Source organism: Homarus americanus, unplaced genomic scaffold (assembly GCF_018991925.1).
Source record: "Homarus americanus isolate GMGI-L3 unplaced genomic scaffold, GMGI_Hamer_2.0 scaffold52512, whole genome shotgun sequence".
Classification (NCBI taxonomy): Eukaryota; Metazoa; Arthropoda; class Malacostraca; order Decapoda; family Nephropidae; genus Homarus; species Homarus americanus.
Window position 1 is genome coordinate 3,623,029 of NW_024735442.1, and position 132,992 is coordinate 3,756,020.

The following is a 132,992-nucleotide window of genomic DNA, read 5'->3' on the forward strand; positions in this document are numbered from 1 at the left end:
CTCCTCCTCCTCTCCTCCTCCTCCTCCTCCTCCTCCTCCAGGCTCCTCCTCTCTTCCTCCTCCTCGGGCTCTCCTCTCCTCCTCCTCCTCCTCCTCCTCCTCCAAGCTCCTCCTCTCTTCCTCCTCCTCCCCTCTTCCCACCTCCTCCTCCTCCCTCCACCTCCTCCCTCCTCCACCTCCTCCTCTCCTCCTCCTCCTCTCCTCCTCCTCCTCCTCCTCCTCCTCCTCCTCCTCCTCCTCCTCCTCCCCTCCTCCTCTCTTCCTCTATTCTTCCTACTCCTCCTCCTCCTCCTCCTCCAGGCTCCTCCTCCTCCTCCTCCTCCTCCTCCTCCTCCTCCTCCTCCTCCTCCTCCTCCTCCTCCTCCTCCCCTCCTCCTCCTCCTCCTCCTCCTCCCACCTCCCCCTACTCTTCCACCTCCTCCTCCTCCTCCTCCTCCTCCTCCTCCTCCTCCTCCTCCTCCTCTCCTCCTCCTCCTCCTCCTCCTCCAGGCTCCTCCTCTCTTCCTCCTCCTCCCCCTCTTCCACCTCCTCCTCCTCCTCTTCCACCTCTCCCTACTCTTCCACCCCCCTACTACTCCTCCTCCTCCTTCTCCGTATTGTCTAGATATAGGACTCTGCCTCTCGCCTTTCCTTACATAAACCAGGTTGAGGACACCCCGGGGAGATCCTTTGCCTTATTTCAACATTTAGGACGTCGTATTCGGGACGTTTCAATACCCACCAAGCCACTTTTACCGGCGTATTCGACACGCACCTCTCAGACCTGTCCCGTTCTCAACTTTTATTTCCTGGAGCGAGGTAGTCAGTGCCTGGTGTAGTGTTGTGTTTCATCTGAAGTCTTCCCTCGCCTATTGCTCAAGGCGTCCTCCTGCTCCTAAGGCCGTTGGTTTTTGAAGTGCAGGAAGACATTACAACAAGAACAACACTCAATGCACTACAGTATATTGTATTTGTCAACTGATTCTGAGTACATTTTTTTTCTATTTTATTTATTTGTTTGTTTATTTATACAAAAAACAGATACATAGATATTTTGTTTAGAGAATTTTTATTTAATTTTCACTATTTTCATATTTATTAAATTTTTTTCACCAGGTGTCCCTCTTCCTTCCTCCCTCCCAGCCTTCCTCCCTTCCTCATTCTCTCCCTCTCTGCCTCCCTCGCTCCACCTTTTCCTTCCCTTCGTCCCTCTCCCTCCCTCCCTCTCTCCCTCCCTTCTCTGTGTGGGTTTGGTCAGGTAAAATCATTAACTTTACCTGACTTTGCAATTACGCCAACAATATAACCTGGATACACGTAAAATCCAGCAATCCGGGTTATATAAACAAGGTAGTAATTGTATTTCTTAACATTGTGAGTACGATGAATTTATCCCTGAGTACAATATCGTCGTACTCAAACGGTTAAGTCATTGGAAGGGGTTGGCGTCGTACCCTAGGGTTTAATTCGTCTTATCAGTACTCAAGGGCTTGTCATCGTACTCATAGGGTTGGGCATTGTACTCAAGGGGTTAAGCCATCTGCGTACCTCTTAAGTCGTACTCAAGGTCTTACGTCGTACTCAAGGAGTCAAGAATTTTCATCCCAAATTATCTGAAAGCGAGAGAGAGAGAGAGAGAGAGAGAGAGAGAGAGAGAGAGACAGACAGACAGACAGACAGACAGTCAGTCAGTGAAAGGGAAACTGAGAGCAAGAGAAAGAAAAGGAGAGAGAGAGAGACAGAGACAGAGACAGAGAAAGAGAGAGAGAGAGAGAGAGAGAGAGAACATTCGTATATTATTTCAAGAGTTAAACTAAACCATAACAGTAGTATGTGTTGTGTTATAACCTTCCTCTTTACACGTTCTTATCGAGCTGTTGTTGAAGGCGTCCATTCTCTGTTGTGTCATTAAGAGAAGAGAGAAGGAGAACATTAGCTGTTTGTTCTCTTAGGAGCGAGAGAAATTAATACACACACACACACACACACACACACACACACACACACACACACACACACACACACACACAACCACTTATCCACTCACCTCCTCCCCTTCCCTATCTTCCTCTGCCCCCTCCTCTCCTCCCCTCTCTCCCTTCCCCTCCTCCCCAACACTCACTCATAAATCCTATTAAATTGCATTAAAATCTGATCAGATACATTCCAGTAAAACTTTTCCCTTAACACAAGAGAAATTTATTGCTACGGTATGTTGTGGGTGAGGCGACCGGCAGGGGGGGTGTGCTTCCTCCCTCTACTACCACTACTATCACCACCACTATCACCACCACTATAACCACAATCCCATCCCACCACCAACACTATCTCAACCACAATCTACAACTCCCCACCTCCCCTCCTCCCCCTCCACTCCCCCCTCACCAAACCCTCCCCTCCCCTACGAATCTGGAGAGCTAATGACCTCGTTCTAGGTAACATGGGTGTGGTCTGGGTGTGGTGACGTAGGAGGAAGGGAGGGGCAGGTCATGAAAAGGTCAGGGGAAGATAGGGGGGAGGGGGAAATGGAATAAGGACAGGAAATAGGGTAGAGGAAGAGTAGAATGGGAGTGTAGAATGAGAGAGAGAGAGAGAGAGAGAGAGAGAGAGAGAGAGAGAGAGAGAGAGAGAGAGAGAGTATGATAAGGGTGAATGGAAGAAGAGGAGGGGGAAGGAGAAAGGGAATTATAGAATGGGGGTGATGGGAGATGGAACGAGAAGAAGGAGAAAAGAAAAAGATAATATGGGAATGAGAATAGAGAGGATAATAAGAGACAAACAGACAGACAGGAGACGTATCATGTAGGCCTAGTACTCACCATTAACAGCTGATTGTACCTTTGTTTTGGTGCTGGAGTACAATTTCTCCAGCTGATCCCAAGAGTACACGTGGTTTTGTTTACAATGTTTTGTCTACACTTGATTTCTGTTTCCCTCTATTGTTGTTTGTTTACTCTTGGCTGATATTGTTTACATCTTTATTTGTTGTTTGTTTGTTTGTTTGTTTGTTGTTGTATTTATTATTATTATTATTATTATTATTATTATTATTATTATTATTATTATTATTATTATTATTATTATTATTATTATTATTATCATCCTGTTACTGCTTGGCTATGCTGCTATTTGTTGCTATTGCTGTCTATTATGCTCTCTGTGCTGTCATTACCTGTTTATGCTGCTTTCTGTCTATGCTGTTTAATGCTGTCTTCCATGCTGTATAACTGTTGTCGTCTGCATACATTACTTCAAGTTCTTCGTGACACGTATAGAATGCTGCACATGTCTGTTAGCTGCTGGTGCTGCATGCTGCAACAAACACGGTGCCTCCTTCTCACGCACCGCTTGGAAATCCAGTGTCTTGTGTGTTGTTAAAAACTTTTTCTCTCTTAACCAGAAACTGTGTTACATTGTTATTGTTGTTGTTGTTGTTGTTGTGTGTGTGTGTGTGTGTGTGTGTGTGTGTGTGTGTGTGTGTGTGTGTGTGTGTGTGATGGAGGTGTGAAGGCATGAGGGCTGCACATACTGGGGTTATAATCCAAAGTGTTATGCTTCATAGTGCCCTTTAATTAGTACAGTACACGACTCTTTTATCCGTGTTTGTGTTTACCTCTGAGTGGCGGGACAGGTGTGATAAACGAATTCCTTGGGGTATATGAGAAGACACAAGATTACACGTGCTTAAACATACATACATACATACATACATACATACATACATACATACATACATACATACACAACCAGGAATACAAATACAGATGCAGATACACGAATTTTCATCAAAACATACGAACGAAAATAATTACAAAAGTCATTAGCAGTGACAAACAAAATGGTAGCATCTGTTCACACACACACACACACACACACACACACACACTACATCATTCCGCGTAAGAAAGACAAAGGAAAAATCTATATTGTCTACCTTTAAGCTTAAAAGCCTATAACAGCTTACGTGAGATTCCCCCTTCTAAGATGCCGTTTTCTTTGCAGGTGCTCTCGCTGGGTGCCGATGTCCTCCCAGAATACAAACTCCAATCTCCGCGAATACACAAGTGGACAATCCTTCACTACTCCCCTTTTAAGGCGGTGTGGGATTGGATCATCCTTCTGCTCGTCATCTATACAGCCATCTTCACTCCCTACGTGGCAGCCTTCCTCCTCAATGAACAGGAGGCAGCGAGAAAGAGTCATCAAAACCAATATGACAGCCCCATCGTTATCATTGATCTCATAGGTAAGTGACGTCTCCCGGGCCCCTCGCTGCTCCTCCTCCTCAATGGGAAAACTAATTAATCAAACTGAACCAATAAACCAATTCGTGTTTTGTGGATTTTCTTCTTACCGGTATAATATGTAATTTGTAGTTGTTTATTAAAGATTTCTTGTATTTGTGGATCTTCAGAATTTAAATAAATCGTTCAACACGCATATAAACTGCAGTTATCAACATACATATACAATGAAAAGATAAAATTTGATATGAAACTTTAATTTGCGTACATAAGTAAGAACTATATCCTCAGAGCATCAATATTGTACAGTATTGATATTAATTAATGCTCTTTCTCTCAGTTTAGTTTGGTTAGTTTTCCTTTTTCGGGAGGATGGAGGATCCTTTTTCACACACCAAAGGTTACCATATTTATGATGAGAATAGATGCGGGGTTGTAGCGTCATAGTGGATACAGCACTCGCTTCTCATTCTAAGAATCACTGGTTAGATCCCCGGTTACCCTCAGTTGTAAACGAGGTAGAGAAGTCAAAGAGGTTGAGTACAGTGCCAGCCATGCTCCCTCCTTGTGTACTAAAGTCGTAGAGTGAAGTGTACTGTATCCACATTGCACCTAAAGGGGACACCTTGGTAATAAGAGACAGATGTGAGACGGTAAAAATTTTTCGTTTTTCGTTTAAAGGTGGCGACAAGGCTTTAATTAAACATAACAACAGATCAAGCCTGAAATTATGTAAAAGGGATTTCTTTCGACGTTTGTGAGTAATAAATGTTAAACGATACAGTATATAAAAGAGCATTTCAAGTGTTGTGGTGATGAGTTTTCAGTAATGTGGGGTCGTTCGAGCTCTTACTCCATAAAAAATCATTCATTACTATAAATCTACCAACTTTTCCCCCAAGTCCTGGACGCTGGCGAGATATTCTTCAGTCTTTATGAACTCGTTCCCACTGGTGCAGAGAGACTGAGCGGGAGATTTTAGCGTTAGTATCCCATAGAGAAAAGTGTGATACTTTAGCGTTGGGTTCCCTTAATGTGGGGTTTTAGCGTTAATATCCCTTAGTAAAACGTTTTGCCTTGTTTACAAAATAGAAAATGTAGTAAGTGAAGATTTTAAAAATGCGATTAACTGTTTGATTAAGCTGAACTGTAGAAATAACCTGAAAGCTATACTGAGTCTTTACCTTAACTACATTACCTTAACACCAGTCAGGAGAAAAAGAGATACAGTGAAATATAACAGCGATGTTACATAACCTCCATCAGTCCGTCCGTCGATATGTCTGTCTGTGTGTCTGTCTGTCCGTCCTTCCGTCCGGCAATTGGGCCCCGTGCTGCCCTCTGTAATCTTAAGAATTGCAGCCATTATCGCCAATCTGGGCGGAGGATGGGCTATTTCCAATGATTCTTTTTATATTCGTTAAAAAAGACTCAAAACGAAAATGGCCGCAGATAGAACAAAAAATATCTACCATTTACTAACCGAATTGCTCTTTGTTGTCGTGTTTGTACAAGGCCCAAAACACCTCCTGTATTTAAAATGTTTGTGAATGTTTACCTGGATGTTGGTAGATGAGAATGTTAGAAGCATAAGGTCGAGGTTTGAGAGCAGGTGAGGGCCATGCAAATGAGCCTCTCCGACTGTAATTACCTGAGAGTTTACCTGTGATAGGTTGGTGTGTCCCGATGACCTCAGTCCAGGCTACCCACCCACTACCCACCCTCTGTCCTCTTATGACCCACCCACTACCCACCCACTACCCGCCCACTACCCACCCACTACCCGCCCACTACCCACCCACTACCCACCCAGTACATACCAATAACCCAACTAACTACCTGCGATATTTCTTTCTCCATTCTCTTTCTGCACCCCTTCCTCCCCACCCTTCTCCACCCCTCTCATTCCCACTCCTCTCCACCCCCTCCTTCCCACCCCTCTCCACCCCCCTCCTTGCCACCCCTCTCCACCCCTCCTTCCCACCCCTCTCTCACCCCTTTCTTGCCCCTCTCCACTCCTCTCCTTGCCACCTCTCCACCCACCCCTCCACCCCTCCACCCCTCCTTCCCACCCCTCTCCACCCCTCCTCCCCCCCCTTCCATCCCCGCCGTACTCTTATCTATGGTCTCTCTCTCTCTCTCTCTCTCTCTCTCTCTCTCTCTCACACACACAAGACCGTGGGCGTGAAAGGAAGGCGTGGTCAGATGGCGTGTAAGGTGGTAATGGCAGGTACCCACGCCACCCCCTACGCCCCTCACTTTATCCTACTCACAAGCTTATCTCTGTGAGTCGTGTGAGTCAGGTAAATGATGGGGGCCATATATTATAAGATTCATTTTAATCTGGATATATTTGAGCTTCGTTTACTAATGCGGTTCCTACCCTGCCATTTATGACTTAACTGATGGAGTTTTTTTCTTCTCCCGTGAGGATGACTTTTTTTATTTAGGTGGTAATTGTGTTTTATATATAATACTGAACATTAGTATAAATATAATGTTTATATATCCATATCTATAGTTTGTATTATACAGGGTGGGCAAGAAATAACTGACGCATACACAAGACTGTAAAGACCAAACTATCTATAAAATATTTTTTTTACCCACCCTGTATATGTATTCCTCACGTGTTCTTGATAATTGGCTGGTGAGAACGTGTCGTGACCCATGGCAGTGAATTTCCGTCAACACACAATGGCTGTCCACCCCCCACTTGGTATGGGGCGTAGGGCAGTGAGAAATTTAACTTTATCACGTAGTCTTGTATATAAGTGCCCTAGTTTAAGTTCCTACAATAAATTGCGTACCTTAATGTCTTCTGAGAATTGCTAAGTGAATATATCTACTTAATGCAAAGGTCTCGGGTGTAATTCTTCTCTTAAGTAATAATTGAAGGTCAGACGGTTAAATGTATTCTTATATATTCTTTAACACCGGTTTATTCACCTCTTAGTTTCAGGTGAGGTAAGATGCATTAAGGCAGGTGTTTAGATCAGTTGAGAGTCTTCCTCGCCCTCCCTCACCTAGCCACTGAGGGCCTCTTCCTTCCTGCTTGACCTCAGACCACACTATGAGTAGACTGACCTGACTCGCCATAAGAGCTGACTCGAGAAGGACTTGCTAATGACCAGATACGGACACGGACATTGAACCTAACCTAACCTCACATAACCTAACCCAACCAGAGGTAACCTGAGAGAAGGACGTGCGCCTCTTAGAACATGTGCAGCAGCAGCCATGAGCGGCCGACGGCCATTCGTGTCTGCGGACAGCAGGCAAGAGAGAGCCTCCAATTATTTGCGAGGACGACGACTCGACAATTGTCGTCGGGACGGAACACACACGGTGCCAGGCTTTGATTTGTTGTGGTTGAATGTGGGTGAGCCAAGTCCGTAGACTGTAATGATGAGGATTTAGCTATGATGATGATGATGATGATGATGATGATGATGATGATGATGATAAGTAGACCCGGGTTCGATCCCCGGGCAGGGTTAAACTATGGTCAAGTTTCCTTACGCCATTTGCCTCTGTCTACCCAGCAGTAATTGGGAACCTGGATGTTAATAGATTTGAGGATCGTATTCCGGGGTAATGGTTAGCCAGTGCAATTGGCGAGTTGTCCGGTCTTCTCGGACTATTCCTTGACACTGGGCCATGCTCGCTTAGGTGACCCAAATTTAGTGACGGTGTGTGTGTGTGTGTGTGTGTGTGTGTGTGTGTGTGTGTGTGTGTGTGTGGGTGTGGGAAGCCCTAAAGTTTCTATCTCACCCCCACCACCTGGTCGCCTCTCCTACTAGTCTCCCAGAAAATGTCTCGTCTCGCTGATCCATTTAAGCTTATTTCACCAGGCTAATTTTAGCTCCGTTGGTCAGCTTAGTGAACAACATTCCTGACTGACTGACTGGCCGACTGACCTACCGAGAGAATTTTGAAGATACTGTATGTCCTGTGATTTACACCTGCTTTAAACACACACCTGTCAGCCTTTATAAATTACCCACTACACCTACACTAATCACCCACTACCCCTACGGCAGCTATCACCAATACACCCTATACACTTTCAGTACAGTTTCAGTGCAATAGTGACGCCATTTTGGTCGGCTATAATTGGTGTTGTTAAGTGAGTGAGTTAGATACGTCCTCAAGCCTCGAGCTGAGTCAAGAAAAAATTATCTCATTCGAATCTTTTAAAAATCAGGAAGACCCCAAGTGTCTATAGCGATCCTCTTGAGTTACCAGACGTCCCCCTCTCCTCTCATTCCCTCTCCCTTCTCTCTACCCCACTCCTCTTCCCCCTTTAACCTGATCCCCCCCCCCTCACCTCTCTCCCCTGGCCCTCAAGTGACCACTCGTGAGACTTACCGCTTAAGCAACTTACTGACCCCCCTTGAGTGCTGCTTTGCCTCGCGACCCACATAATGACGTCAGTATCACGTTTCACCGCTGTTAAGGAAAGTCTTCAGAAAAGGTTTTATTTGATTGAATGTATTAATTTGTATTGCAGTTATGATGTTTTTCTTTAAATCCTGTCTGTCTGTGTCTGTGTCTGTCCGTCTGTCTGAGTGATAAGATTCTTGTCAGTATTACCACGAGTGAGTTAATATTCAGTTGTTTTGTGTTAATATTTCCCACTTTTATCTTCCTCTGTCACGTATCAATATTGGCGGGAATTTTTTTTTACGTCATAAGCATAAATATTTCTTTGTATAGTTTAGTTTTAATAGAGCTTCACATCATGCTGTCTGTGTGTCTGTCTACGTTTCTGTCTGTGTGTGTTTGTCTGTCTACATGTCGGTGTGTATTTTTCTGCATGTACAGTATATTTGTCTACAGTTCATTACGACAACACGAACTCTTCAACCAGAGGCCTTAACAGTGGCGTCCCTGGGTGTACAACTCCGTCTATTGAGCTTTAACACTGGGTTCAGGGCTAACTTTGTCGACACTGTACCTGCCGTTTTCTTCAACCTAACCTAACCTAACCTAACCTAAATCTAACCTAACCTAACCTAAATCTAACCTAAATCTAACCTAAATCTAATGTAAATTTTCATGTAATTAAACTTAGCATTAAATATCTTGTAACAGTTCAAGTCTTTGTTGATGGCAGTGACATAGTATTGGAATCTCCCGACAGCCAATCAGTGAGTGTCTCCAGCCTATTGTCTACCTCTGTGACACATAGTCTCCTAAAAGACGCTTTATTGTGTGGAAGAATTTTTTTTATCCTTTCTTATTTCTATCTTTACTATCTTATTTCTATACATCTTATCCACATTCTATTACGTTTCTCATTATTGTCATTACTTCAGTGTTTATCCTGTCGAGTGTTAAGTGGCTCTCTCTCTCTCTCTCTCTCTCTCTCTCTCTCTCTCTCTCAACACATTTCACCCGGGCTGTTGACACTCTCTGCCTCTTCCTCCTGGCTGCCTCTTAATGGTCGACATGCCCGCACTATTGTTGGAGTTACTTCACTTTTGTTCGAGACCTTAGTTGCCGCAATCTATTCGAGACCTCAGTTACAATATATTAGAAAAGCCTCGGTTACAATCTATTCGAGACCCCAGTTACCATCTGTTCGAGACCACAGTTACCATGTTCGAGACCTCAGTTACAATCTATTCGAGACCCCAGTTACCATCTGTTCGAGACCACAGTTACCATCTGTTCGAGACAGTTGCCATCTATTCAGAGACCCCAGTTACCATCTGTTCGAGACCTCAGTTGCCATCTGTTCGATACTTCAAGTACCCACTAAGTGTTCTAGTTATTCTTTCTCCATGACTACTGAACAAGCAACTCTCTCTCTCTCTCTCTCTCTCATCTATCCTCATACGTCAAAGAGTTATGGCGTCAGAGATAACCGATCAGCTGAGTTATGACGTCAGAGATAACCGATCAGCTGAGTTATGACGTCGGCGACCTTCCATTAGCTGAGTTATGACGTCAGAGATAACCGATCAGCTGAGTTATGACGTCAGAGACAACCTATCACCTGAGTTATGACGTCAGAGGCAAGGCCACTGGTGATCAATGAGTGTAACTCGAGTTTTAACTGTGTGTGTGTGTAAGTGTATCGGTGTAAGTGTGTTCGTGTGAGTATGGATGAGTTTATATGAACGTATCTGAATGGATGTTAGCGTCTGCATATTCAAGTGTGTGTGTGTGTGTGTGTGTGTGTGTGTGTGTGTGTGTGTGAACGTATAAATTCGATAACTGTTAACCCTTTGAGTACGATGATTAAATCCCCTGAGTACAGTGACGTGGTACTCAACAACAACCACGAGAGTCCACCTTAAATATAAACCACAATAACAACCATAACAATTGACTTAAGTTGCAGATGACGTTTGACTTAAGTTGCATGTGTCTCAGAGGGTCAATACAATAGTTATGATTCATGAGGTGTCATGTGTCTCACTTATGTCTTAGTAACATCAAATATATGTTACTTGTGAGCTACAGAAAAATTTAATAGCTCAGGTGTACGTTTATTATAATTTAAATATGTCTCAATTGTATTTTTTTTTTTTTACATTTTATGTCTGTATATAAATTATGGTGTGTGTTAATTAATTTTTTTGGACTAATTATTGAATCTTACAATATTTATCTTACAGTAGGTCTATTTTTGTTATGGGTTTTGTAGTATTCATCATCTAACTCCTATTTTCTCTACCTGTGTCACCCTTCATAGTTGATATAATGTTCATGGTCGACATCGTCATCAACTTCCGCACCACCTACGTCAACCATAACGACGAGGTGGTGTCGCATCCCGGCAAGATAGCTCTCCACTACCTCCGAGGGTGGTTCCTCATTGACGTCGTCGCAGCCATTCCCTTCGACCTTCTCCTCGTCACAGATTCGGAGGTGAGTCATCGTCCACGTCGCCGTCAGCAGGGCGGTGTGGAGACGTGCACATCTCCTAACTTTCCTCGACACAGGCGGAACTGATCACGTCACTCGTCGCGAATCCTCGGCGTTCTAGTTTTTAAACTCTCCGGTAAACAGAGATTCTCCCCTCACGTCTCGCGGATTAATTCTTGGCCTCTTAACATATTTCAGAGACTTGAGAAATATTTGTGGTTCATTCTCCTCAGTCTCTCTCCTCCGGTATCGCATTTTCCGTTTACTTATGTTTATTCTTGTATCGCCTCTGACGGTAATGTTGTGACGATAGGCCTCAGTAGCTGGTTGGCTGGGTCTTCCCCCCTCCTGCCCGACTCCTGGTACGCGGCCCTCTCTGTCCCGCTCTCACTTATGCGTTAGTGTTGTGGGCGGCTATTAAGATCAATATCGCGGCCCATTAAACAAATTTAGGAAGTTTTCTCAACAAATAATATATAAGAAAATTGTATTATACTCGACTTCCATTACATGGCCGTCTTTTATACTTTAGATTTCCTTAAAATATGCACAACGGACCGATCTAACTTAACCAGATCTACTTAACCTAACCAAACCAAGTCAACCTACCAAACCAACCAACCTAACCTAACCTACCTCACCACCTCCCACTACCGTCTCATTACCTCGCCACCACCCACTACCGCCCTTTTACCACGACGCCACCAGCCAATGATAACCAGCCGTAAGAAATTATTAACAAAAATAAATCTCACATTACACGCCCGAAGAACACAACCACGATGTATAAATATCATGTTTAATAATTTTTTTTATAAGTAATAAGTGGTGTTATTGTTACCAAGACAAAGACGATCACTGGTTAGGTTCTCGGTCCGCCTTATATGCTTTTAAACCCAATCTAGATATGTATTGATGTATAACTGGGAGATCATGGTCGATTTGTAGGTTACAACATATAAGGGTGGCGCCAACACTTTATAATAATGAAAGCAAAATATTCCTTCCCAAAACACGTGATAATAATGAAAGCAAAATATTCCTTCCCAAAACACGTGATAATAATGAAAGCAAAATATTCCTTCCCAAAACACGTGATAATAATGAAAACAAAATATTCCTTCCCAAAACACGTGATAATAATGAAAACAAAATATTCCTTCCCAAAACACGTGATAATAATGAAACAAACCATAGATATAGTGAAACTTCCATATAACGGACTTCTACTAACACCATATAACGGATTTATCACTCCACATAACGGATTTATCACTCCACATAACGGATTTATCACTCCACATAACGGATTTATCACTCAATATAACGGACTTCTCTCCATATAACGGATTTCTCCCCATTTAATCCATTTGATGGGGGGTTTCACATCTAACGAACTCTGGATATAACGGACTTTCATCTCTATATTGTCCGTTAAATAGAGGTTTCACTGTACGCTAATTCAATATCGAGTCAATGAAAACAAGGGTCATTCCAGGTTTCATTATGTATGCAAATGATGATGAGCAGCAATTAGTTCACATGGCCAAGACGCATTACCCCCCCCTACCAGCCATACCCCCTTACCCACCCTACCCCCTTACCCACCCTACCAGCCCTACCCACCCTACCAGCCCTACCCCCTTACCCTACCCTACCCCCTTACCCACCCTACCCCCTTACCCACCCTACCAGCCCTACCCACCCTACCCCCTTACCCACCCTACTCACAAGGATAACAAAAACGTATTGGCGCTGGTCAGTGTTTTCCATCACACAACACAGAAGAAAAAAAAACACAAAATTATACAACACAACACAACGTAGGAACACATAATACACAACAAAACACAAAAACACAACACAACAACAATAGCACAACACAACAACAGTAACACAACACAACACAACACAACACAACACAACACAACACAACACAACACCTGCTTAGCGACAGTAGACGAATTAATTCACTGAACGAAACATAATGAATGACAAACACCGAAAATAAAATAAACCCACTCGACCACCTGTAATATTTTTCACCACTTTATGGAACACTACAGTCATACTCTTGGCCATTACGTCTCATTTATCTCCAAAATTTCAATGAATTTCGTGGAAAATCTGGAAAATTCTGACGCAGAGACCCGCAATATAATATTTTACACACAATCCCGCGCACAGCCATAATTATGCTTTAAACTGCTCATCGTTTGTACATATAGCAGCTGGCTCGGTCGTACACATAGAGAGGTGATATATCTTAGTAATCAGAGCCCTCACACCAATGAGTTTTTATAATAAATGAGGAAGATTATGTGTTGAAGAGCCGCAATAGGGGAGGTACCTGGCTCTCTCTCTCTCTCTCTCTCTCTCTCTCTCTCTCTCTCTCTCTCTCTGTTCCGAATCGTAAGGCAAATTTTTAGACCTTTTTCAGTGTCAATAAAATAACTTCCGTATGTTAAGTGACTTCCGCGTAATACCTTTCTTGCAGTAAATAATTTCTGTGTATTAAGTAAATCTCATATAACAACTTACGTATAACAAGTAACTTTCATCCCTACACTGATGATTCTATTCTTGACTCTTCTTCTCAGTTTTCCCTTCCCCCAAGTCTCATTCTACATCTGTGTCTGGAGTTAATATCGTTTCTTCTGTCAATGCGGATCTGTGCAGCATTTCCGAATGGGGAGGTAGAAATTTGGTAAAATTCCATAGTAAGAAAACACAATATTTACCAATTACAGTTTTCAAATTAGAATATCTGCCACCAATCACATTTCAGGACGTAACTATTTTGCCAAATTCTAAAATAGATATGCTAGGCCTCACCTTTTCTCCTAATATGTCATGGAAGCTACAACATTGCTGAAGCTGCCTCCCTAAAGCTGGGAATGCTGTACAGATGCCGTAGCTACTTCACTCCTGAGCAGTTGCTTCAGATTTATAAGGGATTCATTCGTCCTTACTTGGAGTACTGCTCTCATATCTGGGGTGGCTCTTCTTCTATCCAACTGTTAGATAGGGTGGAATCAACGGCATTTCGTCTTATTAACTCTCCTCCTTTAGTCGACAATCTTTCTTCCCTTTCTCTTCACCGCAACGTTGCTTCACTCTCTCTCTTTTACAGGTACTTTAACGGGCAATGTTCGGTGGATTTGGCATCCTGTGTACCGCCGGGCTGAAGCCAAGAGAACGAACGTATCATATAAGTTCAGTCTTCCCTCAAAAATGCGCGCGTAGGATAAACTGTAGTTGTGTCCGCCATGATCCCCAGCGATACATACTTAAGTAAATATAACTTAGCTGTCCTCTCGTGTCTACAGCAGCGTTAGTAAACTGGCACTAGGCTATTGGCTTGATTAACTGGTATTATATTATAGCGTCGTCTTCTATGTTGACTTGTGCAGGCAAGGATAATAAGTCATTAGTTGAGGCCCGTGGCGTTATTTGGGGGTCTGGTTTCATACACCCACTACCGAACCCCTTGAACTCCGAACACATGAACCCCTTGAACTCCGAACACATGAACCCCTTGAACTCCGAACACATGAACCCCTTGAACTCCGAACACATGAACCCCTTGAACTCCGAACACATGAACCCCTTGAACTCCGAACACATGAACTCCTTGAAACCCGAACCTATGAAACCTTTGAACCCTAAACCTATTGAACCCGTAAGCCCCTAAACCCCGGAACCATAAAATCCTACACCCGGAACCTCTCCCAGACTATTTTGAAACCATATTTTTCTGATACTTTGACATTTATATTGCATCATAGTTACTTAATCAAGAGTATTATCATCTACTCATAAAAAGAAGTACACAACTGCTCCTGACTTGATATTAATAGCATTGTAATGTTTTAATTCATCTTAAGTTCAAGAGAAGGTTTTGGACGTTTATTTATGTACGGATGATAATAATAATAATAATAATAGTAATAATAATAATAGTAACTAATATTTAATAATAATAATAATGACTAACAAATATTGTAACATCACGTATCAGAAAAATCAGATCTTCATAACTCATAATTTACTCCACAGGGGTTTCAGAATGTCAGGGGTTCAGGTGTCAGGGGTTCAGGGTGTCACGGGTTCAATAATATCATGGGTTCAGTAGTGTCAGGGTTTCAGTATCAGGGATTCAGTAGTGTCAGGGGGTTCAGAGTATCAGGGGTTCAGTGTCGGGTTCAGTGTCGGGTTCAGTGTGTCGTGCGTGTCTAAGTCTCGCTGCTGAGTGTGTGTGAAGCATGACTCACACTCCACAAACTTTTCAAGTCTTTACAACATGGAAGAAGAAACTTGTTGTGAAAAAAAAATAAATAGAATAAAATATAAAGATCTTTCAAGAATATTTCATAACTTGAGCTAGACACCAACGAGAGTGTAAATGACTTCGGTATTCGGTGTACAATACTCGCTGGTGTGAAGGAAACCTCACCACTCTTTATAAAAATGATCTAATTTATTTCAGCGGAAGAAATTATCCTTTGATATGAAAAGAAAAAAACTTGGAAATTGTAAAAAAAAAAAATCGAAATGTAAATATATGAAATTTAACCGTGTATGCATTACGTAATCAAGAGGGAATATGCGACCCTATTTGACCTGATCTAACCTCACCAACTTAGCATTTTATGAAATTTTGAAGAATTTTGTTTTTAAGATGCAAAAAATTGGTCAGCGGGGCAGTGTATTTGTCCATATGTATACAGTACATAACATTGGCGGTGATCATCGTATATTCTTAAGTATTCTTTAGTAAGTTGTTGTACTCTTAATGAAATTTTTTCCTTAATACTGTTGTTGTTTTTTATATTTCCTTGAATATGTGTATATTTTCCTTGATCTAATTCATATGTAAAGCACTCTCACTTTGCCTTTCAATTTTTGGAGTAATGCAATATGAACTAATTTTAAGAGTTTATGTTAATGATTATAACCAGACATAAGTTATTATTAATGATATGTATTATGTATGTTTTTTTTATCCTTCTGTTTTGCTCTTTTATTCCTGACTAACTAACTGTCTCCTTGTACTAGCACACTGACTGTTATAACTCCTAGCAAGTGTACTTCATCTCGCAGACTTTGTTGACTATCTTAATATACTGTATATAAATTCTCCATAGCTAGTAACTATCTTATTTATGCTAGTAGGGAACTATATTAAGTACTACGTCATCATTAAGCCTGTGAAGTAAGATAAATATATGTAATATAAGATAAATAGATTACGTGATGGTCATATAATTCGCTACCTAGAACATAATATATTAATTATAATATAAATATCAACTTTAGAATTATTTTTAATCAGTCTCCTATTGGTCACCGTCATTAATGATAATAATAACACAATAACTCAATGAACAAAATTATCGTTTTTTTAGGTGATCATTATTATCTTGTTAAAGGTAATAAAACTTTCCACATTAAAATAATATTACATAATTAAACCAAACAATATAGAGTAGTGCACCTGACATAAACACCCACATGTGAGACAAAATTTAAGTGGCAGAAATTATTTATTTGAGCATTTTCTTATTGTGCGACAAAGGAGGCTGAGGATTGATGATTCTTGAAGACATGTGCAGGAACAGTGCCTGGCATAACATGGGTAAAACATGAACTCTTTAGTTCGTTTATTCCTATAATCAGAGTTTGTACAATTTGCCTTCTTGTGGCTTCATAACACAACTTGTTCGGTCAATTTATAGTGGAAGACATAGTTAGATTTAGAATATTTTTGTGTTTAATAATAATTTCAAACAAAAACAAGACCACTCATATATGACACTTTTAATGCATTTTGCCCATAGTCGATATGTCGTGAGTTGAAAACAAAAACAAAAATATTATAAAAGGTGTTGCTGTCACCAACCAAATCTCTGGAATTTTGTCTTTGCAAACAAAGGTTTAGAGTCTAAATATTTTTCTTCAATGTTTTCCGCACAACGACTGAGAACCGAGGTATTTAATATGCCCAGGGGTCCGGTTAGGTTGGTTTGGATAGCTTATTAGTAATATGTGGTTGATGCCACCATCCAACCTTACCTCACCTTCCCGGACCCCCAGCATATTAAATACCTCGGTTCTCGGTCGTTGCGAGGGAAACACCATAGAATTGTCTAAGCTATTACGTGCAAAGATAAAAGTCCCGAGATTCAGTTTGTGGCAACAAAAGCATTAATGCCCTTTATAATAATTTTCTTTCATATTGATATTGAAAGTTTATTTAATTGTATGATTTTCACCACGATATCCGGTTATGGGTAAAATGCAAAAGTGCCAAACTGTAGAGGATATTCATTTTGTATTTGTCTGAAATTATAATGAAACGAAGAAAACTATATCTAATTATGTCCTCTACGATAAATTGATCACTAATTTGTCAAATATATACCTCATTCATGTGGAAAATTGGCATAAATTAAATTTATGAGAATGAAAATCGAGTGAGCACTGAGTCCCAGTCAGTGAGCCTCTCGACTCTGAGCATTATGGCGTGAGACTGTATGGCCTCCGTCACTGACCGTCTGCGACCCTCACTCGCTTCGTTGAGTTAGGAGCGTCGTGAAGGCCGGGACCACCTTGGCTGACACTCACGGTTTTCTGATGACTGTAGCACACTAGGAGTATCACTTCTCTATCATACTATACCAGCTATTAGCCAAACTATTCTTGTACGCTAGATGCCAGTACTCTGATGTCTTCGCTTGCTCATCTAGCACTACTAACTCTACCAGTCCATCACCTGGTTGGAGCAACAGAGCCGGGCACAAGTTTAAATTGTATTGGTCATATATGGCACTGAGAGGCTGGCTACAGTACCAGGATCTCCCGAGGCAGGCGCGTGCAGCTGGTCTCATGAGTAAACCCTCACTGTACCGCTCACCTCTGGACCGGGACACTCTCACCTAACGCTAGATTCATCATGTGCATCATCCTAACACCTCCTGCTTTCTTACAACAAATGAGCCAAAGTAGGCGAAACCATCATGCTGTTGTAGTACAGGTTATCAGTGTGGCCGACTGTGGGCCCATGAGGACATAGGAGAGATTATGGTAGAGGGGACAGTCTCTGTGCTGTCCCATACTTGACATGTTTCCTGACTGACAGTTTTTTATCGCTGAGAGATACTGATAGTAGGAGTTGCTTTGAGCCAGGTGTTAGGGTTAAGGGATAAGGGTTTAATTCATGATGTAAGCATCCCTTTGCTCAAGTGGATCCAAGGAATTGGTCATCATACTTAATACTGTGAGCACCTGGTCTGGCCTTCCCTGTGGCTGGTGTTGGCGGAAGGAAGGACCCGTCTCGATCTTTCTTCTTGCCTACCAGCGTCAAGGTGGAGATCTGGTCTGGTCATCCCTCTTAACAACCACAGGTAGAGGGGAAGGCCAGGTTGGTCTTTCCCTCCGCCAGCAGGTGGCAGAGAGACCGACCTCTTGGTCCATGTGGGTAGAGGGGACGGCCCTGAGCCTCACCTTATTTTTCTCCCTCTCTTTTTCCTGCAGGCAGGAGCAGAGGTAAGACAAGGTCGCCACGTTTGTCGTGTCGCATGACCCTTTCTGACCACACTGACCTTGACCTTGATTGATCTTAAAACTCATGCGACAGACCACATTCCCCTTTAGATGGACCCTCCTGGAACGTGATATTTGTAATTAGTCGCAGACTTCGATACTATTGATAATATATTCAGCTATGTGTTAGTGGCTCAACCGACAACCTACAGACGCCGACGCCCAATCCTGTTTTAATTTTGTAACCTCGATCCTTGTCCCCTCTGAGCTATGTTTTTGTAATAGCTTCGTCTATATTTAGCTCAACTTCTACCCCCATATAATTTCTTTTCTCAGCAGCTTCTCTGTTTTTTCCATACTATATCTACTACTGATTCATTTTTAGTTTTTCTTCCTTTTCCCTTATTCTGTTTCTTCTAATTACTATTGTATTTTTATTTTTATTCCCTTATTATGATCTTTTTGTACATTAATGTCCCTCTCCCTCCTTCCTCCTTCTGCCCCCATGTTGAAGTAATCTTAGTGCAATATCTCTTGATTCCTGTGGTGGTGTTGTTTTTGGCCTGAATAACAACCTTATTTTTTTTTACCCTCTCCACAGCCTCACACTGCTACTGCTCCAGCAGAAAGAGATTTAGAGGTAAATTTTACTAGATGAAAAATGGAAATATATCATTATTACTAAAAAAAAAAAAATATGCAGAAGAAAATATGACACCACCCGCCACAAAGTTCTATTTTTGTTTTGTTTTACCAACTTGCCTGATACTCGAAGAGCCACTTAGGCAGAAGTGCACTATTGACGCCGGAAATAATAACATGCCTGGATAAATAGTTGCACTTTAGGACCATTTTTCCTAGTAGAAACTTCTCCCAAGGGATCACCACCACAAATCAATTGGTTGAATCTTAATGGTCTCCTGACCCGGTCGGTGTATTATGGTTCCTATGTAACAATACTGTAGGTAATTGGCTGAGAATCAGTGTAAGTTGCAGAGAGACTTATCAAAGGGTTTGTTTTGAAATCCGGATACACTCCTCAACCTTCTTGTGAATGTGCTATGCTTTATGCGAAATAATTCCATACTTATAAAGACCTAATCTCCAGAACATGATGCATGCCAGCTACCGCATGTGTTATTTAAGGTATTATTTTATCTTATTCATACATAAAATTTTCCTCCGAATCAGATAACACACTTATGTACTGAAAAGTGTTAGCATGTTTGCTCATCTGCCGTAAAGTACCACTTGTAGTAGATGCGGATCCCTTGATTATTTTAACATTTGTGAGTAACATAATAACCAAGGTGTTGTCAGCGTTCATTGTAACAGCTGTCAAACTCTCTGCTAATTGTATAGATTAAATGCAATATATATATATATATATATATATATATATATATATATATATATATATATATATATATATATATATATATATATATATATATATATATATATATATATGCAATAATAATTCAATGATTAAAATAACTGGAACGTACTTACCATTCTTATAACGCCACACATATGCAACTCTTGACACGAGATAAACACAGCCTGAGAACGTTCTTATTCTACCAATTCGATTCAGTGAGTGAGTACCCAGTCCCCTGATCACAAACTACCGACTGCACGACACCCACTAGGCTTCACTGCCACTACGCCCACGCCCGTGATCATTATATTCTCCCTATGATCACATTAATCCTACGACTGCACGACGCCCATGAGGCCTCACTGCCCAAACGGCCCGACCGCAAAACCTAACTCCATCCTCCGGTAATCACATATAAAAACATCTGAATGCGACAGTTTCGCTTTGTATCTCAGTTTTGTATAGTTACCCCTTCAATCTCTTAGAGGATGGGTTTAGGTACACCAGGACCAGTAGATTAGTTGTTTTCTTTGTGTTGTCATAGTGACGACTGCTAGACTTTTATTAATAGTATCTGAATGAGGCTGTTGAAGATTTTTATAACTTTTCCTTATTTTCGTTTATTTGAATATTTTCTCCAAACATTGGTATGATTTTTAAAAAAGATCTAATATGAAATAACAAAGTCGTAAATCAGACTGGTATCCAATTTTCTTCACTATGACCTGATGCTTAAAGGTCTAATTAATTCAAGAGATACGATAAAAAAAAATCATACCTTAATTCCGGCTGCAGCTGCCAGACTGCATTCTACTAAAATGCGATCTGGCAAATAAATTCTCTACTTTATAATGCACTGCAGTGCCTCGGAGTATCTACAAAACACCCTACTACTAATTTCCTTAGATTTTTGCATTTCTAGACATCCAGTTCTTAGTTTTATAACATTTAGAGCATAGCACATGACATCTTTTTTTCCCCACAGGAAACTAAAGTTTTTTAACACTGGTGATTTCTCTTATTTACATTTTCTAGGTTAAGTATTTTTCCCTGACCTACCGGGATATTCCCCTCCTATTAACCTACCTGCATACCGGAAATAGTAAATACTAGTTCAAGGACTTTCATTATGTCTTTTAAACCTTTTGGTATATACATGAACAGTTACTTATGTTTACTAGTTATGAGTTACTTATGTTTACTAGTTATGATAGTAACATGATGTAGTATTAAATGTTTCTCTGTTACTGAATAGCCTTTGGATTAATCCATCGAGTAACTGTATATAGGATTAAGCTGAGACCACAAGGTGTACACAATAGTCCTTGGTCTAGTAAGACTATATCCTGGTGCAGCAGTAAACTTCCTGGTATACTTCCTGGTATACTTCCTGGTATACTTCCTGGTATACTTCCTGGTATACCTTAAGGTTGCAATAGTGGTTTACTTCCGTGTTCGTGTCTGCATGACCCTGTTTTTCCTCCAAGCATGAACTTTAGGAAATAGAACTCTGTAAGAACTTTTATGTATTCTGTGGTTTCAATATATTCTTATTCATTTAATAAATAAAATTCAGTAATGATATTTATTTATATATATATATATATATATATATATATATATATATATATATATATATATATATATATATATATATATATATATATATATATATATATATATATATATATATATATATATATATATATATATATATATATATATAAAAAATATATATATATATATATATATATATATATATATATATATATATATATATATATATATATATATATATATATATATATATATATATATAATCATGATATACAGATTAATTAAGAGTATTCCATTTGATTATAAGTTATAGTAAGTTAATTTTGGGTATTTTTGGAACAGTTTGAACATACGTATGGATGAGATGTGTATAATAGACATAAACCTTGACGTCTGTTGGTCTGGTAATATGACATGTAGTGAGGAGGGGGCGGATGTCCCCACCCTGTGTAGCTCTGGTGTGGCGAAGGAGAGAACCACTCCTTACCACGTCACTCTGTGTCTCTCGAACAATTACTGTGATATATTATTACTTAATATCTCTATAAACTAACGCAGGGTATTATGGTTAAAATCCATTGTTTCTGTAAGGGAAGTGCCCACACACCCGCTGTTGTGTTACTTCAAACTATTACATTTTAGTCTCTCTCTCTCTCTCTCTCTCTCTCTCTCTCTCTCTCTCTCTCTCTCTCTCTCTCTCTCTCTCTTTGTAGTGATAATTGACAGAGGCGTCCACTCCCTCCTCTCGTATACTAACAGTTCCTTAATTCACCCCATACACACACACATATAGTATACCCTGTATATATATATATATATATATATATATATATATATATATATATATATATATATATATATATATATAATATATATATGTTTGTGTGTGTATGTTCAGTATGTGTAGGATATATATATATATATATATGTATGTATGTATGTATGTATGTATGTATGTATGTATGTATGTATGTGAGTGCGTGAGTGTGTGTGTGTGTGTGTGTGTGTGTGTGTGTGTGTGTGTGTGTGTGTGTGTAATCCTGTAATCACCATCAGCTAGTTCAGTATAAACAGTACCCGGATGTGTATTTATTTATTATGTAAACATATGTTAATTGATATACATTTCTTTGACTTACAACGGAGCAAAGGAAAGGGAAACCCATGGAAATTGTTTGTAATAATCTTGACTATACAGTAGATGCAAAAGACTTGAATGTTTGGTAAGTGTTTTTGTTCGTGTATGTTTAATTATTAATATTATTATTATTATAGCTCATTTGCATAAGGCTTTGTGTGAATTTTTTTAGGGGGGTATAAATGCTTAAAACTTTTTATAAATTTTTTATGGAAAACTATTGATTCGCTGAAGATGACAAGTAGAAGAGCAGCAAGCGTTAAATTATAACAATAATTTTTAATAACAATTTTACTTTCCAGAACCTTAATTTAGTTTTTATATGCAGTATAAAAGGGAACTTAGTGATGTTTTCATAAGATAATTAAGAAGTTTAATTTAATTTTAATAGGCATTTCTTCATGAAATTTTATCCATATGGAGCACGTAAGTAATCGCGAGGAATTTAATTAAAGAGAAATAACTAATAACATTTCATTTAAGACAGAATGAGGACAACAAACCCCCCACAAGAAGGTAAGAGGAAACGATGAGAGGAAAATAAGGGGTGAAGGAGATGAGGAGGAGGCTGTGTGACCTTGGTAAGCTAACACACGTTCTAGGCTTCCTGTGTAGTGTCTTTGTGGTGCGTTGCCACATACAATACCATTATTTCTCATGTTCACTAGAGATAGTTCGCTTCCTGATGAAATTGTTTTCATTAATTTTATCTTCTTGCTGCTCTTCCTATCAATAGCTACCAATAATTATATCAACTTTATCACTTGTCCGTTGACGTGATTGTGTCATCTTGTCAGCAGTGGAAATTTTTATTGGTATATTGTATAATAATAATTAGAGGTTTTCAGGGTCTTTAATAAATATTTCTGTATTATCACTGTGTCAGTACTTGGTTTTATTGTTTTGTTAATTTATATAGCTCTCAGTTATTCAGTAAGTTAATGATGGGTTTCTGTCATTTAAGTTGCATCATTTTATGAAGATACTACATGTTTTATGGGCTTACAAGTGTTTGTGTGAGCAGGTGTTTGTGTGAGCAGGTGTTTGTGCGAGCAGGTGTTTGTGACCAGGTGTTTGTGCGAGCAGGTGTTTGTGACCAGGTGTTTGTGCGAGCAGGTGTTTGTGACCAGGTGTTTGTGAGGACAGGTGCTTGTGTTACCAGATGTTTGTACAGACAGATGTTTTTATATGCTGCAATATTTCCATGGGTTTCTCCGTACCTGTGCTGGTGTGAATGGTGTGGTCGCCCGCTACCCGCTCACCTACCCGCCACTGTCTCATCTTGTTCTAATTGTATTTCTGACATCTTTTACAGCAGGAGGCAGATGATGAAAAGGTAAAACTACCCAAGCTTTAAACTGACTCGCACATGTGCCTCATGACACCAGCTATGTGCAGCCTGTAACACTTTATTGCAAAAATTAATTTTGTTCAATGAAACCACATCTAAACTGTTTGGCGAGCTCATCTCATCTAAAACACAGAGACTAATTTTGCACCCCAACAAACATATAGACACACTACTCAATGCTCGTGCTCTACTGACCTCACTTGTAGTCTCATGCACAAACAGTGAAGTTTGGCTTACTGTGACTTATTATTATGCACGAGACAGTAAAAGAGTTTGACCCCTTTGTAAGTTAGTCATGCACAGGAGATATTATAAAGTTGTCAGTGGCCTCACACTCCTCACCACCAGCGGCACTGATAGTGAGCAGTTGTAGAGTACCTGTTGTCAGGATGAGGTAAATCATTCTCTTAGTTCCCCCTGTTATTACTAAGGCCCCTGCTACGTTATCTGCCACCTCTCAGCACTAATAGTAGCCTTGAGAGATGCATTTGGTGAGTTTCTCTGCTTGAGGTTATGTCATTGGCTGTTCTGGCTGTTCCGTGACTTCTTGGTTTGATGAGTCGATTACATTTCGGCTCCTCGGCTGAAAAACAGCACATGAACAACCTCTTCAGGTATTACTTAAACACCAAAGCAAGATGCTGGTGTAGAGTATCATATATTGCAGGAGAGAGCGCGGGACCTAGCAGGGGGTTAAGTGCGCATGTATGCCGTCTCCTCAGCTCTTGGAGACGCGTTAGCTTCTAACAGCAGTGCATGGCTGTGTGCCGGGACAATGGTCGCTCACTGACCTTGACTCGTTGCTCTGCTCTATCATCTTGGCCTCACCCCGTCCCTTGTCGCTCTCGAAAACACTAATTGTTTTCTTACCTTTTTCCATGCTTAATCCAGGAAAATGAGAAGGTAATTCAGGAAGTCATATTATTCTACATACAGCCCCTTGTATTATCTGCCCGGTGTTCAGTTATCAGTGTTGCCCGACTTTCCATCCACTCGGTAGTCAGCGGCAGGCGCTCAGGGGGTCCCTTTTCACCCCCCTGACCTCGTCACCCTCATCAGTTGCCCAGGACTGAAGATGACGCGCCCCCAGACACGACGGAATCCTTAAATTTGGCAACCATGTATATTGACCCAACGAATTGCTGCTTCCTGACAGTTCCCGGTCAATCTTCCGGTGCAGCTCATGAGAAGTGCAGTGACTCAGGCGACGGTGGTTGGAGTAGTTGCCCGGGCAGCTGGTGGGGACGATGAGGGCCAGATAGGTGGCTCTCACCACCCGATCGTTCAGCCACCTCCGGCTAGTGATCATGGAGCTCAGTCACCACCATCACTCACCCTCGGTGTCCCTCCTCCAACCCGCTCTAGGCTAAGGGTTGCAGCCCATCTGCCTGTGTCTAATACATTACAGCGAGGTCTCGCTACGCACTGGATATTTAGGTTGGTATATTCGTACGCTTTAACACACACATGTAAGTATAAGAAGTGAGGAGTGATTATTTTATATGACAGAGAAAGGTTTTTTGCAGTATCCAAGCGAGTCTTGACCCAACCAGATAATGAAGGGAAAATCCTCACTTCGCTGTAATGTTGCAGACCCAGAAATGAGCCGGACCTGTAGTAGCTGCCCCGAATGCAAAGTTGTGCTCATGGTGTTTGTGTAAATCCTAGCTACGTGCCTCAGGCTCCACCCTATGAGTAGATAGCTGCTGGCAGCCTCCATCAAGGGGGGATCCCGGTACACATACCCTTGCCTCTTGTGACGCGGGTTCTCGAGGACACCAGCCGCTAACCAGTATGCTGCGTGGTCACTTTCTGCCCAGGTAGATAAGACACACTCAACTTACGATCACTTCTGAAGCTTTGTTCGTGTCTGGGAAACAAATGTTTATCAGTTTGTCCTAAATGTACGTTTTTCCGGCTGCTTGTGTTTGTGACGTAAGGATTAATTGTGAGAGAGTTTGCTTGTGTCAGACCTCATACCTGCCGTCCTTTTGTGTGACTCCTCGTATGTGTTTATCGCCATGATGGACGAAGGCATTACGTTTCCTTGGCGCGGATGTGGTTGTAATAACCTAGACAACCTTGGGAACTCCAGACCCAGGCGGAGGAACGGGAAGAAGCAGAGATGGTTAACTGGCGACTCGACTTCACCTTATGGACAGTGGCTGATGTTCTCTGACGCTTACCATCACAAGGGTAGGCACGCATTGGGCGACTGATATAAGCCCCGGGTGATGTGCACTGACTCGTTATAAGCCCCGTGAAGTTTGGGTATGTATTTGGTGGATGTTTCAAAGTGGCGTGCTACTGTAAACTGGTGTGTTCATCCAGTAGTCATGTCTTACACAGGTATATTGTCTGTGAACTACCCCCAGTAGACTATGTTATGCCTCCAGTAGTATGCCAGTACAGTGATGTGCCTTAAATAGTGCCGCAGCAGAGGTGTGTCTACTCTCGCATGCGCCCTGTTGGCTGAAGTACGCCTCTGGTAATGATATTGCTACAAGAGAAGTTTCTTCCTATTATCAGCATACAACCACAGGCTACTATGATGCTGTGAGATGAGTTATGCCTTGTATGGTAGGCTGCTACAGGTTGTGGTATGCCTTTAGTGGTATGCTCACCCCCACTCATAAATCGTACAGGGCAGGAAGCTTCGCATGGAAAGTTATGGTTCCTGTAGTAGAATATTTGGTATTGTGTTTTTACAAAGTTATTACCTGTAAATGAGGATTTTTCCACCAGAACATAATTATTATGCATATTTTTACGTGTAAAACATCAGTGATCTTGTACAGACCATTATTTCCGTAGAATCATCCTGTCTCATTTTTAGAAGACTGTCAGCCTTTCTTATGGTACTATTATTCTGCTGTAGGTTCAAAGCTCTCAAAGAAGAACAATGTTGTTAACTTATAGAATATCTGTCGTTTCTGGGGGATGTTTTCGTTCTTCTATGGGTTAGGGCTGTTCTGTTGTAGGACAAAATCTTCCTTTTACTTTACTTTTATCCTCTTCGCCACTGATCGGCTCGTTAGCTGCTTGGGCGGTCGGTCACGTCTCTGTTACGCACTATTGGCAAGTACTGGGCATGCACTGGCTCCTGAATGTATCTGAACTTACTCCAGTGTTGGTCAAGTATGGCCTTGAAACAGCTCACACTCGGTGCCGTCACAACACTCTGGCAGGTTGTTCCAAGAGTTTACAATTCTCACTTAGAAGTTTGCCCTGGAATTTTGGCTTCTTCATCCCTGAGCTGTGACCCCTTGTGGGGCGGGCGTCCGCCAGTTCCAGATATGGACACTCGACTGAGTAGTGTTCTCTGAGATGTTTATTCACCTCAATTAGGTCACCCCTTGCCCGTCTGGAGTATAAGCTAGGCAGTTGCAGGCGCTCTAATCTCTCTGGGTAGCTGAGGTGCCGAAGTGCAGGCACCAGTCTGGTGGCCTCCCTTTGGACATTTTCAATCAACTGACAGTCCCTTGCATATCTCGGGGACCAGGCAGTACTCTAGGCGGGGAAGCACCTCACTCTTGAAGGTTTAGTTGTTTAATTCACCTTCTTCTCACAATGGCCCGAGAACTATAGCTCATTGTCAACATACACACCCACGTCCTTTTCGCATTCGGTTTCATTAATACAGTTTCTTCGTCCCGTTGGGATATGTGATTCGCAGAACATTATTATGCTTATGGAGCCTATGTTCTGTTCTTCAGTAGGTCGGGTGTATTCTTTTCTAAAATATATTTGTTTGTGTGAAGGGCCTTCAAGTTCATCACTTACAAAGCAACAACGTCTGTATGTGGCTACTTTAATCATTGTTGACAATTGCTTTTCATTAGTTATTAATTTGTAGGTTACTTAGCGTTAGATCATATTATGAGTGTCCCTCTTCAGTACCTTTCTTTTCTTTTGGTATGAGAGCTGTGTCCATTATAACTTTTGTTGGATATATAATTTTTCATTTTATATAAAGTTTGTTCAATACATACATGCTTCTGTGTATTGCATCACTTGTGCTTATGATCACTGTTGTTATTTAATTTTATAGGACAATATTATCTTCTTAGGTCCTATTTTCACTTATGTTTCCAAACTATTTCTTCTTCAGGCAGTTTTTGTTGTACTCTTTATTTGCCTTTTAAAATGAGCTCTGATCATAGGTTATGTATTTTCTTTTTCCTTATAGTTTTTGTTTTATTATTGTTTATTAAGATATAACATTTCTGTAGTATACACTTGTTTTGTAGCACATTATATGCTCATTTGCAGAACCTCGTAGGCTTAAGGCTGGGGCTTTATGCTCCTGACGATTAGCACAAACACTGATTCTTCTTCATCCACAACAAGACCTACTGAACGGTGGTGCGTTGTTGCCCTTTCTTTTGTGTTTGCAGCTGAGGTGTGCACATACCCCACCTAAAGCTCTGCATCTCTAGTTCTTCATTTGTTGTTCTGGCAACTTCTCTCACCCTCGGCGTTGAAGCCAAAGAAACAAATCCAGTACGAATTCTGGCCAAAGGATATTCAGACGGGGTGCAGAACCCAGGCTGCGTCACTTGTAGATTCATGTCAGGTTGAAGATGTAGCCTTCAGTGACACGCTTACAGGATGACATGTGCCTGTAGATAACATTTCCATACACAAGAGAGAGTTTATGTGCTAGTGCGGTGTACGTATGAACAAGCATTATGTGGTATAGGAGACCGTCGTGTTCTCTTGGTGAGGTGGTAAGCTTCGTCAGGTAGTCCCGGGGGAATTTTCTTCTCTTGTGTAATTATCCCAGGTTGATTCTTTTAGCACTCTGTTCACCATGTAGAATATATCTTCATAAAACTCTACTGAGTCGGAATATGTAGAATAATATGCTCCTGAATAACGCGCAGTGTAACTTATTCAATGGAAATAACACCCCAGTCCTCCAGGAGACAGTTGGACATACCTCGCCTCTCTTTGGCCCCTTGCCCTGTAGGATAATTTGTTGAAATCCTTCCGTGTACCGATCTTTTTAAGCAGTGTGTTTGTGCTTTCACCAAATAGGAAACAAAATGAGGGATGGCCATACCTGAATAGTTGTATTTTTTTTATCGTACCTAATACATTCGTGAATCTGTTTTCACGGTCTTTTATTTGATCTGTTAACTTATTACTGTACTAGACTTCACTGACAACGTTTTTAAACCATCACATTGGATACGATGCTGTGTGTATGTCTGTTTGTGTGGGTTTCGAGACAAAACGGCCTCAATCGAAAACGGCCCAAACCAGAACGGCCCCACCGTGACCAAAACGGCCTAACTCTAACCTAACCTAACCAAAACTGAGCATGATAGCAGCCATGTTGGCAGTCTGAGTTGGCTGGGTAACTAACCAGAAGTGGCAACTGGTTGTTTGGTCCAATGTTTACTTCGTTTACATTTGACAGTTGCCACTTCTGGTTTGGTTAGGTTAGGTTAGAGTTAGGCCGTTTTGGTCACAGGGTGAGGCCGTTCCGTTTTGGTAAGAGTGGGGCTGTTTTGGTTTGGGCCGTTTTCGACTGGGGCCGTTTTCTCCTGCTACCGTCTGTGTGTGTGGCAGCATCGTGTACAGAGAGCCACCATGCCAATTCTTATGTACAGCTGTTGATCACGTCACTATAGAACTAATAACACATGAAAACAGATTCATATTGCAAGCTTGTTACGCCATTTTAGCACGGGCATGTTCAACTACATTATATCAGGTGATCATTTTTCCTGGGAATGTGAGACTCAACAGCTCACAATAAATTAAAGTGTGTAGTTTCATATCAGTAGTCCCTAAGTTCAGTATTCAATGATTTCTAGTTTTATATTTGAAGAGTTGTGATTCTTGATCACGTGAAAAACTGGTGGTGACAACCATAGCAAACATCGCCATAATCAAACGATTGTCTACTTCCACAGACAGTGTGTCATCACCTGCGCCCAATGGCTCTCACACTTTGCTGTTGTATTTTTATCTTAGTCATTTTTCGTCTTATCACAGCAGCTGGATTTCTCAATAGTTTAATTTATAAGCTTGTATTTAAAAATAACTTTTGACATTAATCCTTTGGTGACGATGACTTTAGGAGCACATACCATCTTCAACAGATGGTTAATTGCTCTGCAGCAAGCAAACATAGTTCTTGCTGCAGTGTTATCATCTCAAGTCTGTACAGTAGAGCAGAGGGATGTGGGTGACAGCCTAGTTGATGATAGAACAGATAGACCAATGTAGTAGTGCCTCCTAGATCACTCATACGTAGCTACAGTATATCAATAACACTGGTGTACACATATGTCTTCCAAGCACCAGTGAACACAAAGACAGTCTACTCCGGTTAAATGTGAAGTTACGATACCTTGTATATTCTGGGACACTTCTTTTGGAAAAGTTTTTCATGAAGGATTAGTTTAAAGATAAAGAATGCAAATACCTTGCAAAATTTGTCAATATTTTAAAATAATGACTAAACCATAATGTGACAGTTAACTTGTTGCCAGGGTACACGAGAAGCAGGGGCGGATCCAGGAATATCAAGAGATGTGGGTGGAGGGGACCATGGCGAGCCTAGCGAGATGACCCAGCTGGGGAGATTTAGGGGAGTACTCCATGCCCCCCCCCCCCTCCATAGAATTTTTTATTGAAATATGACCAGTATCGTGGGCATTTTGAGGCCTTGTGCACTATATACTAGGAGATATTCTGAGGTAAATAGTAATTACGGTAAATTTATTGTATCACACCGGTCTTTATTTCAACATTAAAAATAAGTTTTTCCGACGTATTTTGACAAGTTTCGAACGAGTTTGATATTCATTTCCATCGGAAATCACCTTTTTTTATAATAAAGATAACCCCCCTCCCAACGATCATAACGCAAAAAGTTAGCTTTTTTTCAGAATAAATAAATTATATTACCAACCAAACAAGAAAACCTAACCAGCTCCCTGCCGGAGGCCTGGAGCCATGCGGGGACAAGGGTCAGACCATCTCCGAGTCATAGAGACACTTGTGACTGAGCGAAAGTAATAATCTTGAAAAATTATTATCTCGGCTATCCTTAATTTCCGGTGGAAATGTCATAGAAGAAAAATGTCTTAGAATTGTGTAGACATTACGAGATACGTATTTTTAATACACAAATAAAGGCCGGTGTGATACTATAAATAAACCGTAATTACTTTTTACGATACAAAAACGCCTTAGTACAATACTGCAGTAAAGAAAAGGTATTGGAATTTTCTGATGAAAATGGGGTCAGGACCTCCCCTGGATCCGGCTCGAGGAAGCTACAATCACTGGACATTGACCGGAGTTTGCTGTCTTGTCTGGAACATCTTTTGACCATATCTTGTTCCTAAACTGCAGACGACGACCCTCATCGGCCTCCTGAAGACTGCCAGACTCCTGCGGCTGGTCAGGGTTGCCAGGAAGATAGACAGGTATTCAGAGTATGGCGCAGCCGTCCTTCTTCTGCTCATGGCCACCTTCGCCCTCATCGCCCATTGGCTTGCCTGTATTTGGTAAGACTGGTGGTGTTTGTCACTCAATAGTCTACAGGTATGGCAAAACATATATCTGTTCATGGGCTTGTTAATCTCTGGCAGTTTTTAAATTTTAACAGCGACAGATATGTTATTGATACCTGTATAGGATAGTAGAGGACAAATTCGGTAAAATTATCGTTTCGATCATCCAGCAATTTTTAGGATTTTAAGTCTTGAAATCAGTAATTTAGACAAGTCTAAAACACGTTTCTTCTATAACATTTCTTCCGCTCATGATAATAATACCAATAATTCAATATTGGATTTTTTATATAGCTAATAAGATCAGAAAAAAACAATAAAATTTTCATATATGACACTTTTGGTGCTCTTTACTCATAACCGAGGTATCGGGAGTTGAAAATCAGAAACCACTAGAAAAAAATTAAGCTATTATTGCACTTCTTGCCACCAACCAAATCTCTTGATTTTCTATGCACACAATAGTTTAGATGACAATTCAAAGACACTTTCTTCTTTGACAAGTCCCTTGCAAACGAACTAGAACTAAGATATTTATTACAGTAAGTCGGAGGGGTCCACCGGGGGCAAAGTCCGATTTATTCATGTAGGACCATTATTTGACTTCATTGCGGCTACATTTGGGTAATTAGTCGGACTGGTTTTGGTTGGTTAGGCTAACTTAATTAGTAATAGGTGGTTGAGAGCACCAACCAAACCTACCTAACTTTACCTAACTTCCTTGGACCCCTCAGTATATTAAATATCTCGGTTCTAAATCATTTGCGAGGGAAACGGCATAAAGAAAAGTGTCTTGGAATTGTCTAAACAATTGTCTGCTAAGAATTAATCATGAGGTTTGGTTGGTGGCAACACATGCAATACACCTGTACTGTAACAACTTTTTAGTAGTTTAATGATTTTCATCTCCCGATATTTTGGTTATGAGTAAAGAGTGCCAAAAGTATCATAGACAAAATTGTATTCCTTTTGTCTGAACTTGATATTAGCAATAAAAAATCCAATATTGAATTATGTCCTCTACTATAAATTGACCCCCGTTTAATTGTTTGGTAAAGGTAGACCAGACAGCTTACGCCAGAAGTAGTTCGATTTCATTATTTTTTTCTACAGGTGTTCTTTGGATGATAGTAAAAAAACAATGTGGCAATGCAAAGAACCTAATAGAACCTGTCCTAAGCAACCTAACCAAAAAAACCTACCTAATCTTACTTAACTTCCTAGCCGGGCCCCCAGACCCCCAGCATATTAAGCAGAAAGAATGTACTTTGATATCTGGTACCATTGAAAGCAAATTTCTTGAAACAGCTTGGTGTAATTTTATGGCTTTTTGTGGACATGAGAAAGTCGGACCGAGCGACTCGGTTGTTGCACAAAAACAAACAACTAACGCCGGCAAGGCAGATTTTTCGGCAAAATGTTTGCGGTAAATAATTAAATTTCTTCGTGTACAAAGCACGTAGATATATAATTTTAGTGTCTTGTTTTACCCCGCAATTTCTCTCATCCTTCATACCCTGCCCATTACAGAAGATTTATGATAGTAAAGAGAAAATTTTAAGATAGTACAGTACTTATAATTAAAATGAAAAGTTGTATCATTTTATTACATTATCACCCAAAGGACATCTGTGGAAAATTTGAACATTCGTAATCGAGCAACTCTTTCTGGTATTAGCTATCTGCTCCACTATTACCCATCATTTTGTTGTCAATAAGATACAGGTATTCTCTCAAGTTATTTTAGAAAATATTTCAGGTATTATTATACTTGTTGCCACACAAAGAATTTTGAAAATTTTGTGGTTACAATCGATCAACCACCCAAGCGGCTAACGAGCCGATCTGTGGCGAAGAGGATAAAAGTAAATTTAAATAGTTAAGACAATTCTAAAACACTTTTCTTGTGAGGTTTCCCTCGCAAATGACATTTATATGCTTGGGGGGTCCAGGAGGGTGGAGCCCCCTGGTTAAGTTAGATCGCTTCTGAGAGAAATGTCATAGAAGAAAAGTGGAAGAATTGTCTAAACTATTGAGTGCAACTATAAAATTCTCAAAATTTCTTGTGTGACAACAAGTGAAATTTATCATACAGGTTGACAATCCCTTATCCGAAATGCTTGGGGCCAGAGGCATTTCGGATTTCGGAATTTTTCGGTTTTCAGAATGGTTAGTTTTTTTTTTAAGCCCACCCGGGCACAGATCACTGACCCACATCGGGGCCTGGGGGGGGGGATATTATTATAATAATAATAATAATAATAATAATAATAATAATAATAATAATAATAATAATAATAATAATAATAATAATAATAATAATAATAATAATAATACTGTAATAATAATACTGTAATAATATTTCATAGTTCTAAGTCGCATTTCTCACTTGTGATGTTTTTATCATTCTTATATTTATTATTATTATTATTATTATTTTATTACAGTATTATTGTTATTATTATTAATTTTATTTTTATATTTTATTATTACCATTATTATTATTGTTATCATTATTATTTTATTTTGGTGTACAGTATTTTAATTAAAATTTTTATTTACTATGAATAATTATTATAATTATTACTATTACATTTTCGTCCACCAGGCCCCGATGTGAGTCAGTGCTTTATGCCCGGGTGGGCTAATCCCTGTTTAAAAAAAAAAAAAAAAAAAAAAAAATTGCCCCACAAAAAAACTCGGTTTTTAGAGCTTTTCGGTTTTCGGAATTTCGGATAAAGGGTTGTCAACCTGTATTACAGTGTACATCTTAAAGAATATTTACTTTTCATACACATGACATGGCTAATCTCTTGACCACCTGATAAATTAACCTAAACTCCCTGACCTGTAATGGAATCTCCCCTTCCTTCAACCTGTCATAGAATTAACCCATCACTCTTAACTGGTCCATAGTACATATTGCCTTAACCCATCACTCTACCTGTTACTCGCTCTTCTAATCACTAGGACTGCTACTGACTCGAGTCATCACTCTACCTGCTACTGATTTGACCCATATCTCGACAGGTATGCCATCGGAAATGCGGAGCGGCCGGGTCTTCCCCACAAGATAGGGTGGCTGGATCACCTAGCCAACGCCACACGGCAGTACTACTACAGCAACAGTACGGGAGGACCTACGCTTAGGGTGAGAGAAAGAAAGATAGAGAGGGAGAGAACTCACCCATGTTTGTGTGTGTGAAGGTGTAGGGTGTATATGTATGAAGGTGTAGGGTGTGTGTATGTGAAGGTGTAGTGTGTGTGTGTGTGTGTGTGTGTATAGGCTTATGTCATGGGATATTTGTTTGTGTGTACAGTATTAATGTCAGTTTGTGCAGTACAGTATCTGCTAAGTTATTTGTGTACTGTACTGTATATGAATATGAGTATACAGTACAGTATACTGTACTGTATTTAACTGGTGACACTAGTAAAGGTGAGGGAGGAACATGTATTTGTTCATGTTGGTATGATTGTGTCCATTTGGATTTATAAGTGTGTGGGTAATTATTGGCAACTGACCTGCAGCCGACTTTTCATAGAAAACGATTTTAAAAACTCCGCAATACAGAGGTTTTTCATTAGATAGATGATTAACCTGGGACCCTCTCCTCGCATGTTTCCTTTATATAGGTTTCTGTCATCTTCAAGCATGATGTCTGTCCATGTGGGAGAATTTTATGTGTACTGCCTTAATGATGAGTTCATGTGTCAATGTTGGGTTCTGAAAAAGAAAAAAACACTCAGTATTTTCATCCTATTAAGACACATAAGCTATATCAAGACATGAATGAATCTTATATTGGGATTTTTTTATTTTAGATTTTCAGGAATGTATAATTATAATCTTTGTACTATTTCAGATTACCTTCTATAAACATGTTTAAGAACCACTAATGCAAGTGATTGTACGATTAACTTGCTGGTACTGTACAGGCATCCCCCGCGTTACAGAAGGGTTCCGTCCCTGGAAAATTGACCGTATCGCGAATTTCCGTAACGTGAAACCTATTTTCCCATTGACTTCCATTATAAAACTGGAGATGCTTTCTTAAGGAATTTTTTTTTGGCCCCAAAAAAGGCATTCAAGCACTTTTATGAATGAAAATAAACATTTATAAACACATACAATACAGTACATTAAATAATTTATGACATACCTTCTTAACACATCAACTTTAAAATCCAATGTACAGTAGAAGTTCAAAAATCCAGACTGCTTGGGGATTGGGTCGGTCCAGATTTTCGGATTTTCTGGATTCTCACGCAGTACTTTTAAAATTCAAATTTAAGGAGGAATAAAGAAGAGATGAAGAGGTACATTTTGATAGTTTATTCATTAGCAAATATAGCATGCTTCATTTATCAAAATGAGCAGTATTAAAGAAAAAGCTGTGAATTCTAGAATTTTATTCTTTGCCTTTTTTATATCATAAATTGTAGACTTTCCAATGTCGTATGTTTCCATTAGAACAGTACAGTATTGCTCACACCACGTTCTAGTTTCTTAATTATTTCAAATTTGTCACTCAATTTCAACGTGTTCTTCTTTCTCTTCACACAACGAAGTTTATCTACTTTAGGAGCCATTATTATGGGCTTGTACAGTACTCTGTAAATGGAAAGAGTAGGACTCAAAATTACATACGTTGTCACAGTTTGATTGCTCATTTTAAAGTGGCGACCGCGTGGTCACTTGTTGTCACTGTGCAGCTGTGGCGCTCACGCATGTGCACATACACACAAAAGCCAAGTAAAAAAAAAAAAAGTTTGAGTTTTTGAAAGGTCTGGATTCTCGGGTGGTCCGGATTTCTGGCATCCGGATTTTTGGACTTTTACTGTAATGCCTTTGTGGCTTCTTTTTGCACTACTGCGGTCACTTCCACTTAACGGCCTCTTTCCAGTCATCTTGAATAAGGGTAATGCACTGTACTGTACTTACTGTATGTTTGTAAAAGTTAAATCCAACTGCTGGGTCGCGAGACATGCGGTAGCAAACACCAAGAAATCCACACCAAGCAAATTATCATTTTTAACAAAAAATTATAATTTTATATAGTGATTTTTTTTTTAATTGTTAAAATTTACCCCACTTTCCGCAAGGGCGGATTTACAGGCCATAACGCGAAATTATTGGTCATAATTTACAAATTATGTAGGAGCGAAATTCCGTAACCCGGGCTTCCGTAACGCGGGGGATGCCTGTACAGTACTGTAATATCACATACAAATTATTTGGCTCAACTTTCAATATTATATTGTACAATATAATGAAACTGTCAAGTTCAAAATGATCCATATTAATTTCCCAAATAATGTTAATATGGGATAATGAACTTTTAAGTGCTGCTAATATACTGTAGTAGTCTTAAAGTAGAATGTGTTTCTATTAAGTAATGTGCGTCAAAAATTCATTGACGTTTTTCTTGTTATTATTTAATTAATTACACCCCAGGGGGTAAACTTAGTAATAGACAATGGATTCAAGCACAACTTAAGGTGAGTCAAAAGCAGTTTTGATTAACACCACCTAAGTGTATTGGAGTTATATCCATATTGCTGGCAACGATGTGTAATCGTCAGTGATTCATCACTGTGGTCTGACAGTGGAACAGTAAAGGCAGTAGTAGGGAAGGCTCTGTGGGTCTGCTGTACAGTTTGCAAAAAGAGAAGTGCGGGACGTCCCCTTCCTCAGAGACTCCCCAAGTAGGACTGTCTCTTAGCCTATTGCGAGCAGTGACAATATTATTACTGCAGACCGAAAATCCTAGTTGAGGATATTTGCATGGGAAAGAAAAAAATTATTTGTAAATGTAATCTTACCTGTACCAATTCATTTTAAGTACAGTACAGTATACAGTAATCCTTTACATGTACAGTACCTCTTTAGTCTTAATGGTACGGTAATTTAAAAATTTCTTTGTCCTTAATGTAGTTATGCTTAACCATCTTGTGAACTCTTGAAGAAGTTTATTCTTGTTTTCTGCCTGCACAGATCGTCGGACATGAAACATCAATGATTATAACACTAATAAAGTACTGTAATGTTAACTTGAAAATCCAATGTTAATGGCTTGAAGAGTAAGACCATTAACACTTACCGTGAAGGAATATCTCCACCAACAAACAAGATACTATGTACAATGTATGATGAGATATGTAACAGTTATTTAAGCTGTTTAGTGATGTTGTCTGCTTCCATTAATTCTTCTATATTACTACTTTTCTCATATCTTTATATTCACTTAACTTACTCAGTCTGGAAACATTCCTCCCTTACAACAAGTGTTCTCACCTTGGCAACACTCATGTCTCCAGTCTGTACATTAGTGTGTCTGAACATAAACCATTTCACCCCCTCAGTCCCGCTACATCACCGCCCTCTACTTCACATTCTCCTCCCTAACGTCGGTGGGCTTTGGCAACGTGTCCCCAACCACGGAGATCGAGAAGGTCTTCACAATATTCGTCATGATGATGGGCTGTGAGTGGGTCTAGACAGGACAACACCAGTAGTGTCGGCTACCGTAGGCCTGGCCGGCCAGGACAAGTCAGAGCACACTAGTTACTGGCCAGCCAGATGATCCACCTGTATGTCTTGTCATTCGTCGAGAGACTTTGGCAAAAATACTTTTTATCTTCTGTATTTTTACCATATTTTTTCTGTTATTCATAACTTGCAGTTATCCAATTGTTTTAAAAATATTCATATGTTTTGAACATACAGTGCTGTAATTATAAAGTCTCTCGAAGCAGCGAAGCTGTAGAATACAGAATACACTGGCGTTTATGTTCTCTGTCCCACAGTAAGAGCGTTATGTGTTCTGCACACATTTACATGTCAGACATCATTGTACAAGTTAAACTGTGTCAATCATCACAAAGTAAACTTAAAATTTGTGCAGTGTGCAAGTTATTGCAGCACTCATCTACAAGTGTCTCCCACTTTGGTTACTGTGAGCAGAGGGCTCCCATCTCGTCACCTGAATCTTATGCAGTTGGTGCTGTTATTGGTAGCTGGCCAGATTATGTGATAATGTCAAGGATGTAAATGCATACCATTACAGCAAGTTGCTTGGGATCACATCGTATTGTTAATACAGTATTGAATGACTGCGGAATAAAAATCGGATCCCTGAGTCCTCATGTGTTGAGCACTAAATAATAAGTATCTCGTTTTAAAAGACACAAAGGAATATTATTTCAAAGAAGAAGTTTTTTATATTTGTAAGTTCCAAAAACAGTCCACCATGTTACATTAAAATAAGAGCCTTCTTTCAGCAGCTTCATTTGTTTAAAGCAGCAGGGGGTTAAACACATAACATTCACATTTCTCAATTCACCTTCTTGTCTCAAAATAATTGCACCTCAACCACTGACAAAATATTTTTACATTTTTTTGATTGTTCAAAATCATGAATACTATGTTGCTTACCGTACTTATAAATTTCACTCACAAGAAAATTCCTTTGCAATATACATGCGATCTTTCACTCTCTCCCCAGTCAAATATCATCAGCTTCATTATTTACAGAAAGAATTTAAAGCCTGGTTTGCAAAGCAAATTAGCTCTTTATTGAGTATGGGTTTGACGTTCCTTATAAATGTACTTATAATTTGTTGCTTCTAATACAATTTTCCAAGTATACATAGAATTTATTCTTGTATCACGAATCACTAGACCTTATAAAGACACTATGCAATATTGTGAATTAATTCCACAAAAACTGTTATTCTGTTTATGAGTCCAGTAGATGCCTCAACCCAACACATCCAGAACCACCCTGACCTCCACCTCCTCCACATGAAGCTTTTACTTTCCTGTTGCTGTAGACTTGTAGCCCTATCTCCAAGATAATTAATATTTTTGCGTCTTACTACCTCTCTGTGTACTGTATCTTGCTATGCTTTCACTACCACCTTTAGTTTCTACCTTGACCTCCTCTGCGTCCCTCTGTTTGTACCGTTACATATATCCTGTAATACCCAGCATCACTACCTTCCCCGCAGGCGAAGTACGTGACAGCATTGTACTTCACCTTCAGTAGCCTCACGTCGGTGGGCTTCGGCAACGTGGCGCCTAACACAGATATCGAGAAGATATTCACCATATTGGTTATGCTCATCGGCTGTAAGTACTGGCTGTGGGGTCACGAGCATGCACAGCAGCTGACCAATAGCAGAGTAGACCTCAAGGACAAGGGATTTACAGTGGCGAGTTAAGAAGGGTTTCCAAGGGTGTCCTCTAGCAGCCAAGTTTTTTATTTCCAGAATCAGATTGTAACTTGCTATTTGTCTTAAAATTTACATCACCAAATCAATTTTGCATAATTCTCTTGTAAGTTTAATTGTTTAATTCTGTGATGTGTTGATTTAAATTAAATTATTTAATCCATTTGGAAGCAGAGTTATAGAACACTCTTGGAATAAATCAAAGTCGCCAGTGGCAAGGTGCCCCTGTGACACAGCTGTTGTTTAGATGCGCTTGCACAGCAGCTGAAACAAGACAGCATGTGCAGTGTATGATGTCCCTGGTGAGGCTAGATTACTACAATGCAATGACTGAGAGGCTTCTGCTGAATCTGCCCTCTCTCTGCCGCTAAAACTTGGCCTTTATAGACATTTTAGGTGTCCTTAAATCATGCTTGTTGGTGGAATGCTTAAGCCATCTGCAACATTTTCATCTGTGTGAACACCGACCAAGACCGGTTTATATTAATAATCATACTCTGCATGCTTTTACTTAACATTTGAGCTCTAGGCTCGGATATGTGCAAATATAGGCTCTGGACACAGCGCAAAATTCAGGGAGGTGCATGGTTTGAAAAACATATTGTCACTATCTTGGTTCTTTGTGTCAATAAGATCAAATTTACTGTACATATATGTTCAGGTATATAAAATGGTTCATAATTAGTATCTGTATTTGTGTCATAATAGGATTTTTGTATATGGTACAAAATTGACTATTATTTACATGATAGGTAATACTGTACAGTACAGTCGCAGTCTAAAGCAATCATCCATCCACCTCCTACTACCATATCCACGAGCTCAAGGCCTTTCTATGTAGGGATCACAAGAGGGTGGGGGAGGTATTGATGAGGGAGAGCTAGGGATGGTGGACCTGGGCAAGATAGGAGGGCTAAAGTCAAGGTGATAAGGATATTTCAGTTGGTGAATGTAGCCTGACATTGACAGCCTTAATGACCCGAGCAGTTGATAGGCCTAAACCCCAAACAACCAACCAACCAGAAGGGAAGGTGGAGAGGTGCCATTAAGGTTGATAAGGCATCTAGCTTCTGTGAGGTAAAGCCCTAATATGACAACCTAAGAGGAGAGGGAGTGGGTTTGTGCTTGGTCTTGCTCACCACCAGTAGCAGTAAGCTAGATTGCTATTTGATCACTTCCACCTCCTGCCACTACTGTTCTTGAAAAAAAAAGCACTATTAATTGATGAAAAATAAAAGAATGAATTGTTGGATAGAATGTGACCTATCCACCCTGCAATATGTTTATTATAGTTGTGAAAATCAAGGCGATGTGATGAGGTGGTAGTGGCAATGGTATTTGGCCACTCTGCTCCACACCCAGCCCAGAATGGACACTAAAGAGTGTGTTAGTAAATATTAAAAATATAATTGATATTCGCCTTCATATTCAATATTTCCCCTCATATCAACGTTATTGTAAATACCATATCAAATTGCCGTTGTTTAAAACCTGAACCACGACCTGAAAAAATTTAAATAAGGAAATGGATGTGGCACATTATAATTATCGTAAAATAAAGTTCCTCATCTATTTCTCTTTCGAGCTTGTAAACCTAAGATAATATAGCGAGAAATTTTTTTTATCTATCCTTCTCTTCCTTCTTTCATGAATTTCCCTGCTTTCTTCAATCCCACTGCCTCTCTGATGAGCAATTTACATCTCATACCATCCTCCCACAATCCTCCCCCAACGAACGACCCTCCCCCAAGTCGACCATTCCACCTCTCCACTCTCACGTGACTTACTGTGCAGAAAGGACCCGGCCAGGCACAAGGGGTAGATAATGGAGTGGATGATTACTTTTGACAGTGACTGTACATCATTTACATTAGGCCAAAAGTTAGTGAACTTGAGTTTTTATAAAGATATTGATATAATGTACAGTACAGTACAGTACTGATTTAATGATAGTCAATTGTTGATTTTAATTGGGACACTTTTGTGCTTCTCTATTTTTATTTTTTTCACCAAAAAGTTATTTTTTGTTAGCAGAAGTATTGTCCATAAGGTAGCCCATGGTATATGCCTTATGAAAAAAGAAAAGAAAAAAATTTAATTGACTTTAGAAACTTGCAGCTATGAAAAATTTGAAATTTATTGACACATTAGAAGTTGGTCATTTAGGAGAGATTTTCCCACTACAGTAATTAAGTTTATTTGTGCTTCCTACTTTCATTAACTCTAATTGTTGATCAAATTCATTTAGAAGAACATAGGTAAACAAGCTGCCTGAAGAATCTCTGAAACAAATCAAAATAATTATTAGTACAATATCAAAAATTATTCCTGCATTGGAGGTTTGTTCTAACAGAAGAGGAATGCTGTACAGTATTTATAATCAAATACAAATAATAGAGAAAAGAAATTTATAGTTTTTAATATGAGAGGATTAAGATAAAGTTATGTGGAACTTACAATTGAAAAACATTTGGAGATGGTTGTTACATGCAGGATATTGAATGATCATGGCAGTACAGTTAATTATTAATCAGTACATATCTAAACTACAGCATGAGTGAATAAATCTTAACACGTATTGTTAAGGAGGCTTTGGCATAATTTATCATATACAGTACAATAATACAATACTGTAGTTTTATTACTTTACTCCTAAGCTCATTAAATATTTGTGATATTAGGGTTGATTTTATTGTGAAGAATCCTCTTTTTTTCTATGAAAAGACAACTTTCATAAAGGTTTAGAGAAGGGTTGCTAGTTTATCACTTGGAATGTTTTGGCAGCATCCATATTGATGTGTTCCTTCCTGTGGTTATTTGTTATTCATGTGGAAGTGAATCAATTACTCTTTTTGTACCATGTAGTCAGTGGCTGATTCAATTATGTAAAGGCTTAGAAAAGGGATGTCGTTTATTTTAACAGCATAATGTACAAGCCAACCTAACCTAACCAAACAAAGCCTAACAATCTTAGTTTTTTAGGGCAGGGGGTTAGCTTTGTTGATTCCTTTTGAATGCTTTTGTAAGTTGCTAAGAGCCATATGTGATCCAGCTTTGTTGACAAGGCCACAGCAGCATGTAAGGAGATTTAAGCATTGCTTCTAAAGGTTACATTTATTTTTTCTAAACTCCCCACCACAGTTGCACACATTGTATAAAATTTAACATTTCAGCAAGGATCCTATCACAGTGCATTTCAAGTAATGAAATGGTAACCATTCTCTACAACTTTGCTAAATCATCCATGTTCCCACACTGCCTTTACATTTTACTTTTTAGTTGGATAATGAGCATATCAGTAAAGATCCCTTTATGAAATTCTGAGAAAGAAATTGGTGCCCTCTTATCTATACTTTCACATAAGACATAATTAGACATGTATCCATTTATAACCTTGTGTATTGCAATGAATGTCTTTGTGACATTTGATATTCTCTATGTGGCCTGTAATGGAAATGGGTCAAATTGCATGAAATATGTTGGCTAGAATTAGTGTTTTTGTTTTTTAATCAATGTACAGTAAACCTGTGGTGCATGATATGACATTGATCATTTTTGTTATTTGTTTAATGATTTATTCTTTAAACATATACAGTATAAATGTTTGTATAACACATGGTAATATAGATACAGCTGTACTCAATATAGCACACATTACCAAGATGCTACCTTTCTCCTTATTTCCAACCTCCTTGTCTTTTCATCCATTTTCTTGTTGCATGCTATATTTTTTCAACCTCTTTTGCATTTTGTATTTTTGAATGATGAACCATTTTTTTTTTTTTTTTTCTCTGTTTCTCCATTGGCAATCTAACCTTCCATGCACCTCTTCCTGCGAAATGCCCCTGCGACCATCACTGGTGCCGTGTCGCTGCTTCTGCCTCTTCTCTTCCTCCTCCTGCCGACACTCATGCCTGCTGCAGGAGAAGTACATCACAGCAATGTACTTCACCTTCAGCACCATTACGAGCGTGGGCTTTGGTAACGTGTCCCCCAACACAGACTGTGAGAAGGTCTTCACAATCATTGTCATGCTGCTGGGCTGTGAGTCATCTAGGAGTATCCTTCTTGGTTGCTCCTCTCAATCACAGCCTCACCCAGTTCAGTGGCCCAGCTTCATCCCTTTCAGTTGAATAGTGATTCCCTCTCAGAGCCTTCCACCACAGCCACTTGCTTTACATTTAAGAAATAAATAAATTCTTATTAGCTTCAAACCACGATGAGTGCCAATAATTCCTTGACAGTTGACTATTTTGTTATTACATTTTGCCTAGTTATTGTGTGACTCCATCTATTTGCTTTTAATATTAGAAAATGCTAATAATTTATTTATATATTGGTCCTTTGGGAATCACATGTAAATTTACGAGCTAATATAATTTTGTCTGGATCATTGTCCTGGTCAGCGTGTCTTTCATTACTGGTAACTCAATTTGTTAACTAGGAAATACTGATTACCCTGACCAAGTAAACTGAGGGGAATACATACAGCTAATAGCCGCTTAGAGATAAAGAGCATCATAGAGGAATCATGTTAAATCAATGTCTTGAAAGTAGGAATTATCAGGAGCTCTTGAACCTGCTTGACCATTACATTGTATATATTTACAAGTATTCATTTCACTTAAGACTTTATGAATGAAGTTTGATTTCACAGCTGAACTCCCAGAATTATATCCAGTTTCATCCTTGTATAAAATGAACTTAATGTTTTAGCAAAGACAGTTACACTACAGCATGTTGAACAGCACTTACTGTACTAGTGGTGATGCCATCCAATTAGAACATGATTTGCTTGTGGAATGCAACTGATTTACCTAAACTTTATATATATATATATATATATATATATATATATATATATATATATATATATATATATATATATATATATATATATATATATATATATATATATATATATATATATATATATATATATATATATATATATATATATATATATATACACATACACTGTATAGTATGCTTCACTTGTCTTTGTATGCTTAGTACAGTATTTAGCATTTAAGATACTGTAAAATTATCTGAACATGTGTCCTCTGATAAAATTAGGTTTTCATACCTTTACGTTGACTCTTCAAATTTTGGTTTATGAAATATGACATTAAACATAAATTATCTAAATGTGAGTCTATAAGACATAGTACTTTATAATCCTACTGTATTGTGTGATTTATAAGTCTCTTTGGGGATTTATTTTTTATAATATTGTTGAGATTGTTCAGTACAATACTTAGTGGTAATGCAGTATGGAATTGGCCAAAGATGAAAGCCACCAATAATGTAAAGAAAAGTTCATCTAGTTCTCCAATGATATTTTCTTGTGAGGTCAGAGTAACTGATTTAAATTAGATACTAATAAAGAAACCTTCTAAGACTTATTATATTAACATATAGTACTGCATAGACATATCATATACGATGATGCATTTATCTCTCTCAGTACCATATCTCATTCACTCCCTTTTCTCTCCTATATGTACCTTGAAGGCCCTACTGATCTTCTTGCCTTGTTCTACAGCACTCATGTATGCCAGTATCTTCGGTAACGTCTCGGCCATCATCCAGCGACTATATGCAGGGACGGCACGGTACCACACACAGTTCATGAGAGTCAAAGAGTTCATTCGATTTCACCAGATACCTAACCCTCTAAGACAGCGGCTAGAGGAGTACTTCCAGGTGAGTAGTTCAGGGTAGAGGCTAAATAAAGAAGTAAGTTTCTTGATAGTATAATAAACCTCTCCAGAGAAGAGACTTTCTTAGTAATGAAAAGTGAGGAAATAATTATTATGAAGGAAACAGGTTTTCAAAAGGAAAATGGCTTTCAAAGGCATTTGTACCTTTACTGTCCAGTACTTCTAGGAAAGATGAATTTTGGTAAACAAGTTCTTTTTTCTGGGATTAGTCATCTTAAAAGAATTGGTATGTTATGGTGAGGGAGGAAGTTCTTTTTAAAACAGTGGCTTTCTAAGTAATTTATATATAAAGGAAATATTATAAGAGAAAGGAGTTTTTGGGAAAAGGATGATTGTGTTCTATGAATAGAAATGTCTGTACATCTGTCTTATAAGGAAAGATTCTTTTAATTTTGTATTTGAAAGCGATTCCCTAGGAAAGAATAGTACAGTATTTAAAATATCAAGATACATATTTGTAGTTAAGACACTTTCCTACCAAACTTTCTTAAGGTTTTCCGGCAGTGGGAGCGGGGATACTTATTTGGAGAAAAACTAGGTTATGTTCCTATTCCAAGACTGTCCACAACTGCTACTACATTATTGTATACTACAGTACTCAAACTTGCATCCAGATACAGTTACATGCCGTATAATAATAATAAATACTGTGTGTGCATCTATAGTATACACTGTTGTTAATTTACACCATTATGAGTAGATACAATTTCTTGTACTGTAAAGGCAGAATTCAGATTGGAGATGACCTGAGGGAGGATAATGGATGAAGTTCTTGCCAGTTGATTTCAAAAGAAATTCTATGAAAAGTTGCCTTTAAGAAGTGTTATACTTGAACCATAGGGATGGTCTGGGGCTCCTGAAATGATTACCGAAATTGATGATTGGGAAAATGCTTTGTTAAGGTTGATGTATGTTGAGGCATTAGTTAATGTAGAGTAGGATCTCCTGTCTCTAGAGCTTTTTTAAATGTAAGGATTTGTTGAGTGTAAGATCTTACTAATATTGTTTGTAAGGATTAACAGAGCAAGATCTACAGTATATATGAGTAAAGTTGTTGATACTGTACTTTGAAAGGCCTTGTATTTATGCTGTATATTAAAGAGAGATAATTCTTTTATTGCTCTTTCATTCAAGAAAATTTGAGTACTGTATAGTGATGTGAGACTGTACTTGTATTTTGCTTTATAGATACAGGCAATGAGTGTAACACAGATCTACAATTGCCTGATGGTGCTTCATGATTGAGGTTTCTGTCAAGGTTTGGTTTATTTTATTAGCATTTTAGGACTTGGCATATATAAGGTTGTTATCTACCTTTGGGTTTGACCACTGAAAATAATTCCCCCCAAAAAAGAGCCTGTAATCTTGGCACTTCTTATAAGATGTTGGAGTATGATAATTATATATATATATATATATATATATATATATATATATATATATATATATATATATATATATATATATATATATATATATATATATATATATATATATATATATATATATATATATATATATATATATATATATATATATATATAAGACATAGTATTAAGTTATTAATTACAAAACTCTCTCATCCATTATATTGCGAAGGGTATTTTTACAGCTGATGGTAATTTTCAAGTGCTTAAGTTATTAACTCTCAATTGAAAGGTTGCCTAGTACGTAAAATTATCAGATGTGTGAAGCTCTGCATAATCCAAGTTATATTGGATGAGTTAAAGTTTGAGTGCATGTAACTATGCTTAAAATTATTGCTGTAAGAATAAGTTATAAATCAGTATTAAATAAAAAGCAAAACATTTTACCTCATCATAGAGATAACGAGTGGCCAGTCCTTGGAATAACTGGTGAAATAAATCTACAGGTAAGCTAGTGAGTTTTGCTACCTCTGCTCTCGGACTCCCAATCTTCGAGGTTCGGACTGTGAGGAAATTGCCTTGTAGCAGATGTCAAAGCTTGAAGGCATTAGACTATTAGATTGACAAACTGTTGGTTTGTCAGCCTGCAAAGTTATTTGACTGTCTTTCATTAGTTTTATTAACTGGTTGCACTTATTAATGTAAATAGTCTGGTGATGAGTGAAATAATATGACTACAGTAAAACCCCATAGTTCAAAATAATAGGGGCTCTAGCCCTTACGAATTATGAAATTCTGCAAAATACATATGAGGGACATCTTCTCCCGAGGGGAAAAAACGACGGTACTTTTATCTGTCCCATTCAAAATATTAAAACGCTTCTAAGTACAATACAGTACCTTTTGAGGTGCTCAAACACTGGGCAATGATGGAAAAACAAGTGGAAAAAGCTTGTGCTGTAGACCGTGGATGTACACTCCATGGCCAACCAACGTGAACTGATAGACAAGCATGGCGCATATAGTACTTGTTTTCACTGAGGCAGGCAGGGTGGTCTCATCCCATGGTGACATGTGGGTCATATATGCTGTATTCGTAAATGTCTCTCAAAATCTGAAATTTTACCATATACTGTACCGTATATATATATATATATATATATATATATCGTAATATATATATTTAAAAAAATATCTGATATTTTGAAACTACCAAATATGAAATTTGTAATACACTGTATATGTTTTGTGACAACAAAGCATTATGAATTATGAGTGATTTCGAATTTGAGTGGTACAAATAATGGGGATTTGCTGTACTATATTAAGTCTATTATCAGGCTATTTGTTATTGAGCAATGAAGGCTTTCTTGTGAGTACAATAGTTGATAATACTGTGATGTCAGTCTGACAGTTCAGAAGTTCTCCTGGTGGTTTGGGTCATGTACGATGCCAGTCCCCGTTGAGTCCAATAGGCACCTTCAGCACCCTTTGGCTGTGCACTCCGCATCTCAGCAGCTTGTGCTACATCAAGATCTTTTTTATGCTAGTTTTATCAAGTGTCTTGCAGTATTCTTTTTTAGCTAGGCTATTTTCATGTACTGCTTGTTTGTGACTGAAAGCAATATTTCCCTGCGTATTTTTGTTTCTTAAATTATGGATATGAAACCTTTAAAAATCACAGCACCTCTTTAAATAATCATTTCCTCTTTCCAATTTATTGCACAGATTTGTTTCTACCTTCAACAAAGGGATGAGATTCTACCCTATTTAGACTAACTGTGTGAATTAATTCACAATGTCCTTTCCAAGGTACATGATTTAACACTTCTATAAAGAAAACACAAAAAAGTGACCCACAGTGTGTTATAGATATTTTTATAAAGTTTGGATTGACATTTCCAGTTTGCCTCCCTGCATGGTCACCAACATAGCGCTATGCCTCCATAACTTGGTCTCTGTTAACAGCCTCTTTGAAAACTTTTCTAAAATTCTGTGCCTGTGCTTTACTGCTGCTCTCAATCCCTGTCTGATTTTCTATTCCATTTATTTTCTTTTTCTTTACTTTTGCCTCATCGTTAACTTTCTAAGACCTTCATGGCTGCACCTCTGCCCTACTTAGTATCCCAGAATCTTAAACACCTTTGATTCCCTCTATAACACCCACCAATCATCTTCTACTTGTAACAACTTTTCTTTCTCTATGCTGTCTCTCTTCAAATCATGCTTAACTAACTCATTAACATTCAAACATTCCTTCTCAACATTGGTCCTTCAGCCTTAACTCATATTCAGCTAATTAGCAAGTAACTTCTATGATTATTTTGGAGGAATTTTAATGCCGCTCTGGCTCTATCCACAAAATTAATGAGATGAAAATGTACACTTTTGGTTGCTGAAGAAACCAAGTTCATTCAAGTCACCACAGTGGTGTTGTCCTGTACAGACTATATGTTGCAGTGAACAGCATATATTAGGTTACAAAATTATCCTTAACAAACTGACTGATCAATCATTGTGTAGCCTTATCTAACCTAGTCTATCTCACACTTCATAAACTGTCTTCACACAAACTGTTTATACCAAATCATATCATTTACTGGTATCTATACATTAACCATTTGTGCTTTCCAAACAAATCTGGATGCGGTATATGTACCAGGACCATCAAGAAAATCATTAAAATAGAGTGTATTACTTTAATTTAGAAGCAGATAAGGAAAATTCAGTACAGTACTATACATCCATTCACTATCTACATATACACCTGTACAATACTAAGTATGACAAAGTGAATCAAGACATCCATATCGTCAAAACATTATTTCATCTATAAACCTGTATTTTGCTCAGTAAGATAAAATGCCAATGAGACTTTTCTTCGTGCATTCTTCATTTTCCACTCACACTTCTCCATGCTACTTCATGTCATTCCCTGGCACACTCTACTGATACAGTTCTAAGCATTGACAACAGACCTGCATCTTCAATCTTACTCTCTTTAATGAAGTCCACACCCTTCAGTTTGTCTTTCACCTTTCATGTACAGTCACAGAAAAAAGTTCTGTCAGTCCACCCATCCCATCCATGAACCCTGAGACTCATGAACCTATGAGTCCGAGACATCACACAGTGTGCCACCTATGGGCCCAACAATGTGTGATGACTCGTAAAAACAAGTTCACAAGTTTCAGGGTTTATGAATGGGATGGAAGACTGACAGGACTTTTCTCAGTGATTGTACATACATACTAAGTCGCTGATCACATAGAGCACACCATCATTCTCATTATTACACTATACTGTACTTTGTTATCATCCTTTGAGCCTCTATCAATATACAGGTACTGTACCTTTTACACTTCAGCTCATGCTACTTTCATACCAAAATCACATCTTTCATGGTCACTTTTTTTTTCTGAGCACTCACCTTGTGTATATGTAGGCATGTTTATGTTGCAGATATGAGCGCCATTCATCGGTGTTGTTGCACACAATCCACAGTTCTGTCTCTGAACTCATGAACTTCTGCAAATCCCAATCTTTCTGTTTTCTTCATTTCATTCTTCATACCATCTGTTGAGGCTCCCAGTACAGTAGATTCTTCTGTACTTCCAGTACCTCTTGTGTCCATTCCAACTCCCTTTAAAACTCATTCTTAAGTTCCTCTTCCCTGTTGGTATACAGTGCAGTTGCAGCAATTACACTTTTATTTGTTCCATGTAAACCAGGTATTACCATCTTTATTTTAGTACAGGTACTCACATGTTTAATTTATATAAACAATGTATACAGTGTCTGTTTACACATACAGTACTTCACTTTTCATCACTAGACCAGCACCTTCTCTCACACACTGAATGTTATTTTCACAAATCTCACAGCATTTCAGAACAAGGAGTCACTCCCTCTCATGTTTATATCACATATTACCAATTTAATTAAATCACCTACCTGAATATGTATGCAATTTATAATCACATGTCACTGCAAGTTGTAGATTCCATTCTGCCTTCACCCAAGGCTTACAGTTGCTGTCTGAGGGACAGTAATATTGAGGACTTGATGAAGCTCCAATCCTTCCCACTCAAATCCAAATAACCTAAGCTGTCCCTTATCACATAACCTACCTGGATTTAATGAAGAATTCAACCTATTGACTTTAATCTGAGTCACCTAACCCACACTCTTCCTACATAACTATCTTTATCAATCTCTGCAACTGTTAGTGTGTACAAACGACGATTTCCTAAAGTATACTCTTTTATTACCATTTTACAACAGTTTATATACAAATACAGTATTCTTTTAGTGACCTTTGTTCTTAATTCTATATATGGTATTCGTTCGGGTGCAGTGGCTGAGTGGATTCAGTACTCACCTCCTGTCCCAAGGGTCACTGGTTTGTACTCGGGACACCCCCCTTCCCCCCCAAGTTGTATGGATACCTAGCTTTACAGTTAGGTGAAGTGAAGGCACTTATGTGCAGTGCAAGCTACATTGCATTTTTGTGAACTGAAGTCTTCCTATTTCCTTTTCTGTATCCATACTGCCCCTAATGGGATATCAACCCTACAGAACACATGTTCACTTTATTACTTGTATCCTTCATAAACATTTTGTAAAATTTTCGGTTCAGCTACCAACATAAAGTTCACCATCACATATCAACATTCCTTTTCATAAAACACACACACACACACACACACACACACACACACACACACACACACACACACACACACACACACACACACACACACACACACACACACACACACACACACACACACACACACACACACACACACACACACACACACACACACACACACACACACACACACACACACACACACACACACACACACACACACACACACACACACACACACACACACACACACACACACACACACACACACACACACACACACACACACACACACACACACACACACACACACACACACACACACACACACACACACACACACACACACACTTTCTTTTTCTTACTCTCTTCAGTGTCTCTGTCTGTCTGTCTCTTTATCTCTGCCTTTCTGCCTCTCTCTCTTCATTCTCTCCTCTTTCTCTCTCCTTTCTCTCCTCTTTTCCTCTCTTCTCTTCATTCTCTTACCATTATCTTTCTCTCTCTCTCTCTCTTCTTTTTATTCTTCCTCTTCTTCCTTCCTCCAGTCCTCACCCCAGCCCCGCTTGTGTCACCCCGGCCCTTTATCTCCCCAGCACGCCTGGACCTACACAAACGGCATCGACATGAATATGGTGTTGAAGGGCTTCCCTGACTGCCTGCAGGCGGACATCTGTTTGCATCTCAACCGACAGCTTGTCGATTCCTGTCCGGCTTTCGAAGGTGCCAGTCCGGGATGCTTACGGTAGGTGTTTGGGAGTTGACGATACTGAAATCGATTTTTTCCCTCCCAATTTAAACCTGAAAGCACGCTTGGTCATACACGAACGGCATAGACATGAGTGCGGTGATGAATATGTTTCCCGAGTGCCTTCAGGCCGATATAAGCCTACACCTCAACCGTAATCTGTTTGATGCTTGTTCATCCTTCGAGGGAGCAAGACCTGGCTGTTTAAGGTAAGTGCAACCCACTGTTCTCAAATTGGGTGGTCCAGAATTACAGTCCATCCTTTGATATTGATAGATGCAGCTAATTGTTATGTTGTTCAATTATAATCTCTTGGAGGTAGTATAGTCCAGATGCCTATATGTTCTCAGAAATCAATTCCACATTTTCTTGGGGTAAATTAATGTACTCTAACAATGTGTCAAAGTTGTGCAGTTGCCTGAATTATTATTATTTTTTTTTTCATACCTGAATTTCCACTACAGTTTCTGGAATACACATAGTTGAGTGTATAACCACAGACCACTGAACGATGTACACCTAATACCTTTGCATCTTGTGCTCCTAAAAATGCACAACAGTGTTTTTAATAGTTAAGAATTTTAAACAAAAGATTCCGTAGATTGTGGAATAATTAGTGTTATGCTTTATTTATTTTTGATGACTTTATGGATTTGTTTAATATTACAGGATGAAGTATCAATAGTAATATCAAAGTTTGTTAAATCAACAGGTAATTTGTAGTCTCTTAGGCCCGAATTCAGAATGGTAGTTTGAGCCTGGGATTTGAGCCCGACTCAGGCGTACCAATCAGGATTCCTCGAGCCGAGATTTCCTGCATCGGCTTGAACCCCGGATCGGATAATCTGTTGCATTTTCTTCAGTTACGAGCAAGGATTCGAACACTGAAATTCCAGCCAATTACGTTTCATCTACACCATTATGACAGCCAATCACCATCTAGAGTAATGTTTACAAGATTGTAGCGGCAATTATGACTCGACGAGATTTTACGTGTCATCATAAAAATTGATAGGATTCTGCCTATCTACCATTAGTCTTCTCTCTACAAAATTTTAAATTTGATGATATCGCCAAAAAACACTCTGTCAAAATTCATGTGAGGATTGACAATTCCGATCTCCAACCCGGTTGAATATTTGTGTTGGCTTGAGCCAGCGTTCCGAATACAGCAACAACCTCAATCTTTGCTTGATCCTTGGTTTGAACCTTCATGAGGTTTCAAATCACTGTTCTGAATTCGGGCCTTAGGGTTCCTTCTAAATTCCTAATAACATCTCTTGTGTTCTCATGTACATTACCTCATTTTAACTGTCATTGGTACATAATGTACATTAAGGGTAAGACGTTATACATTAAACTCGCCAAATTTGGCTTCTTCTTTTTTAACTATAATAACTCCATACTTATTTAATCTATAATTTTAAGTCACATCTTTTTTAAATAGAAAACCCTCTTTTAAAAGAAGATTGCATTACATAACATAAACTGATACAATGCTAGATGTACAATATCAAAATCAGTCGATCATGCCAAGAAAACCAATCACAAATTGTGCCGTAGTGCAGAAGTGGTTGTACAGTACTACAGGGTGCTGGGTTAGAGGGATTTGATCTGTAGTAGAGGGATTGTGACCTACCTCTATTGATGCTTATTTTCTTTGGCCATGTACATACTACAATCAGATAGTTGCTTGCTTACATTTTCCTGACCTCTGTATTATCCTTTTAGAGTCGCCTTGTTTCCTATCCTTCACCTTTTTTGTGTTTCCTTCTTCTATTTCCCTATTTTTCCCACTTATGTATACTTTATGTATAAAAAGAAGGAGGCAGTGAAAGCAGGGGCGGATCCATGGGGGGGTCCTGGGGGTCCGGTCTCCCCGCTTTTCATCAGAAAATTCCAATACTTTTCTTCAATGCAGTACAGTATTGTACTCAGGCATTTTTGTGTCATAAAAAGTAATTACTATTGACCTCAGAATATCTCCCAATATCAAGTGTACCTGGCTTCAAAATGGCCTCAAAATGCCCATGATATTGGTCAGATTTCAAAAAAATTCTGGGAGAGGGGCTTATAGTACCCCAATACCTTGGAATAAGAATGGGCTTAACAAAGAACTGTGCAAAGGAGCACCTCAAGAGCATGGCCTTGCCTGCCACCACAATATTGTGACATATCTGCTCACATGGTAGTACGGTACTGTAATTCTCATCTCACAAAGTTAAAACTTTTATTTTTTTTATGCTGCTGCTTTTGCTAATCATTAATTCCATATCTTACCAGGTAAAAATGTTAATGTATCTTTCTGCTCTTTCACAAATTCAATACCCTGTGATTTGGTGAATCTCTTATCACCCTCTGTTGTTGAGTGTAGAGCTGTCATAAGGTTTTTCAACAAGTCAAGGTTCAGAAATTTGGTTAACACAGGTTCCTTTGCTGTTCAGAATTGTGGGTAATCAATCTTCTTGATATTTCCAGAGCACTAAGTATGAAGTTCAAAACAACACACGCTCCGCCCGGAGACACACTGGTGCATAGGGGTGATGTTCTCACTTCCATGTACTTTATCTCCAGAGGGTCTCTTGAGATCCTGAAAGATGATGTTGTGATGGCAATTCTAGGTAAGTTTACAGTGTACAGTATCCTCATATAGTGATGACTTCTTACTTGTTTTAAAATCAGTCAGATACTTTACTGTAAAAATAGAGACCTGATGAGATGAAGATGCCCTGAAAATATAATTTTGTACTGTTTTGTAAATATTGACTGAATATTGAAAAACAAACATTGTTCATTTATTTGACTTACATACATTGTCTTAAACTTCAAATCTCTAAAAAAAATTATTCTTAACCACTGTAGACATATACACAGTAATATAGACCCTAATAATGGACGATTCAATGGAGTGCCAGCCAAGAATTAGACAAAATTTTTATAGACAACAAAAGTATTGCAACAGAGAATAGCTGGTCATGACTAATTAGCTGTGTACTTGATGAGGGTCAACCAAGATGTCAACCAAGAAAAAAGTTTTACCTTCGAATTGTAGTTCCTATTACAACTATGAATTTTAGGGGAACAAAGACTGCTTGTGTAAATTGTAGAAGTTTGAGATAATCATTTATGAGTTATAAAAAACTTAGTTATTTAAGAAAAAAGTTTGTGGTATGCATGTTTTGGGGGTATCCTGGAATGTATATTTATTTGCCCCTAAAGAAGTTAACTTTGATAAAAACTGGCCTTTGTGTTATGTTGAAAGAAACTTCTGTTTATAACCCTTAATCTTTCCTTCAGGTAAAGATGACATATTTGGGGAAAACCCGTGCATCTACCCAACCATAGGAAAGTCATCATGTAACGTGCGAGCTCTCACGTACTGTGACCTGCACCGAATAATGAGGGATGATATCCTTGATGTCCTTGATCTTTACCCAGAGTTTGCGGATGAGTTCTCTCGAAACTTAGAGATCACCTTCAACTTGAGAGATGTAAGTCAATTGGTTTAGATTTTTCAGTTTGAGTCTGTTGAACAAGTTTTTTATTATTCAAACCAAGAAAAGTATAGTACCTGACAAAGTACACTTGTCCTTTAATACAGGTATCTTTTGCATTTCCTGGTTGCATACACAGGTCTGTGAAGTGCACTTGGCCAAGGTGTTGAACAGTCAGATTTGTAGTTGAGAAAAGCAACCGAGATTATGTAGTTTATTTCCATAATTTCCTCAACTGTTGGGCATCAATGATTACAGATGAAAGATCACTTGAAATTTGCAAAAAAAATTTAGAACCATTAGGTTCTTGATGAAAAAAATACGACATGACCTTTGTATTACTGTATACAGTACAGTACTGTATATTTTGATAGTTTTGAGGACTTTTTTTTACAAAGAAGTTGTATATTGTACATTATTATGACAAATGTTTTATAAATCTGAAATACACTACATATAAGAAATTTTGACTTTTGTATATCTGATGACTTGATTTTAATGGAAGAATTATTTATACTAATGGTTTTCTGATTGACACTCTCCTTTGCTTACAGGAGGAAGTGGCAGGGGTAGACCCATCTCTCATGGCCAGAAGATCTCAAGGCAATTTTGAGCGAAGTAATTCACAGGACACAGATGATATCAGAAAAATTGCCTTTAGACCTCCACGGCAGCGTCGCCGACAATTCACTCGGCGAGCATCTAGTGGCGAGGAGAGTGACTCGTAAGTAGATTACTAAAAGACCGTCTTTGTAAAGCAACTCTCTCTGAATGGAGAGGAATAGAAGGTAAAGAGAAATCTGTCAGCTCACTGTAACTTTACTAAAAGGGAAATCACAATTATGTTGATACATTAACTGTATGTCACAATACTGTAATTCAGTTTCATGGAGAAACATACCAGTATAAATAGAGCTTAAGGGAAAATGGCAAAACTAACATGGACCCTTTTTCTGCTGATTTTCTATTAATCTTCTGTGACTACTGTATACACTAGTAATTGACACCCTATGGGACCTTGGGTGAGATAGGGTAAGGCTCAGTGGACAGAAATTGTGTGAGGAAGGGTGACAAAAGGTTAGGATATGTTTGGAAGAATTTTAGGGAAATACACAGCCAAACTGTGGAGTTGACCTCCCAGGTCCTGAAGGTCACCAGGCCAAGCCCAGTGCCATTTGTTCTTCTGTTTCTACAGGTAGGATGGTAGTCTTAGATTACCTCAGGGAGTAGTGACCCTGTTCTGCTTGCTAAGAGGGCACTTGGAAGTCCTACATATAATGCTATTGAAAGGACATCCAGCCATAAAATTTGCTTCAAATTTGCCCAATGACAAACAGGAGACCATGCCATTGGGTAATACATGCAAGCATGGAAAACGGCTCTAAAATGGTGAGGATGATCAAAGTTAGTAGAGGGATAGATTTGGTTGGAAGTTAGGTAAAGCAAGGGTGGCAGAGGGTTAGGATAAGGAGAAAGGTTATTGACTGAAGTTTTACTTAATACAAGCTATCATTTCTTCCACCGGAGGATGTAACCAGGATGTAACCACATGTGGAAGACCGAGATAAGATGGTTTAATTGTTGTCATATTTAAACAAAAATATTTGTCCAAAAAATCTGTTCTCTATATCCAAGCAGATGACTATAAATGATGCCTGTTAAATTTGGGTCAAGTTATATCCAATGTAAAACATTGTTAGTCTAAAGAAACTATGGTAGAACTCACTAACTGCACAAGCACAGAGTTCAATCCTCTACAGTATATTCTGGTTAGCACATAAATTTGACTATTCTAATGTATCTAAATATCACAGATTTGACTCAGCATCTGTGCAGTAGGATTTTTGCACAACAGAATTATTTTACTGGGCATAGTTGAACATTTCAAAATGTCAGTATAATGTTATATGAAACAAGTTTATTACAGAACATTGGAATTGACTGGCTTTGTTAAAGTTTAGATCAGCTGTAGATTTTACTTATACTTGGTGCAGATAGTAAAGATTTACTTCCTTTTTGTACTTAAAATTATATTAGGCATCAATTACAGTTTGAGCTACCTGCTAAAGAGAAATGTTATCCATTTAAACTTGGCTATGACAAACTCGATAGACATATGTATGCATTTATAGGCGAGACTGTTCATGCTGACAAGAATGAAGGTCTCTTATTATCACAGAAGTAAATTCATTTTGCAAAGCTTAGTGTATAGAAGTCAGATTGATATTGGAATGTTTTTAATGGTTTTCACATTCAGTATACTGTACAATGCCTTTATTTCTGTTACTTTCTACCTCTGTAATTCTATGTTTGTCATTGTGTATACGTACTCACACACTTTCTAAGAAAATCAATCTTTTTACATGTTTTAATAATTTAGTGAAAGTATGTACCAATAATTTTACATACATTCCTCAGCAAAGTTATGAGTGGTTTTGTTAGGCCTTCAGACAGTACCTGTACTTAAGAATGAGGAGGATGCTGATAGCCACTCTGTTTAATAGTCTGACTACAACAAAAGGCAGCATTGTAAAGCTGGATATATAAATTGAAATGCCATTATTTAATTAAAAATCAATTTTAAGTGATTCAAAATAAAAATTTATGACTACGGATAAATAAATGTGCTTTATGGTCATAAGACTTTGTGGATGGCTTGTGATATAAGCTCACTTAACAGAGCCACCCTTTGATAGCGTGAAGAATTGTACTGCAGTTATTGTTACCTTTCCAACTTAATTTGGATCCATCAGTTCATGAAGAAACAGGTCTTGGAAGGAATTTGATGTTGCCAGGAACCAAAAACTTTCTGCCTTTCTGCTTTTAATGGTAACATCATGCCACTCAAACATCCTTCTCTCTTAGAACTGGTGGATCCAAATATGGTTGGGAAGTAACTTGCTGTTGTATCTAACACATAAAGATAAGTGGTTCTGTCATGTAAAATAAAAGAGGTATATATTGTGAACCATCTATAGTACTCACCCTTTGATTATAATGTGTGATTTTAAGATTCACTCCCATCATTTGCAACTCCAGTTACCAAATCTTACTTCATTTATATTCAAAACTCCAAAAGTAATTCAGGGATATCTTAATACATACACATACCGGGAACTTGAAAATGTCGTGTGTGTGTGTGTGTGTGTGTGTGTGTGTGTTATAGAAGTACCAAAGCTATGACTACTTAAGAATTACAGTGCAGTATTAAGAAAAAATTGGCTTTGATTTTCATGGAAGGTTTGACTGTTTACTACAATATTAAATTACTGACATTTTGTTATAATTTATGTATTTTAATGTTCATTGTGGTGTTTAGAAGTTGTCCTTTTGAATGGTTTGCAAATTTTTATTTATTTTTTATTTTGTGCACTTTTGTGTAATTATTTTCGAGGGTTACGCAAAAGACCGTGTCCCTTTCATTTCATTGTTGCTGCTTAGTTCCTGTTCACTGTTGGAAAGAGCAAGTGTGTTGTTTTATATACAGTATTAGACACAATAAAACAAATTAATTCTTAACATTTATGAAATTCTTTTGCTGAATACATTTACTTGCTTTTTCTTGGCCCAAGCAAACCATAGATATAAAGCTCAAATTTTCATGTTACAGAATATTTTAAAATTTTAAAGCATGTAATTTTTTTTTTTATATGAAATCTACCTACTTTATTTTGGCCACCCACTCACATTACAATACAGAGTTCATAATACATGTGCTTCCTTCTGACAGTCCTGAGGAGGATCAATTTCAATCCAGTGCAGATATTTTGCACAAACAGTAAGTCGTAGACCACCTTTAAACTTTACTGTGCTTTAGTTGTACTTGTACTATGTGAGTCTTGTATAAAAGGATACTGTATTTCTGATTATCTACCAAAACAACATTTATTAGTTTTTGGGAGTTGAATGTGAAGCATGAGGAACGTGGATGTTTTGGTAACTTCTTGTAACTTAAGAACTGTGTGATGCAACCTTTTGATATCTTCTCTTGTTACTGACTGTCATCTAATGGACCATACCTGTTTAACTGTGCAAATGAAGCTTGGTTATATTAAATGTAAGTCTGTTATTGACAAGTTGATTTTTGATTGTATTAATCTACAGTACTAGCTTGATTTACAACATGCCTTATTGATGATACTGCATCAACTAGGTTATTCTCTCATTCAACTGTATACAAAAGTGCTGACAAGTGTATGTTTTCACTACTGGATGTTGGTGGTATAGTGGTAACGAGCGTATCTCTCACCAATGTATCAAGGGTTCGAATCCTGCTTGGCCCAGACACACCAGTGTGAACTACCAAACATCATAAGTTTCCCTAACACTGGATAGATCAACTGTCCAAATAGCTGATAAGTGGTGAAAATTATTTAAAAAATATACCAGTATATATCTGACTTAAAAGGCTTGAAGATTCTTTATTACCAGTTGAAATATTGTTTCTAAATAGTATTCCTTCATTGTTGTGTATATTTCACTCGAAAAGAAGAGAAGATATCCATGATGCCATCATTACAGGTGAGATTAGTTGTCATTATTGCTGATTTATCTCAACGGATTGGTAGCCAATAAGAAAAAAGTAAATTGACGAAGCATAATCATCTTGTATTAAATGTGTACTGTATTAGGGTAGTACTGTATTGCTCTGTGCCATTCTTGTATGAAATGTACCATGAGGTAACTCTGTTGTCTGCTTAGGACATTAGGCCAACTCAGTGTATAGTATATTGCACTGCTTGCAAGACTAATGATAAGCTCAAATGTAGCCAATACTGTGTTGTGAGCCCTCTTGATTTGCTTTTCAAAATGAATCTTCTGATGCAGGAAAATTTTGAAAGTGAGTGAAATAAATTTGAATTTAGATCCCAAAAATGTTAAACAGATTAACTATTTGTATGAGTTTTAAATTAATTCTTAAAGATATGGAATGATTTATTTACATGTGTACTTGATAATGTATGTGAATTCTCATTGGTAATTAGTATGTGGTCGGCGAATAAGTTTTGCTGCTCGTACTATGAGATTGACTATGATTAGAAAATTGAGAGAGAATTTATATAATAGTAGGGAAGTGTACAGAATTATGTGTCTTATATGCTTGAGCAATCATTAAAGGAATAAGAACCAAGAATGCTAAGTAAGGTGCCTCTCACAACATGTATACAGGTATTCCTCGATTTATGATATGTTTATATTCCTGAAAACGGTATCATACATCAGTTTGCATTTCTCCATTAATTACCATTATGAGGCAAGAGATATGTTCCTTGTAAAAAAGCCTTCTCCAGCATGTAATAAAATGAAGCTTTCCAACACACCTTGAATATTTACATGCATAAAAATTGAATGCAATTGGCAACAATTTAATGAAAAGCAAAACTGTGATTTGTTTAATAGTTGCCACAGTTGACAGTACACTGACAGCCACCTTCAACTTCACATCGAAGGTGATGACTTCACAGTGTCTCTTACTGCTACACATATCACTTATTGGTTGTTTTCCCAAACATCACTAAAATGTATATTGCTTGAAAATGCCAAGAAATTAGGAGCATTCTGTTGAAGGGTGGAACTGGATTCAAAAGATTCTATTGGCTTGTAAACACTGTTTTTATGATATGTGCTACCCAGTCAAGCTAAATGGAACATATATATACTTTTACTTTTATCCTCTTCACCACTGATTGGCTCGTTAGCCGCTTGGGCGATGGGTCACGTCTCTGTTACACACTGTTGGCAAGTACTGGGCATGCACCGGCTATATGAGGTTCATTATCTTTAGGTAAATACAGTACAATTTTAAAGATACTGTAAAATTAAAAAAATAATTATAATTGTTCAAAGAATATATGGGAATTTTGTATTACAGGTATTTTTAAATTAAAATATCGAAAATACATTTTATTATAAATTGAGGAATGCATGTTTTAAAAGTTGTATAAGGGACATTGTCAAATTGTAAAAAGCAGTGTTGAGGTATGTATTGCCCACCTGTTTTACCTTTGTGTGAGTTAATTATGTATGATTTTTTAATATATACGCTTACTCCCCCCAAAAAATATGTTTGGTGAGGTACGATAAATTTCAAAATAAACACTGCGACTCCTGTTGTCTCAGTAGGGTTGTCAAAATCCTTCATCCGTTGTGCCATATTATCTGACACAATATCATAAAGATACTCTTTTGAGCGAGTGTACATTAGAGAGTTAATTATGAAGTACAAATTTATGAGTAGTAACATAAATTCTTATTAATGAATTACAGATTGGAGACATGATTGAGGATTTTATACCTTTGTCATATCAATAAGGCAAAATGGTATTAACTTTTTTCTTTGGAACTTTACTCAAAAGAAAGTTCAAGATGTGATAAAAGTTTCCACTCCCAACTTTCCTTATTAAAGTTTGTGATGTATGAGAATTTTGTTTTCACATTACAGGGAGGACAAACACTTGGTCTCAAGGGGTTGTATTCAACAGTTCTCTCCAGACAAGGCGAGGCAAGATGTATCGTCTCACAATCTCAACTTTGAACATAAACAACGATCAGGAACTCTTAACTCTATAACTGGTAAGTAAATTGGGAATAAACTTGGAGAACCAAACTGCCAGAGGTATACCGGTATATCAATTGTTTTTATGGTAGGTAGTACTGATCTGATCTATGATTCAGTTTTATTTCTCTCTTAAATTTTACAAATAAAGACTTCTTGGTTTTTTTTGTCAGATGGCTGGTTATATCTGTACTGTACTGATGTATTAGTAGGTGTGATACACCAGAAAACATCCCTCTTTTATATAACCAGACCTTACCTCATCAATGGAATGAAAATCTGACATTTTTTATTTATATTTTTTCAGCCTTTGTATTTATTTCTTTATTGTTTTTTCTTCAAGTGAGAGAGACACGCAGAGGAAGATATTAAGAGGTTTACATTAAGGGTGCATAGTACTGTACAGTATCCCTAAATTAGTGGTAATTTTGTGTTCTCATTTTTTTTTCTCAAAATCATTTACAGTACCATCACAATTATAAGTTTAAGAAACTAGCAGTCAAGGTAAGTTTGACTTAACTTGGATACATACCTATGCTTTTTTTGAGTGAATACATCACTCAAAATATTGTGGTTCATAAGGAACTTATGTGTTGTTTAACACTTTCATTATAGCCAGGATAATATGGTCTTATATTGTGAAATATTTATATGTAAAATATGTTGAGTTGACATATTATTAAGAGCTCACACTCGTTAAAAACTCACATCTTCGTTATGTGAAACATTTACTAATTGAAAGAATGTCAGTAAAGTGTTTAAGTTATAATACCTGCCAGTGATCAGCAATTTTGTCAACTTTATCCTGGTGATTAATATGATTTACATACTAGGTCTATAAAGTTTTGGTCTAAACCAAAGTTAATTCCTTACCTCAGCGGCTGGGTCAGCGGACATATCCCCAGGTTATGGTAAGCAGTTCTTCTTGGTAGGAGTGACCCTTAACCCCATACCCCTTGTTCTGCTCATTTCAGTGATAAATCATTTCCTCATCACTCCCAACCCCTTCTTTTGTCATTTCTTGTGCCCTTTCATATACCCCCAGTGTCTTCCCTTAATCCCAGCTCCAGTTCTCACTCTACTCTAATCACTATGCTCCCTCTGCAACCAATGGGTTACCATATCCCCATTCCTTAAGCTGATAATTTTTCCATGTACCTGCATCTATGAATTGCATACCTGAGAACTTATTGAGACTACATGGTTTGGTACTTTATCCCCAAAGACCTCCAAAGACCACGTCTGCCTTGGTCATCCCTTTACCATCACCTCCTCTACCCAGTATATTGACGTTCTGAGTGGATATACTGTATATATATATATACATATACAGTATATATAAGTGGCTGACCATCCCATTTATTTGGCAGTAATATAGCTGCCATGCTTAGACTCAGAACATTGTATCCCTTGTCCTGGTGTTATGCTTCTCTCTCACTCACACACACACACACACACACACACACACACACACACACACACACACGTGTATCCTCATACTGAAAAAGCTTAAACTCCTTTACTTGTTCACATACCTCAAGTGTCTGGTGTGACTTCACTATTTGAAGTTTTGGGAATAAATCCATAATTCATCAGGGTATCAAGAATATGGGGATCAAAGGATAGCAGCAAACATATGATTTAGAGCTAGGAAAGGGAATACAGTACAGGTACTGTAATTCTTCACCAACCAAAAGTCACAACCGCAGTTTTGAGCACTGTACCCATGTTTCACTTTTTATATAAGTGTTTAATGAACCACGGTATCCAGTTTCGAGTATCTGCAGTTCCTAGAAGATTTCTAGCTCAGCCCGGTGGGATGTTCTCTGGATCAGGTCGATCAAGTTGTTCACCTTGTTTACACCTTGTATATCTTCATCAATGGCCTACTGTATTACTGTAGTTATCATTTACCACACAGATCCTCTTTAATCTTGGTTCTGTAAATCAATTTGCTTACAGTTTTTCACCCTTCATGTTATGTGTTCTGGCTTTCTACTGTCCTGGCAATAGTCATCATTTAACACTTTCAGGGTCTTGGGGAAGCAGCCACACCCTTGTACACTATCACTATCGGTCAAAAGTATTAATACATTTATTGATATGATACATTGTAAATAAGACAGAAACACCTTTTCTTTTCATTTTACCAAATTAAAGGAAATTAATTAATCTAGAATGTTAATTTCCTGTAAAATAATTATTTATTTAAAAAAAATTGATAATATTCTATATTTTGAAGATTTTACAATTTCCTTTGCCATCATATTTTTTTTTATTATACACTATGCACTGTAATATAAGTATCTATGAAAGTACTGTATGGGGATAAATTATTCAAATAAAACAAAATAAACCCTGGGTTAAACTGTACATGTTTCCCTCTAGATACAAATGGGTTAGGTTAATAAAAAAAAAGTGAATTTTCATATTGTGAATAGACAAACATATGGGAAAATAGGGTTAGGTTCCCAATGACACAAATACTCCAATATCATATCCCAAAAGCATGAAAATGGTTCACAAACTAGAACAAACCCTACCTAACTAATGATAATAGTACACAACTTATCTAATTTATTACCAAATGCATGAAAGCAAATAATAAAATACTGTTTAACTTTGGTACATTACCATATGGAAGGGTAGTCTGGGCTGGGAGGCAGTATGGGCTCACCACCACAAGGGGTTGAGCAAGGGTGGGCTGAGGAGGGTTGTCCACCACATCACTGTTGTCCAGCTGCTTGTTTGATCCCCTCAGCATGCTTGTAAACTGTGGCCACAGCAGAAGCAGCCAGACCAAGATCTTTTCCAATCTTGGCAGGGCCATCACCGCGTTCGTGACGCTTAATTACCTCCAGCTTTGTCTCGAGAGTCACAACCTTTCATCGTTTCTTCGACGTAGTACGGGTAGTTGAAGATTCATCAGAATGCTTCGATGCCATTACGAAAGTTGTGACAAAAGGAAGACACAAATACACATGGATAAAGGGAGATTACTTCACACACACACAACAAATAGCGGATGGAAGGGCATGGGCTTGTGTGAGATGTGGGAAGAAGGGGATTATGGTCAGTGACAGTGAGCGAGAATATGTCTGCACATCTCTCTCCAAGATGACCGCGTAAGCTGACTCTCGGTGCACGAAATTTCAATTTTTGCCTGGACCCAAATTCTTGTAAGCGAGGAAAGCTTTAATTTATCATAATAGTGCTCTCAATTTAGGAAATTCGTATCTCAAGGGATACCTGGATTCACAGCAGCCAACTTAACACAGTGTCTTGTGTTAGTGTCAATTTTTTTAGTGTAATGGTAATTTTTATGCCATACTTATGCAGTTTCTTACTTGAAAAACTAAAGAATACTTTCCTTCAAAGTTTTTTACAAACTAACCATGGAAGACAAGGAAAAAAATATACTAAATTAGGATAATGATGACACCTTATCCTGTACTGATACCCATAAGTGGCATTAACTAAGATAGTCATAAACTAGAGCTGTTCATTCCTGTTTATTCACAAGTTATATGCTTTAACATGAGCTCCCTTAAGTAAGTACAGTACTGTAAAGGTACAATAATCTCCCCTTGAGCCAGAATAATTGGGGCAGAGTATTTCCAGGTTTAAGAATTTCCGGATATTGAGACAAGTTTTCTTATCCCTGGAAAAAATTTAACATCCCTGGATTTTTTCCGGGTATTGGTGAATGTTTCCACATCGGACTGCAGTTGGACAGACTTAGAGCTGTATTTATTTTTGTAGACACTACTGTACATGCACAATATATTATAAATAGACAAAATACAGTACTGTATACTATACTGTACTGTATGCACTATGCATCACTATACTGTACTCACTAGCAGATGTCATCTTGGGCTTCTGATACAGGCAGGCCAAATGATGATATGATGATACAGGATGACCTGCCTTTGTTCTGTACCATTTACTGTAGCAGGTGTTGCTAACTCACTCTCCCCATGTTTCCCCCCTCGGGCACCTGTATCCCGCTCGCTGACATCCGAGTTACACAGGCCTAAGATGATCTTTGCTCTGTTTTGGGAATGTTTCTTAGAGAGGCCTCTCAGCCCCCAGAACCCCTAAATTTTGTCCAAATCTCCCGAAATCTGGATTTACCGGGTCCGAATCTTCGAGGGCTTGCTGTATTGAATAAAAAATAAAGGATTAGTGATACAGCCTTGCAAAAGAGAAAGATGAAGAAAAAAGATAATAAGATGAAAGTATGAAGAAGGAGGATAAGAAGGGTGTGCAAAAAAGTTAGAATTAGAAGACAGGAAGAAGGAGTATGAAGAAGAAGAAAAAGAAAGAGTATGAAGAAGAAGAAATAGTAAGAAGAAGAAGAGTTATGAAGAAGAAGAAGAAAAGAAAGTAAGAAGAAATAGAAGATGATACAGGGAGAATATCAAAAAGAAGAAAAGAGAGAGAGATGATAATGTACTATTTTGACCTTACTAGTGGAAGTGACCAAGATCGATGTAAACATGTCGTCTCCTGTTTATTCACATACTGTTGCATGTACTGTACATTCTTATGTAAAGTATTTAACAAAGAATAAAGGAATAGGATATTATCCTATAAGAGAGAGAAAGTATAATAATTGTCACGTTTTTTTAAGTACAGCCTACACCCTGTACTTAATTTTTAACATTGAGCTGTACTGTATATGCACATAGAACTTTAGGTACTAATGTATATGTATCTCATGGTCACTTTCCCAAACCCCTTATTTGCCAACTATGGGTTAAGTCTAGACCATAACTAGTCAGTGTAGCATGGGGGCTAGTTTATTTGGCCACCCCATCATATCCTGTGCAAGGCAAAGTACACGAGCATTACAGCACACAACATGGAAGCATGTGGAGTTCTTGCTTACCTTTTTAAGATTTAAAGGATGGGTGGGTGTGCGAGAGTACCTCAGAGGCCATTTTTCTTTATTTCACCTTGTTCACCCTGGTACAGTATTGTGAAATTGGGTCCCAAAGTCCTGATGACCCATTAAGGGCAGTGCAGTTATAGTACGCTGTATACTAAGTCATCAGTGCCCAAGGAGTCAATGTGGTTGGCTGTGCATTCAATAACCTTCACTTCCCTAATGGAGTGGGGCTGCCCTCGGTATGAACAAATGACCCTTAGGACAGGAGGCAAGCACTGCATCCACTTGGCCATTGCACCCCCTAGTTAATATAACCAGTCATTAGATATGTCCTCACTGAAGGGTACAGTTAGAATTCTCATAGGTCATAAGTAGATGACCTGTAACTTATGAAGAATATCCATATATAGGCCTCGGCCTACCAGATGATTAAGGCTTAAGTTTTATTTAGTTTTAGTATTTTATTAGAAATAACTTTTTGAAAAGCAGAAAAATATAAAATGAACATCATCAGATAAATTTGATGATTCTGGGGTGCATCATATTTACATTGGTTAAAATAATTGTCATTACTGTTGCACAGAAATGGAATACATCTCTGAAAGTGTGTGTGTGTGTGCATGTGTGTGTGCGTGCGTGTGTGTGCGTGCGTGTGCGTGCGTGCGAGATTGAGTGAGTGTTCTGTGTGGGGGCATACTCATGTGTCATGCATATGAGTATAAACATAAAAGTAATATTGTGTGTGATGTGAGTGTGTGTGTGTGTGAAAATTATACATACATGCAATAAATTATTGCATATGTGTGTTTGCATACATGTGTGTATACATGTCAGGATTTTTGTGTGTATGGGTGATTCTCGAGTGTTTTGTATGTAGACTGTGTGTTAGTGTGTGTGTTTAACTTGGTATGTTTAATGTATATATGCCCGTATGCTTATCTAAATGTATGTATGTGTGTGTGTGTGTTGGCATACATTTTGTCTGTATATTTGTGCATACATGCATGTGTGTGGTTGTTTTAAATGTTAAAACATATGTGCATGCAGGTGTATGTGTGTGTATTTTTCAATAAAAAACCAAGATCTGTAAAATTCACTTAAATTATTTTGTTTTAATTTTTTTTAGCATAAAGCCTAACCAAAAGGTTGACTTTGTATATTAACTAAATTAAAGCAGAGAGAAATGGAATCCCAGCAAAAAATATTAGTTCATGCATACTAACACACAAACAATCAGTTAATCCACACACGACCCCTTAATATTTTAAGTACTATGTCCGTAGCTGGGGACTAACAACATGTGTGTATTTTCGTCCGTAGGGGTCCTTACCCAGCTCAAACGTAGCTTTACTGACCTCCGCCTGCACAGAGTGGAGGGTAAGGTGCATAGATCGGAGAGTAGATCGGGTAAGGCATTGTCCCAAAGGTATTTGCTGTACCCAGTAATTTTGATATTTTTGTTTATAGTCTCCCTGCAATGATGTCTTGTGCTAATACTTCAATTTTTTTTAGTCATAAAATTGTAGTTAATGTATCTTACAATTTTTTGGAGTTACCCTTTTATATGGCTTGTATGTGCGTATATCAAATTTTTAGTATTTTCAAATGCATTCATGACCTGTAGAATTTTTTGGGGTGTTATGCCCCAAGTAATATGAATCTTTCAAACCAACATTTTTAGTTCCCTTGTAAATATTTCTTTCCTAACTTTCTAAGTAAATTATAGCAAGCATATAATGTATATCTTACCCCCAAGAAAAACTTGAGATAGTTTTATAGAATTCCTCTATAATGAAGTCTTACATAGAATTTTGGTGTTTTAATACACTTATCTACACTTTATTTGTTTTGTATTATCTAGTAGTGTTGCCCCCCCCACCTTCCCCTCCCACCACCACCACTACTACCACCACCACCACCACCACCACCACCACCACCACCACCACAGTCAACATCAACAGTAACACCATAATTTTTATGTGTGCATTTTTTGCTGGAAAAACTCAAGTATTTTGGTAGTAACACTTCTCACTGTGTGTTTTTCTGTAGTATTGAGAATTCAGTCTGAGCAGCACTGTGTGGGTTGATGATCCATCTTAGTGGGTTGATGAACATGCTTATTAGTGGGTTGATGAACTTGCTTATTAGTGGGTTGATGAACTTGCTTATTAGTGGGTTGATGAACTTGCTTATTAGTGGGTTGATGAACTTGCTTATTAGTGGGTTGATGAACTTGCTTATCAGTGGGTTGATGAACTTGCTTATTAGTGGGTTGATGAACTTGCTTGGTTGTTTCCACAGTAACCTGCAGTACAGTATTTGATATATCTCTTTGTTATTATATTTCTGTTGTTTTTCTGAATCTCCTCTTTTTAAAACTCTCAGGTACGATATACAGTACTCGTCAGAGATATGAATGCATGGTTCTATTAAATATTTTACGCTACAGACTTTTTTACCCTTTTTGATGGAAACAGTATTTTGTGTATTGTACCTACTGTATTATAAAGGGTGCATGTTAACATACTGTATATATTGGGATGTTTCAGAATTGTCATGGAAATGATATTGGCAATTGTAGAGAGAATATCTGCACATACAGATTCAGTAATATGAATTAGGTGATACATTTTAAGACATTGAGGTAATGAAAGGACTTGTGTTGACGATGTTATAGTGTGTGTCAACTTATATTTCAGCATGTGGTTGGTTGATAGATTTTGCTGTGCAGTATTTATAATGCGAGGAACTTTTTTTGCCGGGACGCTTTACTCAAGTCCTCCAAATAGTTTTTATATATTTATTTATTTTTTTTATCTAAGAGCATTTGTTTATGGCTTATTCCCTGAGAACAAACATAGACTAAATAAACTTAAAAGTTACCGGTACACAGTAAATATTTATTAGATGGTACAGTATATTAAGTATAAGTGACATATTTGTGGTATTGAAGAACATCAGTAATATTGGTCTACAAATTATATATATTTCACCCTTCCCCTTACCTTGTCTATAGAATGAATAAAACCAACTTCATCTGAAAGATACATATATTGGTCTTGTGTTTTCTTGTTCAGAGTGTAATTTTTCTCTATTATTAAGTAATTTTGAAGCTGAGTGTTTTGGTTCAAATTTACAATGTAATATTTTGGTTAAAATTTTCTGCCAAGTACAGTAGTAAATTATGAAAGACTCTCAGTGCAGTACAGTACAGGTAATTTTGAAAGAGACATATGTGGCAGTGTTAATGTTAAATGTCTTATGTCTTAACCACATGAACTGTTATTAAGTGTTGCCATGTGTCAGAAGAGTTTAATTCCATTCTTTATACAGTACTGGGAAATTGATAATCATAATCAGCTGCAATATGTCCATTATATAAAGGGTTAGGGTCTCTTATCACTGATCAGATGATAGTACAGTATTGTATGGAGTGTACAATCAACAACAAAATCCTCCCTTTATATTTAATGTTTTTAAATGTTCGGGATTATTAGTTAACATTTCAGCCATCTTTGTGCTGTCACTAACATCCTAACTTATTTAAAAGTAATGAAAATGAAGTTAAGTGTTTGTATTTTTGGTACATTGTTGTGGGGTTCAGCAAAACTGCATTGTCTCTTAAAGAATAAAAAGCCATTCAAAAGATACTATGTTTGTTAGAAACTGTTTGGTTTATTGTGTATTTTACTGAACACATTTAGAAAATGGAGGCTGACACATTAGCCTGGGGAAAATATTTGGTGATATACAGTATATGTAATACATTAATTGATAGTTTAACTTTATGAATCACAGCAGATTATGTAACAGTAATTTTTGGCATTATGTACTAAATTAAGTAACTTTAATTTTTGTGAGGAAAAGTTATATGGTGTATGCTAATGTCTAGTGACTATAAATGCTTTGTTAACAATTGCCACCTTGACTTTAGCATTCAGTTCAAGTTTACTTCTGTCAAAAAGTGAAAAAAAACTTTTGGCATGATGTTTGCTGCTTTAAGTTTGTAAGGGATGCCAATGCATTACTTGATGTTTTAGTTGTGGTGCGGCATTGGATGTTGCACTGTAAGCATCACTACTCAACGTTTAGTCAATTACACGATGAAAGAGACAAGCGACAGTATTATCCTTGTAGTGCTCAATAACCAGTACCACCACCAACACTACCATCTCTGCCTTCACCTTTGATTTGTTTCTGTTAGAAACCTACCATTCTTCTCCAGCTGGTTGAGACATCTCTGTAATAATAGGCTTTGTATAAGCTTACATTAAGCTTTTATTACTCTAATACAGTATTTTGAAAAATTTTGTACAGTATAAAAATTTAGGTGTTTAGATACCAGCCAGAGTTGAATGAAATTCCTTGTGTTTCAATGTTCTGATTAGATTGTTTCATGCCTTTTTCCTTAACTCCTCTTCCTTAAAATTATTCTCTAATCTGTCTTCTGTAGACCTGAAAATTCCTATTAACAAATAGTATTAACAAAAAGAGAAGAGCTTAACTCAGTGCATGATGCATGGTACTGCAGGCAAAGTGATGATGCATGAGACATTAAATTAAGCAGATGCATCATGAAACTGCTACATTGCAGTGGATGAGCTCAAAGTCATCTTAGACATGACAGCTATACCTGGGAGATTGATTCAAATTTTTACATTCATGATGTGTTTACTTATCATTAGAACACTTAAAAAAGTATTTATTACTACATGTATACTACTACTTTACTCTCATTGATGTATTGCTTCTTTTGGGCATTAAAAAGAATGTCATAAGAGTTTAGTTGAAGTGTGCAAAGAAAATTAAGTGTGTCCATAGAGAGGAAGTCCTTGATCATGAATGGATCAGTTTAGTTGGAATCATCTCTGGATAGCAGTGGCTGAGCCAATCCAACTATCATGCTATTGTTACTGTTCAATAACAAGGGTGAAGGAAGGCACAACATAAAAGTGATAGGCTGCTGCCTGTGGAAGCCTGCCTCTGGCTACGTGTCTTAACATACTCCCATACAGTAATCATATTTTTAAAATCCCAGCATTATTTTTATATACTGTACTATGATGAAATTTTTATTATAGATCACTTAATTTTGAACATGATATTTATCAGATACAGTTAAGCACAGGTCTGGAATGTTCTTAAATCAATAATCAACCTAATATCAAGCCTTCGAAAAATTGAAGACTGATTTCTGTAAATGAAAAAATGTTCAAACATGAGTTACAGTTGGACCTGTTAACTTAATCTCCCAAGGCAAGTACAGTAGTACCTTATTTGTTGCTTTAGTATCCAAGTTGATAATAGCCCCTTGTAGTACTCCATTAAATCAGTCTATCATTATCAAAATTTCCAACACACCCTTTTTTGCATAGGGTTTGAAAAAAGTCCCTTATCACATACTAAGCTATTCCCCAGACCGCTCTCCTACTCCCTCACCCCCCCACGCCCACAATGAGGTCTTATGTCCCTCAGGAGCCCTCTCAAGTATGACCTCGGCGTTGGGTGTTGGAGGACGAGAATCAAGGTCAGCGTCCAGATGTACCTCTCCGGGGCCCCATGGAAAAGAGGATGTCCCACTCCTCACAAATGCTGCCCCTAGTAAGTCCTTAAACTCCTTCCCCCATGCTAACTCCTCAGGGCTCGCTCCCCCCCTCTTGCTAACTTTCCCATGATGACTCCTAATTCCTAGTGCTAGTTCCTCTGCCATGGTGCTGACTCCTCTCCCATATTGCTAACTCCTCTCCCATGGTGCCAGCTCATCTCTCATGGTGCCAACTCCTCTCCCATGGTGCCAGCTCTCCTTCTATGGTATCAGCTCCTCTCCCAAGGTACCAGCTCATCTCTCATGGTGCCAACTCCTCTCCCATGGTGCCAGCTCTCCTTCTATGGTATCAGCTCCTCTCCCATGGTGCCAGCTCATCTCTCATGGTGCCAACTCCTCTCCCATGGTGCCAGGTCTCCTTCTATGGTATCAGCTCCTCTCCCATGGTGCCAGCTCTCCTTCTATAGTATCAGCTCCTCTCCCATGGTGCCAGCTCATCTCTAATGGTGCCAACTCCCTCTCCCATGGTTGCCAGGTCTCCTTCTATGGTATCAGCTCCTCTCCCTATGGTGCCAGCTCCCTCCTCTAGTACCAACTCCTCTTCTGCAGCACGAGCTCCTCTAGCAGCACCAGCCCCTCCACCAGCTCCTCCCTCTATAGCACCAGCCTCCTCTAGCACCAGCTCCTCCTCTAGCACCAGCTCCTCCCCTCTAGCACCAACTCCTCCTCTAGCACCAGCTCCTCCTCTAGCACCAAGCTCCTCTCTAATGCAAGCTCCTACTTACAGCTCCTCCTCTAGCACCAGCTCACTCCTCTAGCACCAGCTCCTCCTCTAGCACCAGCTCCTCCTCTACTTACCAGCTCCTCCTCTAGTACCTCCTCCCTCTAGTACCAGCTCCTCCTCTAGTACAGCTCCTCCTCTAGTACCAGCTCCTCCTCTAGCACCACAATCACTCCTCTAGCACCAGCTCCTCCTCTGCCCAGCTCCTCTAGCACCAGCTCCCTCCCTCCCATGCCAACTCCTCCTCTAGCACCAGCTCCTCCTCTAGCACCAGCTCCTCCTCTAGCACCAGCTCCTCCTAGTACCAGCTCCTCCTCTAGCACCAGCTCCCTCCTAGCAGCACGAGCTCCTCCTCTAGCACCAGCTCCTCCTCTGCTTCCTCCAGCTCCTCCTCTAGTACCAGCTCACTCCTCTAGCACAGCTCCTCCTCTAGTACCAGCTCCTCCTCTAGCACCAGCTCCTCCCTCTGGCACCAGCTCCCTCCCTCTAGTACCAGCCCTCCTCCAGCACCAGCTCCTCCTCTAGCACGAGCTCCTCCTCTGCTGCTCCTCCTCTGCTTTCCAGCTCCTCCTCCTAGCACCAGCTCCTCCTCTAGTACCAGCTCCTCCTCTAGTACCAGCTCCTCCTCTAGTGCACCAGCTCCTCCTCTAGTACCAGCTCCTCCTCTACTTCAGCTCCTCCTCTGCTTTGAGTCACAGGCTCCTCCTCCAGTACCAGCTCTCTCTTTCCAACTCCTCCTCTAGTACCAGCTCACTCCTCTAGCTCCTCCAGCTCCTCCTCTAGTGCCAACTCCTCCTCTGTACCAGCTCCTCCTCCCTAGCAGCTCCTCCTCTAGCACAGCTCCTCCTCTACCAGCTCCTCCTCTACTTTGCCTCCTCTCTGCTTCCAGCTCCTCCTCTGCTTTTACTCACTCCTCTAGCACCAGCTCCTCCTCTAGTACCAGCTCCTCCTCTCTACTTTGAAACTCTCCTCTGTACAGCTCACCAACTCCTCTCTAGTACCAGCTCCTTCTCTCTAGTACCAGCTCCTCCTCTAATACTAGTACCAGCTCCTCCTCTAATACCAGCTCTCCTCCTAGCACCAGCTCCTCCTCTAGCCAGCTCAGCTCCTCCTCTAGTACCAGCTCCTCCTCTAGTGCCAGCTCCTCCTCTAGTACCAGCTCCTCCCCTCCTAGTACCAGCTCCTCCTCTAGTACCAGCTCCTCTGCTTCCACTCCTCCTCTAGTATAGCTCCTCCTCTAGTACCAGCTCCTCCTCTAGTACCAACTCCCTCCTCTGTTCCAGCTCCTCCCTCTAGTACCAACCTCCTCCTCTAGTACCAGCTCCTCCTCTAGCCAGCTCCTCCCTCTAGTACAGCTCCTCCTCTAGTACCAACTCCTCCTCTAGTACCAGCTCCTCCCCTCTAGTCTAATTCCCTCCTCTAGTACCAGCTCCTCCTCTAGTACCAGCACCGCTTTCCTCCTCACCAGCTCCTCCTCCTGCGCAGCTCCTCCTCTAACACAACTCCTCCTCTAGCACCAACTCCTTCCCTACCAGCTCCTCCTCTACTCCTCCTCTACTTTGGCTCCTCCTCTAGCTCCTCCTCTGTTCCAGCTCCCTCCTCTCCTCTAGTACCAACTCCTCCTCTAGCTCCTCCTCTAGCACCAGCTCCTCCTTCTAGCACCAGCTCCTCCCTCTAGCACCAGCTCCCCTCCTCTGAACTCACCAGCTCCTACCAGCACCAGCTCCTCCCTCTCCTCCTCTGCGTGCCAGCTCCTCCTCTAGTACCAGCTCCCTCCTCTAGTACCAGCTCCTCCCTCTAGTAACCAGCTCCTCTCTAGTACCAGCTCTCCTCTAGCACTCCAGCACCAGCTCCTCCTCTAATCACCCAGCTCCTCCTCTGCCTGCTCCTCCTCTAGCACCAGCTCCTCCTCTAGTACCAGCTCACTCCTCTAGCACCGCTTGCTCCTCCTCTAGTACCCTGCTTCCCTAGTACTCAGCTCCCCTCCCTCTAATGCCAGCTCCTCCCTCTAGTACCAGCTCCTCCTGGCACCAGCTCCTCCCTCTAGTACCAGCTCCTCCTAGTACCAGCTCCTCCTCTAGCACCACAGCTCCTCCTCCAGCTCCTCCTCTAGTTGCCTCAGCTCCTCCCTTCTAGCCAGCTCCTCCTCTAGTACCAGCTCCCTCCTACTAGTACCACAGCTCCTCCTCTAGTACCAGCTCCTTCCCAGCTCTTCAGCTCCTCCTCCCACACCTCCACTTCCCTAGCTCCTCCTCTAGTACCAGCTCCTCCCCTAGTACCAGCTCCTCCTGTAGCACTCCTCCTCTAGTACCAGCTCCTTCCCTAGTACCAGTACTCCTCCTCTGGTACCAGCTCCTTCCCTAGTACCAGCTCCTTCCCTACTACCAGCTCCTTCCCTACTACCAGCTCCTTCCCTAGTACCAGCTCCTCCTCTAGCACCAGCTCCTCCTCTAGTACCAGCTCCTCCTCTAGTACCAGCTCCTTCCCTACTACCAGCTCCTCTAGCACCAGCTCCTTCCCTACTACCAGCTCCTTCCCCAAGAAAATGTTGTCCCCTTTACAAAAATCTTCCACCACTTCATGTTTTGTTTCCCCTCCTACCAGAATCCAAATCGTCCCCATTTTTTGTTGCTGTCACCATTTCAACCCTGTGATCCCCCTTGCCTCCACCCATTTCAGTTTTTGTTCCACAGGCTCTCCATTTTTCTCTTACATCAGCCCCTTTAAACACTGTACATGGGGTAGAGTACAATATTATATGATCTGAATAATAGGACATGAAGCTACAAGTACAAAAGGGTTTATTTAGTATCTTGACCAATATTTCTGAGGCATTATCTGAAGATTTTTCTGAACAAATAAAATCCTGTCTCGGGAGAAGCGAAATGATTTTAATGTTAACCGGCAGTGCTTCATTGTATAAATATCAAGAAGTCTAGCGAAAACTGAGCTGTTTAAGTGAATGAATGCCTTTAGATATGACATATGCCAACCTTCTACTTACCTCTCAAGAATAATTTTCATAACTTTTCAAATGCAGCAGTCACAAGACTGGTCCTATTCACCAGTGACTAATGTAAACCTGTACAGTATCATACAGTATTCTAGAAAAGAGTTTTTAGTTTGGAAATTCTCACTATAATTTCTATAGCTACTGAGTAAAGGATGACAGATTCCCCATAGTAAGAAACAACATAAATTAATATTTTCCCAGAAGATCAGTCAGTGATTCAACATTCATATTTTGTTACAATGTCCAGCACCTTCAATAGTGGCATCATTCTTAATCCTAAGAACTTTCTTCAGAAACCTTAAATCTTGTCTTACAGACTTTTCTTATCTTTTATCACTGTCAGTCATGACTCTGATTACATAATCATTATTGTAACAGTTTTTGTTTTCGCTGAATATTAGTTATACACTTTTGAGTCATCAGTCATTTATTGTTTAAACCTTCTATTTCTGTCCTTAAAATATTTAGTTTAATTCATCCAAATTATAAGCTTCCTAAGCTCCCTTAAGACTTGAGTATTAAAGCTTATATACCTTAAAGTTAGATCCAGTTGACAATAGATCCTCAGCTAGTATACCATCTTCTTGTACCCAGTACTGTACGGTATGACCTTTTGTGGAACCTGATGACATGGCACACCTGAGACCCAGTACTGTTCTTTTAAACTCCTCTTTTCCCTGAATGACCTCGTATGGCCTGGTAGTTGCAGGTAGTGCCAGTCCCGAGAGACGACTCCATTCCCGTTACGCCAGCCTGACCTTACCCGTCGAGAGGCATCCTAGTACCGCCCACACTCAGGCCCACGAGGTTACAGAGGTCAACCAGCGCCTAGATGCTCTCACCAGGTAGTGGCTGACAGTCACTTAGGTTCTCCTGCATCTGGTTGTGGTTCTTTTTTGTGTTAATTTCTGTGACATGATCTAGATAGTGGCTGAGGTTTGGATGTATTTTTTTTTGTTTATGTTTTTTTATGTGGATTTTGCACTTGCATCAGTACAATAGCTTGCTTCAACTACACCCTCATCTCATGCCCTTATGAGATCAAAATTCATCACATCCACCAACACTCTTGACAGTATAAATTATATATTTTTAAGAATTTAATTCATGCAATCATAATACCTGTACAGTGAACTGGTGTAAGAAAAGTTTCAATATGTAAATATCCATGTGAAGATTTTGTTTGGTTAGTACTGTATACAGTACTGTATTATTATTGCATGTTACTTTTCTATAAATGAGTCATTATTTCATATGGATATCCATGAGTTTATTCTAATTATCAAGAAATCTTGGGCAAGATATGGGGCTTTTCCTATTCACTTATTCGTGTAGATACTATTTACTGGATGTTACCTCAGTGTTTGTAGGAAATAGTCCTTCTTCAGAGACATAATTTTATTTTATTTCACCTTCTGGGGTGTGACAAATTTTTATTTGATTTTTTCCAGAGTTGTCATACCCACTTCCCAAGTGACAGCTTTTCCTACAGTAAGGCTACGTGCACATTGAGACACAAGACAGTGCAGAGCAGGGTATACACAGAGCAGGGCAGCACAGCAGAATGTAAAATAGGTGTGGTGTGCACATTGACCAGCAGTCTGTCTTGCTGCATGGTAGATTCATGGCGAGCTCGCGAGACAAATCCACGTGTCGAGCAAAACCTGTGTTTCACTCACTATGCCACGCAACTCAACACAGGCCTGTGCATGCTCTGTGTTGCCCTGCATTCTAGTGTGCGGTCTCTGACTTGAAATAACTAGACGCAAAAAACTGCACTGCCTGCACTGTATCTCTTGTTTGCCTGCATCTCAATGTGTGCCTAGGCTAACAGTTCCACTTAAAGTGACAGCTCTTCCCAGTGACAGCACCATCCTCCCACACACTAGGGATTTCTATTAAGGACAGCTTTTAAAATGACAGTTTCTTCTGAGTTAATGGTCCTCCCATAGGGACATATCTCTCTGTTATGATAGGTTCTTCTACTACAACAGTTCCTCCCACACCGCCAGCCACTCCCACAGGAACAAGTTCTTCCAGAGAGACAGCTTTTATAGTGATGGGGTTTGATGATGGTGGAATCTGTTCCAATGATAACCCTTCCCACAGCCACAGTTCCTCCCACAATGGTACTCCTGTTTCAGAGAGCTCTTATCTTACTGGCACTTCCTCCCTCAGCAGCAGACTCTCCAACAACTAAACTTCTTTTTACAATGACCTGTCACTACATCACAGTGGTAACTCAGAAAACTAAGAGATTTTCCTCATGTGATACTATTTTCTACAATACCTAGTGATTCAGTTGTGCTCATTGTGATGGATTGTCCTATAGCAATGTTTTTAACCATGCTATTATCTTCTGAGTAGATCACTTCCCAAAGCTAAATTCTCTCACAGAGACCTTTTGATCTACTGTGTTCTCTTTGCCCTACAAGACACCACATTAACTGGATTTACCCTTGGACTAAAGGTACCCCATTTCTCTATAGCTCTGTCATATATATTATCACTTTTTCCCTTTTTGCACTTTTTTTTTCATTACTTAGATATCATGTATTTAGATCATCACAAAAATAATCAGAAGTTATTTTGGAGTACTGTACTCTGTGCATGATGTTGGAAAACACTTTTATTTTTTCAAATATAAATTAGAGTTTTGTGTTGCAGACCACCTTGTGTGTGCCAGGTACTTGTCTTGTGTTTGTTTCCCTCACATGTCTGTATCCTTGTGTCTTTTTTCTGTTTGGTTGAGAGCATGGTCATCTTTGTTTACACAGGGGATGAGGATGATGATGATGATGATGATGATGATGACTTTAAAGATGATGTCCTTCGCCTATACATTAGAATGGACCAATTTAGCAGGTATGACAGATAGAATTAGACTGACACCTTAGCACATCAAGAACAATAGAAGTACTTTTGCAATATATTTGTTAATCCATGTTACCTGCATGTTATTTTGCTCTTATCAAATATTCCTCTCAATTAAATGACAGTTTTATAAAAGAAAAGGCTATAAATTTAAAAGTAAAAAGTCATAATGTCATTTTTATTGTTCATTTTTTTCATTTATAATGCATAAGAAATTATTCAGATGACCCTTTCATTTAAAAGTTGAGGTACATCATATACCTGCAGCCCTTCAATCTGAGTTACTGTCATCAAAACCAACCTGTGTACTGAGACTAGGAATTTACTATTTTTAATGTAACTGTTGTTCATAATAATTTATTAATCTTTTGTAAAACTCCTCCCACCAGACAAATGCAGCACTTGGAGATGCGTGTCACGTCAGACATTGCTCACATCCTCGCTCTTCTACAACAACAACAACAACATCAACAGCATCAACATACTTCAGTCTCACCGTCCCAGATGGACTCTGATCAGGCAAGGACTTGTTTTGGTTCTTATTTCTGTGTGAGTGTGTGAGTGGGTGTGGGCTGTCGGGCGTGTGCGAGTCTGGTTTTCATATGGACATTGTAGAAATGATAAAGATACAAATATGAAGCTGAGGCAGCTACTATACTGTACTTGTAATAAGACTTGTACCATGTAATAGAAATTGATTTTAAATGATGATGTCAGCCCCGTGGTTTGGAACAAGAAATGAAGATGAAATACTGAGCAGGATGAGAACTAAGAATTTGGATGCTAAAAGTATTAGACTTGAAATTTGAAAGTTCTTGAATCAACTGCAAATTGTATAATAGAATTTAGTACTGTAATTATATATATACTTTTCCTCCTACAGAGTCCTGAGAGTCGTCGTGGAGGAGTTAATGGCTCTCGAGGAGGGAGTGGTCGAGAGGGGAGGGTGTTCCGGCGAGCAGCATCCTTACATGATGAAACCCCCCACCACTCACGACATCACTACTGTTCTCTTGAGATCACACGACCACAGTAAGCTCTCCATTTGATGAGTGTTATAAACAATCATACAGCAAACTGACTTAATAGAAAAACTTAGGAATATAGCCATGTGGTAATTTCATGAAGACTACTTTATTGATAAACAAGCCCCATTTTATTTGTATCTTATGTTGAATGCAAAATACCATACCATAATTTAATCAGAGAAGAATTATGTATAGTAGGTGGTACTTTGATTTGTATTCCATATTTTCCCCAGTCAGGCATCTTTCTTAAATCTTTCTTGATGATTGATTGACCGTTCATCATTATCTTACCTATAACTCTTGTCTAACTATTTATCAGTATCTAATATCATACCTCCATTTATTTAGCTGGGTGGTTGTGTATAGTTTTTCCATACCATTCTAGTTCTTGAACACTAACCTTTCCCCCTTTAAATTATATTACCTTTCCATTTGTTCCATATTTTATTCTACTTCCCTGTCTTCTTCAATTTACTTCATTCATGCTTTCTTTATTCCATCAGCATACAGTATGTCCATTTTCATCATTTACCCAAATCTTTTGACCATTCCATCTACTTCCTTTAACTTAGCTGGGGTTGGAGGCAGGTTCGTACAGGGTAATGATATACAATAGACCCTCATTATATCACAAGAGTGGGACAGAGAATTACTATAAAACATAAAAATGCAATTTTTCAGTATATACAGTACGTACAGTATTTTGATAGAAAATATAGGGGATGGGATTGGAGCCCCCAAAAATACTAAATAATTTCTTTGATGTTTATCTTGCCTGACCACACCCACTGCTAGACAGCCTCAGCGCAAGTTGATTCAATATCTTGATTTTTTCATCGGTGGAAAAAGCCTTATGAAATTTCATGGTGCTTGGAGTGGTAGAAGAAGCATATGAGGTATTGATAGGAACTGGCAACTGTTGTATGTCATTGAAAGTTATGAAGGGGCAGAGCAAGTGTCCACACAGCAGAGCGCTTGAGTGTACAAGAGCAATTGAATGTGATTGGCTTTGAGTGACAGGCTGTTGCCGTCACCTAGTGAGACAGGTGGGAAACTTTCCTCGTCATCAGTTCGTGAATGTGGTTGTCCATTTAAAAATATTAAATTTTTCTTGGCTGGCTTATATCATTTAATAAAGAGGTTGGACCATGCAGTAAAGAAAAATGGTAATTTGGTATGCTGTAAAATAAAGAAAACAATAAAAGAAAAAGAAAAGTAACAGAGACCTGACCGATCGCCCAAGTGGCTAACAAGCCAATCAGTGGTGAAGAGGTATAAAAGTAAAGTGAAGAATCGAAAAATAACAAGGGTCTGCTGTTTACATGATATCAACCCCAGCCTGAATTTTTAGTTGCCAACAGCACTTACATTATGAATTAGTGTATTACTTTTTTAAGTTATTTTAAGGATAGTATTTGACAGGCAATATTTTATTTATCTCAATTTCAGCGATCTTTTATTGCAATGACCTAGATAGATACTGCACCAGAAGACATGCCAAAATAACCTACTATCTCTCTCTCTGTTATTTTTGGAAGTGATTATCTAATATTTTCAGATACACTGTACTGCTATAATGTAATGTGTTTACAGGGTAGAGGACTTGTTAGGTCATTCGAGTGATGGCTCCACACATCAGGGTCTTGACTTTCGGGAAGTGAGTGGCGCCCTTGGAGCTAGCAGCGGGCCAGGACGAGGGGGTGTAGGGGTTACCACCAGACAATGTCCCTCCATGCCCCTCACACCAGACTTGGACCCAGATGCCCTTAGGCCATCCCCACCACGCAGCCAATCTCAACCCTCAGACCTAACACAGGTAAACAAAGCACTGTAAGGAAGATGTGGTGGGATAAGTCTTAAGCCCTATAAATATATATGGTTTATTTTACAGGTTGTGCTTCAGGGTGGACCCCCTGAGTTAAAACTGTGTATTTATGATGAATTTGATTACAGGTTTCAGATCTACATGTTAAACATATGTGTGATAATCAGTTTAAATTTTCAGACAGACACACAGTGGTTGTGAAGGTTAGTCAGTTTGGGTTTATTGAGAGATTACTTCATTAATATCTGAGTAAGATTATTGCATGGGAATAATTTAATCTGTTTTGAAGAACAATGAGTTGGCTACTATATATTAAATGATTGTTGGTTTCTTAAAAGTATTTGAGGAAAATAATCACGTGTATATGGAGTAGACATTTTTAAGAATGCATCTGTCCCCATGGTGTTTTGCAAAAATGTAGTGTAAATTTTCTTGTATTAAAAAAATATAAGGAATATTACATTGTTACATCTTTATTTATTCCCAGTGCATACATCAGCTACCCATAGCTGAAGAAAATTTTTCATAAATAGCAGTTTACTTTTTTTGGTAAGCTCAACTTCACCACCTTTAGCAATTCTATATACCTGAGCTCTTAACTGTACCCCGTACTATTTGCAGCTTCTCTCATATGGCATGACATTACAGCAAAGTCCCTTAACTGTCAACTCTATTTTCCTCCTTAATATTTTTCCCTCTTCAGTCTTCTCAATCTGGAGCTTTTCCATTTATTTATCCACTTAAATGCTATCCAGTTGAAGCACAATAGAATTCAGATATGTACATCGCGCAGCTAAGCATCTCTCCCTCTTACTGTCCCCTACATATCTTCTGCCTCTACCACCTCCCCTCTTTCCCCATTAAGCTCTATTAAACAAATGGTGTGTGTTGGATGATCATTTCCTCCCTGGGTATCGTAACATATTGAACTAATGTGACAACAGGAGTCCACTAACTTGTTGACCATTATAATTATCATGTCTTTATCAATAAAACTTAATCTTTCTCACACAGTGTTGCAATTTTGATGATAGTATTTTTGCAAAAGAAATTTTTTAAACACCTTGAGTACTGTACCATTTTCCAAAACTCTACAGTTTACAACAAATCATCACAATTGTCAACAAACATGAAAAAAGTACGGCAAATCTACCCAGACACAGTATCAGTTTGTTAACATAAGTCAAAGAAGATAAGGGTTAATGAGAATATATCGAGTATGTCAGTCAACTGGATCTGTTCTCCAGTGAAACGTATAATTACAGTATACCTAATGAAAGAAGAAACTGAGGAGTGCATTATGAAAGATCATATCATAGAAGGCTCAGTATGGGATGACTTTTGTGTGAGATTTGTGTGATTTTGAAATTCATTGAAATGTGTGTGTTTCAACATGTGTGTACATGTGTGCACTTAAATGCATGTGTGTATGTGTGTGTGTGTACATAAGACTTGTTTTCTTGTCTGCTTATCCATGTGTCTTTTTGTGTTTGTGTCTAGCTATATACTGTACATACAGATATTCATATATATGAATGGATCAGAGCCAGAGTCTGCTACCTCACAAAGACAGTGATTTGACAAAGTGATATCTAGAATTTTGCTTCTAAAATCAGTATTTGATTGAATTGCTAAATACAGTACTTTGGTTTATATATTGGTTATAATACAGTACCTGTACTGTACTGTATATACAAATGCTATGTATTTAGAGATTAAAATTATTTTGACTGCCAATACGTATGTTACTTTTCAAATTTTAGGAGATACTGTACTGTAATAGAGTTGAGTATATCTTGCCACCCACTAAACCTGTGTGAGGATAAAACTTCTTCCTGTATAATTGGAGAAAGTAGACTTTTGCCTTACAGTAAATAAATCTAAGAGTGCAGGTGTATTTATGGTCAAACAGTAAGACAAAATATTCTCAAGATCTTCATCACTATCATCATACAACACTTTTGATCACTAAGCAGCTCCTCCTGGACCTCCTGAGACATTAGTGAGTGAGTTGTAACAATTTGTTGCCTTATTGAGAATTAGATAGTTACCATAGTTACCATAGCAACAAGATACTAGTGGTGCCACATATTGGTCGTTGATGAAACTAGGTAGCATGATTCTGGCAGGAAAAAAATTATATCTACTGTATCCTCTTATTCACTTAACTCTGACTGTGATCTACCCATATATTAATATATGTGTGTGTGTGTTTGTGTGTGTATGCGCGCGTGCATGCATGCGTGCAGATTAACGTGTATAAATCGATTTTTGTATGCATAGTGGAATTTACTCTTTGATGTGCTTACTCCCTGTGCATTTTGTGTGCTAATGTTGATTTAGTGTGTGTTGTGGTTGTATGGGTGGATTTTTTGTTTATCATAATTTCTCATTTTATTGTTTGTCTCGTTAATTTTGGAGTAATAATCCCTGCTCAAGGTTAATAAACAGGTTATTTGCTTGCTTGTGTTAATATATACAGTATATATACAGTGATCTCCCCATTTGCCAGAATACCTGATCCCCGAGACTCTTCAATAGCCAGAATTGAAATCGGGCTGAATTTCCGAGAAAACTCTATCCATTACAGGTCTGGGCCTGGGAATAAATTTTCCAATGCATCCCCACATGCCTAGCTGGCCAAGCTGCTTGGATCACTTAGTTCATATACTGCTGCCATTGTAGAAGGTTGATCCCCCACTAGCTGCTGTTTTTGCATACAATTTGTGTTGTGTAGTGCTGTACATTACTGTACCAGGACACAATCAGCCAAGAATACGTACAGTAATAAAACAGTATTAAGGCATAGTGATTTTTTTTGTGGGGGGGGGGGTGAATAGCCCACCCGGGCACAGGTCATTGGCCCACAACGGGGCCTCGGGGGGCGATAAAATAAGATTAAAAAGAAATTAAAAATAAAAGAGAAAAGTGTATTAATCTACACCACGAAGATGCCGGACTGTACATCCCCCACCCCGACAATGGGTGACCTGATATTGCATCAGGTCAGGTCAATAACATGACCCACTAATTCACAAGCCACCTCCATCGCTAGTGTTAAATAGTAAAACGTTATTACTGTTACGTATTACATTCAGCAGAGAGGACAGTGTCTGCCTACTCAGCATCTGCTGGTGAGTACAGTATATAAAGTAGAGTAGTAGTATACAGTACATTATTTACTGTGATTACAATGTATTGAACTTGTTCAGTGGTGTTTGCATAAATAAATACTGTACAGCTCCGTTTGTGGTGCATCGTTTAGAGTCGGAAAAATATTCCCCAATGCAGAGTGGAAAATTCCACTGTCTTGTTTGTGAGTGACACACAGCCCCACTCGCTACTTGGACGCCCATATCATAGAGATTTTTTATTTTTAAATACAGTATATTTATTTAACCAGGTTTTTAGATAAACTATTCAGGATTATTTGTATAAAAAAAGTGGGGTTTCTAAGTTAATTAGAACTTACTTTATATACTCTTATCAACATTTCTTACTTTTTTTTTCATAAAAGAATTGAGTCCCCATTATTATGTCATGTCAAAATATTTTATTTAAGGATCTTTTATTGCAATGGTCTTGCAGAGAATTTATTTAGTATCATTATGGCATTAAATTCATCTCCCTAACACTATTAGAACAGATGCTGTGAATAAAAATTTATACACTTTGGCTAGCCATAAATATTTTTACTTGTGCCCTTGGTCTGAATGTTATGGGAGAGTGTTTTTCCATGCAAGATGAGATGAGTACAGTATTTTCTCGATTTAACAAACTAATTCGATTCACTCCTTTCCGTTAAATCGAAATATCCGCGAAATCAAATTTCTGGTGGAGTTGTTTACATCTGCTCAGTCTGTGTCCTGCCACTACTGCACGTGTTGTACACTGCTACCTCTCGGTCTACAACTCAGTCAACTAACTACTGTGCTTAGACATCATGACAAAAGTCTCTCAGAAGTCTCAGAAAGGAAGTAGCTTGGGGGAGAAAATAAAAAAGAGTGCAGCTATCAATTGGAAAAAAGTTTGGAAATTATAACAAAAAATTTAAAGCAAACACCGAACCCCCTAGTTGAAGGTAAGCCATGAATAATGTTTCAATGTACATATCATGTGTCTGATGTGTCTCCGTAGCTGTGAGCGTATTAACGGAATTAATATAGATTTAGCAAACTAGTTCACTAAACCGAGTGAAAAATAAAGGAAAAAATTCCTTCCGCTAAGTCAAGAGTTCGTTATTTCGGATTCCGTTAAATTGAGTACTGTAGTTTAGAGTCGAGATGAGATGCATAGTTTTGTCTCACGGAAAAATTTCCCCGACAGCCAGAAATATTCAGGGATGTGGGCTAGTGTCAGTCTGTGCTAGATCCATAGTTTAGACTCGGAAACTTTTCCCAATACCCGGGCCGAGAGAGCTCTGCACCAATTGTTCCGACCAATGGGGATATCACTGTGTGTGTGTGTGTATATATATATATAGACAGTATAGTCAGCACTGCTAGTGACCATGAAGTTTGTGCTCATCAACATTGTTAGTGACCATGAGGTTTGTGCTCTCTTACAGATTTACTTATTTTTTAAGTTGATTGTCTCAAGATTCAGACCACACATGGCCTTACAACTTGTGATGTGTTCTGGTGTTGTAATGTTGCCTCATGGTAATTATATCTGGGAAGTGTCTCTAGTACTATATCATTTAATTTACTTCAAATTTGAAGAAAAACTCCATGATATAATGTAGTGTACTAGAGTGTTTGGGATGATGTTTTCTCATGGTTACCATTATTCAAATTCTTCTACTATCATCAACATCTGTTATTATTATTTTTATTTTATTTTTTTTATATTTTTTTAATGATGCTAGGACTAGAAGTCTCTTCAGATGTAGACTACCAGCCTCTGAGGTCCCAGAAATCAGCATAGAAGCTGTTGTTCCTTGTTTAATCACCAGGCTTATAGAATTGGGAGAAAAATTCTTCTCTATAATATGGATTTATTTCCCCTATAATTATGTGGAGCTCAACCTTTTGACTGCAGCCTGTGATAGATTTATCATGCACCATGTGCACAATACTGTAATCACGATAAGATTAAGTTCTTAAAAGAAAAGTCATGTTTTCATCTTATGCAGCAGGCTAATGGGAACAAAAGAATAAATATATACTGTATCTAGTTTGGTTTAGCCATGGTGAAGAGCCTAGAGATTGGGGGACGTAGAGCCCTGTAGGACACAATCTATGACACTTCACTTGGTGCACAACTTTAAAAATTTATGCCAAAATATTGGCAGGCAGCTGGCTTATCACACCCTCTATAGCGGTTATCTCTATTTGCTTTTCATAGCCATAGGGTTAATCAGTCTTGATTGGTGTCAGCACTCAGCATGGGCCACTTAATTTTGTAGCAGAGTTCTTCATGGTTCATAATTATAATTATTATGTTATCATGATAACCAGGGTCACCACAAGGGTTTGTGCAGGTAATTCAGTAGACTTTGTTTTTTGGAATGTTTGGAGAATTAGTGGTGCGGGATTTATAAGAGTTCTGATATCTTAAGAGAATATTTTTGAGTTGCCTTCAGTATATAATGCAGAAACAATTTGATGTTACAATCAGAAATTTTATTAAAAACATAGATAAATTAAACAACATTTGAAGAGAAACTGTACTAGTCATCAAACTTGTAGCACTCCATTTGATAGCTTTTGGATATCATAGATAGTAGACAAGCTTATGTTGTATTTAGACATAATGGAGGCCTTATTAACACCTCTGTCCAGCTGGTTACATATGTAACAGCATTAGTATGAAACACTACTCCTTGATGCTGGTACTCTTCTTTGGCCTTGCCAAAGATATTTTAAGGGTTTGAGAGCACCTATTAAAATGAATGGTGCAAACCATAGGGAAAATGTGGGGTTGTGTGGGTAAGTTGTGTTAGGAAACATATGGGAGGAATGATGGTTTGTAAACAATGCCTCACTCAGCACTGCAGATAATTACAGTACAATATTTGTTTACCACGCCTAATTTGAAATTCCAGAGCCGTCAGTTTTTTAAGAGATCTATGGAATGGGGAATTAGGATATATGCCAGTTTCTCAAGTTTCTCAAGCACTGGATGAGAGTGAGATTATTGCTTGATCTGTCATGGTAGTAAATTTATTTGTGAAATCTATGATACACTGTATTATTATTCCATTATTTTGATGGTAAAGCTGCTCCTTACTACTCATCTCATTTATCTTAAAGGAAAAATATTACTCATAAACTTAGCAGCTGCAGAATATAATGTGCTATCAGTTATTAATCTTGACAGTCAAAAAGTGTTCTTGGTCTTGGAAAATTTGATCTGAAGGAAATCGCTTTTCCACATCAGTTGCCGTCGTAAATGCCTCTGAATTGTATTAGAGTAGATAAGAATAGTACATTTATCAAACAATGGTATACATGGCTTCAAGCTGTAATTAAAAACACATTTGGTGGTTCTAATCTCACGAAGAAGGTCTTTCATTTTCAAGCTTTTTATGTTGTCACTCCAGTGGTAGGTAATGAAGTGCTCCTGCCTTTGTAACTTTTCTGAGAAAGCTTAGCTTCATGTGCAGCTCTTTGAAGAGACACTTTTACTGTCATCTAAATTCTGTATGGTCTGTTGATGAGAGTTTTAGTTGTACACTCACCCACAGATGACTAAATGGTTTGCCATGGGTAAATAGATTTAGGTCTTAAGTGACTTACAATGATTGTTCATTTGGATGCTGTTTCTTAAAGTAAAGCAAATTCTTGTCAAGATCCTTCATGTCCTTATTGGAAATATTCTTTCTTGTTTTTGATGGGTATATCAGCTTCTAGATTTTTTCAGTAGTTGTTTGATTGCCAGTATGCAAATTAAGTTTTCAAGACTAATGTACTGTATCGAGCTAGCTAGTAATTGTAATTTTGAGTGAAAATTAGTCATGCATTGCTCCATACTGCAGTATTTGGGTGTTAGAAATGGCATGCATAATTTAAAGAAGTGAAGGTATTTCATTAGATATTTGTGATTAGTGACTGTACAGTATGTGAAAAGAATGGACCAGCAGCTGAAAACATTTAACTCCTTGAAAGATTTGATGGTGAATGAAATAGCTGTGTGTGTGTGCTTGTATATCTCTTTATAGATTGTGTTTATTTGTGGATGTATTTATTTTTAAGTGTACTTTTGTTGATTCGTTGCTCTGCTAATATGTGTGTAAATATTTTGGTACCTGTGAATGCATTGGTATTATACTGTATTTATGTTTTTGTATTATTTGTATGTCTTGTCCAGAACCAATGCTCATTCTATGCATGACAGTACAGTATATGTTTAAGTACATATGAGTCTAAACATCTGTGTATACAGTACATACAAATGAGTGAATCTGTGTACACATGGACTACTAACATTTCATTAAGGGGAATAATTATTGGATTTGGCAATTCTAATTATTATCAAGACATAATGAAAAACTTAGTCTTGGAATGATTTGTTGTGCTTTGTTCACAAATTTAATGAAAAGTAGAAAACCATAATATAATGTAACCATTTTATGGAGAAAAAAATCTAAATTCTGCTTTTTGTCGGTATTTAACTTAATGGTCCTTCACAGTCTCACACTGCGACATGTAACACTTTGCCATGTATCATACTGCAGTAATGTACTGCATTGCAAGTACAGTGTATTTGCAGTGTCTTGCTATCATTGTAATATGCATTATTAGTCATAGTGTGTTAATTTCTGACTGACTTACTGCGCATTGTGTTACAGTATGTAGGGTGTGTGTAATTCATAGTGTTACATGTAACAGTGTGTGGAATATATGTAACCTGTTATATGCAGTGGAATGTGAGACTTTTAAGTGTTATGTGTAGCAATATTTGGTGTCCACATTTCTCATGGTGTTACTTGTATCATTATGAAGAGAATGTGTGACTCAGTGTTACATGTAATGCTGTATTGACCATGGGTGTCCTAGTCAATAGTGTTGCAGTGTGTTGTTATGTCTGACATAGAGTATGATACATGAAAGCGTGTAGACCAGTGTTACATGTGTAAGTGACTCACAGTACAAGATATCACAGCTTGGTAGCCATGCCTTGCTCACACAATAATTCGTCACATGCTGTTGGTCTTTGCTAGCTTACTATATAACATATCACAGCATGATAACCATCTCTGGCTCATCTGGCCATGAGTTCCATTGTGGTTCTCATGGTTGGTTCACAGAATAACATGTAACATAGCATCATTGCCATGCCCGGGGTCACAGCATTACATGTAACAAAGCATCAAAACTAATTCAGACATAATATTATAAAATGCACGAGCGTGGATCAAATGTTGACTTGAGGTATGTGGGGTTCGGACTTGTATCTGTGACTAACTTGGGCCATGGCGGATGTGGTGCTGCTGCAGGCCCGGTGGCGTCGTAAGTGCCGCTCACCCCTGCAAGGCGCAGCCCTCGATCCCTGGGCACCCCGTCGGGAGGACTCCAGGGGCTCTGAGCCTGAATCCTGGGGCGACTTCCGATCCCTCACCGAAGCGCCCATCGCTAGACTAGAGTCGCTGGACGAGATGGAATCGTTGTCTGTGAGTTCCTGACAACGCAGCCCAAACCACGCACCACAGAAACCACCACCCCTCGCTCCTTTCTCTGCCTGCTGCGCTGACATAACTACACATGCATTCTCTTACTCATGCACGAATTCACTCATTTCTATTACCTTCTCATACATTATGTTACAATCACATTTTCACTATCCCCATCCTATCCATCAACATCCTTATAATCAACATTTGCTGTCCAATAACCTCCTCACTACAGTTCGCTCATAGTTACCAATATAACTTTTACTACCTTCATCCTGATTATCAATATTCCTGCCACTTCAATTCACAACAATCATCATAACTTACCACCACTTTTATCATTGCCCAACCAATCATTCATTATTTATATTACTAAGATTTAACTATGACAATTCATCTTTAGCATAATTCATTGTCTTAACAACACCATTTTCCTGATCATTCCTTCATTAATACCATGTCACCACCACCACTGCCTGCCCTACCACCACATCAATGCTCACACACTTACTACTTTATTACCACTTTGTTACTGTTATTAACCACATTATTATTGCTTGAACACCACTCAGGCACCACTTTTATCAGTACCTCTGTATCACTACCACTAATTATATCTTACCACCTTAACACTACTCTTCACCCAAGCATCAGTTTATTACTATCCCTTCACTGTCCTTAACTTACCCTGCCAATTCCACAGCACCAATGCACCACTGTTCACTCAAGTACCATTTCCAAACCACCTTGTCATCCCCATAACCTACCTTACCTCCATATCACACTGCTAACTTTAACAGTCCATGGTGTAGACATGTCCCAGTAAAGATGGAAGCATCATTTTCATCAACAAGTGTTTATTATTGTTTGTGTTTTGCTTTTTTTTTTTCATTGTGATTAAAATGTATATTACAGATTCTTACTTCGGAAAAAAAAAGACAGTTGTTGATGAAAAGTACATAGCACACTTTCTTTTGTTAGATGTTAACAACAATGGCAAAATCATGAACAATAAATGGTTACCCCCTATCTTAGGCCTTGCATGCTAGGTCCTTCGGTTTATTGCTGCTGTTTAATGCATAACTCGCCACACATTTTTTTTTGCTTTATATTTTATTTTAGAAACCGTATATTTCATCGTTAGTTCGTTAAATACCTTTAAATGAATGATGACCTAATGAAATTGATATACTGTACCTAGATTAACATATTAATATATAATTCATATAAATAGCACTTAATTTTAGTTTATATACACAAGAATTTGATGATCTAGAATAAACATGATTTCATGTAGTTTGCATACTAATTGAATTGCTGTGTTTTATGCTAATAAGAAAGATATGTAGCATATATAAATAATAATAATAATATAGCTGGTCTATTGTTTCTCAAAAGTGCCAGGTATTCTAAAGAATTCACTAGTGCTTGAAACACTACAAAGCCAAAGACTTGAGAATAAAAAGAAATACTATACTTCAATAAAAGATCACAAAAGTGACAGTTCGACTTCTATCCTTAACTTTAAATACTTCCTCACCATATAATTCTTCTTCACCATACCCTGTTCAAGATCATAAGCTATCAAAAAGAGAAAGGTCTTAAGTTGTTCTTAAAGGCCTTCACAGAAGTCAGCTGCTTCATGGATGCAGGCGACCGATTGTATAATCTGGGTGCTGTACAGTATAGGAAAAGGACTGGGCAGCAAAATGACATTTCCGTTCTGCTCTTTACTCGAGGCGTGGCAGATCATCACTGCTACACAAAGTCATTTCGGAACTTGTGGACAGAGGATTTAATAGGTTGGCCAAATACTTAGGATCACCAAACATACAGTACTGTAGTACCCTAAAAGTCTTTAGGCAGAGTTTAAACTCTATCCTAGCTTTAATTGGAAACCAATGCAATTCTATCAAGAATGGGGTAATGGAAGTCCTCGGTGGGAGAGAAAAATGAGCATGGCAACCCTATCCAACACTGTCTGAACTTTTTTCGGTAGATAATTAGGTAGGCAGACCCATAAAGAGTTACAATAGTCAACCCGAGACAAAATAATTGAATGTAATAGTATCACAAGACACTGTCTCTCCAGAATCTGTTTAACAGTATACAGATTTTGAATTTGAAAACTGCAACTCTTAACTACTGAATCTGCATGCTCTTTAAAATTCAGTTTTGAGTAAAAAAATATGCCAAGATTATGAACAGAAAATTGAGCCAAAAATAAATACTGTACAGAAACAGAAAAAAAAATCAAGAGTGAGAATGATATAGATTTTGTGTTGTCAATAGTATGAGAAACAACTGAGACCCTGCAATTGTGTGTAAATGAGGCAGAAAGACAGATCAGCAACCTGGGAATTGGTAAAAAATTTTGTGATGCCATATGCCAGCAGGGTCTACCATTAGACAACACATTATGCTTGTTTGCTCAGACGGCATCCCACCTACACTGCCAACTCGAGCAGATGGCAAATCTTATTTTTGGCTTCATGTCAGTGGCAGTTAGAGGGGAATGATGTGCCACAGAGCAAAGCAAGACCAGGAGGGAGGACATTCCTGTGCAAGTGTTTATTACCAAATCATTATGAATTTTACATAATGCAGTTTCAGTTGAATGGTGCTTCCTTTAGGCTGACTGGACCAGAGGGATCATTCCATTTCTCTCTCTAAAGGAGGAAGTAATTTATCCAGCATAGAACACCTTGTGATCTTTGATAAGAATGAGAGACCAGGTTTTTTAAAAAAATGGATGCAATAAAGTCTGTTTCTCAGATTGCACAAAATTACCCTCTGCAAAGCAATTATTTATAATTATACAAATAAAGTCTGCAGCATGTTCATAAACTAGTGATACCTAGATGTATTTAAAGGATCACGACAACAAAAAAATCTTCAAATTCTTGATCTAGTGTAGAATGTCATTCACCACTACAGGACAAAATGTTGAAAGAGTGTTGAATTTGGGTATTGTAAAACATATAAACATGAAAACAATACTGCATATGCTTGTATTTATTATAGATACCAAGAGTTATGAGCTGTATCAAGTGCCATAAATATTTGTAAGCTGGGTACATGTCACCACTTGTAACTGGGCACACGCAACCCAGCCACACGGCTCACATGACACTAGCCAGCCATGATGTTAACACCACCACTCCACACCCCTGACAAACAGACATTTATTGAGTTTAGGTATTATAGTTAGCCACTAAACAAGCAGGAATGGAATGATAGTGGTGGTGATACACAACCCTCGCATACAGTTGTGTAAGAAGCTCATTATCTCAAATTTTTCTCCTGGGGGGACCTCAACTGTGCTTAGGGCTTAACAGTGCACCAGTGAACCAAGATACTAGTGGAAAAAAGGTTTAAAATACTCTACGAAGTAAAGAATATTTACATTCAAAGTCGCAAATAAATTCAAGCTTTAGGGGAACAGTTTTAGAGTAAATACAAAATTTTTTCCCTCTATTTTTCCACAAATTACTATGTACTGTATATTAACTCAATATCTGTGGTATGATGATTCGCCAATCAACCCCCAGTGCAAAAGAAAAAAAAACAAAACACGTATGTCAATTTTCTCCAAACTTCATTGTAACTCTTATGGATTAAAAGATAGTATGTAGAAGAATGTGGAAACCAAATATGAGTCCATTACTTACCTTAGTTTGGCCGTGGTGAATTTGTGAAGTCAGTGGGTTTGGGGCTAGCACGGCAAGCATGCACATCTTGCCTCCATCATGACCGAGATATAACTGCTTCATCAGCGGCGTGGGTGGGAGGATTACCCAGTGGGACAACTGGCGAGTGTAAACATCATATACTTGACCCTGTAAGATATGAAATTTTTTGCACACTGCATTGATAATGCTCTGAATTCCAGAATGTATGTCGTGCTCCTCCACTTATCATTTGAGAATGTATGTCGCACTTATTTGGTTATGACAATTGACACCAAATGTATAAAGCCATAGATAATAATGACGTCTTATAAAGAGTAGAATGGTCTAAACATCATAGATTCACGTAAAGGTGTTGTTTAAGAGGAATGTTACAAGGCAGTAGTACTCTTGGTGGAAGAACCAGTCAGCAGAGTGCTCTATTTACCCCAAACACAACCACTTTCAATTAGATCACCCCTACACTCTCCTCACCCAAATAGGTTTATTTTTTCATAGGAATGTACAGTATCTTCAGTTATTTAATGGATGCTAATGGGAAAATCGTATTCAATGACTTATGAATGATTTTTTCAGAAATGGAAGCTTTTTGTAAATTGAGATATGCTTGTGTATATTTTCTGACTTGAAAATAAGAAAACATTAACAGGATCAATTTTTGTTATTTGTTCAATAAAATTACAAAAGGGGGATAGACAGATTGAATACAGTACAGTAGTTATTTTTCAAAGTAAATTTTCAAAGCAATATGACAGAGTGGATTGAATATAAAATTGTAGATACAAAATTAACATTCCAATTAGAAAAATTAGGGAAAATTTGTCTTTATGGGCAGAAATTTAAGGTGCAAAGGTTAAGATAAAAGCTGATTACCCTGTATATGGAGACCGAAATATAGATTAGTGGATAACACAGACAGGTGGCCATACACTTGGTGCCTACTTATAACAATGTTGAGTTCAAGTTGGTTGCCATCTTGTACTGAATGCTATTAACCAGATAAGTGTGGTTGCCTTCAAGTGATACTGTTCCGACTCCTTATCCCACCCATATTTGTACCACAGCCAATAATAATTTCATTGGATTATAAATTTACTGTTATCATATTTACCATTACATTTATCTTTTTTCTTTACGAGTTATCATATTGATCCACAGATTAAATTTCAGTGTCTACTCTCCCAACTAATTGATTGCACTAAAGTAATTTTTTTTTATTAGATGAGCAAATATATTATAATTTTCAACATACATCACCCAATCATATTTTCTTCTTTTCAATTTATTTACATCATTTTTCACACATACACACTTACAAGTTTTCACACTTCTCCACTACTGTATCTTGTCAACTGTAAAGCTCCAGTTACCTGCTAACACCGTCTTGCTCAGAGAGAATCTAAATTTCCCCAACAATGAGCAGTTGTGCATCGACTCTTTATTCGTGCATCCTTTCTCTGCAACATGCACAGAGCTTCTAAAAGTGTACACATAGTTTAATCTGAGCTGTACTGTAGTTTTGGTGTTGTAAATGTTATGTGTATCTTGATTGGGCATATACAGTACCTGTATATGTCGACTTTGAGGTGTAGTATATCTGTGTGCCCAATGATGATTATAACCTTCTAATTCAGTATTGTGATTATATACTCCCTCACCCCATTACAGTTATTGTGTTTCTTGGGGTCTGCTTGGAAAATAAGGTGTTCCATTGCTTGTATAAATTATTATTGAATATTTTACTCAAGAGACAACTGGGAGTTGATTCGGGTGACCGCTCAACTATTTAAGAATTAATTTTCAGTTGTCAGTATTGAGTATAAAAGGAAATTGACTTGTAAGTGAAAAACAATATGCAGTCTAACATTCTTGTTATGGATAAAAACTAGGAATTCATTACAAATAGAGATGGAGGGGATTACAAAGGCTACAACTCCCACACTAAAAAGTTTGTATCATTAAAAACAACAGTATTTCCAAGCACACTATGAAAAATTATTTATTCTTTCCCTCCTGTAACATCTAAATACAGTAACCCTGTCCTGTAACACTTCTGTCCTCACCCTCCCCCCATGGTCTTACCTCACAGTCCTCATTTACAAGATTTCAAAGATATTTTCCCAGTTTTTTGGTGGCTATGTTACTTTATTGCTTTTTTCCTATATTTTTCCTGTCCCTGTATTTAATTGTAAGCAATTTTGTACAGTACATGTATATGCTTTTTATCATCACGTATTGAACCTACTTGCTGTATCATGCTGCTGTATTTTTGGTGATTTTTTTTTTATTATTTGATCGTGCTTGATTTTTGGATGCTGCAGTTTTATATATGCAGGTAATAATTATGTGCTTTTATGTTTTGAGTATTTCTAGGATTATAATGATAAACATTTTTCAGTTAGCACTTTTTCACACTGCCTAAATGAATTTGTAAGATTTTTAAAGGTTAGAAATTAAATAAAAACATATGAATTACTGTAAATAATCTAATATGGTGTACAGTTTAGGATCAGTCTTATTATTCATACATTGTCATATTGAAATGAAATATTCTGTATTATCTCCAAGCTAAAGCACTCTCATTGTTTCTCTGTTAGTAATATACTCTGTATCTTATAAAGTAAATAGCATTCACTGTTTTAGACATTAGTAATAGAAGCTAGAGTCATTAGAGAGTATAATACAGTCTTCTGATATAATTGTTTCTTTTATATTATACTGCTTTTCTGTTTGTTACTAATAATCTCATTATTTCCTAAAAAGGTCAGTGTCTTTTTGGCAGAGGCTGATCAGCAGTACCTTATAACCCTGTAACCAATACAGTACTAACCCTTGGTATATTTAACTACACTTCCTGCTTTAATCTATAATGAATTATTAATACATTTAATTTTAATGTTTAGTTAATATAACCCTTTAATTAATGTTTATGGACAGTGCATTAAACTTTAGTAAATTTATAGATAATGCTATGTAATTAGTTCTAAATTATTTCCTATTTAATTAAAATATTTTCATATTGCATATAATTAATCAGTTCAGTTGCACAACAGTTAACTTGTTCTTATTCAAACATTGTTTCAGTAGTATAGTATAGTAGTGGTGAGCTATAACCATCTAATGGGCCTATAAATACCATAAAAGTCAGCCGGTGTTAAAGGCTTTTAAGCTTGATAAAAGAGTAAATATGGGGAGCTCTTGCAAGTCTTGATTTACACAGGTGATGCAGCAGACTACATTATATTAATAGTACAAGGTGCAGTAGTTTACCAGAGTTTCTCTAGTACAGTATAAATACTGTATAGTATACGGTTTAGTAGTTTAAAAGGTGCTACTATGTGTTGAGGCTGAGTGTAGTTCCTGTTGCAACTACTGTTTTTGTTAGTACTGTTATACATTATATGGGCCATGTTCCAACTTTTTTAGTTCCATCAAAAGACTGTTTACTGTACTATCATCCTAGTCTCTGTATGAGTGACATTAGCTCAGATTCATTGTACAATAGAAGTGTCATAATTATATGTAGACAGTACATAACTAATATTTGAAAATGGCATTCCTACACCCTACTATTTTCCAGGGTTGTAATTATGAGAACACATACTAGTAGTTCGTGGGTAGATATTGCAGATCAAAACAAATTGAGAGATCAAAATGATCTCTCTTTCCGGGATACACAAAAAATTTTGTTTTGTAGTTCACTTTTTACATTAGTGAGAAGCAGTCATTAAACATGACAACTTGTAAAAGGTTGGAATAATTTTTTTATAGTGTTTAGTACTTATACTGTCAGCCCAGATAACAGTCAAGACATCTCTGTGCCAAAGCTGTGTATATAGTTTGCTGGAGTTATGTTTCTCTGCTTAAATTTCTACTAAGTGTCTGATTGTTTGAACTCCAAATTCTGAATTTGCATAAAAATCACCAAAACTTATTATGTATACAGGTATTACCATAGCCAAAATTATTATTGCTTATTGGGAATTCAACAATGGCTCTCCATGTGTGCATTACAAAGTTATCCAAGAAAACTAAATAAAATTCCTAATATTTTACACTGGTATATTATACTAAAGCAGTTGACATCTACCCTGTACTGTACTTCATATTTCTTGGCATAATATTTTGTACCTCATACCAATACTGCCATCATATTAATATCTTTCAGTGGGGCTGTCTAAGAATTACTGTATGTGCTGTAATAGACCATTCATCATGAAATTTTACTACATGTATTAGTTTAACTATTGTGTGGAATAGCAACATTTATATAGGGTTATAAGCAAAGATTTGGGATAGCATAAGATCTGAGTTAAACAAAATGCTATGACATCAAGGAATTAGGTTTTTAAAGATTTGAATGTAATACAGTACAGTACAGTACTTGATAAGTGGCAGTTATGAACTTTTATGCACTTTCACGTTTACCCAATATATTTTCAGCGATTAACACTACTCAAATAAAAGTAACTGCAACTTAATATAATAAACACCATGATGTATTGTGCTTTATTCTAAGATTCAAATGTTAAGAGTTTATTACAACAAATTGCCATTTTGAGGCCCATAAGATTTCATTAATAATACTTCAGAATTTGGTAGTTCATCACAACTTTCACCTTATGATCAAAGGGGTTCATGAACACTTTTAAATTTGGTATTGATACTTCATTCCAACTCATAGCTGTTAAGAGAAATTTATGAGTAAACTTATTTACCTCATTTAATTTGTCATATTATTAGAGGTTATAAACAGTTCAGAACTTGGTGGATCATCTCCAGTCTCAGTTGACAGTCTAAGAAGTTCATGAACAGTTCTGAACTTGGTGAATTTCCTCTTATCTCACTTGCACTGTTCCTCCCCTTCGCAGCTAGCAGCATCTAAGAGCAGTGACCCGTGACATCGACGCCCTTCCTCTCTCTCTTTCCTCTCTGGGGGCTCACGTAAGCACCGATTGCTCAAAGCTCTGTCACAAGGGCTCTTCACATCCCTGCTCGCACTTTACATTTAATTTTATTAAAGTTGGTGCTTAATAATAATTTTTCAGAGCATCTTTTTTTTCTTTTCTTTTTTGTGAAGTTCAGTACAGTATTTGACTTTATATGCAGCTATTATTTTTGCCTACAGTCATGAATAGAAAGCTGTCAAACTTTAATTTTGTTCAGTAATTAATCATAAATTCACAGCAGTGGGTGCTGTAAGGTCTTAGATTTCTTGATCATCTTTAACTTTCTTGAAAGCCCTTGGAGAAAAAACTACTCAGCTTACAGACTAAATAGCCAGTGCTTCATTTATATTCTTGTGCCTGAAGTAGTGCTATTAGCATAACATGGTTTTGAGAATGCTAATTTGATCTAGTTTCAATTTGATACTTCTCAGAATTTCTCATTGTGGATACCGGGTAGTTAAAGTTTTTCTGGTAGTGTAAATCATTTAAAGGTGCTTCACGGGTAGAATTTCTTTCATACTTCTGTCTATTCCTTTCATTTTCATGTACCCCTGTACTGTTCAACTTCCTGAAATGTAAAATTTTGACCATCTCGTTATGATATCTAATATTGACAACTTGGTTGCTCATATTTATGTGAGCAACCAGTAAGCTGTTTTGTATGATTTAGTAAATTGTTGCGGAAAGAGTTTGAAAATATTTGGCCTCAGATAAGCAAGTGGTCCCTCAAAAATGGAAAATCTTTAAACTTGTACACATAGGAAATGCCCTTTTATTAAAAAATTATTATTTAGAACAGCATTTTATCTAAATTGTAACATATTACCAGATACAGGAAATACCATGATCTATTCCTTGTTCTTGTTTTGAAGACTTCTCATTTCACTATGACTGATATTGGAGGATATTAGAAGCTATTCTTCTTACTATTACATTAAAGCAATCCCTTAATAGGTATACAAAAATATTAAGACACTAAAATATAATACAAATTCATTAAAATTTAAGTTAATGAAACTACAGAATCTTGCACCAGTTAGTAATTCGACAAGATTCTACTTGTTTACTTCACTTGTTTAAAGTCCTTTGCGGTTCTTTAGTATTATTAGAACCTTTTTTGCTGATAGTAACAACCTAATACATTATCAATAAATGTTATTTCTTTTAAAACCCAGAGCTGCTCCAGACTACATTACCACTCAGACATACAGGGTGTCTCAAAAGTCCCCATACTCAAGTTTAGAAATTAATTGCATGATATTTAAGGTACATATCTTTAAAAAACTGTTCGATTACCTTATACATATACTGTACATGTACGTATATATATACAGGGTGATTCAGCAAAGAGTTTACATTAAATTGGAGGATGAAATCCTTGGATAATTCTAAACCACAATGTGTCCATGGTAAAATGTCAGAGTCTGCATAGTTTCCATGTGACAATACATTTAAGATGTTGTATTAATGAGAGTGAATTTGAAGGGAAACTCCCTCCCCCCTCTAACTGCCTTTATCTCATTCGGTCGTACACGGTCCCTGTCTCATTGCACCTGTGCCAGCCATCTGTCTCACGCTGTCCTGCTGTGAATAAATGATTACAAAAACCTATGGGGGTTTCACATCAAATTCACTCTCATTAATACAGCATCTTAAATGTATTGTAACATGAAAAATATGCAGAATCTGACATTTTACGATAGAGACATTGTGGTTTAGAATTATCCAAGGATTTCATACTCCAATTTAATGTACTCTTTGCTGAATCACCCTGTATATACAGGAACACAGATACAGGTTAGGTTAGGTGCTAGAAGTGTCCACCCTTTTGCTGGAGACACACATTCCGGAACACGTTCCTCAGTATGTCGGCGGTGATGCCCTGCACGGCATGGGTGATATTGTTCCGTAGATGCTCCATTTTATGAGGGTTGTCTTGGTACACTGGATCCTTTAGATACCCCCACAGGAAGAAATGTGGTGGAGATAAGTCCGGTGAGTGCGGTGGCCACAGATGTTTCGAGACGAGTCGATCCTGGAAGAAGTCCCGGAGCATCTCCTTTGTTTGGTTTGATGTGTGGCACGTTGCTCCATTTTGCTGGTACCAACAATAACGTTCATCCTCAGGCAACAAAGCCACAAACTGCTGAACAATGTCTGCGTATACGGCCGAGTTCACAATAGACTCGAAAAAAGTGGTCCCACAATTCTCCGTCTGGAAACGGCACACCACATACCAACTTTCTACGAGTGGAGCAGGACCTGGTGCACTTCGTGGGGATTTTCAGCAGCCCATAGATGATTATTTTGAGAATTTACGTAACCGGTTAACGTAACCAGGCCTCGTTCATGAAAAATGTCGTGTCCAGCACTGTGACATTGTTGTGTGTGAACCTGTTGAACCAACGACAGTAGTGAACACGCTTGTCTGTGTCCAATGGGCGCAGGTCTTGAACTACCCTGACTCTGTATGAACGTAACTTTAAACGTTTGATAGCCCTGTGAACGGCTGAACGAGATGCTCCCAACTTGGTGTGACAAATGCCGCAATGACTTACGGGGAGATTGCAAAATGTGACGGTTAACTTCCTCCACAAACTCTGGTGTCACTACTGACCGCCCCCCGGTTCTTGTTCTGTCTTTCACACTTCCTGTGTCACGAAAACATTTCACCAGTTCATAAACAGTAGCCTTTCATGGTGTCGGACTATCGGGGAATCTCCTTCTAAAGATTTCAACACACCGTTAATAAGACTTGCATTTAAAGTACGACTCCAACAGAGCGACCCTCTGTGCCCGCGGAACTCAGTGTCGACAAACTCACACTTACGTCCCTCTACCCACTCATGAGCGAACGTGATCGGTACTTTACTCAGCACTCTTCTACGACGTTGCCAGCATGTGCGGCGTGAAACCGTGGATGGCTATCGTTACCCATTAAACTTCTATAAATTGCCAAACTTTGAGTATGGGGACTTTTGAGACCCTGGAAACTCCTTTCTCTCAACATTTGGACAAAAAAATTACCATGGAATTCATTTTTATAGTAACTTTTTTCTTTTTCATGTTCTCCACTTAATGGTAAAATTAATTAATTCTCAAACAGAAGTAAAATTTTCTTCTACTGTACTTTTATTTTGTCTTCAATTATTTTATTAATGCATGGCAAAACTGCAACATTGCGACTTTGCTCTTGTACTTTTTATTTTGACCATGTAATGTACCAATACAGAGCTCTGAAAATATATAAATTAAGCCACTAGCTTACTTAAGGCAATGTCACAGAAGCATTTTTTTCGTCAACTTTCCCCGTTTCTGTTGTTTTTTCCACAAATTGTAAATTTTTCTAGCGCTTCTCACTCAGACGAAACGCATCATTTCCTCCCGATTGGCTTGTGCCAGTTTCTGTGTTCAAGTCAAGATATATACAGTGGTCCCTCGGTTAACGAATGGTTCGATTAACGAATTAACTCCCATAAGGATTTTCAGTTCGATTAACGAACAAAACTTTGATTAACGAAATCCTTACGACAAACACGTTTTGTTGTGCACATCAGCTGATTGGCCAGTCCGCCAATACAGTAATCAGTTCTATATTTACATTCGTTTCCAGTCGAGTAAATATCAAGAAAGTTGGTCTCTTGAATATTTCTGCAATTTTTATATTAAAATTATTGGTCATTCTGAAATTTTGTTAACATATTGATAATATATACAGTACAGGGAACAGTTTATGTGTGCCAATCAGCTGATTGAATCACCCAACAATGCTTCTCAGTTTAACTTTGTTTACAGTGGAGTGAACATCCAGTTTGTTGGTCTCGTATATTTTTGCATTTTTACATTAAAATTATTGGTAATTTTGAAATTTAGTTAACATATTGATAATATACAGTGCAGAAATTATTATGAAACACGAAGAAGGCGTTAGAACCAATGCACTCTTTAAAGAATATGGCATGTCATCATCGACCGCCTCTACAATCAGCTGTTTGATATGTAAACAAAGCTGCCGGGAATACGACATACACACCTCAAAGTAAGTTAAAATACAGTATTCTATTGTTTTTTATTTATTATTGTACCATATACTGTACAGTACAGTACTGTATTTAGTTTATATTTAATGTTTTGTTAATTCTATTACCGGTATACAGTACTTTGTATGTATACTTTTTCTGCGAATTGGAACCAATTACCCAACATCCCATTGAAATAATGGATTCGGTTAACAAAGTTTTCAGCTAACAAACGACTCAGTGAAACGAATTGTGATCGTTAACCGAGGGACCACTGTACTCGACAATGAGGATATTTGTATAAAACAAATATTGAACTACGTAAAATAACCCAATTTAATTTTTTAAGTATTCAGTATCAATTTTTTAATAAATTGCTCATGTAAATTTGTTTTATTGATGTTGATATTTGTAAATACATCTCATACGTTTGTTTACACTGAGCCATGTGTTCAACTTTTTCATGGCCTTCTATCTATACCTGTGTGGACATGCCTGTCCAAAGGTTACATGATATACTGTACAGTATTAGATCTCACCATTGCCTGTGGGACCCAAGGGGCAATAAATGCAGTAAAAAAAAAATGAAGAAGAAGGCATACAACACCATCTTCATTGTTTACAATTGACGAACGCAGAAAGACTGGCACACTAGTTCTCTATGCGAGTTTGACAAGGCACGCTCAGAAAATTGCTGCAATTAAATGACGAAAAAGGTGCTCGTGTGACGCCGCCTATACTCAACTACAGAATAGTTATACATATCAAACTAGTACCCTCGGGACCCAACCAATGCCGGACCACAGAAATTTCGGAACCACAGTGGCAGCTAAAGTCGAGTGAAAATATTCCTCTGCTTCCTCTACTCTACCAATACATGAAATAGAAATAGAGTGCAGGTTAATACAGCTGAACCATCATATCTTGGATCTTTACTCTTCATTCACATAATGCTTTAGCATGACGATGCATTCCTCATGACAAAATAGTTCCCATTTTCCCAAAAGAGTAACAATACTGTACAAAATAAGAGTAAAAAATGTAGTAATATTCTACCCATCACAAATGCAAACACATACAAGTGAAATTTATATTTATATAAATGTCTGGTGGGTTTGCATTGAAATAGTAAAGTTATTATATACTGTACAGTACATATCAATAGGTTTTTAATGACATGTGCTTGGAAAGAATATTAGTGTGTGTGTGTGTGCAGTGCATGCACGTGTGTGTGTGTGTGTGCATGCATGCATGCAGTGCATGCATATGTGTGTGTGTGTGTGTGTGCATGTGTGCATGCATGCCTGCATAACTTACATAAGCCCAGTATAGCTGTACTGTGTGTCTTAAGCCAAATGGCAGCAACACTTGCTTCTCGCCATGTGTTACAGGTTCAGTCCCCAAGTTTGATGTAAGGGTGTTATCCAGTCTATCCCAACCAAACATGGCAGGTTTTCTCCAGATTCTCCTGTTTTCTCCTGTACTACAGTAACACTGGACAGTGAAGGTCATAACAAAGAATAGATTGATTGCCCAAAAGACTTTCAAGCTGGCAAATGGTAGAAATTATAAATTTAATTATATGAAGAAAAAACTCACCCCAGTTTCAGTACCAATATGAAGTGTATAGATTTATATTATATATCGTAATATCTAATGGGCTTGTATTGAAAATATTAATTATGAAACATTAATAGTTTATTAATAATGTGTGCTTAGAAAGAATATTAAGTGTACTATGTGTGTAACCTACATAAGCTCAGTGTAGCTTATGTAACATTACTTTCATTTACACCTCTTACTGAAGCCACATGAAAGGTAATTTATTGCTAAACAAAACTACAAAATACTGAGAGTCCAGACTGGCAGATATAAGCATACTGTATTTTGTAGGCTACAGTACATATGTCCATCTCCAGTGTATTTAACAGTTTTTGTACATAATCTTTTGAGTTTAATTACATCTATATTAAACTGTATGTATTTATGTATGTACAGTTTAGTAGTTTTTCAATACAGGTTGTACCTCTCTAGTCCGGCAACCTTGGGACCTGACCGGTGCCGGACCATGGAAATTCACCCTTTTCCTGGACAGATAGTGACTTGTGCTTATGCTTGGAAGCACTAGCACCACTTTCACTGCCTCATGGTCTCTTTGAAGACATATTTAAGGGTTAAATGTCGTACAGTAGGTTCTCAAATTTCGCGAGTTTTTAACTTGACTTTTTTATTTGGACACACAAAAAACCACTACACGATTTAAAATTTTGACGGCGGAAACTCGAATTTCGACAGGTTTGAACGGCCCGCCAACTTTCAGACGACGTGCACAATCGTGTAAACAGCGTCATTTCTCTTATGTACAAAAGATTCATTATTGTTTATTACTGAATGTCTTTTGGATTTAATTAATGTTTATGTGTGCAAAATGAGCATTACAATTCAATAATAATATGTAGAATATTAAAACACGAGGAGACGAGACAGCTTTGTTTTCGTTATTTACAAAACCAGTGACTGACTGGTTCTACATATAAAACAGAAGAAAATATGACCCTGGTTGTAGCTGTAGTAAAATTAATATGGATGTTTGAAGTAATGTTATTTAATGTTAATAAATGGAACAATATAAGTAGCTAACCATTAATGGTCAAAAAAAAGAGAGATCGCATTTGTAAGTGCGCACATGTGAAAACATATCGTCATTACTCTACATAAGAACATGAAAGCAACACTTATTTATTGCTCATATATATTGAAGGGTTAAATGTTGTACTGTACTCTGTATAGACAAAGAGAGAGAGAGAGAGCAGAACTGCCCGATGTAAACAAACCTTAATATCCCGCGCCTTAGGTTTTTTTTTTTTTACGGGAATTAGCCCACCCGGGCACAGGTCACTGACCCACATTGGGGCCTGAGGGACGAAAATTTAATACTCCTGTGATAAAATAATAATTCAGATAAGAAAAAAAAATAATAATAATAACAGCTGCCTATCTACCTATTGGGCAAACTAAAATCGTTCCGGACCACGGGAGTTTCCGGACCATAGAATGCCGGACTAGAGAGGTACAACCTGTAGTTTTATATTACATAAATTTTAGTTTGATAATCCTTTTTAAAGTGAATGTGGCATTACATGACTCCATTATTATGATGCCAGATGCATCATATTCAGATCAGTCAGTAATGTCAAAAGAGCCAATCACAAGTCATACCAGATTAAAGTACAAACAAACAGTATTAGGGTCGGGATATACAGGCCTTAAGCTTTCATTCATTATAAATACATGGCATAAGTAGTTAAGTTAAGCTGCTTTAGTAGATTAACTTAAATAAATGAAAAAGTGCTGAATATTTTTAAGCAAAATTTAGTTAGGTATACATTCACATTTTTCAGAGAACAAGACTTTTATTAAATTATAATTATCATACATTTCTTGTCCTGAGCCCAATGGAGGTTCTGAATATAAATTTAGATGACATTACATTCATTTTATCAAGATTTCAAGCATAATAACCCTTTCTCCATCTTAGCAAACACTGGTTCATAAGTTGGTTATCATCTGCATTATCACTCATGACAGTAAGCATCCACACATCCATGAAAGCTAATCATCATTGTCAAACAATGTAGGGGCATTACAGAGTAGTTTTTTTTTAGTTCAGTAATACAGTAAATGCAAACTACACCTTGGCATTCATAAGAGGGACATTCATATCATATCTTGACTCTTGTGATTCTTTTTGTAGAGCATAAAAGACACATACACAAATAGACAGAGATATCTGCTTTTATTGTACTTATAGACCATCATCTCTACTGTAACTGAATAAGTCATACTTATTTCCCATTTCCAGTTTCCACCACTTATTACCTTACTAGCCGTTTGGGTGGTCACTTTGTTCTTTGTTACGGCCTTTATTATCCAGTGTTAGTACAGGAGGAAACCAGAGTACCCAGAAAAAAACTCTGATGTTTGGTACGGTCTCGCAACTGACTCAGGCTGGGGATTTAACCTAGGACACTGTATTGAGAGGCAATCACCCTACTGAAGTACCATCAACACCCCATTGTAATTAATTGCTAAACAAATAAGAAAATTAAGACCTGATCACTTAACTATATACTATATCTCATATTAGAGCACTGGAGATAGAATTTTGGGTTGCATTTTAATCTATTCATGCATTCACCTGTTAATCATTGGTGTCCATTTAATATGTAAATGTTCCTTCAATCAACTTCATTTTTTGTATGAGAAAAGCTAATTTGGAAATTCAAAGCTCCTTTTGTTGATCATTTATTCCTCCTGATTTACATTTACAATATAACTTATGTTTATCTCAGATTCACACATTGAATGTAACTTTATGTGATAAAAAAGTCAGACACTTGGATTTAAAAAAAAATATTTCCATCTTTTAAAACTTCTTTATGCAAGACATCGACACTTTCAAAGGTCTTAAATGAGAGATAAACAGTATTCAACCACACACACTTCTGTACTGTACATATTAGAACCAATTAATTACATAATTAATAAATATGCTTGAATAATTTACTCACTCAAATGTTATCAATCAGACCTTGTACATAAGTGACTCACACTCACCCAGCCATCAACCATCTAAAATTTGTACTTTTTCACCAATGTTACAAGCAGATCACTTTCTCTTGGCCCTGAAGTAGATGTAGTAGGGTGGGTAGGTTTCTTGCACCAGTTTGTAGCCACTGTCTCACTAGTAGAGGTAAATACAGTGTAAAGATGTGGTAACTATGGACATGGGGAAGTAGCTTTTTAAGGCTTGGTGACATGGCAGAATATGAGATAACAGGAGTTTGAACTTCCTTTCATGGCTGAAGGTGTTTACATTGTGTGAGCTGTAATGTTGGTTACAACCCCTAATGTAAAGTCTCTCAGAACCTAAATAATCAACCACCAGATCAAATGTTACACAAATTGTTAATATGACCAAAGTTCACCTGGCTGGGAAAGTAATACTTGTAGCTAACATTTTATTTTGACACATATTGATAATATGACCAAAGTTTACCTGGTTGAGAAAGTAATGCTTGTAGCAAACATTTTATTTTGTCTCGTCGTTTCAAATATTTCATCTTGCTGATATTAGGCAGGCTAAGCAAGGGGTCTTTTATTGGTATGGATCTTGTAAGTCACCTGTTAATCACCAAACCAAATGGCTGTACAGTACTTTATTTCAAGTGGGGGATCAGCCTTAAGACCTCGTGATTGTTCAGTGACCTTTTTTATTGTATTTATGGTACATACTGTACTAATAAGAGTAATAACAGTAAGTTAATATGTACAGTCAACCCTCACTTTACGCGGTCCCACATTCCGCGTTTCCACGTTTACGCGGTGCCCTGCCGGAACCCAGGATGCTCACATTCCGCGGTGCGTGTAACCCTTTACGCGGAGAGTGGCTGGCGAGCCGCGCCATTTTTGGATCCAAACCTCCCGCCATCCGCCATGTTGTGTAAGCGGCGCGAACATGGTGCGCACAAGGTCGCACAGTCATCAAAACATTACCAGTTCTTCACCCGCCACCCACCACAGCCGGCCCAAGTCAGTGATAGTGATAATTATGGTGAGGATATGGACTTATATGGACTTTGGGGGGTTTGACAAAGAGGCCCTGCAAGCCTCTGTGGTGGATAGTGATACAATTGATACAAGTGATACAGGTGAGGGCCAATAATCTGCCCTCTGCCTCGGAACCAACCGCCCATCCCTGTGTGCCCAGCCATCTTTTCTACTAATGTAAGTGTTAAAAAACCTAATATTATTGATATTTCTCTTAATTATTAATTGTGTGTGCATACCATCATAAAGTTAAGATAATATTTTTACTACAACATAGTTGTGTGTCGTCAAAAAGTGGAGTTTGGGGGTCGGCCCGGTCTCTATTTCAATTAATCCCATATGTTATGTTATTCACTTTACGCGTTTCTCACTTTCCGCGGTACCCTGTGGGTTACATTAACCGCGTAAAGTGAGGGTTGACTGTATTGTATTAAAAAATTAATTACTAGGGTATTCTTAATGATGATAGTTTAGATTTAAAATAAAAACTGGGAACATCATTGTAGCAATAATTGTGTGGCCAGTAGTAACTCACCTTCAGTGTGTACTGCTGCTGTTCACCTCAAAGATTTTTCAGTGAGTGTATCAATGGGAACTGCTGTTTTAGCTGACTGACTTAACTGAAACATACAAGGAATTAGAAACATGGATAAAAGATGAAGTGATCTTATAAATAAATTAAGTCAGCTTGACATTCACCTCTAGATTAATGCGATATATCCTGCATGATTATTTGAATATCCCATAATGTCACTAATCACAAATTCATTATGAACAGTATTTGACCAATGAAACTGAAAACAAAGTTTATGCCACTGAGCTGTTTGATATAGACTCACTAGTACAGTACTGTACATATCATTTTACAGCCCTTTGCAATACAATAATGCACTGTGCTTCAAATAATATACTGTACTAACTTATTTAAACAAACAAACAAACATTTTTTATCTTTATTTACCTATTGGCCACCCACTAGAGGTGGCCATATCTAGGGAATGTAGCCTGTCTAGGATCCCTCCATTGTTCTTGATAATTTTGTCAAGGGCTATTTTAAAGTCCAGTATTGTTCTTGATTCCACAGCTTGGGCTGGTAGACCCTCCCATAGGTCTACCGTCCTCTGCTATGATGCTCTTAATAGTGAAATATGCAAGCTAAAATAAAAATTTTCCCCAATTGATTTTAAGTTTATTGTTAAACTTCATTCATTCAGGCAATGTGCTTAAATTTCATCTTTATATCATTTGGCATAGTAAAGCAGTACTGTATATCAAACTACTGTACTTCCTAACTCATTTAATCTGTTCATGTGATTGTAGCTCAGATGCAATATACTGTAGATGACTTGCCTTAATTTCACTGACGTCATTGACAAATTAAGATCTACAAAGAACTGTGGGTTGTACTGTACTGTGAGTATCTTAATGGTGTCAGGGTTACTGTGACACAACTTTATATTCAGGTTACTTTGTTTATTACCAGAAGGTAGCTATTGACAATGATATAGTTTTTAATTTTTTGGTTATTACTTATTGCTCTCATTGATTAATAAGGTTTAATAAATGTACAGGTATATGAGCTTCGGATAGATGTCTGTAGGTACTGAAGAGGTTATACAGGTTGGACCCCGCTAATCCGGGACCCGATAGTCCGGCCGCTTCAATGGTTTGTGACGTCTGTCATAGCTCACTTCTAGGGGCTGTTGCCACTATTTTACCTTGAAACACTTATAATTTACCCCTAAATATGCCTTCTAAGAGACCAGCAAGCAGTGGAAGTGGTTGTAATGCAGCAAAACGTAAGCATGTGATTAACTATTTTAGAAAAGGTGTCTATACTGACGAAATTAGATAGTGGTACATTGGTCTGGGCCTTGTGTTCCTTTTTTTAACCTCAGCTTCGATGGTTCAGAATTTTTGATAATCCAGAGCTGGTCTGGTCCCAAGCTTCCCAGATTAACGAGGTCCAACCTGTACTGTATTTTAATTAAAAGGCTCTATATTTAGTTACTTTCAAGTTGAAGCTTAAATTTCTGCCTTGCTATTACTTTCTTTACAATAAAAGTGATTATTCTGTGATGAGTTAAATATAAACACAATGTCAGTAAGGTAAGTGTGCAGTACAATAACCCCCACTACTCTCACTGACTTCTATAAAATGACAGTGGGGTTGCAAGTGGATGCTAAAAGTATTTAAAGTATTTCTCATGGTATAATACAAATAAGAATTGTAGCAGAGGACAGATTGCCATATACTGTAATCATTTGGTCTGTAAGATAACACGATTCATTTTAAATTCAAAGTGACTGGTCATCGTAATTATTTTCCTGCGTTACCCTTGACACCATGTATGACTCAAAGTACACAAGTTAGCTCACTGTAGTCATAGCATCATAGTGGGTAATTATAATAATACCCCTTTTTGCACTTTACTCCCACAAATTCATAATATATATAGACAATATTTTGCATTATACCACTGCGTCATAACTTTTGACGCCATCTCATTATAAATCGATGGACTTGCAGATATTACACCGACAGATCACCAAAATACATAGTCATATTAAATTATCCAGGACAATCAGAAACATAAATCAACAGGGTCATTCATTTAATCCAACAAGGTAGGTAACACAAACATTAAGTTGAAGGACTTGGCATGAATATGGGTGTCGTACGGCATTCAATCCCATAAAGCTCTCAACAGTCTTCTAGCAGTAAGGCCTTCCATTCTCGATAATGTTACAGTGTATGTATTGTAATATTATCAGTGTTATTAATATTAGCCCTATTGACTCACATTTTTATAAAATGTCTGTACAGACACACTTTGTCTAACTGTTATCAAGTGTGTCTCAAGTATTGTTTCAATGACATTCCTTTTTATGAAACTTATTTGAATGACACTTAATTGTTTCAAGTTCTGAACTCTGTTCAAAATAAACTGGAAAGTAGTGCGAGTAAAGTGCAAAATGGGGTACAGTGCTTAGGAACTTACTGTGGTTGATATAAAAATTTTTGTTTTTAGTGATACTTTAGTCACTAACTTTTTTCTCTTCTTTTGCTCTGTGATTCAGTTGTTCAACATCTTCCTTATTTTAGATTGCCTGTTCATCTCGACAAATTGCCTTAACTTTACTGGTGCAAGTGTCACATGATTTTTAAAACAAAAAACATGGTAAAGTTATTTACAGCACATTTAACTGCTTGTTTGAAAAAGTTTTTCACATGTACATCTGGTCCTGCTTTCTATGAAAAAGAACCATGAATGAAGACTGCTTTATAAATAAACAAAATAAATAAATATATTTCTTATAATTCTTGTAAATAATTTTTTGTACAGTATGTCTTTGTGTACATGCATGTTTACTTGCATGTACGGTATGTGCAAGTGTGCACAACACGTGCATATATATATATATATATATATATATATATATATATATATATATATATATATATATATATATATATATATATATATATATATATATATATATATATATATATATATATATATATATATATATATATATATATATATATATATATATATATATATATATATATATATATATATATATATATATATATATTACCCAAGTTAATCACTTTACGCAGTCCCGCATTCGCTTCACGCTTACGCCGGTGCCCTGCCGAACCCAGGATGCTCACATTCATGTGTGCGTGTGCCTTTACGCTGAGAGTGGCTGGCAGCCGCGCCATTTTGGATCCAAACTCCCGCCATCCCCATGTTGTGTAAGTTGTGCTAACATGGTGCGCAAGGTCGCCCAAATAAGTGAAAACATTACCAGTTCTCCCGCCACCCACCACAGCCGGCCCGTCAGTGATAGTGATAATTATGGGAGGATATGGACTTATATGGACTTTGGGGAGTTTGACAAAGAGGCCCTGCAAGCCTCTGTGGTGATAGTGATACAATGATAATAAGTGACACAGGTGAGGGCCAATAATCTGCCCTCTCCTCGGAACCAACCGCCCATCCTGTGCCCAGCCATTTTTTCTACTAATGTAAGTGTTAAAAAACCTAATATTATTGATATTTCTCTTAATTATTAATTGTGTGCATACCATCATAAAGTTAAGATAATATTTTACTACAAATATAGTTGTGTAGTCGCCAAAAGTGGAGTTTGGGGATCGCCCTGACTCCATTTCAATTAATCCCATATGTTATGTTATTCACTTTTATGCTGCTTTCTCACTTTCCGCGGGTACTGGTTACATTAACCGCGTAAAGTGAGGGTTAACTGTATATATACATATATATATATATATATATATATATATATATATATATATATATATATATATATATATATATATATATATATATATATATATATATATATATATATATAATATATATATATATATATATAATATATATATATATATATATATATATATATATATATATATATATATATATATATATATATATATATATATATATATACAGTACTTGTATATATTTATTTAATGTAGATCCACAATGAAAACGTGATAAGATAATCTTGATAAAATCAAAAGGAAACACTTTAGCTTGGTCTTTATTTAAGACATCTTGAATAAAGACGTCAAAGCTAAGGTGTCTGCTCCTTTCCTGTGTGATTTTATATATATATATATATATATATATATATATATATATATATATATATATATATATATATATATATATATATATATATATATATATATATATATATATATATATAAAATTTACCATATGGTCACCACATGTAATGGCAGCCCAGCCAGGGGAAGGAAGGTATAAATGAACTTGTCCAAAGCTTAGGAGATGACAATATATCTACCCAGAGTTCAAGGAAAATAATTCCAATTTTCTTTCAACAATCCCATTTCTCTTCTCTGAGACAAAGGATCTCCTTAGCATAGGCAACCTGAGGTTGTACGGTTGTGAAAATGTGTTCCTACACCCCCTTTGGTAACCTTTGTCTCCAAACGGCCAACCTATATGATTTATAGCAAACCTATTCCCCGATTCACAACCGTAGTGATACAACCAATACCCATTCATTTATAAATAGTGATACTACTACGAGTGCGATGTTGCTGATTGGAGACACAGGTTAGCATAGGGGGTGTAGGAACACATTTCTGTAACTGTGCTGTACTAGTATGCAGTATATATGTAAAGGGTGTATGTGTGTGCACACGTGCATGCATGCGTGCGTGCTACTGTACACAGAGATTGAAGCATGTAGGGAATTGTTGGTAAGAGAGATGGGTTGCAAGTGATGGAAGGACAACATTCAGGTTGTATAATGTTGCTATGGTTATTCAATATTCTCATGAATGGGTTGATTAGAGAGGAAAGATGAAAGGAGAGGAGTAGGTATGGTGAGCAATGGTGTGAGATGGAAGTCAAAGGTGGCAATTCAGAGAAAAAGTTACAGTATTTTTTTATTGAATTTAGAAATGAATACAGTACTAAGAGAAAGTTGAGTCATTGTAAGTTGGTAAAATTAGTGGAGAGGGAGGTCAAAAAGATAGAAATATTAACTTTAATGAAGATAGAATGGGAGAAGAGGAGGAAGTGCGAGATATTTGGGTGAAGACGTGTCGGCAAGTACTGTATTGTATTGTAAAACGACAAGTTTTGATTCTCACCATAGAGTGTCAGAAGGAAATAAATAAAAAGAAGCAATGATGAAGACTTACAAGAGCATTATTGTGCAATCATTTTTGTGTTGGTGTGAAGCACAGACTTGGGATGCAAGAGAAGGGAGCAAATTAAGAGATGACAGTAATAACTTGATTGGAGCAAAAAAGGTCTAAAAACAGGATGCAGAAAATTTTAAATTGGGAGGAATGATAAAGAAGTGCAAGGAGTGTTGTGTAGAGAGCAGGCCAGAGGAAAGATTGGTAAAAGGAGCATACAGTACTGTACATTTCAGAGATGGATGGTAGGATGATAGGGAAAAACCATAAAAAGATGAAAGGATGGGATGAAGGACTCTGTAGAGGTGAAGGGGGAAATTGCATCCAGGAAGCTACATTATATGAGTAACCAGAGTATGGAGTCGTGTGAATTATGGGAAGGAAGTGTCGGTGAGTGTTGAAGGCTTGTGTGAAGGGACAAAAATAAACCAACTTGGGGCCTTATTTTGGAATGGTTAATCATGGCAACACTTATTTTTACACCAGTAAGAATGAAAGGGCGACAGCAAATAATGGGAAGTGTGTATGCTGTATATGCTGTGGTTGCCAATCACCCTTCATTAAACAAAACAAGGCCTGAAAAAGTATTATGTATATACAGTGCTGTATAATTATTTATATACAGGTACTACTGTTTGTATATAAATCAACACATGCTCTATATACTGTAATTGTAATAAAAAAAATATATATACCCTGGTATAAATTATATTCAAATGAACCAAAATAACTTTTAGTTGGGTTGTTTTAGTAATACTGTAATGTAATTGATTTTATGAAATTTGCATTATATATATATATATATATATATATATATATATATATATATATATATATATATATATATATATATATATATATATATATATATATATATATATATATATATATATATATATATATATATATATATATAAAAGGGCAGAAATCATGAGGTTTAATTGACTCATATACTCTCTTACAGGAGCGCTCACGGGAAGCAAGTCCTGGTACCAGTAGAGTGACCATGTCAGATGCCTCGAAGACTGAATCAGATGTCTGAAACCCCACCTGACAATAGAAATCCTTGAGGATCTTAAACCCTCTCAGGTTGGAATCCAGTGTGTATTGCCTGGCATCCAAAGTCCAATAGAATCTGCAACGAATGAATCTTTTTATAAGTTAATCATTGTCAGCAAGAAATATAAAACTTACATTTGAAAATCCTAATAATCACAGGCTAGATGAGGGTGAGCAATAGAAACATTTGTAGACAAAATGATAGGGAAGAACCAAAGCAAATGTAACTGCCACAGATATTTTTATCAAATGTAAAGCAAGAAAACCTGCATCTTCACTCAAGAGTTTTCATGTTAAGAAAACAATAAAATGCAGCCTTAATATACTGAACTTAAAAAATTATAAGTCCATGATAAAGTCATAATGAACAGTTACAGAATGTTTCAAGTGATAAGAAAAATATAGGAACTGAAGACAGAATTGTTTCTAAAATAAGAGAATTCTCCTATATGTCTGAGTGCCGCTATGTTAAAAGTGATGTAAAGCATTTCTGATACTACTTGATATAATGTTAAGTTTAAACCCTACAATGCAGTTAAGAAGGCATTCTTAAACACTCACAATGCCTAAAATGTTGTTCATCCATTGAGACTCTCGGGTGGGTAAATCTCATCTTCAAATGGATAGAGAGATTAAAAACAAAACGTTTTAGTGTGCATATTTAAAGTAGAAAATGGTGCACACTTCAGCGACCGATCGTTATTTGTTTCCGATTCGGTAACACTGCAACGTCCAGGGAATGATGGTAATTAATTTTTAAGATTAAGGTTTTCTGTGATGCCTCTCATTTGAAGAGTGGAGAACATATACTCTGGCTGTGTTCAACAAGTCCCTTATCAGGATTCATCAACATACTTGTTAACAAAAGATTAAGAATGCACTTAACAAATAACCATTATGGTCATCCCAAAACACTGATTCTGATTATAATGTTTAGGTCATGAAGAATCATTTTTGTTATTGATCTCAAAGTATTTTTTAACTTATAATAATGTTTAGATGTAATTTTTTCATTGGTAGCGGCCAGCAAATAATGATGAAAACCGGCAAGGGACTTGTTTGACCCAGCCTTTGAGATGCAGTTACTTGTTAAGACAACGGCTTAAAGGTTTAGTTACTGTCCGAAAATGTTATCACAAAGACGAAAATAGGTTAAGTGAATTTTATCATCCACTCACACATTCAGCTTAACACCAAGTGTTAGTTTCAGTCACTTACTAAACATTTAGGTCATCATATACAAGAACTCAGGAGTTTCTCTAATCTCTTGCATATGTGTCTCGGAACTCTGTGAATAATATGTTTACTACATGATAAGGTTACATAACTCTTTTTCTTGTAATATTTAAGTATTTGTAATTTGTAGGCATAAAGATTATGTTAAAATTTATAGGATCTCGGTAGTATTTGACATCTAGTAAGGTGTCTGAGTCACTCTGCAGTAGATGAGCAAGAGCTGATGTCCAGGTCACAACTTGACTTGTGATGTCCACTCTTACTGACTGACATTTCGCTAAGATTGGCTACTGTCCCAAGTACCAAATTTGATGAAAAGTATGGTTTTTGCATTATCTTGAAGAAAATAACACAACTTAAGTACTAATTGGTTAAAAAAATAGATTAAAGTAGCAAAAGGCTGTTGGTGACTCAGTAAATCTCAAGTTTATTGAAAGATGAGGTCTAAAGAGGTTGTGAGTAGCTTTACTATTAAGATGAAGATGCCAGCACTCGATTGTGATAGTTTGTGATGCTCTTCGGGAAAGTGTTGGAATGATGTTGTACATGCTCATTTGTTATTGAAAAAATGTTATGAAATAGCCTGTATAGTGCAACTTATTTTGAAAGCTTACATCTGCACAGCAAAGGCTGTTGGGCCATTTTGGTTAAAATGTTCAGATTCATTCATGGAGTCATTTGGCCAAGGATATATATATATATATATATATATATATATATATATATATATATATATATATATATATATATATATATATATATATATATATATATATATATATATATATATATATATATATATATATATATATATATATATATATATATATATATATATATATATATATATATATATATATATATATATATATATATATATATATATATATATATATATATATATTATTATTATTATTATTATAATTTTTTTTTCAATAATTGCAGTGTTCTGAGTATGAGAAGGCTTAATTCCTGGATCCCAGATAACCAAGAAATGATATATTTAGGTTCTAGTATATATATATATATATATATATATATATATATATATATATATATATATATATATATATATATACACTAAGGAAATCAACACACAACTTCAGAGTTTGATACATTACTCCTTTCTTCAAAAGTTTTCACAGTATGGCTGTATGTGTTTTTTTCTTTTTCTCACTTTCACCACCACAAGCACTGCCACTAATTTTTATCATATGGGCTACGATTGAAATAAAATTCACCAGTAAAGAAAAACTATACCAGCATGAATGTCTGGAAGATGTTCACAGAACCAGTGGAAGAGAGAGAAGGACGCCAGTTATGTTATGGTTAATTTTCAACTCATATTTTGGGGTAGATTTTCGTAATTTTCTTAATTTTGTTTTACTGTTACATGCTCACACAATCGTTCATAAAGAATTTGCAAAAAATTAAAAATAACTCCAGTATCATAAGGTCAAAAACTTAAAGGAAATTAACATTTCTTCGTATGCATAGTACAGTGTATTAGCACGGGGAGAAGAGGAGAGCAACGTGAGGGATCGCGGCTACTCACCGTCTGCTGTGTTCAGTGTGTTGTGAAATGATTGCCAAATGGCGATGCATTATTTTTATTTTATTTATTAGTATTACTCTTATTTATTCCTTACGTTTACTGGTACAGTATGTAGGTATTATTTTATGTAAAAAAAATAGCTCCTTCCACACTCAAACCATACTCTGGACAACATGAAATTGGGGAATGGATGGAGGAAGCACTGGAATGGCGAGTCGGTGATGCAGTTACAGCTCACTCTCTCCACAAACAAACATTCACTTCCCACTCATACACACCCTTGCTCTTCCTTTTTCTTATTTTATAGTTTTATCTTTTATTTTATTTATTTCTAAAATACATTAGATTATTGTAATTTTTATTTATTTCTTTCAAATGAGCATAGACAAGTGAACAACATACTGCGGTAGCAAGAAATGCTGGGTGGATTGGCTTGTGCAAGAGTGAGACCCAAGCATAAGGGCAGTTCAGGGGGTCAGATGCGTATAAGCGGGGTTGTGCACTATGGATACGCGTACTCTGAGACACTACTTTTATATTATATATATATATATACTGTATATGTACACAAGCACACACATATATACACACTCATATACACAAAATGTATACTGTACTGTACATGTTTATATGGGGTGATTTATGGATTTCTTGACTGGTTTTGTGATTGTTTCGACATCAATAGATAGTCATCACATTTGAAGTGTATGACATGAAAATCATTTTCTAATTTGAGAAACCAATCTGTCATATTAAGTTCCTATGTTACTTCATTCTGTTTCAGATTTAAAGATCAAATAGAACTTTGTTCATAAAAAAAAAGACAGCATTAAGGTTTTCATTCAATAAGTGAAGCAGACACCCCCTGATCCCTTTTGGAAAAAAGAAAAAGAGCAGAAGGTCTCAATCTCTGTGAAAAGGAGGAGTCATCCCCGATCGTAGTGAAATGATGGAACAGTCACCCCTAATCCCTGTGAAAAGATGGAACAGTCGCCCTCGAGCCCTGTGTCAGAGTGTATCTGTGCCTTCGGCCTCCCCGCGATCTGTAGGGCCTTTGTTTCTCCTCTTATCTTTCATTGTTATCCACCCTGGTTCAAGTACTTCCTACTCAGTTATCATTCATCTAATTCTCCTTTTTTAGTTAAGATTCTTCTAATTCTTCCTTCTTTTCTTTTCTTTTTTTCAAATGTGGTCTGTGCCAAACTACATTTTTTACTTGTATCCAAACCTGACATCTGATGGCTTCTTATCCTTCACTAGGTTACCCTCTTTAGTGCCTCCAGTGCTCGCCATTTAGCCCTTTTCTATCTACTTCTTCACTGCTTCAGTTGTATGACATAACATAACATAACATCAAGGTGTGACATAACAAAACATCATGGTATGACATAACATATCAAGGTGTGACATAACAATATAACATTATCTGTACAAAGTTTTCAGTAACAAAATTTAGTGAATTGATTATGTAGCTTGATCATTGTCACCTTTTTTTTACATAATGGTGTCGGAAATTTTTTCAAAAGTATTTTGTAATATCAAGAAAATATACTTTCTTTACTGCAAACTGCTGAAATAACAGTTCAGCCCAGATGTTTGTAGTAACCACAGTAAGATTTAGTTCTTTATTGTTCTACACTATCAAAATTTTGTTACTTGTAAGGTTTAACCATTACTCCTTATCTACCACTTTTTTTTATCAGCATTATCCTTCTAATCCCAATTAACTCCTATCATTCTAAGTTATATTATCTCTCTGGTTCAGCCTGCTCTTCCTTTATAATTAATATAACATTGCTGTGACTTTGTTTGAAATCTGTCTACTAGTTACTGTACTGTACTTTTCTTCATTGCACATATAACTTCATATATACAGGTACTGTACTTTACTATGGTTTATTAATATTTCATTTGCAAGTTTATTTGTCTTTTGAACTTTTCTTATGTTACTTTTCATTGAACAATATAGTGTGTTGATTATTTTTGTGCATGTGTATACTTTTTCACACAAAATCCAAAATATGTAACCCTTAAACTGCGAATATGAAAATACCTAACTACCCGTGTGTCTAATATATACAAAAAATAATAATAATACAGTAATAATAAATGTTTAATTGTTGTACAGTATTCTTATAAAATTAAATATATTCATGCTGAAGAACAAGAAATTATAATATAAATACTGGGAATTTATTTAAATTTGTGGAGTACTGTACAGTATATAAGTGGGTATGTGAGGGCTGGTTACTAGGAGGAAGGATGTGGGGGTTAGTGGGGAGAAGGCTACGGCAAACAACAACAAATGTGCATCTTCCACAATGGCAATGGTAACTGAGAGGCTTATAGAGGTGTGGTGAATCTATTGGGACACGTAATGCACTTTATGAATTTTAAAATTGGTGTGCACTTTAAAAAATTAATGTTCACATATGAGGGATGTTGCATCGTATGCTAGGTCTCATATGAGGGACATCGCATTTTAAGGGTTAACATTGCAGTAAAGACTTCTCCATTTTAATTTTAACAATAAGTCATTAACCAACTTGATTCAGTTCGTTAAAACTGTCATGCAAAATAGATTAAGATCTGGCAGACCTGAAGCCATTGTCTTAAATACACATAAATATTTAAAGCAAATAATGTAGCATTTTTATTACTTTGGTGAATTACCTACTGTTTCAATATAATTTTTTTTTTTTTATGTACTATCTCTTAACTTTTGTTACTGTCAGTGTTACCAAAGCAGTTCATTATTTCCCTTTCTTGGACTACAGTTATTTTTAGCAAAATTGCAGTAGAATGGAAATTCTTAAGACATTCCTTTGAAATTATTTCCTATGACCTCCTTAACCAAGGTACATGCACAGGTATGAATAGTACAAGTTCTTTTAAATGGATTTAAATGTCAATTGTAACAGACTTGTACAATTGAGTTGTTATTTATATATATATATATATATATATATATATATATATATATATATATATATATATATATATATATATATATATATATATATATATATATATATATATATATATATATATATATATATATTGTATGTATGTGTGTGATGTGAACCAGTCTTTACATGCTGATACAACTAACTACAGTATTTCAGCTTTGGGATAATGCTGTAACACATGCATCAGCCTTTTTTCTAGTTAAACTTTTTTATTTTAAATTTTCTACAACCTTAGTATCACAGGTTTCATTCTTTCAACCACCAGTTCTGTCCTTGAAGCCTTCATTTCACTTCTCAAAAATCCCCTATCAACTGAAGATTACCGTAGATCCTGATAAACCATTAGCTAGCATCCCTTCTCAAAATTCTCTGCTCTTCTTTATTTTACACAATTGAAACCTCCAACTTCAATCATTAAGTTGAACATTTTTAATTCTCATTATCTTTGTGCTGTTCTTCTCTCTTCTCAACATGTGATATTTTTCAGTGAGTTCAGAAGACTTTTGGGAAATATATATACCTAGAGAATCTTGGCTTTTTAGTTCCTCTGCTTGAGCCATCACGCTTGTCTAATGAGCTCTGGAAACCTCTTTTATGTTATATTCTAACAACCTTCTACATTTTAATTGAGCTCTTAAATTTTTTATCCATTAGTACCTTTAGGGCTCTTGTCCTCTTCTTCTCCACAGGTAAATTTCATTGTCTTTCTTATATAAGGAGCCTCTGACCTTATAAGCACTGTGGAAAGTTTGACCTCTCTACCATGCTCCTAGAATCCTTGAAACTGCCTAACATACTCACAAGCCTCCACTACTACATCTTCTCAGAGCTCTTCAGGTACTTGTTGCTACCACTGAAATTCTTTGCCTCCTCTGCAAAATCTTTGGAGTCCCTGACCCTCTCAACTAAACTCAAGATTTTTATCTTCCATAATTTTTGGAGCTTTTAACCTCCTTTACCATACCACTTTGAGCCCTGGTCTTTTTCTGCCATACCCCTGGAGCCCTTGACCTCCTCTACCATACCCCTGGTTGCCTTGGACCCACCTGGGTCCTGTATATAATTACGTGACCACCAGGTTGTGAGACTTGGGTCACGCATTCGCCCTTGTCCTGGCAAGATGAGACATGTACCTGTCCCTGCTATCTGCATAGATATTGTCACTATGTTTATATACACATTTAACTGTCACTGGTGCACTAGCAGTGTTAGGTGAATGGCAGTTTGTATATAATTGTATATATATATAGCCCAGAAAGGTGCTTCTCTAAGAATTGTGCTCCAAGCACAAGTTGGTCTTACTTAGGAGTCACAATGACGGGTGAGAAGTGAGTCGGTGCACGTAGGGACAAGTTCTTATCCATCACTGTCCCAGCTTTACGACATGTTCGCATGTTTCAGTACATCTTTATCGTTTAGGCTTATAAACTTGTATATCATAGAGTAAACTATAGGCACTGTTTTAAATCAATGCAACTTAAACCTAAGATAAACTTCTTGATATTATCTAAAGGTAAACCAATTTACACTAATCAAGACCAGATGTCAACCATGCATAATGATTGAGACGCCTAGTCACTCGACAGCAGGGACACCAAAACATTTTATTTTTTTCTTTAATCTTGGTTGTGAAAGACACATACTCATTAGGGGAAATTTCATGGGACCATTAATATTGTTGAAATGTATACATTCATCATTTTGACCCCATCATTCGCTGTAGACACATGTTACTCATTCTCATGGCAAAACCAAGATAAATCTATATATTTCTAATTCCTATAAAGTGTCTCTGTGTCGAGTGGTCAGTTGCCATATTTAATGTCTCCGAAATCTGTCCAGCTCGCCCTCATGTGTAAGTGGCTGAGTAGCCTCTGTTCTGATTCACAGCATGCAAGCTTGATGTTTGGACTGTGTAGAGTTGATCTATGAAAATATATCTGGGAGACAAATCTTTTACAGTATATTCCCTGAAATGTTTTCTTTTAGATGCACCTTACAAAATGTATTCTTTTGGATAAGAGTGACATAGTTCATAAAGGTATGTCCAAGAAAGCATTCAGAAAAAGAAGACAGGATTAATTTCTTCAGTCCAGACCTGGCCCCTGAATCATGTTGACAATGTCAATTGTTGACAAAGTCGAAAAATCAACCTAGAAGCTAAGCTAAGCTTATTCTAGTCCTACTAACTCATTATATTATATTACGTAGATATATACTCAAGTAGCCTTATCACATTTAAATCTAAAAATAAGCTTCTTATCGCTTTGCTTATGATTAAATATATGATATTATTAGATTGATGAAAATGAACACTATTGAAACTCAGGTGATCTAAAGTTTTGGCTTCGTGACAAGCCTCCTGTCTGAATCGCACCATTCTGGCCTCGGATATTATGAACAATGTGTGGGAGCAGGCAGGTGGAGATACTTCACCACAACCGTGAAGTCGAGTTATATCCCTACTACTATATACAACACCTCCCCTCTGAGTGCTGGCTGTGGACTGTCGCCGACTTCCACCGTCCACTGAAGAAGGACCCACGGAGAATCCATGGCTCCTACATTTCAGCGAGGCACCTCCTACAACCCATGTTGCTTCGGTGTTCAGTACCCAACCTTCTCTCATTTTTTACGGATCCTCATCTCTTGTGAAATATGTTGTTTTGTACAAATGTGATAACACTCACCATTGTGAACTCATATCCACAGTAATATATCCAGTAAACACACATTCCCTAGCTCGCACGTGTCGGTCTTAAATAACACTGTGGCCTTCTGCAAAGTTACTGTAGCTCCTATGCAGGCTGCTGTAACCTTCAGGAAGGCTCGGGTGGTCCTTAATGAAGGCTGCTTTGACATTCAGGGCTTTGTTTACCTCTAGTGGAGGCTGCTGTAGCCCAACTAATGGTTGTCAATGCCCAGTGAAGGCTTTGATTACCCTCGTGTGGGAATTAAGGCCCATTAGTTAATTTTATATACCTGTATATATATATATATATATATATATATATATATATATATATATATATATATATATATATATATATATATATATATATATATATATATATATTATATTTTGTTGGTGTGTGCAGCTACAGGCCTGTTTGCAGACTGCACCTGTTATGTTTTTTACCATTTGTTGGGTGTATATGTCGATGAATTGCCGATTATATACTTACTATTTTAGAGTAAGCCAACTATGTAAAGACAAAACAAAATATATTTCAAAAATGTTATAGTTATACCCAGATCTATATATATATATATATATATATATATATATATATATATATATATATATATAATATATAATATATATATATATATATATATATATATATATAATATATATATATATATATATATATATATATATATATATATATATATATATATATATATATATATATATATATATATATATATATATATATATATATATATATATATATTGATATACAGGGTGTCCTATAAATTTCCATGCATAGGAAAAATAAATTTTATATGAAAATCCAGTTTTATTTATATAATATGCTCTACATGACTACCATTCTGTTGAAAACACTCTTCAATGCGTGTCCTCCACTGCTGAAGAACACGTTCAAGCACAGCTGGAGTTATGCTTGTAATGGCGTTGGTGATACGTTGTATGGAAACTTATGGGACACCCTGTATATATTGATATTTTTCTTGGATCTACCGATTATTGTTTTAGGTCTGTTGTTTTTTCCAGATTGTTAGAGGTACCACTACTCAAGGAGTGTGGTCCACTTTCCTCCTCCCTCCCAATCCACTCCCTCTTGTACCTCATATCTATTTTCTTCACGTATTCTATCCAACTTTCTGAGACATTTGTTAATTTAGGGTTTTACATAATTTTAATACTAAAATATCTTGTAATATCTTTTATGTAAACTGTTAAACATTCTTAAATATGATGTCAATTTTTTTTTATGAGTTTCACAGTACTTGTACTGTACTTCACATACTGGACCTATTAGCAGTATTTTGTTTTGTTGCTTCATGGATTATATGGTTGGGCTGTACAGTACAGTGAGTTCTGCTATAACGCGTGTTTTGATAACGCGAATTTGCTCTCACGCGATTTATGAATTAGGAACGATATTTGTATAACGCGAACGCTTGTTTGCTATAACGCGATTTTTGCTTACTATTTCTCCAATTTTGTGGTATTAATTGTGAATATGGTAAAGAAGAATATCTCCAAGAAGCGTTCTGGTGATAGAATTCCCGGTGATGATCGTAAAAGAAAGGATATAACACTTGAAGAGAAGCTCAATGTTATCAACCTCAAAATCACCCTTCTCCCCCATCAAGTTACATTCATATTTTTTCAAGGTAAAGTGTTACATTTACTGTATGATTTCATTATTAGATATGAATGTAACATTTATTTAGACTGTGCTATCCTTTGTGTTAGGCTAACTACTAAATTTTTTCGATTTCGAGTAATCTGCACCTAACCCTATTTTCTCCATAAGCCCTGTTATTTCTATTACGCGATTTCCTATAACACGATATTTTACAAGAACACAATTATCGCGTTATAGCAGAACTACCTGTACAGGTATCTATAAAAGTGAAAGTATTCTATTTCAATGATGGATTCAATATTGTCCTTTCCAAGAATTTTATTTTATTTTTCATGTGAAATTAATGATTAATACTTAACACATCCAAACATTTTGTCTTGCTTTTTTGTTTAAAGTACAGGTATTCATCCTTTCTCCCTTTATGTTATTAAAATTTTATCTTCATTTTTCTTGAATAGTTTATTGACATTTTTGTAAGATGGTCTCCTTTAAATCAGTCAATTTCATAAAAAGCTTTGTTATAGATATATATATTTTTTTTACAGTATTTTCTTTATCACCAAGTAAAGTTTGAAGGAACATTACCTTTAATACCATGGTATTTACCCTCTCTCTTTAGTCTTTTTTAGGAATTTTTCTGAAGCTCTATCCCAATTTCCATCCTTGAATCTTCCTTCCTCCTTATTACAAATAATTCCCTTCCTCCTCCTCCGCCACATGCCACCTTGCTCAATTACGCGTTGGCTGGCCAGGCGTCCCGCCCTAAAGGGTGAACAACTGCCCTCCCACACCACCTCTTGGGCATGTGGGCGTGCAGCTTTCTCCCGCCCGCGCCAAGTCAGCCGTTTTTTTTAAAGAACTTTATACCACACCCTAGTAATGACGACGAGTACTTCTCATTGTTATGTCATTGTTTTCTCTTATACGCTATAACACAAGCTAGTCTTTACCCGTACGTTAATATAAGACTGCGTAAGGTACCTTGTATATGCAAATGTAATTTCCAATTATATTTTCACATAATACATGGACAAGAATTCATTTACATTGGTAAGTGAATGTTAGCATGCGTGTTTTTTATCGCACACACATAACAGTTGTGGTGTTTGGCTTGGGCAGAGCAGAGGAATAGAGATTAGAGAAGATTATTTGAGTATTTCATTAATGTAATACAAAATCAATAATGTTATTGATTAGGTAAGAATGATGTAGGTTTTATAGTCTTTGAAGTGACTAGGTTTAGATTTAAAATTTACCTCTTGGTACAAAAAAAAATTTCTCAGTGCAAAATTCGGGGCTACTCATAGAGAGGAAAGTTTTCTGCAATGGATTTTAAGTTGAATTCTACCCGTGAATAAGCCATAACCTCTGTGAAAGAGTAGTTCCTAATTCCTCTCAGAGGCATAGCTCCCTATTGAAGCATTACTTAATTTGTCTATAATGGTGGGTAAATATTCAAATCCTAAACTGAAATTTAAAACACAACCTAACAATTATTTTTACAAAGTTGTTGGTCTTTAAATCTTGTATGTTTTCTCCTTTCTTTTGTCTTTAACTACTGTGTCCAGAACGTTACTCTCATTGAACTGAAAAAGATTTCTGTTGCTCTCATTCCTGCCCATCTACACCACCCTGTTGAGTGCTGATTTAGCACGCCCATATTTTCTTCATACAGTTGTTATTGTAATCATCCTATTATTTCTAAAAGTACTGTTGTTATTTTCATGTGTTTCTTTCATTTATAAAATTGAATGTTATTTTGGTGGAAGAGCGACTTCACATTAAATACTGAAGATATAAAGGAGTCTTCATTTGTATTTCCTAGTTATTATGGTACTAATTAGATTATTGGGTGACAGCCTAAAGTATGTTATGTTGAATGTGATTGAATTACTGTGTACATTAGATGTTGAAGATGTGTTTGATACAAGTAGATTATCTGGAAAGATTGTGTTAGCTATAGGAAGGGTTCCCAGTCATTGAAAATTCTGGGAAATGTCATGGAAATATCATATAAATTTTTGACAAACTTACCAATCAAGGAAAACTAAAAAAAAATAGAAAGGCAGCTTTCCAACACATCATGACTAGCTTTTTTTTATAATAAGCTACATTGTGCATACTTTGCCTCTTACATGCATTTCCCTCCAGGGTTCAATGCATTCATAATACTGTATGAGTATGAGAGTAAGAACCAAGGAGAACATTACCTTTTCTGGGTGATAGAATTTGGTCACAGTATTCCTAGTTACTTAATTGCCATCTGTCCAGTTCCAACCATACACTGTAGAGGTATAATCACATTATGGGAATTTCTGTAGACTTTATAGAATTACACTTCTTAGTGTCACACACCTTTACAGTCAGGCAGAGCAGGTTACACACGACAGTGATGTACCACCATACATTAACACCATCAGTCCTAGGTCTTGCCCTCAGTTTAATAAAATCATCAGGCATTACCGAGAAAAAAATCACTAAGCGCCATCATCATACTTAAGTGATCAGGGAAGAGAATACTAAAGTGTATTACCATAACTGTGAACTATAGAATTTCACTTAGATTTTTGGCTATACAGTACATACTGTACTAGTGTTTGAATGTACACTGTGCCTGCACTTGTCAAGTTCCTCAATTACTTATTTACAGTATTTATTTACTGGGCATTTTTGTTAGCTTTGATCTGAGGCACTTACTAAATGGATTTCTGGGTTCTTCCAGGGGACCAAGACACCAGACAGGAGGAGGCGAGTGCCGTGTAAACAATGACATTTCTAACCACACCCTGCAAAACACAGTGTACTTAGCAAATGCTGCAGCTTCTGAGAATGGGGGGGGGGGGGGTTACTACTAAGAGCAGAGATGTTACCGAGAACAAATTCTGGCTTGAATGTCATGTATACTAATACTGACACGTTTCTTGATAAGAGAGAAGAGTTTGAAGCACTACTGAAGGTACACCAACCAGATATTGTGGGAGTTGTAGAACTGTTGTACAAAAACAGGAGAATCGACCCAGAGGAATGTGAGTTCAGTATTGCTGGATATGACTCATTTACGAACCTTTCTCAAGAAATTTGCAAGAGGGGCGTGGTTATCTATGCTAGGCAAGACCTTAGAGCCAGCCAGGCGAGGGTGTGGGGTACGTGATGTTTTGGTTCACACTCAGGATGGGATGGAGAAAGGAAACTCACAATGTGCTCTTTGTATACATGTTGTATTGGATGTACAATGCAGCTTGGTGCTGGGAAATGGCAGCGTGGTTACAAGCGTGATGTAGAGAGAGCTGGTTGGTGAGGGTGCTCAGAGGAGGACAGCTTGTGGGTCGCCATGCTCGCCGGCGGGAGCGAGGGCCGCCAGGCAGCGGCAGAGGAGGTGGTGTTGCTTGCTGCGGCTGTAGCTAGAAGAAGAGTGAGTGGTCACCACGAGGTCAGGTCTTATATAGCGGAGGTAGGCGTGCTATGTAAGGCGGTGCTGGTTGACCTAGACCACGAGGCATACACTGGGGAATTCGCGGGGTCGGCTACTCAGCGACAAACAGCGTTTGTAGGGGATAAATCCACTACAAGGGTACAGGGAGAGGATGTTTTTGAAGAGTCCAAGTGGCATAAAATTTAACTAAAGGGAGGGGATTTACTTATCGTCGGATGTATCTACAGATCCCCAAACTGTGGCCAACTAAATCAAAGGAACTTAAGAGCCTTAATCGACAATGTGGCGATGCTCAACCCTAGCCACCTCCTTATCATGGGGAACTTTAACTATGGCGACATCGACTGGAGAAATGAGTTCACCCCAAATGACTTAAGTAACCCTGCTACTCTTTTTGTAGAAACTCTTGAGAGATAATTTTCTGTTCCAACATGTTCGAGACCCGACACATTACAGAGGGGAGCAAACACCCAAGCCACTAGACCTCATCATAACAAATGAGGAGGGTATGGTGGCCAAACTGGAACACCTTGCCCCAGTTGGCACCAGTCACCATATAGTGTTGTCATTCATATTTAACTGTTACCTAGTTCAAGATAAGGCCAGGCCAAGGAGCAAATATTACAAGGGAAATTACAACGGGATGAGGGGTACAAGAACGTAGACACTACGCTGAATATCATAACTAGTAAAGTGACCCATTTGATCGATAAATATATACCCAAGACCAAACCCAGTGCCTCTAAGAGTACGAGGGGATCCCTACACATTGAACAGCTTCTTTACTTCAGTGTTCACAAGAGAGGATGCGATTAACCTTCCTGCGTTTGAGGACAGACGGTTCGACACAGCACTGACCCACATTGTGTTCACAGAAGAGGGTATTAGAAATAAATTGTCAAAGCTAAATGTCCATAAGAGTCCCGGCCCTGACATAGTGCATTCTAGAGTGCTAAGAGAGTTGTGCAACGAGCTTGCCGAGCCCCTGAAGATCCCTTTTTGTAAATGCCTGGATGAACAAAAGGTCCCCAGTGAATGGAAAGTGGCTTATGTGAGTCCTATTTTCAAGAAGGGCGATCGTCACTCCACGAACAACTATAGACAGGTGAGCTTGACCAGCATAATATGTAAAGTACTTGAGAGTATTATCAGAGATGCCGCAGTGGAACATCTACGACGAAACAACCTTGTAAATGATTGCCAACACGGTTTTATGCCGGGGCGCTCCTGCTTAAAACAATTGCTCAAGGTATTGGATATTTGGCCCCATATTCTGGAACGGGATGGTAATATCGACAATATTTACCTAGATTTTGCCAAGGCTTTCGACAGTGTACCCCACGAAAGGCTGAAAATCAAACTGGAAGGGTACGGAATTCGGGAAATGTCCTAGCGTGGATAGAAGATTTTCTACATGACCGCAAGCAGTGTGTGGTGAGTAATGGTACGAAATCATCATCCGTACCTGTCACAAGCGGGGTACCACAGGGCAGTGTATTGGGCCCACTGTTTGTTTGTTTCATAAATGACATGCCTGACGTTGTATACTCATCCATACAAATGTTTGCAGATGACGACAAGTTATTTCAGGAAATCAAGAACCAAGCCGACTGTGAAGAGTTGCAAAAGGACCTCTGTGGGCTCCAAGAATAGTTCAAGAAATGGCTGCTGAGATTCAATGTCACGAAGTGTAAGAGGATGCACCTGGGGCGTACCAACGGTAAGGAGGCGTATCATGTGTCCCATCGGGGTGAAGAAACTACACTATTTGAGACTGAATGTGAGAAGGACCTATGTGTGTATGTTGACAATGAGCTGAAGTTCTCGGGCCTTTGCTAGAAGAAGGTAAATCAGGCAAATTTATTATTGGGTCTTATAAGAAGGTCGCTCAGATATCTAGACGGTCCAACCCTCGTAACAATGTTCAAGAGTAAGTGCTTCCCCATCTGGAGTACTGTCACCCCTTCTGGTCCCCGAGATATGCTAGGGACTGTCAGTTGGTTGAAAATGTTCAAAGGAGGGTCACCAGACTGGTGCCTGCATTTCGGCACCTCAGCTACCCTGTGAGATTGGAACGCCTGAACTTGCCTAGCTTATACTACAGACGGGCAAGGGGTGACCTAATTGAGGTGTATAAGCATCTCAAGGGGCACTACTCAGTCGAGTGTCCTTACTTGGAGCTGGCGGACACTCGCCCCACAAGGGGTCACAGCTCAAGATTGAAGAAGCCGCAAGTCCAGAAAACTGTGAGGGCAAACTTTTTCGGAGTGCGAGTTGTGAACTCTTGGAACAATCTACCAGAAAGTGTTGTGAAGGCACTGAGTGTGAGCTCTTTCAAGACAAGACTTGACCAACACTGGAGGTGGCTCAGGTACATTCAGGAGCCGGTGCATGCCCAGTACTTGCCAACAATGCGTAACAGAGTCGTGACCGATCGCCCAAGCGGCTAACGAGCCGATCTTTTGGTGAAGAGGATAAAGGAAAAGGAAAAGTAATCAGAGACGTGACCGATCGCCTAAGCGGCTAACGAGCCGATCAGTGGTGAAGAGGATGAAAGTAAAAATAAAAAGAAGGCTACGACTTCCATTGAGTCAGGAGTAGGGGTACAGGGTGCATCGAAACTATGGCGCGCGAGTGTACTTGTCCACAGTAAAGTCGAGCCCAGCTACTTTCTTGCGGTGCTAAAAAATGATAAGACTCTATTGGATAAAGCTGTAAGAGTGGACTATCAACTTTTTGTTTATAATAGGCAAAAGGCTGCACCACAATCAATAACATTTTTAAGAGATACAGGATCAACCTCGACTTTGATGTTACAAGGCTCATTTCCATACTGTACTGGTCCATTAAAATCGTTTTCGATGAGAAATCAGCAGCGGTTTTGTCGTCAATAATTATCATCAGGCATGCTGCCCCTCGCAATGTAATTTCAATAATAGACAATTTCGTAGAGTAATCCACTAAATCTTGGGTCATTGTCACAGAAAACGAATACATTTGTAGATAAAAAAACGTAAATACCATTTCACTCTTCAGTTGATTTACATAAACTAATTAGAGATTGAGCTTGCAGTGAAAGGAATATGACGTTGAGAACTGAAGTACCTAAATGCGGACTTAGAAACAAGTCTTAAGGATAACTGACCATATCCAAGCATTGCTTTGTTGAATTTATATACATGATCTACCAGACAAACAGACCAGCAAATAATGAATCATGACAACATGGGTTAGTAGAATGACCAGCAAAACAGTGCAGAACAACCGCAGGAAACAACCTGTGTAGAGGATACGAACTTCCAAGTGATTCACAAGGTTGTTTAAGAGAGGCGCGGGATGAGGCTGCCGATTACGACAGGATTTAAGGAGCCGATATTGATTATACCGCATTTACGAGCAACACACGAAAGATCGCTTCATAAACCGGCTATACTGGATCCTGATTTCACTTGACGATACACGA

The 132,992-nt window shown here is 37.7% G+C and overlaps 1 protein-coding gene across 17 annotated transcripts; it reads left to right on the forward strand.

Annotated features, from left to right (window-relative positions):
* The first annotated feature begins 3,963 nt into the window (after positions 1-3,963).
* On the forward strand, positions 3,964-117,897 carry LOC121871006 (potassium voltage-gated channel unc-103-like). Of its 17 annotated transcripts, XM_042373052.1 has the most exons (23): positions 3,964-4,225; positions 10,930-11,105; positions 19,249-19,287; positions 24,039-24,059; positions 31,449-31,603; positions 34,640-34,760; positions 39,623-39,743; positions 45,390-45,550; positions 52,182-52,330; positions 54,812-54,954; positions 55,631-55,824; positions 56,382-56,551; positions 62,270-62,400; positions 63,262-63,294; positions 68,598-68,684; positions 72,753-72,878; positions 77,320-77,461; positions 79,880-80,009; positions 80,374-80,522; positions 82,112-82,334; positions 90,784-90,957; positions 99,518-99,590; positions 115,902-117,897. In XM_042373052.1, the coding sequence occupies exons 1-22, from the start codon at positions 3,964-3,966 to the stop codon at positions 99,545-99,547; spliced, it is 2,937 nt and encodes a 978-aa protein (XP_042228986.1). In that variant the 3' UTR covers positions 99,548-99,590; positions 115,902-117,897. The 17 variants fall into 17 exon arrangements, 16 of the variants coding, with proteins under 16 accessions (XP_042228986.1, XP_042228984.1, XP_042228983.1 ...); XM_042373050.1 differs by lacking the exons at positions 19,249-19,287; positions 99,518-99,590 and adding an exon at positions 18,639-18,650; XM_042373049.1 differs by lacking the exons at positions 39,623-39,743; positions 99,518-99,590 and adding an exon at positions 37,976-38,096.
* The last annotated feature ends 15,095 nt before the right edge of the window (positions 117,898-132,992 follow it).

Coding starts and splice junctions, on each gene's coding strand:
- LOC121871006 (XM_042373049.1), top strand. CDS start 3,964: ATGCCGTTTTCTTTGCAGGTGCTCTCGCTGGGTGCCGATGTCCTCCCA. Junction 11,106..19,248: donor TCCTCGTCACAGATTCGGAG/GTGAGTCATCGT, acceptor CCCTCTCCACAG/CCTCACACTGCTACTGCTCC. Junction 55,825..56,381: donor TCACCTTCAACTTGAGAGAT/GTAAGTCAATTG, acceptor CTTTGCTTACAG/GAGGAAGTGGCAGGGGTAGA.